The sequence below is a fragment of the Dermacentor variabilis genome, chromosome 2, assembly GCF_050947875.1.
Source record: "Dermacentor variabilis isolate Ectoservices chromosome 2, ASM5094787v1, whole genome shotgun sequence".
Classification (NCBI taxonomy): Eukaryota; Metazoa; Arthropoda; class Arachnida; order Ixodida; family Ixodidae; genus Dermacentor; species Dermacentor variabilis.
The window spans coordinates 140,164,022-140,278,968 of record NC_134569.1 but is presented as its reverse complement, the minus strand read 5'-3'; the positions used below and the strand labels follow the sequence as shown (position 1 = coordinate 140,278,968).

The 114,947-nt window shown below is 48.9% G+C and overlaps 1 protein-coding gene across 2 annotated transcripts; it reads right to left on the bottom strand.

Moving 5' to 3' along the window:
* Positions 1–22,593: 22,593 nt before the first annotated feature.
* LOC142571001 (arylsulfatase B-like) lies at positions 22,594–104,602 on the bottom strand. Of its 2 annotated transcripts, none has more exons than XM_075679297.1 (9): positions 104,242–104,602; positions 103,622–103,781; positions 53,776–53,888; positions 52,408–52,518; positions 50,339–50,479; positions 48,400–48,526; positions 47,227–47,526; positions 35,031–35,512; positions 22,594–23,059 (listed from the first exon to the last, which is right to left on the bottom strand). In XM_075679297.1, exons 1-9 carry the CDS (start codon positions 104,572–104,574, stop codon positions 22,928–22,930), a joined length of 1,899 nt encoding a protein of 632 aa, XP_075535412.1. In that variant the 5' UTR covers positions 104,575–104,602; the 3' UTR covers positions 22,594–22,927. The 2 variants fall into 2 exon arrangements, with proteins under 2 accessions (XP_075535412.1, XP_075535413.1); XM_075679298.1 differs by having other exon boundaries at positions 50,339–50,467.
* Between the last annotated feature and the right edge of the window lie 10,345 nt (positions 104,603–114,947).

Genomic DNA, 114,947 nt, shown 5'->3' with positions numbered 1-114,947 from the left:
GCTGTAAGGCGGGAAATAGTCTCGCCGTTGCCACGTCCCTTGTCTATGATCATGCCGAGCACCCGGATTTTGTCGACCTCCGGGATCACGTGGCCGTTCCTCGTCACGATCTTGATGGCCTCGTAATCCCTCGCTTCGCTCTTCTTACGTCTGACGCATTTCGGTGGTAACACCAGCAGTTCTAACTTGCTCGGTGAGCAGATCAAACCAGAACCGTTCAGCTGGCCTTCAATCGCGTCGACGGCTTCTTGCAGCGTGCTCTCAATGTGACCATCGCTGCCTCCCGGAACCCACGGCGTGATGTCATCGGCGTAGATGGTATGCCGGACGCCCTCGACGCGAGAGAGTCGCTTGGCCACCCCGATCATGACGAGGTTGAATAACAACGGCGAGATGACCGAGCCTTGGGGGGTCCCGACACTGCCGAGCCTCTTCTATTGGAGCCGTAGATCGCCGGCGCAGAGCTCAGTAGTCCGTCCCGTTAGAAAGTCCTTGATAAAATTGTATGTTCTTGCGCCCATGTTGAGTCTGGACACCTGGGCTAGGATTGCAGAGTGCTTCACCTTGTCGAAGGCGCTCTGCAGGTCCAGCCCCAGAATGGCCTTGTCTTTCGTTAGGGTATATTCGTCAATTATATCTTTCTTCAACAGAACCATCGCGTCTTGGGTGCCGAGGGAACGCCGAAACCCGATGATCGTGGTGGGGTATAGTCCCGACTCCTCCAGGTAATCCTGACACCTACACATGAGGACGTGCTCCAACACCTTGCCCACGCAGGACGTGAGCGAGATGGGCCGGAGGTTGTCCGTGTTCGGCGGCTTGCCTGGGTTGGGGATGAGTATGGTCTTGGCAGTCTTCCACTGCTGGGGCAGTGACCCCGCACTCCAGCACTTGATGCAGAAACCGGTGAGGTTTTCGATGGCCACATCGCTGAGGTTCTTGAGCGCTCTGTTCGAGATGTGATCCGGGCCGGCCGCCGACTTGCTGTTTAGTTCGTGCAGGGCCGCTCGCACCTCCTCGACGCTGATGTCGCGGTCAAGCTTCTCGTTGGCTTGACCGCCGTACTTAGGATGCCTTTCCGTGGGTGTAACCGGAAGATACTTGCTGTTTATGCGTCTGATTGCTTCAGTTTCCCCGTTTTCCTTGACTGCTCTGTGAATGATCTTTGCGAGGCGGTCGCGTTGGTGGGACTTTGTTTTAGTCTCGTCGAGCAGATGCCGCATCATGTTCCAGGTTTTGCCGCTATGCATCTGCCCGTCCGCAGAATTACAGATTTCGTTCTATTGTTGCGTGCAGAGCAGCCGACAATGAACTTCGATGGCGCGATTCAGCTCCGCCACCTTCTTCCTTAGGCGCCGATTTAGTCGTTGCTTCTTCCACCTGTTTAGGATAGATTGCTTTGCTTCGAATAAGTGCGCGAGGCGGCTGTCAACCTTGTCGACCTGCTCATCCGTTTCTATGATTTTGGTCGCCTCCTTGACCTTCCCCGCGATGTGAGCTGGCCATTCTTCTATGTTATTGATTTCCTCCATCTCCGTTGGTAACAGGCTACGGAAGGCATCCCAATCCGTAAAATAATGTTTTCTGGTGTCCTCCGAGGCCTTGACCTGTTCCGGTATGATGACCTCTACGATGTAGTGGTCGCTGCCGAGCTCTGACCCCGTGTTGCGCCAGGAGATATTGCCCTTCTCGTCGTTCTTCACGAACGTGAGGTCCGGCGTCGTATCCCTGGACACAGAGTTCCCAATCCTTGTAGGATCAGTCGGGTCTGTGATGAGGGTGAAGCCCAGGTCTAATGTGTCTTGGAACAGGTCTCGCCCCTTGGCCAATTGCTTGTTATATCCCCATGCCGGGTGTGCCGCGTTGAAGTCCCCGCAGGCGACGAGCCTGTGAGTCCCCGCCACGGTGCTGGCTCTGTGAAGGAGCGTCTTGAATTTTTGCTTCCAGTGTGAAGGGCTACTGTAGACGTTAAGCAGAAAGGTGCTGTTCTTTTGTTTCTTGCCCGTAACGACCTCGATGAGAGTGTATTCAATTTTACTATTGTGCAACTCGTGCTCAATGAAAGTGAGTCCCTTGCGAACCAATGTGCATATCCCTCTGCCGCCGCTGACCTTTGGAGACTTGGCGTATACGCGATAACCGGGTAGCGACACTGTATCAGTGCGAGTCTCTCGTATCATAATTATATCAGGCTTGTTTGCTACTTGTGTTATGTGTTGCTGCAAGACTGCCTTCTTGCTAGCGAAACCGTTACAGTTCCAGTACCAGGTCACGAGACCCTTCACTGCTGTAGTTGTTGTTGTTGCTGGAGAGGCCATGATTGTTGCTGATTGTACTGCCGCGTTATTTGCTGTATTGCGTTCGTTAACTGCTGACACGTCCGCTCGATGGCGGCGAACCTGTCGTTAATCATCGTGGTGAACGTTGTCTTAATATAATCTTCGAGCCCATCGAGGTGCTCCTCGATTTGGTCGACCTTGTCTTTCAGGTTGTCCACCCGGTCGTTGAGCTTGCGCTCCTTCAGGTTCTCGATCGCTCGTCTCTTGGGTGCCGGCTCCTTCTCAGCGGATGTTGATGGTAAAGCGCTGCTGATGCTGGGTGTTGGTTCACATGATACCGCTTGGGGCGTTTCGTTATTGGTGGAACGGGTCGTGAGAAGCTTCTTGATTTCCATGATCTCGTTTGTCATCTTGCTAATAGTGGCCTCTTGCCTACTGACTTTCGTCTCGAGCTCGTTGTTTTTGCGCCTGAGTGCCTCGTTGTCTTCCTGCAACATCCTCATCGCCTCGTCTTCCCTCGTCTTCCTCTTGTTGTTGCCATCGACGGTCTTGCTGGTGCTAATGGGCGTTGCGGTGGTCGTTGCGGTATTGGAGGTGGTGGTGGTGGCACCCCCCTGTGCTTTCTTGGCACCGTGCCTTGCTGCATCGGCCCAGCTCACGCGGTCACGTGACTGCGATCGCTTGCGGCTAAGGCTACGCTGTTTACTCTCGCTGGCCCTGCGCTTCGAGACGGAACGTGACGCTCGGCGACCAGCTGGGCCGGCAGGTGTTGCAGTTGCTGACATCAGCGATGGAAATTCCTCAGCTCTGAGAGATGTTCGCTGTTGCTGCTGCGCTTGTTGTTCGGCCATCTTGCGCTCCCATTGTCTCCTTGTAACTACATATGGGACCTTGAACCTATTCTTGCAAACCTTGTCACCGGTCAGATGTGGCCCTCCGCACAATCGGCAAGTGGGGGTACAACTATGGTCTTCCTTGGGGTCAACGGCCCCGCAAGCAAAGCAAGCCCTCACGTGAGGGTTTGGACAAACGTCGCGGCGGTGGCCCACCTTTCCGAACTGCTTACATACATCGAATTGTTTTCGATATAGGCTGCACTTGGTGAGAACGGGACCATAGCACACGTAATTCGGGACCTTCAGGCCCTTGAAAGCCACGATGAGTGTGGTCGAGCTACCAATCCTCTTCGCGCCAAGTGCCAAGGGATTTCTCGAGTTTACAATGTTCCGGTCGATTACGGCCGTGGAGTCCTCTATTGGGATACCTCTAATAATGCCTTTAACGGTGCCATATGGCGCGGTTTGATATGCGCCAACCACGTGGTCCTTGCCACCAATGCAGATCGATTTTATTTCGGCGTAACGTGAAGCACGTATATCGTCGGAGGTACTCACCACCATGATGTTTCGTTGCAAGTTGGGGCAGAAGGTGTCCGCTGCTCCATCCTCCCTTGATACGTTCGCCGCCGTCATGATGGCTGATGCCACGGTGGCGGTCTGGGTCCTCGCGATGTTAAGGCCTCCCCGAGGCCGCACTATCACCTTGGTCTCCTCGTAAAGAGCTGTTCGCAGCTGTGGTTCTGCGCTGTGTGCTGTCTCATCTTCCTTCTATGACTGTTTGGTTCTACCTGCGCTACAACCATCAACAAGATGACCTATCGACAAGTTCATATAGCAGCCCTCTCGGCAAATACAGTATTTGAAATTCGGCTCCCATGAAGTCGTTGTGTCAGCCCTACAAGATGCTCGCGCTACCCGTGCTCTCTGCCAGCTTCTGGAGAAATGATGTTTGCATATTGCTCATGATTGCGCATGTGCGGTGCCTGCTCCTAGCCATATCCTTGAACGAAACGCAACAACAAGTACCAACCAGAAAGCCCGCATCTTCCCCTGAACAAAGCCGCAATTTATCTGTGCGATTACTAAACGTGGAATGGAAAATGTGCTGTGAAATTTAACCCTAGCGCTAGCCTGGTTCATCCATCGCGGTGCGGGTGCTGTGAATATACATATAATGGGAGTCCTCTCAATATTTCTAAAGGCGCAAAAGTCGACGCATAAAGTTTGTTGAGCAGTTACTATCACTTTTGTAGAAACCTGTACGTGGTATCACAGCCTTCTAAAAAACAGGCTTCTCGTCCACTTTGTTGTCCTGTGTCTCTTGCCTAACCGCTCTCAGCAGGCTAACTGCTCACGGTTAGCCTGTGGAACTAGGTCACAACCTCAATGTCACGCAATGTTTCTGCAGTGCACTGTTCACAAACTATACCAAAATGCAAACGGCAGTTAATGTAAATGAACACTGCGAGACATCAACACAGTGTCGTTTGTTGAGGAAAGGATGGTGCGAGGTTTATGTAGATGAATGAATGACATGTGCTTATGTACTTATTTATATATCTCGCAGGGTGCAAGGTTGGAGTATTAGGTGAGGGGGAATAAAAAAGTAGTTACAAAAGGACGAAGGGCCAAACATTGAGAAAAAACCAACAACAAAAAAGCAGCTCCAATACAATGCACCAACTAGCGCAACAACATGCCTTACTGACACAACATTACAATACTTAAAACAATAACAGAAAAAATTACCGCCAATGCACCCTGTACAGATGGTAAACCAGTGAAGCTGAAATATTCGGCCCCGGTTTTTATGGCTGCGTTCATTCCGACGGCTTATTAATGTCTTTCTGAATTATTGGTTATGTCTGTGTTTCTTTATGAGGTTATGCAGACGTTTGGCTTGGGTTTATCACATTGTTTATTTGAAATGCCGCACATTGCGCTTCACACACTCACCCTCATGGAGAGTGCAATGAGTCGTTCATTGTGTGAATCCAACGGGTTCATCAACGTCTTTCTGAATTGTGTTACACATTTGTGTTTTGTAATGCTTTAGGCATAGTATTTCTGACTCGGTTACACACTGTAGTTACATAGTGACACACCGGGGCTGCACATTTCATTTAATGCAATACATGGACACATTTTTGAATCTATTGTAAAGCCTGAAAGAGACTGCTGCACTTGCGCTCTGCTGCGAGAGAGAAACGACCTCACTCTCGGTGTAGCCAGTGGCTCGTCGCACCTTTGCTGCGAGATAACTATGTCATCATGATGTTGTCTTAAACCCGTCCCCCTCTGTGTCCCTTCCCAGCAATAATACGTAGATAAACGTATATGTTTTAAATGCATGAGCATTTCTACGCCTACCCAACGAGAACTTTGTCTGTCACGTAAGACGAATGCAACGGCTCATAACTCCCTAAACAATGGCTCATGCACCTGCAGTAGGGTTTCTGTGGTCGGACTACGAGTGTTTCGCCTAGGCACATACAGCTTTGCTGTAAAAAGAATGAACACCTCTCTGCTAGAGACCAAGACGATCATAAGCCGCACTAACAAATGAAAGTTTATTAAAGATGCCGTGTAAATGATGGTTGACAAGCAATAAATCAAAGTGACACAAAAAGGAGAAGCAAAAACAGGTATGTGTCCATACAGGTCCCAACAGGAAACGCATTCATCTCTGAAAGTGTAACACACGCCATGCTGACACAAGATTCTCCGAGTGTCCTTGCATCTACAGATTCCATAAATTATCTGGGCAGCCGATGTCCACAGAATGCTCTACTCTTCCTCTACGATGCACTCTCAACATCTGAGCATGCATTGTAGAGGAATAAGCTAGCATTCTGTGCCGATATGCTGCCTAGAGAAATTATGGAAGCTGTAGATCTAAAAACGCTGGAAGAATCTTGTAAGCATGGCATCCGTTAGAAATGGATGCGTTCACTGTCAGGAAACAAACAATTAATTTTTGCTTCTCCTTTTTGTGCATGCTAGGTTTATTGCTTGTCAGCCAGCATTTACTCGGCGTGTACATTAAACTTTCGGTTGTTAGATCATCGCGGTTTTATTGTGTGTTATGTGTTCTCTCGTGCCGTTTGCAGCCAGGCAATTCTTTATTTTTTTATACTGCAACAAGTCACTTTAATGGCCCTTATAATGCTTCTGTGTACCTTATATAATTTTTTTTATTTTTGCAATGTTGCAAGAGCGTGCAGTGTGAAGCAGTAAAACACGGTACGCCAAGTTGTAAATAAAAGGCTTATTGCGAAAATGCAGTGACTTATAAAGGTTACCCGAAAGTAGTACATCAAGAAACCATGATTAAAACTAGTGCTTGATGAAACCATACATAATCAAAAACAGGAAGGAGAGAAAATACAGATAAACATACAAGTCTAAGAAACTACATACCTTCTAAGAAACTAATTTTTTTCCGATGGCATGAAACTGGAAGAGGGTGTTTGCATGAGCAAGCTGTCAGTCTGTCTATTGGAATAAGAACGGTGTTTCTGTCTATTGGAATAAGAACAGTGCATCCACAATTGCCGATTGTAATGATTTTTTTTCCTGCACTTGGATTTTTTTGTAGTTTCTTTCCGTGTGTGTGTGCGTGCGTGCGTGCGTGCGTGTGTGTGTGTGTGTGTGTGTGTGTGTGTGCGTGTGTGTGTGTGTGTGTTTGTGTGTGTGCGTGTGTGTGCGTGCGTGTGTGTGCGTGCGTGCGTGCGTGCGCGCGCGTAACTTTGGATGTAAAATCGGGGCCTTGGGCGGGTGTATCGTTTGTCTCCTATGCAGCCTCATGAATTTATTAACTATAGTGCAACAGAAATACAATGAACAAGAACGAAGTGAACACACAGAGCGTTTCGTCCTTGTGCGTTGTCTATCTGTTGCGCTTTAGTTAATATTGAATACATACTAATTCGTCCAGGGTCAGTTCTTATGTCGGAATCGTAAGCCTGCTTGTGTCCTGGAATATGTGCTGGCTCTGTACCCTGTAATTTAATTTTTGGCCATGTGCTTGCAAGTCGCGTGTCAATTTCTTGTGTGACAATCTTGTGTGATGACAATCTTGTGTGACAATCGCGTGACAATCTTGTGTGATGTGCAGGCCCAGGCAGGTTCTGGTGAATCCATGCAGGTTTGAACGGTGTTCTAGTCTGGAAACTTGCACAGCAGGTGCTACTTTCATGGCTTTCAGTTCAGCTTTTCTAGGTGTAGGATGACCTCACTTGTGTTGGGTTAAATTTTATGCAGTGTCGCGCTGCTGTTACGCTGCTATTGCCACATCAGTGTACTACATGTACCTGATGTTTGCTTGCATCTTCATGATTAGCAGCATCCTCTGTGTGTTTGGCAGTTGCATATAGTCTCCTGGCCTAATTGTTTAGCCCCATATGGCACGATATGGGCCTGTTGTGTTTCAAGTTCAGGTGCTCCTGAGGTTGTGTTTCTGACGGGAGGGGTAGTCATCTTTGCATTTCATATGCTAGCTGTCATAATATCTTGGGGCTAGGTTTGGAGCTCTTAAGGCAAAGAATTTGTGCTGAAGGCTGCAACTCTACTCTGTCTAGGTGCTTGTTCGTTTGCTATTTCTCATGGAGGTCTTCAAGCATGGTAAAGTTGGAAAGACCTGTTGTTACCCGATACGTGCATTCAATTTGTATTCAATTAGTTGTCTTTTTCGTGCGCTGCAGGTAATTCGTACCGTACAATACCTTCGACACAAGCACAGCATCTGCGATTTTCCGTAGTATAAGCTCATCCACCCCCCATGATTTGGAGATTATTCTTTTCACCAGGTGTAGAATTTGCGTCCAGCTAAGTCATAACTGTTTCGCCTACGTGTTGACTCTGCTGTCATGCTCTTGCACTAGCTGAGGATTTGTGGATGTTGACCTGCGGACTTATTTGTCCAGCTATGTGGAGTGCAATGTGCAATCTGGGGTAGTTCCTGACTGTAGTTTTTTTTCCGGCTTCGGTGTCAGCTGACTTATCAGAAAGCGAGAGGCCAGACAGGCCAAGAAAGTTTGCAGTGTCGTCGACAGCTTGTTGCATCATTCTTGATTTCTGTATAATATAAATTTCCGATAGACTAGTACACCATTGACTGTAGTACTTCCAGTAGTATGCCTGTGTTGTTGGTCTGGCTGGGCCAAATATACATTCAACTCTCACCTGGAATTTTTTATCTTTCAAAATGTTACTGTTGAACTTAAGTGCTCTACCAGAAATTTTCTTTCTCACCGTTCCTCTTATTAGAGTAGCATGAGGTACTGCTGTTAAAAGCTCTTCACTCTCTTCATTCTATCATAAGCGGTATCGCACAATGCCCTCTAATAAAATTTCTGCGGCTTATGACCCACTCATTTCTGCCAGAAGGGACAACGTTTGAAAAAGCTCTTCTTTGTGCTGTGTGCGTGGTGTAGTACGAGCATTCATCTTTTTTGACATTTATACATCTGTAGGACCAGCTACCTTATAGATTACTGAGATATTGATCTGCTTATTTGTGCAGTGCTGTTGAACAATACATATTCATGCATTGAATGTCAGAAAGAAATGCTTGTTTTACAATTGTGCTCTTTGCTTTCGGTTAGTGTTAGTATTGCTTGTTAGATTTTGCATATGCATGCCCTACTTATGCAATGGCCTTTGGGTTCAATAAAACATGAACAAAATAGCAGTGCACGAGCTTTTTTTACTTTTGACTCCCATCGAAAGGCGACTGCCACGGCTGGAAACTCAACCTCTCACCTTGTGTTAGCAGCAGAATGCCACAGCCACCGTGGCAGGCGAATAAATTTAAGAACAAGACAGATTTGTGTGTTTTCTGTATATAGGTGAAAAGTGCAATAAATTAGTGTGTCAGAGCGAAAAAGCTGTTTGTGGCCCCTTATTGCATAAACTGCATATTGCGTTTAGTAAAAACGCAGAAATTTCCTTTCTAATTCCAGTTTTTGCAAGTAGCATGGTAGTTATAAAGCTTATAAAGCTTTAACTTACAAAGCTCTAAAGCTAAAACTTATAAAGCTAGTAATCACAGTGGATATCATTGTATGGGTTTACACATTAATATATGTGATTACAAACTTATTAGAAACTGTTCTTAGAAACATGTAAAGTATGCTTGTTTCTGCACACTTGATCAGCTGTGAACGTACAAGAAACGTTTGTACTTAAAAAATTCAAAGATTAACCGGAAAGGATGCAACTTGCTGACTTCACTGTACACTTTTGATTTACTTTTCTTTAACGTGTCTTCTTCTGTTTCGTCTCCAGAAGAACAGGCTCTTTGCCTGCTTTTCGCATTGTTGCACGAGTTTTACACGACGGTGCAGAACGGTATGTTGTCACTGGGCCACTATAGCGAGCAAATAATTCACTTAATTTACTAACTGTACAGTTAATTACCGTTCAAAGCAAATGTCAATACAGGTGCAGTTAGGATACAAAGTCCGCAACGCATTCAATGTTTATTGGTTTTTGTGCAAGGAAAAATATTTTCCAGAGAAGAGATGTAACTTAACGTGCATGAAATATTCGATAACAAATTAACGACGCTGTTTGTTCAAGCCGCCGGCTCAATGCTATCGTTTAAAACTCATCACGATAGCCTACACGTTTGCTCTTTCAAATTTAATAAGTGAGGTAAGATAACCATCCAAGATGCATCGAAATATTCACGCTTGAAAATCGACAATAATATGCAACTGAACGGTACCGCGTTCAGCACAACGTTGAAACTTCGGGTATTTTGCTGTCTAGTCATTTGCCCTTGCTGAGGTTGAAATTATTTAAGCCGTTCTGCACACGCGCTATTTGTATGCTATTCAACAAAAGAAAATTGTGAAGACTCCAAAAGGCCATGTCGTCCCGCGGCAACTCGCAAAGGTTTACGAAGCAAACCTGAAAATGCACTTAATTTGCTGCGTAGCGCGTTAACGAACGCTTAGAAATGGGATAATGAAATCTGCGGTACAAGTTTTTTTATTCTCCCTTCGCATAAGTACCGAATTCGGCAACCCACGTCTACGCGCATTGCACTTGTTGAGCCAGACGCCATTTTCCAAAACAAACCGGCGAAATAGCTCAGCGCAGAATTTCGACGGAAAATCGCAGCGATCGCAGCGATTGTGTGACCAACCGGTTGGTGGCAGCCGAAGATCAGGGGATCGGCACTTCGAGTGCAATTTTCGCCGCAAAGGACGGAAATCGTTTGTGACGCATGTGAATCGTATGTGAAAGCTGGCAACGAAAATCGCTCAGCGACGTCCGCGGCAGCAACGAATTTTTTCGCTAGATCGCTGCATGTGGAACAGCCTAATGGCGTTGCGGGTGTCGTGCATTTACGGCGCCCGAGGTTTGACCGCTGGAAAATAGTCGGCGTTTCTAGCTGAACATTGCTATTGGTTCCGCTCCGGCCTCACAGCGTGCGCACAGAGCTGAATAGCCTAAGCGCTATTTCGTTTCCGCGCAATGGCTTGACGGTGGGCAAACTTGGCTTCGTTATTTTTGAAACGAAATCCACTGCGGGTCTGTTGTGCGTCTCTCAAGTGCGAACGAAAATCTAGTGTTTGCATAAATGATATTGCAATTATAGTAATGTGAGGACCATAGGCGGAAAATTTTCATTGGTCCGGGGTGGGCTGGGTGGGGCCATCTTTTCGGACCCCAACTTTAATAATACTTGCACTCGAACAAAGTTAGTGTGATCTCGAAAAATTGTTCACTTGCAAAAATTTTCATATACTACGTTATTACTAATATTGCTTCGGCTTTTGATCAAAACTGCAGCCTCCTCTTTTCTTCCTTTCTTTTACCGTAAGTTCGATTGTAAGCGCTGCGGCGCTTAAGTGCTGTTGACTCTGATTTCGAGTGAATCCGGCTCGGTCTCATTTTGGTTAGTGAGTGAATTACATATATTTATGGCCTCTGCATGCAAGTGGCGATATTTCCATCTGTAATTAATGCTGTAAATTATTAGCAGACTTTTATTCTGAGTCGCTACACGTGGCTACTGATAAGATAATCAATACTGAGAATGAATCAATCAATCAATCGATGAAGAGAGAGAAAGAAAAGTCATAAGGGAAAGTCAGGGAGGTTAACCATGCTGAGTCAGCTAGGCTATCCTGCACTGGGCAAGGGGGAAATGGGCTTAAAAGAGGAGAAGGAAGAAAGAAGTTCACAGCTTGCACTATTACACGCACAAGCGTTCATTGTTGAGTCAGACATAGGTGGTTACACAGGCTGGTGCATTTAAAAAATGCACCAGCGCCTTTGTGGTCTTGCGCATAGCAGGCGCAAGAGGCTATGGGCCCAAGATCTGCTCTTCTTCGAAAGGCCTGACGTCTAAGTACGCCAAAACTGTCCGAAGGGCACTCCTCTCATCTTCGTGCGTGGAGCAGTCACACAGGAGACGTTTGGTTGTTTCTTCGACGCCACATGTGCTGCAATTGGCACTGTCCGCCATTCCAATTACGAATGAGTAGGCATTTGTGAAATACACTTCTACTCGAAAGCTGCACTGTAGCGTTTCTTCCCATGGGTTATAACCAGGTAAAAGTTGTAATATCATATGCGGGCCCATGGTATATAAGAGCCCGTTGGTGAACTCCGGTGCGTTCTATTTCCTTAAAGTAATAAATAATATGGGCAAGACCGCTGAAATGCACCGCTGAGTCCGTTCTTGACAAAAGTATCGAGGCGATTGCACATTGTCGATGTGCATCACGGGGAGCTTTGTTGGCACTTTCATCGCCAGTAATATTGCATTGCCCAGGTCCATTATTAGAGAATGGGAAGGCGCCGGTCCTTTGTACAGACGTAAGGGGCATTGATTGATTACAAAGTCGTTCCCATGGTCAGGGTTTCCCATCGTTTGAGTGATGTTCACTTGTGCTGAGGTTGTGTGCGGTAAGGACAGTCGTTTATCAGTCCCTCTAAACAACCTTGATCAGACCGCTGTGACTACCATATCTGGCAAATAATAGCTGCGTGTTAGGATCAGTGAACAGCGCATCACGATAGTAGGTGTATTGTAAGCCTCCATGGCTATTCTCCCCGTATCGAACGCAGAGCATTGCCATATTAAACGATTAAGATCTGCGCTGCAGCGCAGCCCCCAGTGGGGGCACGTCACTGTCGTAATGTCAGGTTGTCACCATTTCACTGTATAGAGTACGGCGAGTAGGCTGAATATGCGAAAACCAATTGACAAAGGCCTCTTGAGAAAGTGAAACGGGAGACATGCTCTAAAAGAGGACATGCGGGGTAGCGTGCTGAAGACGTTGTTTACTTGAAATACGCAGGGACGTACGCACATAGTGCATGGTGACTACCGAAGGAGCCTTTTGGCTTAGGAGCTTATAAGGGTTCAGTCTGAGGGGTGGGCGCTGAGCAAGATTGGTCGACCCACCTGCGGAAGCAGCAGCGGCATGTGCCACCGTATTTCCCCCGGGTGCACCCATATATTCCGGAATTCTAGATAGTTTCTATTGAACTGCTGATTTTTCATGCCTATCAAGGATGAGTTGAATAGCGGAAACTGCAGCATACTCCGAGGCTGTGCGAAGTGTTTCAGAGCAGGCTGTGTGTGAGTTAGTGAAGAGACAGGCCGGTTTTTGTATGGTGTATGCGAGACCCGTAGTCGCTTCCCTGATAGTAAGAAGTTCAGCATGCACTAGGGCACCAGAAGGTAGGCGGAAGCTGTAGGTCCCTGTGTCGGCGGTGGTCTGCGTGCAAACCAATTCCCTATAGGCCTGTTCATCAGGGAGAGCTGCGTCAGCGCAGATGTCAATTGTTTCTAAGCTCGTGGTGTTGAGTTGTCGCGTGGCAACATGTTGGCGGACATGAGCGTTATTACGAGGTATGGGACGATGGAATCGTCGAGAAGCAATCCCGGTTTCCCTGGAGGTAAAGTCAGATTGACACGGGCCACATCGTCATGTCGCTGATAATCCCAGGGCAGATGGCGACGGCCTTGCGGCATCTTTTTCATGCGGATATGATGTCGAGTGTGGGCTTCACGGGTGACGTTCTGCAGTGGAGGCAAACCCACAGCACGTTCAAGTCCATGTATCTTGGTGTGTTTAGGCAGTCCCGTGATAGTGTAGAGGGCGGCCCTATGAAGGCGTTTCAAAGTTCGAGTATCCGTAGGAGAAAAAGTATACATTGGCGCGTCGTACAAAATCTTGCCAACAGCCACAGCTCTCGCAAGAGTTCGACAGGCGTGTTGTAGCGCTTCCCCGTATTTGTTGGAAAGTCGGCGTATCATATGAAACGTGGCCGGAGATGCCTGCCGCAGTAAGCGTATCCACTTTTGCGAGCTGTTGCAACTGGATAAAGGTAGGCTTAGTACTTTGGACTGTCCATCTTATTTCGATAGCAATTATATGGACACTCCAGGCGAAGTTCTGCCGTCGGCGTAGCCGTGAGGTTCCGTATGTGTGAAAGCGTGTGAGGGTGAGCAGGCGAACGCGGTTCAATCTGGCGTGCGCGTGCGAGAAACGCGGCCTGGATTCGTGCCCTCCCCTGTCGCGTGCGAGGCAGGGGGGTCAGGCGAGGGAGGACGGGCGTGGTTCTCCACCGGCTGCTATACCTGGCGACAACTTTCTTTGGCACTGTAGCCAAGGCTAGGGATCTGAATTGCACCTGTTTTTATTACGCCTCAGCATGTAGTTCCCTAACGAAATAATATTTACGCTATGCAGGTTAAATAAAGAATGTTCCAGTAACTTCCACTTTTTAATACAAGATAATAATTTAATGATCAAGAAAAACGTTGCCGTGTCGAAGGAATTTCGTTTCACGCTATTTGATGCTTTGCAGTTTTCTGGCGTCTGCATCCCTTTTTCATCACCTTTAAACGAATATGGCGTCCCCGGGTTGCAGCACGTCAACACCACCTGCTGGTGCACGTCTATAGCGTTCAGTGACCCTAGCCGCCGTGCATCTGTGGCAAGATTTGTCGAAGAAAAAGCTGTCCACGCAGGCCAAGAAAGTCGTGTAGAAACGTTTACGCACAATTATGCAAAAGCGACCTGAAGCAGCCTATCACAGACGCATGTCGAAAGGGGAGCGAGCTGACTAGGGATAGCGAACGCAGTGTGTACCGGATTAAGCGCAACGTACAGTGTGGCAGCTTGAAGTCACCGAAGCGCAAACCGCCGCGTCTCCCAGCCGCACACAGCAGTGCCAGAACCGGAAGAACGAGACTGCAACTTTACGACAGTTTCTCCCTATACGCTCCACGAAGAAAAGTGCACCAGTATTTCCTGCGATATGAAATTCTGGCACCCGCAAAACTTGCTCGAAATGTGACCAGTGATAGCGACATGGATATGCCCAAAATGTGTCTACGTACAATGCAAGAGCTGCTCAACGACATTGGGTATTCTTTTCGCATATGGAAGAAAAACTCTGCTCCCCTCGAGAGAAACGACATCATATTGTGGCGATGGCAGTACGTGCGCACCATCCGGGAACTTCGCACCCAAAAGCGGTATGTATGATAACCAACCCCTTTTTCAAGTTTCATAGTGTATATGGGGGAATAAGTGTTTTTTTAACACCCCGAAAACCTGAACCTTTCATTGTGCCATAAAAAGATTTCTTCCCGAGATGCAAGAGATGCCAACTGCGTTTTACTTTATTGTTAGCCTAAAAAGTGGCAGTGCCCAAGGTTTCGCTTATCACAGAAGTTCTGTGTGCACAAACGCAAGCGTTGTTGCTTGACACTTCGATGCGTTGTTTATCCTCTTGGAAGAGACATTGAGGTTAGCGTTGCAAGTGGCAGCGTTTTCTGTGGCCGCGTGTCGTGCATCGCCACATTTTGATGCCCGATGTGCAGCTCTCGCCAATCACTTGGCCAGCGTTTGTACCCAGCGCCAAATAATAGGCTTCGCTTATTGCCTCTCACTAACATGTGGTGCTTGGATATCGCTGAGCAGTACAAGTTCACTCAGTCCTTCAACCGTCTTGAGAAATTGCGAGGTGCGTATGCCTGGCGACATGCTTCAATTCTTTTCGTTGTTTGTTTGTTTTTTGTAGGCACATATACTGCTTTGGATAAACGCTGTACATACCAAGGAAAAGCTCTGGGAGGACGTGAACGGCGTTACGCTTGAGGATGCTTCTCGGGAAGGTTTGACAACAGGCCTTCGCGCACCCTGCCGCAAAGGTGGTAGGCTGATCCCATTGCACGATGGTAGCCAGGATGGCTTCGTAAATGGTGTTTTCCTCGTTTTTTGGGCAGCGAAAAGAGCTGGTGACTACCTCAAATAAATGGATGGGCCATGGTTCGAGAAGTGGCTCTCTGAGCAGCTTCGATCAAACATCGAACAACACAGCGTTATAGTAATGGACAATGCACCTTACCACAGTGTTCACTTCGGAAAAAGTAGTGACAGCATCAACACGAAAGGTCGACATTGTCTTGGCTAACAGAGAAAGGCATCGCGTGTTCTCGGGGTCAATTAAAGCCAGAGTCGCTGGAGCTCGTTAACCAGCACAAGATGATGTTTTCGGCCTATCGCGTGGATGTATTGCTAAGGCTGCTGGTCATGTCGTCGGGAGGCTTCCTCCATATCACTGCGAGTTGAATTCGATCGAACTAATTTGGAGCCAGGTGAAAGGTTATGTAGCGGTTCACAATACCGCATTCACCCTTGCAACTGTCACAAAGTTGCTGCAGGTAAGCGTCAATTTCGTAACCCCAGCTAAGTGGCTTAGGCCGTGTTCTCATATTCAGAGGGTCGAAGAGGAATTCTGGCAGCGTGACGGCGTCATTGATGCAAGCCTCGACAGGCTTAAAATTTCACTCATATCAGATACAAGCAGCGAGAGTGATGCGAGTGATAGTGAGGTAAGCTGAATGAACGAGCCGGTGTGAATGCAGGCACGGTCGCAGAAGCCTCCTGTCTTGTGTCTTGTGCTTGGATTTCTGTCTCAAGCTTGTACTAAGCACGCGGTAAATGAAATAGTTGACTGGCAGGTTTTACGTGCTAAAACCTGAGTATGATCCCAAGAAACAGCGTAGAGTTCCGCTCTGGAACTATTCGTGCCACTTTATATTTTTTTCTTACAATTTTGAAAGTTTCCCCTTAGGCTTAACCAAGCTGGCGTGAAAAATAGGTGAACAAATGCGTTCTTTGACGTACAGCAAAATGTAATGTACGGGCGCTTTTACATTTTGCCCACATGGAAATTTCGCCGCAGCGATCGAACCCCGGAAGCTTGCACTTCGCAACACATAGCTGCGAAGCAGTCGTGGTGGCTGCAGGATTTGTGTATTTAGATGGCGGACAGAACAGTTGTGCAAGTCTTTATGAATAGTTTTGGAATGCCGCACACACCTGGAAAGAAAGTTTGTATAAATAAAGACGTTAGCATTGCTCCTTGCAATGAAACACATCGTATGGCGGTCTCAGCGCGGCATGTCGCGCATTGCATGTGTAGAATGCGCGGCAAAGTGCACAGTCCGATTAATTTTCAAAAGTTGGAAAAATGTGTTTTTGCACAAGAGTTCAACTGAAATTGAGTTCGTATGTAGCTACAACGGCAATTTCTCAAAGGTTACGGTTGCTCGCGAAAGAAACAATTTTTAAATATTCATATATAAAATATAGATATGGAGCTTCAGATAAATATGATGCGATATGCGTATGATTAATATTTACAGTGCGTTAACACAGCTAGTATATATCTACCACATGCATGCACGAAATCAGTCATCAAAAACGCCCGTTTGCGGAAACCGCTGGCGCAACCCAGAACCGAAACCGAATCCTTGAGCGAAAGGTTCGGACTACTTGCACGGTAATACATTTGCATAGGCTTCGCCCATGTAGCCTTCGCTGCGCTGCCACAGAAAGTTGTCGCCAAGCGTAGGGTGCCTCGATGTCCTCGCCCGCCGCTCCGTACAGACTGGAGACAACCACGGCTTCTTCTACTGAGTTGGCCACGCGGATCGCGAACGCCGTTGTAGAAGCTTTTGGAGAACGCCGTAGGGCGCGTTGCTGGCGCTTATGTTTCTTGAAAGCAATCTGCGACGTGGTCAAAGTGCGCGCTCACGCGGGCCTCGTCTTCAAAGCGACCTGGAATGCTTGCAGGGGGTGCGTAGTGCCTGTAGACTGGTATGCGCTTTCCTTTCAACCATTCGTTCGCGTTCAAGCAAGAGATGCATGAAGGTAAATTCGCTTGCTGCTGGCGCGATCCCTCACTTCAGCATTTTGACAGCGACTTTCCGCGCTCATCGAGCAAGATGCGTTGATCTTTTCCTGTGCGCGCGTGACCGTGCTGGTTAATTTAGCTAAACACGTTGGCGGGCTAGTTGGTTAAAATTCATGATAGAATGTGTAAGCGCGATGGAACAAGGACGAACCAAGAAGCAGACACACAAAGACAGCACTGTCTATGTGGGTTTGTTTTTTTCTTCGTTCTCGTTGAGTCACACTTACATATTCTATCATTGTCAATATCGTTAGTAAGCGAATGTTTACTATTTTATACGGCCGATAAAACTACTATCCTTACTTCGTACAGCTATCTACTAATTCACTATCGCAATCGGTGCTACGCCTTTTAGGCGGAACGGCGAATTCCTTTGATTGCATGTTGTGCGGTCGAGTGTGCAGCGAGATGCGCATGTTGATGTTGGTGGGATGCTTGCTGTCTATGCTGATAAGTTCCGTTTTATGCGAAGCGAGCTGCCGACCTATATTATTAAGAGCGGCCTCTAAACCAAGTACGGCTGCCTGCACCTAGGTATGCATCATTTCTTTGTCAGTATAGTCTGCTACTTCTGTCCATATAGTAATGTCACAGGCGTAGACGACAAATCTAGCAGTTGGTTCCCGTTCAAGGTTTTCGGCTACCCTTCACATGACCAGATTAAAAAGCGTCGGTCCAAAGATGGATCCCTGTAGAACACCTTTATCCAGGTAAAATCACAGTTTCGCACGAAAGGCGAAGCACCGATCGCGATAGCAAATTAGTAGATAGCTATACGAATTAAGGATAGCCGTTTTATTGGCCGTACAAAGTTGTAAGCATTCGCTTACTAACAAAATTCACAATTATATAATGTGTAAGCACGACTGAACGAGGACGTAGAACGAAATAGACATATCGAGACAGCACTGTTTCTGGGTGCCGGTTTCTTTCTAAGTGCTCGCTCAGTCGCGCTTACACATTCTATAGCATAGATTAAAACCAACTAGCCCGTCAGCATGTTTGAACTGAATTAACAAGCACAGGTTTTACTAAATTAACAAGCACGGTGTCATGCGCACGCGGGTAAAGATGAACACATCTCGCTCGATGAGCGCGGAAACTCGCTGTAGAAAGGCTGGAATGAGGAATCGCCGCAGCAGCAGCACTCCAGTTGACCTTCGTGCATCTCTCGCTTCAACGCGAACGAAACATGGGAAGCACAGAGCATACAGAGCTACCGGCACTACGCGCACTCTGCAAACATGGCAGATTGCTTTGAACGCCCGTGCGGGCGCGCACTTAGATCACGTCGCTGGTGGCTTGCAAGATACGGCGATCGCACGGCCGCGCCGTCAGCAGCAGCCGCCGGGGAAGAACTCCCCCTCCCTCGCCTCAACTCAGTGCTTTGCGCGCGCGTGACAGGAAAGGGCGCGCTTCCGGCTCGCCTTCCTCACTGGCACGTGCGAGAATGAGCAGCGTTCACAGGCTCACCTACGCATGCTTTCGCGCGCACATACAACATACGACGCGCGACGACGATTTTATCGCCCTTGGAATTTACATGGAAACTCACGGCGACGGCGACGCCGACGGAAGAAATGCCTTTGAAATGATCAAATAAATTCTAACGCAATAATAAGTCCTTGGAATCCGTCCAGGTGACGCAGCACTTAACCGAATGGGTCGGGCTGTAACAAAATTTCTTATCCATGTCTGGGCACGTTGGCTTGGGTAGCAGAGCTAGCTTTTCAAAAATGACGTCATGACGAACATTATCAAACGCTTTGAGCTTGTCAGAGGCCAGCAAGTAATCAGGCAGTGCTTTCCTTGATGTGCGAATACTGCGCTGTAGCCGCGAAAGGCAATCATGGGTGCCAGGTTAGGGCGAAAACCCACCTGTGCTGGGTGGTAGCCTGGCCAAAATATCTCAAGGTAACGGTACATGCGCGTGTGAATCATTTGTTCAATGAGTTTACAGAGAGTCGCGGTCCGAGAGATTGGTCGGAGGTTCTTATAGAGGATTGGTTCCATTCCGTGTTTTCGAATGGGATAAATGAAAGAGAGCTACAGTCAGTCCGGTACGCTTCCTGAAGCCCAGAGGTCGTTAATTACCGCTAGGAGGGTGCCGTGAGTTTCTTCACCAAGCTTGCGGAGTCCATGCCTCGGCGATCAAGATCTGGATCAGAGAGTAAACGTTTATTGTAGTATAGGTTGTTTCGTTATGGTGGGTGGAGCCCCTCCTCGAGGGTCCCACTGGTTACAGCGGCTCGCCGAGCGTGCTCAAGGGTCGCCAGTTGGCTTCCTAATTCCACTTCCGCGAGTCCCGCCTCCCACGACCAGTTATGTAGAGTGTTGTCTAGCAGCGGCGAGGTGGCAGCCGCCGGACGTAACGCGCACTGGAATGTTATGTGTTCCAATGTCGGTGTTCCTTCGCACCACGGGCATTTGTTGCTGTATTTGTCTGGGTACATTTTGTGTAGCCTGTATAAATGCGGAAAAATGTTTGTTTGCAGGCGGCGCCAGTCCCGTCCTTGCCTCCTGTATAGGTCTGGGTGAAGAAGGGCTTGGTTCGCCTTCTTAGCGGTTGTAATTCGAGGATTTCTCTCGGCGCACCGGGTGTCCAAGTGTTGTCTCGGGCGGTGTGGCCCGCGGCTCGGCCTGTGATGCCTCGAGCCAAGCGGTCCACCTGGTCGTTCACCGCTATCCCTGTGTGCGCCGGGCATCAGGTCACGCAGTGCTCCACGGTGAATTACGTTCCTAGGATGCGGAAGACGCAGCCCGATAAAGCCTCCGCCCCCCCCCCCCCCCAAGGAAGGCGCGGCAAGCATCCTGCGAGTCTGTCAGCACGTAGGCCGATTGGCCCTTAGCTTCCGCGGCCCGTATGGCCAGGGATGGCCACAGCTTCGGCCGTCGCAACCGATTTCGTGTGTATGGATGCTTCTGCGGTTGTTCGTCCTTGGCTAGTCACGACTTCTGCAAATGTATTGAGGGTGCCCGTGCTCCTGTGATACGAACTCGTGTCTGAAGATCTCGATCAGGTTCCGGTATGGCGTAGGCGTTCGGAAATCTGAGCGGAGTGCGCGAAGGAGTGAGGAAAGAAGCTCGTAATAACTTCCTTTTCTACAGTTGCGGGATCTGTTTTTATGAAGAGCTCGGTCAGAGCAGAGTTACCTTTTGCTTTCCCGGTGAGGCTGCGAAAAATGTGCCAAAGACTCTGGAGTCCCGAGACGCGGCCAAGGCGCTCTCAGGTGGGGATCGCTTCGTAGACGGAGCTGATATTCGCCGATAAGCTTATACTGGCGCTTCATTTTCATAAGGTCAGTATGCCACTTGCCGCGCAACTGAGACACACACAATTCACGTGCATCTTCACCTGCATAATTCGCGAGCCGTTGATAAAGGACTCTAACGACGAAGTCGTTGCAGTCTGCAGGCTTTCTTTTTTTCAGGATAAAGAAAACCAGTGCTATGGGCAACCTCTTACGTAGATGGGCCGGTGCTGGGAGGTTGATCGCAACGTTTACGGGGCGCACAACTACAATGCCGTGTGTTGTGGTCAGTAAAGCATAAAGGTATCTGCAGGCTGGAGCTGGAGCGAATATCACGTACTGCTCAAGGTTTGAAGGTGTTTGCTTGGCACCCAGTTGCATATCGAGTGCTTTATGACTGGCATCAGGAATGTTTCCTAAGGGTTCGCACTCTACTAAGTACTTATTCTTAGCCCTTATTAGGAACTGACTATTATTATTGTCCCCACTAAAGCATTGAAGGGCACAAGCTCTAAGATCGTCTGTGCACAACGAGTGGCGCCACACTTGGCCATTTATCTTGAAATGCCATAACATTGAACTGACACTTTAGGGAGGCTCATTTGGGAAACATTTGTAGAGGCATTCCTATTGGTAATAAAATAGGTTTGCTTTTAAATGCGGTGGTGAAACTTTGCCTCTTCGACAGTATATTGTTACGTAGGAAGACGCAGACGAAAAGCTATATACAAGTATATTCACAAGGGAATACGCCGCACTTGGACAAAACGCAACAGCCCGCGCTAGCCTCTAATTGTAGTCGTCGTCTTCTCAATACTCGCCTCTTCGTCATTGTAAACACTGTTCCGTAGCACTACCCCCGGCGGCAAAAGCGCCGTCCTGGAGCGACTAAAGGCCGGACTCGGAAGCAGTGTAGTAGGCCTTGAGCCTACTGACGTGCACGACATCCCTAGATGCCAGAGCAGAGAATGAGGTTGAGCACACAGGAGCAATTTCGTACGTCACGGGCATCACCTGGCGCAGCACGCGGTAGGGCCCTGTGTATCGCGAAAGGAGCTTTTCTGAATGTCCGACGTGACGAGAGGGCCACCACAGGAGCACGAGCGCACCAGGCGAAAACTGTACGTCATGGTGGCGGGAGTAGTACTGACGCTGATGAGTGGTTTGCGAGGCCGTCAGTCGAGCACGGGCAAGCTGGCGTGCATGGTCGGTGAAGGCGATGACGTCGCGCGCATACTCGCTTGTTGAGATCGCAGCAGGAGGAAGTGCCGTGTCAAGGGGCAAGGTCAGTTCGCGACCGTGCAGTCGATAAAATGTAGAAAATCCGGCGGTGTTGCGCCGGGAAGAATTGTACGCAAATGTTATGTAAGGAAGGATAAAAAAGCGCGCAGTGTAAGTTGAAGCGAGGTGAATATACAGGAACATATTCATTCTCGAGAGATAGGCTATCCATACGATTAGAAATAATTGTTAGATGACCACCCCCTTCTCTTTCAAAAATATAACAAACTTTGTCCTGTGTGTATATTTAAACATACTATATCTCTGCGAGGTGCTCACAGGGTAAACTTTTAAAAAAATGTTGAAGTGGGAAAATTCGGATGAGGTAGCCACCACGGCAGCTTTTAATGCAATTTCTTACTATTAGAGGATTTTAGAAATAAAACCAAAGTATGGATTAAAAGCCGCGCATTTCTGCGCCAACCCTGATGCAGTAAGATTTTAGCAACAACAAAATTTTAAATGGAAAGGTAGAGGTAGCTAAAAATGAACCTCAAATGATGATGGTAAGCGAATTCGGGTAACGACACTTTAGGGGGCGTTGAGGCTTTGACATCGATGGGAGGAGGGGAAGGCTTCGCCCCCTCCCCCACGGAAAGCTTCGGAAGGAGCTCGGGCCCAGGAGACCACTCCGTTTCCTCTCCCCGTAGTCAGTACCTACGGCGAGGAAAGTGAAATGACCACGCAGTAAAGTTGGTAAAATGTTCAGATACGACACTTTGTTGTTTTTCTTTCTTTAGTTTTTGACCTTCCTATTCTCTACATAGCGACAAAATTCGTTATAAGTTATCGTGCACAATTATTTCAATTTTCTTTCCACCGTTCTAGCTAATGTCCATATGGACACTTAAGTTAAACATTAAAAAATAACGAAAACAAACAAACAAACAACAAATTCGCATTTAAAGGAAGAAGGACACCGGTGCTAACGCGCGAACATAACTTGCTCTGCATAGGTTGCGGCTCGTTGAGCGAAGCTGCCGCACATAGTTCAGTTATGTGAGACCGGAGCATCGGAGCAGCGTCACAGTCTTGGCTACTGGTCTTGCCACGAAACCCAAACATTGCTATGAAGGGCAGGATTCGCGAGCTCGTCCGGTTCTTGATTTCCAGGTGGCACGGCAGTCTCCTCGTAGTGGTCCAATCGTGACAGGAGCCTTTGAACGACCTGGACGTAAAACATATGGCGCAATTTTCTTTGTCAGACTTTGCGGATTGCGTAAAAATATCAGCATTATCCAGTTTGCTTCAGAGGAAGACAGAGACAAAAGTAATTTGAGAATTTCTTGCAAGTTACCCGTCTGCAATAAAAAAAAGGGGCACTGAGAGGCTGAAGAGGCAGAAAACACACACGAAGGAATGTGTGCTAGCGAAGCCAGCTAACTTGATCTTCGCACAGCAGTTCCCCGTGACGTCGCCGATTTCGATGACGTCTGTTCACGCATAGGCAATTGTTTATTGGTATAGTGGGTCTATATCGTATCCCAAGAGAGCCGAGTAATGAACTTAGCAATGCGGTGAAAACATTTGCTCGGCCACGACCGTGAAAAGCAAAAGGATGTCTTCAAATTCGTGACCTCTCACTGACGTAACGCTGCTACAATTTTTGGCGCGAAGTTGAAAGAAGTGGTACTTTGACATTAATTTTGCCTTTTTAGTTATCGACATATTAGCGCAAAAATGAGAAACAACAAAAATTTAAAGAATATAATTTGATCTATAGTAATGTAATATTTAAGTTTATAATTACATTAGACACAATTATTCCTGGAATTCTTGATACAAGAATCGCTAGAACCCTTAGACATAAAAATCTATTAGAATAAATTAGTACGCAATTTTTTTTCTTTTTTTTTCTGATTAGCCACTTGCGCCGCATGTGTTACCAAAGTTATACACGTCGTTCATTGGACTCAGAAGTTTTACACATTTCGCCCTTACTCCAATTGCGTTACTGAGTTGATTTGCTTGACCGTTCAGTTATTTATTGCACCCTAAAAGCGAGGGATATTGAGCACACATGTGAAACTGACATTACATTTCATGTGGTCTGTTTTCAACACTCACTTGCCGTTGCATCTAAACCTTTTCCCGTAGTCAAACACATATTCGCGAGCTTTTAATGTGCACGTGCGTTCTTACTAACACACAAACTGTGTATCGCTCGGGTGATGTTATTGTCAGCAAATTCACAGTTTTATATTCGTCAGTGAGGAGCACGGATGACCCACCCTGTACTACTGTTACATCTGCATCTCTTGAGCATCGGCAATCTTCAGGACTTCGAGGGTACGCTGTAGACGAACAAATATGTCAGCAAGATCCATAATTTCGTTGATGTTCAGCTTAGTCTCTGTCACGTTTTTTTCTTAAACGACATTAAATGATGAGGTTGAGTTAAAGGCGAACATCTTGCGTTGGTCAAGGATATTTGTCGTTGTTGGCGTAAAGGAAAGAAAAAGACGTGATGGAAGCCGTCGTCCCTTGCCGGTCGCCGCGTACCGTCTTGGTGTGCTTCTGCGACATTTTCACTGTAGTCGGCGTCAGTGACGCTGAATGTTAACGGACCGCGGGAATATTGGAAAAAGAGCAAGCACGTTTCTGGTACGTTTACATACTGCTGCATGTAGGAAATGCTTCTATTTGCCGTGTTTGGGTTGTACAGTAGGCAGTCAGATTAAAAGACGGAACCCGGTGACTCGCTTTCTCTTCAGTGCAGAAGCATAAACATTCGACACACTTGCAATTTAGCCAAAGCGGGTGCTTCTAAATAATTTTTTTTGATATCTTGTTACGAAATGCAGGTGTATTTGCGCGCTGCAGCTAAAACGCTGAACAGCCATTTGCTAGCACGCGTGCGCCATTTTTATGGAAAGCTGCCGCTCCGTGCACTGTTTGTGATCATTTACTTCACAGGCCCTGAGTGCCGAGCTAACGAGTATGTCTGTTGCTTAATGGTCACCTAAATTTCGTGTAAGGCATGAATTTTATAGTTTCGCGTGGCTGACGCTCGGACGCATGCAAGTTTATTTCATACTACTAGTAAACATACCGTATCAATATCTTGGCATTCGATATATTGATACAGTGAGAGTTTCAGCGTTTAATAATTTAGCCTCCGCATCATTTCAGCTCATAGTCTATTTTATTAGGAACGGTCTTGCTGAGCTACCTTACTTGAGCTGTATCATCATAAAAAGCACCTGGATGCCTAAAGAGAAGTGGCTGTAAGAGACGTACTCAGCACTGGAACTGGCAGAGCTGTGCCGTGTTACCAAAGCATTCTCCACCCGTTATACACTGATCGCGTGGAATAAGGATCTATCTGGGTTAAATAAATATCCACTGTTCAGGTGCCCTGTTTTGGGCACTGCTTGTCCACTTTTTCTCGGTGTCAAAAAAGCATGCGACAACGACACTCATCAGGCCATGCTAAACTGACTTGAGGCCTTTGTTAGTTGGTGGCCAGATGCATAATTGGATTCGCGAATATTTGCCTCAGAGGTGCTTTTTCTTACAGACTGAAGACAGACCAGCTTAGGACATTACATCCGCCGTGGTGTTCCACAGGGTGGGGCGTTGAGCCCCATATTGTTCAACCTTGTCCTGGTAGGACTTGCTGTGTACCTAGCGCGGACAGTTCATGTCTCAATATTGCCGCCTGCTGTTGTGGGCACATTACAAGAGAAGAGGCAGGCGAGCTCAAGAAAAAGTGCGCACTTTAAATTATCGAATACCCGTTTTGTGGAATACGCTGAAAACAAAAAATTGCTTAGACCATGCCAAATTGGATTCAGACCAAAGCGGAACTAAAATTTAGTCGATTCCTTTCTTTTTCTCTTTTTTTTCGCGGGGGCGATTGAGATGAGGACATCGAATTTGCCATAGCCATGTGGATTTAGAAAGACGAACAAAATTTGCGCGATTCCAAATGCACGTTGCTGCTCTTGCTACTCTAGATATTCCAAAGTTTGCGTTGTAAAAGATTGCGTTGATTGTAAAAGATTGCGTTGTTGCGTTGTAAGACTGCGTTGTAAAATAAAATTTTACAACGCAATCTAAGCAACCTGCAATTCCGAAATTATTTTGTATCATAAATCTGTAAGTTATTAAATGGGAGGGAATTTTATTGTTCTTTAGGAGGCTCCTCGTCAAGTACTTAGAAGAACTCGCGGTGTTCCTGAAGGAGCTGTTGAGTCACCTATATTATTGAATATTTTACTCAGTTTCATTCCGTGCCGATATAATGTGTACCGGGTGTCGCAGTTACCTTGGACGAAGATTTTATGAAAACCCAAGAGCTCTAGAGAAATCGTACCGGCTGCATAGTAGCCTTACTCGTGTGTACTTACAGCTAGTAGCTTTTCATGACGAAGTATTAATAAATAATTACTTTTATTAAGTGAACCATTTAATTATTGCTTGAATCACCAACGTATCAATTACGAAGTTGTAGGGCACCTCCAATAACCTCCGAATGAAGCCTTTATTTCTCACTCAGCTTTTCCTCGTTGGTTTTTCTGAGAAAAAAAACCGAAAGCGCGAAACATCTAAAATGCGAGATAGATAAGCGCTCGCGTGACGCTATTCAAGCGCTCCCAAGCGAATAGCCACAGATACACTGCTTTACTAGCGGCGGCAGCTCAACACAGGGCTTCACGTTGTGTGATGTTCGCGGCATCTTGAGAACATACCGCTGACTCACTGCTACGCGTTGCGGAGCCACACGGGAGGGGGGAGGCTAGTGGGATTTAGAAGCTGGGAAAGCGTAACGGCGCATTTGGGACTGTAATCTTCCGCACTCGTTGTTCTGTAGATAGGCGACCCCGAAACGTATGTTCCTTTTGTTTCCTTGAGTAATAGAAACAAACCTTGCGCAGGCTACACCCATCTAATGCGTTTTGGTGGATCTGTACGGCCAGCATATACTGTTGTCGATTACGTAAATAATTTTCGCTTCACGTGTTAGTTCGTAGATAATAACGGGAGAACTCAACGGTACCACGCCGGTGACCTGCACTTCAAGAAGACAGTCATGCCTTCACGAATGATCAGACGGATAAAATGATCCTAGATTTTGGGGTGGCGCACGGCGACAAGAGGTAGGCAGCCAAGCTATGTCGGATGTGGCATTGTGGAGGACGCCCTAGTCTGTCAGCAATACTTAGAACGTATGAAGTCCTTTGCAAGACAGGTAGCTTCACGAGAAAGCAACACAGGACTGCGACGGTAGTTCAAGAAGCAGAAACGGATGTTGGGGCGTTCTTTGCTGCTAACCTTCACGGCAGTGTGCGCGACGCCAGTGCAGAGGCTGGAACCTCAAGGTGATCAGTGTGGAGGATATTTTTTTAAAGAAACTCATATGCGCTTGTACCATCTACATCTTCATCAAAAACTTGCAGACTGAGATTTTGAAAACAGACTTGACTTTACCAATTGAATTTTCACGAAACGCGAAGAAGAACCGGACTTTCTCACTCGCATGCTTTGGACGGATGAGGCTAATTTCTCCAGAAATGGACAAGTTAATCTTCACAACGCGGGATACTGGAATGATTGGAATCCCCACTGGCTGGCCCTAGCAGGGCACCAATACCAGTGGTCGTGTAATGTGTGGTGCAGTATTTTTGGTGGCAACATCATCGGACCCACCTCTTTTGGAAACACACTAACGACGCAAAGCTACGTCAACGACATCCTCGAGGGCCCCGGGAACGACGTCCGTTGCAACGTTCCGCTTGCGCACCTTCCGCTTGATGCAACTGTTTCGACACGATGCGGTATAGTATAGTATAGTATAGTATAGTATAGTATAGTATAGTATGGTACGCATACTAGTAGTTAGCCTCGAGCCTGACTCTACGAGCTTTTACCTGTGCCCTGGCAAGCGAGGTAGCCGGACATGACACCGCTGGAGTTCTTGTGGTACTATGTGAAAGATCGGGTGTACAGCAGCGAAACTACCACACCGGACGTCCTAAAAGCGAAAATAAGCAGAGTCTCTCCCGAAATTCCAACGTAGTTGGTCAAAGCTGCAACAGTACAAGTGTAGGAAAGAAGCAAGTACTGTATTAATTGAGATGGTGGCCTGTTTCAGCACGTGCTATAAGTGGCAGTGGAAAATAACCACTCAAAATTGGTGCAGGACGTCACTGTTAGCACACCTTCATGATGTCTCCCTATCCTTAAACAGAAAAAGATGCGAGAAAGACAGAAATAGGTAAAAAAATCTGCTTTTTTGCCTCTTTTCCGGAGTTCAAGAGACAGAACAAGTAAATGGCTAAAGCAGTGGCACCTTTAGATGTTTCTTTGTGCACGGCTGATATGTCTTATGTCCTTTCGGGTTTTCTCTAGAGATTTTCAGCTTCATTTTTAAATCTTGGTCCATGTTAACTGGGACACCCGGTATAAGTATGTCTAGGTAGGCGACCTAGCGTCTTCTTATCAGGTATAGACATTTAGGCACTATATAACCGCTTTCAGACATACTTGTGCGTTATTGTAATATGGTCAGAAAATATTACGCTCATCATAAATGTTAGGACGTGTTCAATTTTAATTTTTAATTCAAGTGATTCGGTGAACGTATCACTACGCTATGGCTTCCAAGATATAGAAATATACCACAAGTAGACTCAGTCAAGTATCTGGCTGTAATTTACATCTCCCTTAGCTTCAGGTCATGGGAACGTTAATTAAAGAAGTGAGAGCATTTGGAGTGTGACGAAAACTATGTAACGGTCAATAAGGGTGCAGAGAGATCTGCCTTTGAGGATTTAGGAAATGTATATACGCCATATCTTACAATTGAGTTGCGTGCTATATTCTAGTGCCGCAGCTTTTTAATTTCAGTCTCTGGTCCTATTAGAAAGGGGGGCTTTTCAGTTCCGCTGTGGATTATTAAAATTTTTTGTTAATACACTCCCTGAATCAGGAAGTACGGTAACGATCTCTGTTGCGCAGATTTCGCTTGCTAACTGTACAGATATGCTAAAAAAACGTACGAAGCATCATTCAGACGATTCGAAACCATTTGTATTTCCCAGGCGGCATTACTTTTGGAGCTAGTTGCAAAATTTCATACACATTAGCTGGTCTTCGTACGGAACCTGGTCGATCCTGTGAATGTACGTACACAACAGTCAGATAACAATTGGTAGAGGTGCGCGAGAATCGGTAAAGATAATTTTTGATAACTCCCGTAACAATATCTATAAAAGTAATGATACAAATGTTTCCTGAAGCATATTAAATGCGTTTAATAAGTTCACTCGTGGGTCCAGGAATAGACTCTCTCGTTGCTACCAATGCATCAAAATGGAAAGAAAAGTCAGGTAGTGCCATTTCTCCCATGCTCTTGATTGGTCTTTCTCTCTCGAAATTGCCGATTTCCTGCCAGTATTATTGCTGAATTTCTGGCATTAATATTAGCCCCGAAAAAAAAACTAATTCCACCACTTTCATCAGTAGTCGTAATACAGGTTTGTTGGCTCATCTTCATCGCTCACTGCGAATAGCGAATCTCGCATCTTGAATACGTTCCATCCTCTTGTGCCTGCTGAATGCAAATTAATAAGGCTAGTTTGGGTACAAAGGCATAAGTTATTGATTATGAATAAAATGGCAAATTGTCTGGTACTTCCAGGTCAAGTTACTTCACCAAAGCTAGATTCACCTCATATGCTATCATGCTTGATTTTTTTTAAACCCAGGTATAACTAAGTTTGAAGAGTATCGACACCTGCTATTCTGTTGGTAAAGAAATGTATTTCAAAATTGGAAGAACTGAAGCAACTTTCACTCAATTACCGTGTCGAACGCATTCCTTAATGTTACATCAAAACAGGGCTGATGTGGCTCCCTCGCCGCTGTGCCAGTTCTGTGGTAAATCTGAAACAAATGACCTTTTTTTTCGTATTTTGTGAACGATTTAGACAACAACATTCAGAAAAATTTGAGTAAATTTCGCAATTCCTAAAATTATTTTTCTCGGAGCCTCTTGGGCAACCGCACATGGATAGTGGCTCAAACGTTGAAGAATATATAGTTATTTAAAGAAACATTTTATTGCGGCAGAAATTATATTCACACTCCAGGTGCATTTCTGCCATTGGTATGGAAGTGAAGTTCACTATAAAGTCTAAGGGCGATAAAATCAACGCCGGGCGCCGTATGCTGTATGTGCGATTGAAAGCGTGCGATGGGGAACCGGCCATCACGGCTCCGTCAGGCGCACGCAAGGGACGGAAGCGGGGAGAAAGCGCGACGTGTTCGGTCGCGCGCGGGGCTCCGCGGAGAGGGCAGAAAAGGGGGAGGGTTGGGCGTTCTTCTCCGGCCGGCCCGGGCGGCCGTGCCCGCCTGCCCGGGTCGCTGTAACTTGAAAACCATTTGCGACGGGGACACACTCCGCCGTGCACTGTTTTTTTTTTCGTGGCGTAGTTCGCGTTTATGCGAGATGCGGCACGAAGACCAATTCGCTCGCTGCTGCAATCGCGATTCCTCCCTTTAGCGTTTTGACAGCGAGTTTCCGTGGTCATCGAGTTAGATGTGTTCATGCTTGGTAATTTAGTTAGTATGCCTATGTTTACAGGTTGATATGGCCGATAAAAGACTACCCTTACATCGTATAGCTGTCCACTAATTTGCTATCGCAATCCATGCTTCCCCTTTCAGCCAAAACTGCTAGTCTTTAATTGAGTTTATATTTACTTGCCATTTTTTGTTGTTTGGATTTTTTTCCCACTCTCGGAATACTTCATCGTCTTCTAATTCTACCCGCATCTTCCCCAATCTCCCATAGAGAGTATGAGCCAGTGACAGTGGGCAAACAAACCTACTCCACTCGATGGCCTGGCCCTACCGACGTGTTTCTTCAGGAGCCAGCTGCTCTCAATAAACAACACCGGTTGCTTTTCAAGATACAAGACAATATATGCCGACGACATTTCCATCTGGACTTACTCAGTGACTCACCCTGAGGTGCGGGCCAGGCTTCCGCGGGCAGCAACAATGACGGTTTCTGATCTCTGAGCACAAGACCTCAGTGTGTCTATCGGAGAGCGTGCATTGGTTGGTTTTACGTGATAATAAATGCCATCGCATCCCACTTCAACAAATGGCCAACCTGTATCCTATGCTAAGATGCATTGTTTTCTGGCGGTCATTATTGTCCATTACCTCTCGTGGAGCCCCCGCTGCGCCTATATATATCTGCGTCTATATATCTGAAGAAGTTATCCGCCTGCTACGGTTGTTAAATTTCTCTGCAGGAAAACTCTGGTTATACCAATTCATTTTCTCCTTCAGCTGTGCAGGGTGCTTACAGAGCGCTTACATTACAGACTACCAGTGCAGTCAAATACATGCAAGACGAACATTCGCGCCCTAAGTACGTGTCTAGAGCTGCCTAAGTGCATTTCAACACCAGCAGTAATTGCCATGGCGAGAGACTATACGAACCAGACACACTTAGTTGACTCTCTCAAAGCGTGCATTTGCCACCTGTCAAGAATCTGCGACCACTACTAAGCTTCCCTACCAGCCGAGAGACCTTAAGCGATCTATTAAAAAGTGGTTGGCACTAATCAAGAGTTCATAGCATCATCTTATACACCTGCTGCGAAGACTTCACGTCCCCTGAGGTGTCTCCGAATGCCTCAAGTGGCCCTTGCTATTCCCGGAATTACAAAAAAAAACAATCATCCAGCTCCCGCTCAGAAGTAGCTGACGCTGCTACTACTTAACTAGGCACATTAGGACCACACACACACACACACACACACACACAGATATATATATATATATATATATATATATATATATATATATATATATATATATATATATATATATATATATATATATATATATATATATATATATATATATATATATATACATACCCACGGTTTCGCTTCGCCTACCAGCACAGCTGCTGCTTTCGTCATTCCAGTGAAGCATACTACTGTTAAATTAAATGTCACAGATGCCTACATCTACGGCGACAGACTAGCAGCCCTACGTGCTGCTATGAACTAGGTCACCGATGAGCTGGCACAGAAATGGGTCATATATTGTTTCCATGTGGCTGCTCCTCACAGTATCCAGTCTGTCTTACTTTACAGAATATACGAGCAGACGATATCGGACATTAGGGAAACGCACCACCAATGCACTGTAAATAGGGCACAACATGAATACTTTGTTAAGCGCAAAAAGACAGACACGAGAAAGACGACAGGACAAGGCGCTTCCTGTCCGCCTTGTCCTGTCGTCTTTCTTGTGTCTGTCTTTTTGCGCTTAACAAAGTATTCATGGATTCGCACCAACTAGCCCGCCAACGCATTGTGCAGGGCACAACATAATCGTTCAGTAAATTCCTGCTTACTCTGGTATTGCCGCAACTACTTTGCTGTCAGGGCTGCCCGGTCTGCCCACGAATGAATGAATGAATCAATGAATGCATGGGGTTTATTGGTGCAAGGGCCAGGTATGGCCAACGAGCGTCAGGTCCGTGGTGATGAGTTGCAGTGTAGGTGTGAGTTCTATGAAGTTGATGTGACATGGCTGTAAAGAGGCCTTAAAAGTGGTCTCTAGAGTGCGTAAAATCTATGTGTAATAGGATTATGTCGATGAGAAATGACATGTTCTATGAGCTTTAAAATACATCGTGAAAGAATGATGCCCACGAAGACGTCCAGACGCGTCCAATACATTTCGCGAGGACGGACAGTACCTGGACACTTCGTCTGCTTGCACTCAGAAAGACACACGCTTTATGAAGTTCCAGTACCTTGCACTGCCGACTGCATAAGCTGGACCTCTTGCTACGGCTACAACGGTAGTTTAGTCTTTCCCGCGGCAGAGCAGCCTCGCTGTGCCCCTTGTGGCTGGGAGTGGTGTTTACGAACGCATACTTTTACCGTATGGAAATGATCAACAGCCCGAAATGCGACTCCTATGTGTGCGAGGAAACCGTCAAGCATCTATTGTGTATCTGCCCTCGCTACGACGTCCAATGCATCCTTCTCCAAATAAGTTTAAACCGACTAGACTCGAGACTGTTCCTTGAGTCAAAGATACTCGTAACGTGGCCACATTCGCCAATGGTACAAAAAGTTATTTGTGCACTAGTACAGTTCTTGAAGAGCATTGGTTCCAGAGACAGCTTTTAGTGCTCGTGTGCATCTTCCCACGCGCACTCCAGTGCTCAGTCTCGTCATCTTCTCCCTGTTTCTATTTCTGCTTTCCCCTACGCCTCGTGTAGTACAGCAAACCTGGCACTCGTACGGTTGCCATCCCTGCCTTTCCTCTTGCTTTCTGTTTCTTTGTCCACAAATGAACATACTTAGTTCAACCTAAAGAGCCAAATTAACGCAGAAATTTTTGAACCAAAGTGATTGCTCAACGTTTTCCTGTTCCCTGCCAGAACCAGCCGTGCAAATAGGGAGGTTAAACGAGCCACCGTCACCTTAGGCACGCTTAACATGCCACTCCGCATACGCGCACGCCTGGAGGATACATGCATTTAGCGAGGTTTACCTACAGTCTGACCAAGATTTTGAAAAAACAAACGTACTGACAACGAGAAACAGTCTAATGAATTCATTTTGCGTAATAGAAATTTATAATCGTCGAAACTTGTTCTGATCCTCACAATAATCACGGTAAGACATAAATGTTGAATACCGCGGTTGGTTTTATGAAAAGTCGCCAATCGGCTTAGGGTGAAAGCATGCCATGATATTGAGAATTGTACCTGCTCTTGACTCACGTTCAAAGCGAACATAATCATATATTTATAACCAAAGTGATGTCGACTAATGTGAGAAGAAAAGAAATTGAGAGCCTTCAATGGGGGAGGGGGGGAGGTACAAGAATTTAGTTAAAAAGCTTTGCCCTGAAGAAAAAGAAAGACAAAAATTATGGGAGTTTTCTTACATCGCGAAATTTCTTACTTCGGTGAAAATGCCGTCAGCATACAATGACTTCCGCAGGTATGAGTTTGACTCTCCTTAGGTTTTGGGCTCAGAGCTGCCTCCTCCTTGCCTCGTTAGCATCCAGGCAACTATGTGATCACACCTCACACCTCTTCTACCGTGTGTACCTGCAGAGCGGCTCGCAACAATGCTCTTTAGATGTCATTTTGCAGCGTTGTTTGCACGACATCAGAAGGGGGCCTGAGAAGTGAGCGATCTTCTCTGGTTACGAAATTTTCTCACATGGATCGCGAATACAGTGCCTCACGGTTAGGCTGTGGTGCAGCCTGCGTTTTGGGAAAATCGCGAATGCTCTTACAGCCTCTGAAAATCAGTCATAACGTCAATCCTTTACATATCATCATCATCATCAGCAGCAGCAGCAGCATCATCATCACCAGCAGCGGGAGAAGCAGCAGCAGCAGCAGCCGCCGCTGCCTGTTTATATGTCCACAACAGGAGGAGGAATCCCTGTTGCTGGGATCTCCAATTACGCCTATCTTGCGCTAGCTGATTCTAACTTGCGCCTGCAAGTTGCCTAATTTAATCACCCCGTCTCTTTTTCTGCCTTCCTCGACTGCGATTCCCTTCCTTTCACAGCCATTCTGTAACTTCAATGGGCCATCTGTTATCAACCCTATGAATTACATAGCCTGCCCAGCTCTCCCCCCCCCCCCATTTTCTTCTCTTATTCTCAACTGGAATATAGGCTATCCCCGTTTGCTATCTGATCTGCACCGCTTTCTTCCTGTCTCTTTTCCATAACTCTTTGCGCCGTCCTTCACTTGTTCTCGAGCTTCTTTGTCAACCTCCAAGTTTCTGCCCCAAATTTTGGTGCCATTTGAATGCAAGGATGGTGCAATTTTTTTTTTGACAACAGTAGTAAGCTCCCAGTCAAGATTTGGTAAGGCCTGCCACATGCACTTCAAGACATTTTTAATCTTCCGTATATTTCCTTCTCATGGTCAGAATCCTCTCTGGGTTGTGGGTAATCATAGATATGATAAGCGTATCCCTGTACAGATTTTAGAGGTTCACTAGCGATCCTCAATTCTCATTCCCTTGCCAGGTCATAGAACATTATCTTTGGCTTCTGCATATTTATCTTATTAATATTATTCTGGATATCGCTTTACAAATATCTTATTTCCAAACTCGTACCTCAGGCATTTCGTCGGCGACATTGTTGTACTCGCATGGATCTTCGACCAAGTCGAAAAGACACGGTGCCGCCTCAGAGTCGCAGTGTGTGTGAACTTCCACGTTCCTGCTGCCACAATCCAGAGGCGCCGAATAATGAGCCCCCTCCGGCATAGGTTTCGTCGGTTCTCCACAGATGGGGCTCCAGTCACCACGGCTGCGAAGTACTCGTACGACGACAGAAGCTCTGCATGCGTCCATGGCCTTATCGGCTGAGTTTCCGTCGGGATCCTGGCAACCAGCTGGATGAATCCAGCGGTCACTCTGTCCATTGAGGCTGGTGCCAATGACCAGCTTGTATCGGCCATGTATAATGGCCGAGTTGTTCGAGATCGGGTCTATGTTGATTAACAGCTCGTTTCTTGGCACCTGACTTTCAGGGTAGCGAAATGAGTGCAGGTGGCTGACGCCGTCCACGTCTCCCAACTCTCCCACAGATCCTCCTGCATAAGAGGCACTGGCATAAGTAACGTTCATTCAAGTTTGTATCTCAATCCGCATAGGCTGTAGAGTGAAAGCACAAGCGTCAGCAGGACAGATATATTAAGCAAACAGTCGTTCGTGTAATAGGTATATTTGTGCGCTCGACAATTATTATTATTATTATTTGTATTCGTACTGACATGATCGTCGTTCGCTTTCTTCCCGTCCTTCTAGGGTTATCGTGCTGTGAAAGTGTCCAATAGCTTACCTTCTAGCTTCATCACATACTTTGCTACTCAACGGTACCAGAGGCAACTGAAACGAAATTACGCGAATCCATCAGGCATGTTCTTATTTATGTGAAGCGACGTTTTGTTTAAGTGGTTAATTACGTTTTATAATAGAAACGCCACGCATATAGTTGTGAGTATTGTCGTGATATGCAATATGATACGCCATGAAATCTATATTTTTGTTCACTGCAAAGTCCTCAACCTTAATCTCATGTTGTGTTTGTATGTACATGGTCCCAAATGTAAAAAAAGAAACTGAAGAAAACCAAAGAAGCGGAATACATAATTCGCTAATCAGAGAAGGTTTTGCATGTACCTGCATAAGCTATGTAGAGGTGTTATCTCGAGATTTATTGTTTTATTACGAAGAACGCAGTCGCGCTCACTCCCACTGCTTGCCGCTCAACATTTTGTGCCATATATAACCTGATTAGCAAGAATGTGCTAGGCGAAAGTTTAGAAAAATATATAACAAATGGCTACTTACTATAAGCTCTTCCATTAATGGAGCGCGACACTTGGAGATTATTAAGAGGCGACATAATCTGCTAATGTCTTATGCCGTGGTTTAATGTTTTATTACGTAAAACTCATTTGAGATCACTGGCACTAATTTATTTGTCCCTAGAATTTCTGCTGCAAAAGTCGGTTTGCTGTATAACTAGCGATGAAGTTAGAATGACTTTACAAGACATATCCTGCGGGAAAACGGAAGGAGAAGATGTAATACCAGTGAATTTTTTTTCAAAGTTGGAGCGCATATTACACGTAATAGTTCTGCGGAAACCCGCAAGGTGAAGACAAATAATAAAGAAAAAAGGAGACATCCACCCAGTCGTAGCACTTGCTACAAACAAAACCCATAGGGGTTCCTCGAAAGGAGAGCCTCGTACTTGAAGAAATATTTGTCCTATTTCGGTACTCGAAGAAGAGACCGCCGGCCTTCTGGTTCAGCCGCTCTACAACCTGAGCTAACAAGGCGGCTAGCAGATGCCAGGAAAAGGTCGAACTTATCATAAACTCAAAGCAAAGGCAAGAGTTTAACATAATAATTTTGGCGGAAACCTGCAAGGGGAGTTAAGTAATAAATAAAGCGAAAATGAGACATCCACGCAACCGTAGCAATTTCTACAAAGGAAACTCATACCACAAAGGTGGTGGTCCCGGGTTCGAGTCCCGGACTAAGACTAATTTTTCTTCAACTGCCATGCTTTTCTTTCCAGGGACCCGCATGGGTATCGTTTGTAGCAATTGCCACGATTGGGTGGGTGGCTCATTTTTCCTCTATTAATTACTTTTCTCGACCTTGCAAGTTTCTGCAGAACTATTGCGTAAAACACTTCCCTTTGCTTTGATTTGGTGATAAGTTCGACTTCGCCCTTACATCTGCTAGCCTTCTGTTTCACTCACATGGTAGAGCGGCTGTCCCGGAAAGGCGGGGGTCCTGGGTTCGAGTCCCGAACCAGGACGAATTTTCCTTGAAGTGCGGGCTTTGTATTTCGAGGGACCCGTATGCGTTTCCTTTATAGCCACTGCGACGATTGAGTGGATGTCACATTTTTTCTTTATTGTATATATTGCACTTTAAAAACCTACGACCCTTAATATGTAATGCCTCATTGGCTCAAGTGTACCTCTGAGGAAGAATATCAACGTTACAGTAATCCATATGGAGGGAAGAATAAAAAAATTGAGAGTGACAAGCTCATGTGCTTGCTTTCAGAGATGTATATAACATATTCACGAAGGTAATTTTTCTATAGGACCAGGGCGACACTTGATTTCCATCAATCGAGAGAACAAGCTGGCTTCAGAAAGGGGTATCCTACAATGGATCACATGGATGTCTTCCGTGAGGGAATTGGAAAATTTGCGGAGTACAACCACCCTTTCTATATAGCTTTCATAGATCGTGAAAATGCATTTGATTCAATAGAGATACTAGCACTCATGGAAGCATTGCTTAATCAAGGAGTACAGAAAGTACAAGCGAACAACTTGGCAAATACATGGAAAGATTTTACAGCTACCTTGCTTGTCCACAACATAAAGTGAAAGTCACCTATCAATAAAGGGGTCTGGCAAGAAGACACAATCTCTCCACTGCTGTTGTACAATGCATTCTCAGAAGTATTGAAGCTGTTATACTGGGAACGCTCAGGCACCGTAGATTTGGATATGGCATTGTCCTGCTCAGAAACCCTGGGGACGAATTGCAACAAATGTATAACGACGTTAAACGAGAAAATGCAAGGTTCAAACTGAAGATTGATATCCAGAAGACAAAAGTGATGTTCTATAGCCTATTAAGGGAACAATTTTTCGTGATCTCCAATCAGTCTCTGGATTCTGTCCATGAGTACGCTCACATAAGTCCATTGCACACAGGAGACCCTGATCCCATGAGAAGAAAACTTTCAGAAGAACAAAAAGGGGCCGGAGTGCATACGGCAGGCATTACCAAATCATGACCGGGAGTTTACGGCTGTCATGAAAAGAAAATGCATAATTTTTGCATTCTACCGGCACTAAGCAAAGAAATTTGAAATCAACTTAAGGACCACAGAAAAGCGATGAAATGATAAAGTCGCAGTTTTGCCCGAAAGGCGAAACATGCGAAACACAACGTGTTTTTAGTGTTTTATTGTAAATGACATGTCTAATGATGTATTTGATCTGTAGATGTTCTTTATAATACGCTAATTTCCTGACTACTGATATCACCATCAATGTTGTTATTATTAACCGGGGGTCCCACTGCAGTTCCTTTACTTTGGGACCCTCGTCTGTATATTTGTCATGTAATTACTTCTTGTTTTAGAACCAATAAATCTGAATCTGAATCTGAATCGATTGCTATAGCAAATTAGTGGACAGCTATGCGATGTAAAGATAGTAATTTTATCGGCCGTAGCAACTTGTAAAGATAGGCACACTAACTAAATTACCTAACATGGTATCAGGCGCAAACAAGCAAGCATGAACACATCTGACTCGATGACCGCGGAAACTCGCTGTCAAAACGCTGGCCCTTAGGAATTGTGGCAGCAGCAGCGAGCGAAAGTGACATTTGTGCTAGCCGTCGCTTCAACGAAAAGTGAACGGCGGGAACACACAACAGCAACAAAGCAATACGCTGACGAAGCACCTACACTCTGCCATTGGCGCGGGCGAGATTGAGCCGCGATCGTCGGCTCCCCTCGCACGCTTTCACTCGCACATACAGCGTATGGCGCGCGGCGACGGTATTATCGTCTTTGCACTTCATACAAATCCTCACTTCGATGTCGACGCCCACGCTCATGCCGACGGAAGAATTGCGCTTGGAGTGTCAGTATAATTGCTACCGCAATAAAAAGTGATTTGCAATGTTAAGATACCGAAATACACCGGTGAAAATCAGAGAGCAAATGCAGATAGCCAATGTTCTAGCTGACCTTAAGCGAAAAAAAAATTAACCGATTACCATTACAATCATTTATCTTTTAAAAGAACTCGCAGTTTCTCCCTGAAGCTGAAGCGTCAACTGCGATAGAAAATTACGAGGCTGCCATACGCATTATGGATAGTACTTTTACCGATCGTAACAGCTGTTAAACATTCGCTTGCTAATAAATTAGCAAGCACAGTTTCAGAAGACACAGCAAACATGAGCACATCACACTCGATGATCCCGGACACTCGCTGTCTAAACGGTAGCGTGAGGAAGCGCTTCAGCAGCAGCGAACAACGTGACTTTCGTGATATCTATAATAATAATAATAATAATAATAATAATAATAATAATAATAATAATAATAATAATAATAATAATAATAATAATAATAATAATAATAATAATAATCAGTCTCAGTACGCCCACTGCAGGGCAAAGGTGTCTCCCATACTTCAACTACCCCGGTCATGTACTAATTGTAGCCATGTTGTCCCTGCAAACTTCTTAATCTCATCCGCCCACCTAACTTCCTGTCGTCCCCTGCTACGCTTCCCTTCCCTTGGAATCCAGTCCTTAACCCTTAATGACCATCGGTTATCTTCCCTCCTCATTAGATGTCCTGTCCATGCCCCCCCCATTTCCTTTTCTTGATTTCAACTAAGATGTCATTAAGTTGCGTTTGCTCCCTCATCCAGTCTGCTCTTTCTTTATCCCTTAACGTCGCACCTATCATCCTTCTTTCCATAGCTCGTTGCGTTGTCCTCAATTTAAGTAGAACTCTTTTCGTAAGCCTCCAGGTTTCTGCCCCGTAGGTGAATACTGTATTTTTCAGCGTCTTGCCGTCTAACAGGACGGTAGCTAATTGCTATGGTACAAAACACTGTGAATTATTGAATTATTTACACGGCATTTCTTTACCAGATTTACAAAAGCTTCGCTTATCATATGCCAATGTATGGCTTTGATGTGATGTAATTTTTTAAAGCGTCAACTGCGATATTTTTCTACTCGGGAGGCCAGATTATGTATTGGCAGAAAGTTCTGTAGCAGCGCAATAGCAACAGTCGGAGTTCTCTAATTGGTGGTGGTGTTTTTTCAGACTGCTAGTTCGCGCTAATTCTTAACAGCTCGTTGTAAAAGACTATGCTCTTATAATACTGTTGGAATATCTCAAGTTAAGAAAAAGAAAGCTAAATTAAGAATGATTCGTCACTCCAGACCGGCCATCAAAGCGTTCGAGAGATGGGTCGCGTCCGACCAGGCTTTACGCGTCCTCCACGGCGCCGATCCGAGCACTCTTTAGCACCACACCGTCATCTGGCTTCCCGCCCACTTGGGAAACCTCAACAAGACAGCCCACGACGCTACGTGCGCGTTTACCCACCGCGCCGTCACCCCCGCGCAACCGTGTCTCGACGAGTCGGAGACGAACAAGGACGCCGCAGTAACGTACAACGAAATCACTCAAAAACGTTTACCTGGGACTACGTCTCTTTCCGCACCCCAAACGAAACTGGCCGCCGGCTCTAACGCTAGGCTTGTTACAGACACATACATATCCTAATGCCGCCACGTTACACATTCTACTTGGACATCTGTCCCGACGACGCGTGGCCCTCGTGCCGCGTAACGGTGACACTCGCACACGTGCTCAGGGAGTGTAGAAAGGCTCCGCCCGAGTCTACCTCGGACCACTGGGAGAAGACCCTACGAAGCCCGCTACGCCAAGACCAGCGATGAGCCGCCCAACCGGCCCGCGAATAGGCCGCCAGGTACTCCCTGACGGTTCCCTGCGTGGAAGACGCCCACCTGGCGTTGACGCGCGTCTTGCACGACGTTTAATAAAGGTTATCCAATTCAATCATCGCTCGAAGTAAGACCTTGTGATCGAATTAGTTCAGGCCTCAAAGTGAACAAAATAAAACTTGAACAATTAGTACTCATGATAGTAGGCCGTTCACACCGTCAGCTGTACTTACACGGAACCGCAAAATATTCGGAACTCTCTAAAAACAAGTAGGACTATGCTCTATCCGATTTGGTCGTCTTATCGAATGGTCACCATAAGTAAATGCGAACATTTTTAAATTTTGCGTGTTTCAGAATAGTAAATATGATTGTTCATATATCAAATTAGAGAGGAATTTGCGAAAAATTTTGTCCCCGCAGCCGAAATAGGCATAAAACATGAGGATTTGCATAATTCAGCAGGCAATGGCACTCAGGCACCCGAACATCGCCGTCTAAACCAGAATTATTCGCACTCTGAAGAGTTAGGAAAATACACGCAAACTACAGATTAGTTCTTAATGCCTCATTCGTGCTTTTCGTAAGCAAGGCTTCATAACGTGCAATATAAGGACGGAAACTTGGGAGCAGTATTGATGAGAAGATTGGTGAACATTATTTGTGAGAACAGCTGTTTGGTGCTAGAAAGCTATTCGAAAAGTATTCTATATTCGATTCCTTTCTTGCACTTCAAATCGTATTTGATTCTGTTTCCAAAAATTGCGCAGAATACATCAACAATGGTTACAAACATAGGCGAGGAGCAGAATACTTCAAGAACGCTATTGGATTTTATAAAGGAATGATTTAGTTCATGGTGTGCATATGTTACTCTTCGGATATTTAGGCAGCTCTTCTTATTCATTGCATAATTGCGTAAAGAATACCGCCGTTATTTTAGCGCATGTGTGTCAGTAGAACATAGCATATAAGCCGATTTGTCATTTGTTTGTTGTGTCCAGCTGCGCGAGCACCGGCGTTTAAGGCGGCTGCCGTCCTCCTCTCCCGTTAGAGCCCTCTTCCGCCGAAATGGCAACGCACAGCACTTACCTTAACGCTTCTGAATCACCTGTTTTTCTCTTTTCTACCATAATTTTCCCAAACGCAGCCATTGAGGACTCCACCTGTGTGTGAAACAATTACTGTGGTTTTCCTCTTTTTGAAGAGAATTGGTTCTTGAAGGGAAAAGAAAGGGTTGACACTAGTTCCTGCAGCCCTTGCGGGAGCATAGCTCGGCGCCAACAAGGGTAGGGAGAGATAGTGGGAGCAAAGGAGATAGCAGGGTAGGGGGTTAAAGTGCCGCCATGGCAGCGGCTGAGCAGACCGGCAGGAAGGGCTAAGTGGGTTCGGCAGGAATGGTAATCGGGTGAAAGGTGAGGGGGCGGTGATTCTGCAGGAGCCAGATGGCCGGGGTAGGTCGAGTAGCCTAGAGCGGTTTAGATAGCCGTGAGGCTATCCCTCTGCAGAAAATCCTAGTGTCTCGCCGAGAGCCCCGACGGGCAAGGTACTCGACGACACTTAGTAGGGCTGGAAGCTCATTGTGACCAGGGAAGAGGATGTCTTCCTGCCGTGCAGAAGGAAGCCCCAGGTGCCGGATCTCCTGCAGAAGGCTGCCACGCTGCTGCAGGTAAGCAGGGCAGGCCAGCAGGGGGTGCTCCAGGGTCTCGGCCTCCCCACAGGAGGCGCAGGCTGGAGAGGCGATGAGGCCGTGCTGATGGCGGGGAGCACCCGACCAACAGCAGCCAATCCTCAGTCGCAGCAGGAGGGAGGTTTCCCTGCGTGCAAGGCTGCGCTGCCGAAGTGGTCGTGGAGGGCAGCCCAAGGACATCCGCTTGTACGGATGGCAGGCGAGCTGATGACGTCGCAGGCTGTGACTTGTGAAGTCCCTGGCTGCAACTGCCAGGCTGGGCGAGACCACCCAGTGGCGAGCACGTTTTGCCGGTGCATCAGCGTCCTCGTTGGCCGGTATCCCTACGTGGGCTGGAAGCCAGTGCAGGGACACCGAGCAGCCCGCCTGCCGGAGCGCCGTCAGCCTAGTCGAGAGCACGGCGACCCTGAGGCTGGCCATTTCGGGCCTCTGCAGGCTCAGAAGTGCCACCTCGGAGTCGCAGTAGATGGTAACTGGGGTCGCGAGCAGCTCTTTCGGGAGTAAATCCACAGACAGGTGGAGGCCTACTACCTCTGCCGCTGTTGAGGTCGCATAGGCGGTGAGGCGACAATGCCTGGTCTTCCGCAAGGCGTGCACCAGGCAGGCCGCAGTCTACGAGCCCGCGTCCGGCATCACCAAGCCGTCAACGTAGATGTGCAGGTGTCCTCCATGGTCCTCATGTCGGAGGGAGGCAGCCGTCTGCTGAAGGGCACAAGCCGGGGAGCGCCGTTAGCAAACGCCGGGCAGCTCTGTGATGATGGGTATGAGTGGTCTCTTGGGAGGAGGCAGCTGTGCGTTGTTCGCTGGAGGCCTCCCAATCACCTCCTCGTGCAGCTGAGTGTCTCTCCGTCTGTGAATGCGGCCGCGAGTGCAGTCGGCACAGCAGGGCACTGCTGTCTCGGCCATGGTGGAGGCGGTCAACATGGCGTAGCCCCTGTTGCAGTAAGCGGAGTGGCAGGGGCCATGCTCGCGCCTCACCCAAGGTTGGCAGCGACTTGAGAGCTGCGGGTAGTGCCCAGGCCGAGCCTAATCGCCGCCTCATTCTGCAGCTCCAGCTTATTGAGACGGGCACGTGGTAGTGCCAACAGTGGAAGGGCCTGGCTGCTGCATCGTACAGCCGCCGAGCCCACCTAGTGGCAAAACCTTGTCTTCGGGCAAGAAGCTGGGAGGCTGCCTTATAGACGCGGATGACCTGGACATGCAAGGTCTTGACAGCAGGCAGTCAGGACAGCCGGTGATCAATGCGCAGCCCCAGGTACGCCACTGCCGTGCTCCAGGGTGCATCTGTGTGTCTGGGGACCGCTATTGGGTGGACCAGCATGACCTCCGTCTTCGTTGCCGATATGACAAGGCCAATGCTGCTCAGGTAAGCATTGGCGGTGTCGACGGCTCTTTCTGGGGCCGAGCTTGCGCTGCAGTGGCTGTGTGGAGGACTTCGCCCCACAGGGAGATGTCGTCCGCATAGATGGAGGCATTCCGGGGTAGTGGGGTTCGATCTGCAGGGACGCAGGTAGCCGGGCCAGGGCCAGGTTGAACAGGAAAGGCCTCATCACTGACCCTTGTGGGACGCCCGCTGCCACCGGCTGAGGGGAGCTCCTCGATCGGCCCACTCGTACCCTGAGGGTGCGTTCCTCCAGGAACGACGAGATGAACCGCCGCAGGTTCCCATTGATGCCAAATACGTCCAGGGCGTGATGAACGACTGGATGGGGCAGGCTGTCGAAGGCCCCATTGATGTCCATAAGCACCAGGAGCACGGCGTCACCCCAGGCCTTAGCATTTCTCAGCGTGGACACCCCATCAACGATGGAGTCTGCGGTGCATCGGCGCCGCCAGAACCCCGTCTGCTCTTCGGCAAGGAAGCCACGGGCATGGGCCATCCAGTCCAGTCGGACCGGAGCAATGACCTCCATCACCTTGCAAGCGGCGGAGGTGAGGGAGACCGGCCGATAGGAGCTCACGTTTCCAGCCGGCTTTCTGGCCTCCAGGATGGGGGCCACGATGGCTGTGCGCCATGACTCCGGCACCTACCCTGACCGCCAAATGTCGTTGTAGCAGTGAAGCAGGCACTGCTGCTCACTAGCGGCCAAGTTGCGGAGCACTTGGGTCCTCACTCCATCGGCTCCTGGTGCGCTGCGACGCTTCCCCCTCTTCGGGGCAACTTGGAGCTCGTGCAGCGTCAGCGGGTCCTGGCAGATAGCCATAACCTGGCTGGATGTCCACCCCGGGTGGTGTTTGTGCAGGCAGCTAGGCAGGCTGACGGACGCCTGTCCTACCGGCAGGATGGCTGCAGTGCATAGTACAGCCGGCGCGAACTGGTCGGCAAGGAGTTCCGCAAGGTCCTCTTCGCTGATGCCCAGTGATGGCTATGGCGAGGAGCGCTTATAGGCTTGCTCTCCTGCCGGTGAGGGATTTGAGCAGTTTCCAAGCCAGGGGCCGTTGGACCTGTCTTCGATGGCCGAGAAGAGGCTACTACAGCTCTGGCTCCTCCTGCGACGGGCCTAGCTTCTGCAGCGGGCATCCACGAGTCTGTACTTGGTCCAATGCTCTGCCTTGCCCGTCCGGATTGCTCCGTGCTCCATACGGCGCCTGGAGGCGCGGTGGTTGAGTAGGTACTCCCACTCCGGGTGGAGAGTATCTGGTTGGGCAGAACACTGAACGGTGACAGCCTCAGCACAATCTGCGATGGCGCTCAGGAAGTCACGACCATCGTCCAACTTGCTGCAGTGCTTTCTGAACAGGGACCAGTCTGTGACGTGGTTAGTTCTAGACCTAGGCCTTCTCCCAGACCTGGGGCTGATCACGATAGGGAAGTGGCCAGACCCCCATGTGTCCGGAGCTGTGGCCAAGGAGTAGGATAAATGGTTGGTAGTGAGGGAGAAGTTGATGGCTGTGCGAGCTCCACTGCAGACATATGTTGGCGCGGTGTTCAAGATCAGCAGGCCAGCTCGGCTGATGGCCTCAGTGAGGCCCTTGCCTTGGCGGGTGCAGCTGCGGCTTCCCCAGTCCACGTGGTGTGCGTTGAAGTCACCGCACAGGACTGCATGCCCACCGAGGCGAAAAGCCAGCTGGACGAGGCTGGATGGATCCGACGGCTTTCCTGGAAGGATGCAGATGCTCGCCACAACCCTGTCCTGGCTGCCAAGGCGTACCGGGACGGCACATGACTCCAAGGGGCCACCCGCGATGTCAGCAACAGGTAGAACGGCATGCGCCAGGGTGCGGCGGGCGTAGATTGCCGAGCGTGGTTTCCCTGGCTTGTGGGCTCCATCTGGGCTGGGTGCGGCAGTGCAGCTGTGTGTGGCACAGGTAGTGGCGCCCGAGTTGCTCGTGTAGCCGGGGAGCCGTAGGTTCTCAGGCACGGCGTATACCTCCTGCAGTGCGAGTACGTCGAAGTCGCATTGTAGGAGATAGTCACACAGCTCGTTGTGCCGTCGGCGCCGCGAGTTCACATTCCACTGGAGTACCAGTGGGCGGCAGCAGTGGGACCTCGATGGGTTGCTAGCCATGCAAGTGTTGGGCTGATGGCACCCCTCCCCCCTGGGGGCAGAGAGCTCGGAGTGGGCTCTCAGCAGGCAGCATCTCTCCGATGGCCTTCCGTGTCAGCTGCAGGCTCCCGATAAGCTGGTCGCGGGGGTCTGGACAGGCCTGAGGTGGTGGTGTGGCTGGTGCCTCCGTGGGTGTGGTGGCGGCTTCAGATGATCCGGCTCGGAGGGTCAGTGGGGCTGCTTCGGGTGTCTGGCCAGGAAGGAGCATCGCCGACTGGTACATTCGTGAGCTGCCGGTTAGGGCCTGTGCATACGAGACCTGTGTAGAGATCTTCGCCTGCTGTGTCTCTTCCTGCACTGAGATCTGGACGGCACGACGAGAGAGGGTAGTAGGGACGGCCGCCATGATAGTTGCCACCCTGCGTTCTTCCTGCCACCTGAAGCCACATCTGTCTCTCTCTTTCTTTTACAGCTGACAAGAGGAAATGGCAATGGGAGAAGAGTATGGTGGCCCTTGCTGAGCGCTTAAGAAAATCGCCTAAGCCTGCAGACACCAGAAAGATCGCTCGTGACAGCACATCCACCTCAATAGCTCAATAGTCATGTTCGGCTGAAAGAGCTCGTCGGCGTTCGGCGACGAGCGCGACCTGCAACTTGTTTAAGCGAGACGCGCGCCTTTTCTATTGGCGCCTTTGTTTCGAACGTCCACCCGCCAACTGCCAGCGGTCAACCAAAAAAAGCGGAAAAGAGGCAAGCAAAGATACTCGCTTTAGAATTTATATTCGCACGCTCCCATACGCTAGTTTAGCGATGCCACTGGTGATGAGAGGCTCTGTTTGTCGTTGTCACTTATGATCGTCTAAGCTTTTTACACATTCAGTGTTAATGTTGCTGAACGGCAGGCATGCAAACACGGACACTAGAAGCAGCGAAAACATCAACACAAAGCGCTTCATTTCCTTATAGCACCCGTATTTGCACGCCGGCCCTTCACTAACACTAAGTCATATAAATCTTGTGTACATTTCAGTGGTTCCATTACTCAGTGTTGTTGGGGCAGCGCTTTGTTCAAACAGCTCACCTGCCATCTCATATAACGTGGGCAGCCAGTCGGTAACGTGGAAGAAACGTTCATAGACGGACCCAGGCCCGCGCCAAAGAGGCTGGGATGTCCATATCAGCCCGGGCACGCGAATACCTCCTTCCCAGAGGGTCTCCTTCTCTCCCTTCAGTGGCCAAGCAGAAGCTGCGTCCAGTCCAAAGGACGTCGAGCAGGCGCCGTTGTCCGAGGAGAACACGAGAACGCTATCTTCCAGCATGCCTTCCTCGTGGAGAGCCTTGAACACATCGCCAACGGAATCGTCCAAGGCAGAAACCATGCCTGCACGTGTAGTCAGTCGGTTGTACCGCCAACAATGCGGCGAGCGAAATTGCTTAAACTCATCCGTGCAGACAACACGTCCATCGTTATCATCGGGGAAAGCATCGACACCCCACTGCGGCTGCCCAACGCGCCCAAGGCGCACTGATACCGAACATCACATTGCTGCTCTCTTCCCCGCCCACAGCAGATCAAAGGAGGACATAGATACCTATAGTGACACCACCGGAAAATAATGCAGCCGCATATATTGAGCACGGAGACCTAGAATCGGTGGCAGTTTAGCTGTTAAACGCCAAAGCCCATTCATTAACCGGAGTAGCCTCAGAACCTTAGCGTAGGAGAGATATCATCCTTTTGTGTACTAGAGAACTGTGTTCGGAACTTGTAGAGGTCTACAAACACGCGTAGGTAATCGTGGCGTTCACCTATGGACGTAGAGATTTACTTCTGCACAACAATACGCTGTTCACAAATACACTAGGGCAAGCTGGATGTATTATTACCGCTGTGCGTGTCCCAGCTGCGGAAATAATCAGTTTCTTGTCGAATGCCACGATCTGTAAAATTTGACGTCCTCTATTCCAAGCTTGACTAGACCCATCCCAACTCACCTATTACGAGCCATCTACTTGCAATGCTACGAAAATTGGCAAAAGAATGGGTTCTCGTTGTGTTGCCGATACTAGAATAAATGACATGCGTATCAAAATTTCCCGGATGACTTGCAATGGTATTGCTAGTTTCATATAGGCGTGCAATGGATCGCATACAATGTATTCGATCGAGAAATGGAGCTGGGAATTGCGCCCATGGGGAGCTTCCTAAAGCCCAGCATTAAGGTGTGTCTATGGTAGACTGGTCATGCCTCACCGGCGTACAGAGTCCTGTTGACGTGTCCAATGGCGTCGTAGCCACGCAGGTATATTTCGGGAACTTGCAGCCGTTCCCTCTCGGTGGCAAAGTGTGGCGCCAAGTGTGCCACATAGAGAAACATCGGCTGTAGGCAAGCGAAAATTGGAATATTGTAATAAAAAAAATCTTCAGAAAAAGGTTGCGCAATCACTGTTGCTTTCGCCACTTTTCAAATATCCCGCCTGCTTGTGCATGCTTTAACGAAGCAGTGCTACTCTTCGGAAAGCTTCAATGCAAAACGTAATTGGCGTAAAAATTACTGCGTTGTAAAATGCAAGCCTAATAAATGTGGCACTTATTTACCCATTGTTGCCAAAGCGCCGCGTTGGCGTTATTCTTCGGAAGCAGTTAATCTTTGCTGATAAATAATGCTTCGACATCAACTTCTGAAAAATTCACTTTCTGAGCTTTCATAAACACAACGAACTCTTCGGACACAAGCATGGAACTTAAAATTCGGCGGCAGCCTTCGAATGAAGGAGGGAAACAATAAAGGGCACTGTTTTTCTTTTTTCCGGATTTATCGGGGGTAACTTAAACTGCAGCACTTTTTAAGGAGCCGATATGTGCCATGGTGCAAAAGTTTCCTTGCAAGACGGAGGTTCACAGCAAGGCGGATATCTTAAAACTGCCTTACAAGTGGTCGAAGAAAGAGGCATCGGTTGGGAGGAAACATCAGTCGTTTATGGAACAGTTTCATGCGCCACCTAAGTTCGACATATGCAGATTCCTAAAATAAGTAAAAATCTATGCAGTCGCAGATGCATAAATCTTAGGGAGAAACCGGTCTGGCACTCTTCCGTGGGAGAAAGTAGCACAACGGACACGCAGCTATACATGTCTGGCAATTAAGCTATCGGTTGCATATTTGGTGCAGGGCCGAAACTCATATATATATATTAGCATTACATCTTGCAGGTTTGCACTGCATTAGTTAAAACAGTCGGCACACACAGTGTGTGTGTGCGTGTGTGTGTGGTTTTGTGTGCCGCTTCTTCTCAATCATGCAGTGTCATATCAAAAGAATAGTCATATAAGAATAGACATATCACAAGAAGCCAACAAACAAAGACACCAAGGACAACAAAGGGCCTTATTAAATATGCTGCCACATATTTCGATCTATGAAACATAATTGCTGAGTTCGTAATGCGTACGCACACAAAATAAATTCTCTGGACAGTACGAGTTCCGAGATATTAATTCTTGTTCAACGAAATGCATTGATTTTCCAGTTTATTTTTTAAGGAAGCATTGTTTTTTGGATTGAAGCATAAAAGCAGCTGGAACACAAGAGCATTTCGCCGGACGCTCTGAAAATTATTATCTCGGAATCGGTACTGTCCACAGAATTAGCGCCATGCGAACTCGGCGCGTGTAATTCCTAGATTGAAACGTATGGCGTAAAGTAATTAATTAAATATATTAGCGCTATAAGGTTACTTATTCAGTTGACTGTTCTAATTTCTTATAGAAGTAATGGCCGCTTCATCGAGTAGTTTAGCTGAGGGGTTAGATTTGTGCTACCTGTCTTAGGAAACTTTACAAACTTCGTGCAGCTAAAAAAACTATATATATAGACATATATTGGAGTATATATGTGAAGCGAAGCTTGAAGGAGGCTGTGCATAACTACTATGCAACGGAATCGGATACATACCAAAAAAACTTCGCTTTAAAGAAAGAAAGAAACACATTGTTTTCTATCGTAACAGGGGTAGCCATGGACGAAACGCTTGTGACGCTGCTCGGGTCTACAGAAATAGCAGTGCCGGAGGTCTCAGCATGCTCACAAAACTCTATATTTAAGACGACCATGCTTTTTGGTGGACTACACTTGTTTTTGTTTTTTAAAGAAAGATTAAACGTGGACGAAGCTCACCCAAATCCGACATACCTTTTCCTTCGGGTGGCTCCTGATAATCGACATGGCCTCCTCATTGACGATGTGCGTATAATATGCTCCGTCATCACTCCTGGACGGCCTAAGGTCACGATAAAAATCTAAGCCGTATGGCGTGTCAGGCTGCAAAAGGTCCTAATAATATTTACACAAGAAAATGATTTATCACGAGTAATGGAAGATTAGGTGAATTCAGCGTTCGCTCAGCATAAGCAGCTCATGTAATTGACGGTTACTTGGTGAAACACTTTGCAAAGATATGTGATGTTTACTGAAGCAACATCGCAAATATTTTTGGTCTAAGAATGAACGCGGGAATAAAGTGCTCAAGCCAAGCTGCCAGAGCTAACGACCTCATTTTTCATAAGTAAAGAAAAAGCTTAGAATACATAAATTTCCGTGTTCAGTGCCTAGTCGCTTTCATGCGGAATAACCTTTGATTAACAAGAACAAGTTGCAGTCTCATGAAGCCTAAGTCTTGAAAGCCAGAGAGCAGTTTTATCACTTAAATTTTCATGGTATAATTTACACATTTGTTTAAACGCATTTTATACGCGTAATGAGAATGAAAATTTTACTTGAATTGTTCAAGGCAGTTGGCCATCATGAAAATTTCAAGCGTCACAAGTTCAGAATTATACATATCTCTGTACGCGGCATGGCTTAGCCATCACTTACGTACTGCCAGACGTATGTGATGGAACAACTGGTTAAGGAAAAACACGGGGAAGTTGGGAGATGGAAATTCAAGACGGTGAGCAAAACGAAAACCTAAAAACGGAAACCAACATTTCGACAAGTAGACTTGTTTTTTTCAAGGCGACATATGCTCTCCTCGGCACGGTATTTATCGGTAGGTTTCTTCTACAGGGTAGAGGGGGTAAGGTACGTGGGTGCGGCAACGACGGAAAGTGTGTTAGGGGCGAGGGTGTCGAATTGAGAATAAAGGGGTGCTGTGCACAAAGCCGGTGACACGGCCGTGTGTCAGTCTCAGTCGGCGTGTCAACGGCTGTGTGCACAGCACCCCTTCATTATCTGCTTCGGTGGAGGTCAATGGGCTATCGTCTCTCTGAAAGAGATAATAAAAGGTACGGCAGAAAACGTTGCTCGCGAAAAAAGCAATTACTGAAATGGAATAAATGTATAAATAAAAGCATAAAGAAACGGGGAGGTTTCAATGTTCCCTCAGTACAACACAATGCATAGGGGAAACGGCACAATCAATGAACTTCAGATTAAACGGAAATCGCGCGCACACAGTTAGAAAGCTTCTCAAAGCCGTCGCCGAGGATTTCAACCAACCAGGTCACATCTTTCACGACCTTAAACTCTACATCTTACAGTCAAATTTCCGTTCTGAACGAGACAGAAAATACAGAGAATCATAGCTTAACCATAAGTTCAAGACATTGCAACCAATAGACATAAACGTTTCAAAGGGAGCTTTAGAATCTATTCGTTATGCTAAACTTGAAGCTATGGACAACAACACCTATTTCGGTTGCTTAGTGTTTTTCCCTCTCCATTATTTCGCTTTCATTTATATATTAATTTCGTTTCAGTAACCTTTTTTTTCACGAGCGTCGTTTCCTGCCACTCGTTTCGTTATCTCTTTCAGATAGACAATAGCCCACGACCAGTTGCTGTGTACATGGTCATTGACACGTCGGCTGATACACGGCCGTGTCACCGGCCTTGTGCACAGCACCCCTTTATTTTAAATTCTACGCGCTCGGCCGCTATCGCACCTTCGGTCGTTGCCGCAACCACGCGCCTTACCCCTTCTCTTCTTTAATGCCTTCGCCTCTGTGACAACGTGAACATGACTTGGACTCAACAGTTGTCACACATCACTTGACTTGAGCAAATTTAGTATTGTATTCATAAAGTTCCTTTCAGCCCTAATAAATATTACCAAACGCGTGCTTGTCCTCAAGGGTTACAAAGAAGCAGGTTTCTTTAGTATTGCTGCCAGTCTTAGGCCGAAAACACATGCATGCGTGCCATAAGTAATCGTCAGATCGCATTACAGCTTGCGATGTATAACTTCAAAGCGAGCTTACCGTTTGTCGATCGTGAGTGTAGTAGTCGACGAAGCCTCCCCAGGATCCCACGTGGCTAGAAAAGCCCCTTCTCGTGGGTGTGTACTCAGTTTTGTGAAAGCCGAGATGCCACTAAAAGAAATACATTCAATGAGTACGGCACGTGTAGAAATAACTGATTTTACGTAAGCCACAAAATATTTTTACCTATAGCAAACATTAGAAGCAGGGAGACAAAACATTGTGTGCGTGGCTTGAAGTTGACTGCTTTCTTATTGAATCATGTCTGCATATGTCATGAAAGATTTATCTTCAGCGTCTTTCGGCACTGTTTCCTTGAGTTAATAAAGGGAAAATCAGACATCCACCTGTTCGTATAAGTTGCTACAAAGGAAACCCACACGACTTCCTTGAAAGAAAAGCCTCGCAGTTGAAGGAAAATCCGTCGTAGTCGGGACTCGAGCCCAGGACCACCGCATTACCGGGACAGCCACTCTACCATAGGAGCTAACCAGTCGGCTAGCGGATGGCAGGGCGAAGTCGAATTTGTCGACAGCTCGAAGCAAAGCCAGGAGTTTGACGTGATAGTTCTACGGAAACCAGCAAGGTGGAGAGAAATAATTAATAAAGGGAAAATTGGACATCCACCGTTCGTAGCAATTGCTACAAAGAAAACCCATACGGGTTCCTCGAAAGAAAAGCCTCGCAGTTGAAGAAAAATTCGCCCTTGTCCGGGACTCGAACCCGGGACCGCCGCCTTTCTGCGCCAGCCGCCCTACCATCGGAGATAACGAGGCGGCTAGCAGATGGCCGGGCGCAGTCGAATTTGCCGACTTATTTGCCGACTTATTTGTCGACTTATTTGCTTTAATTTGCCAAATTCAAGGAAAGGCACGAGTTTGACGTGATATTTCTGCGGAAACTCGCAAGGTGGAGTGAAGCTCCGGTTAGCTTGCATTTGCTTCGAGCTGTCGGCAAATTCAACTTTGCCCTGCCATCCGCTAGCCGCCTGGTTAGCTCCGATGGTAGGGCGGCTGCCCCGGAAAGGCGGTGGTCCCGGGTTCGAGCCCCGGACCAGGACGAATTTTTCTTCTACTGCGAGGCTTTTCTTTCGAGGAACCCGAACGGGTCTCCTTTGCAGAAATTGCTCCGAACGAGTGGATGTCTTATTTTCTCTTGATTAATTCTCTCCACCTTGCGGGTTTTCGCAGAACTATCATGTCAAACGTTTGCTTCCTCGTGTTTACGCAATAAGTATGAGAAGCTGAAAAAGAATGAAAATTCCTGGTTATTGAAATGTCGATAAAACTACACAAGGTGAAATGTATCACCTGGCACGCCAGATGAAAGAACTGCTTGAAATGCAGAAGACGAGAAAGGAACACTCACCTTTCCAACCATGTAAGACGAGTACCCTAGTCCATTGAGCCATTCTGGAAGCAGTTTCAAGTGCAGAGGCAATCCTCGAGGTTCATGCTGCCTTATTACGTGATGCTGCATTCCTGACCACGAAAATTATAAATAATAAATATTTTTACGAGGATACCTCCACATTACATGATGAAAGAGCACCAAAGACCAAGACAAAAATAATAAATAACAAATGAACGTTGGGAATTTCAACTAAAGTTTATTGGAGCGAAAAGTCGTACAAATCCTTTGAATATTAGAAACATGGCAGAAATATCTAAATAAACAACAACAGCAGCAACGAAAGAGAAAATTTAATGCAAAAGTCGCATTCACACAGTCCTATGCCATTAAAATTGTGCACAGCATGAATACTAAAGCTATACTATTTTTCCGTTTCTAAGTGCACTAGACTGTCGGCTTACACAGTTGCCTTGAAGGCGGTAAATGGGAAACGCTTCCATAATCCCCCAGTTAGGTTAATTATGATTGCCTACAACGCCTTTTTCTACTCTTAGCTTTAACAAGATTTCCTAATCCGGGCAACCAAACTGGCAACGAAAACAGCACTTTTACTTTAGGTTCTGGGGTTTTACATGCCAAAACCCCGGTTTGATCATGAAGCACGCCATAGGAGAGAACTCGGGATCGATTTTGACCACCTAGGGTATCTTAGCGTTCACGCTATGCTCGGTACGCCGGCTTTATTGCATTTCGCGTCCATCGAAGTGCACCCGCCTCGCACGGGTTTTGACCCGCGAAATCGTGCTTAGCACCGCAACGCCAAGTCCATTAAACAACCACGGTGGTTAAAAAATGCTTCCACACACTGCACCTGTTTGCAATAGTTGTTAAGTTATGCGACGCCTTTTTGAGTGCCTCGGAGGTAGGTTGTGTACGTTTGACGCATTTATGGACAGTCAATCATAATTCGCACCTGAGGGACTATAGTCTCTTAGTCGTGACGTGCGCTGCGAAAGTAAGTTGAGACACTCTAACATAATGTGCTCAGGTGTCTCGCAGGAACCGCTAGCCACACATGATTGAATGTGGACAAGTCCCTGGGTAATCGTTACAAAAGGGACTATTCACTTAAATAATAGTGTTCTAAGATTACGAGGCAAGTCTCGGCGAGCAACTTGACGAGGAAACGATTAGTTTGCAACACACTGATCTAGGTGCTGCGCGAGAGGTGTCAGTGACTCAACAGACGAGCGCCGCATGGAGCGTTCGCCAGATTTAGCCTGTACCGGTGTGCCGTGGATTTCGAAGGAGACGCGTAGACTTCGCGACGACGGCACTCGGTGGATATTAGTGTTTTATAGAAGCGCGCAAGGGGAGTCCCAGCGCGTCTCCCTCACACCACCATCATTCAAACCCTTCGTGGACTACGTGTCCCTGGCCGCCTCTTTGACTATGTCCCGTCCTTCCTCAGCGACCGCACGCTCACAGTAAGAGTTGGCGATGCGCTCAGTGCCCCTCGCTGCGTGACCTACGGCATTCCTCAAGCCAGCGTGATCAGCCCATTTCTTTTTAACTTGGCTCTGGCAAGACTGCCTGGCTACATCCCGAAGATGACAGCCCACGAAGTCTGCGTGGCGATCTACGCCGATTATATTGCACAGTTTGCGTGCGGGCCCACGGACCTTGGCTTTCAAATGCGAAAATCCCTGCAGTCGGCGATCAGCGCCGTCAATGAATACCTCGCCAGCATAGGGCTCCAGCTCCCGGCGTCAAAAACTGAGGCGTTGTGAGTACACCCCCGTGCTCGTCCACGCTTCGAATTGCCTTGTCTCACGCTGCGCGGAAGCCCCGTCCTGTGGTCGATAAAAGTGCGCTATCTCGGCTTCGGCATCGACTGCCGGGTCAACTTTAACGCCACCGTCTCCCACCTCTGCAAAAATTCTAAGAAGGTGGCTGGCGCCACACGCTTCCTGCTCGCCCGTGGTCGTGGCTGTGCACCGCAACTTGCGCTTCGAGTTCACAACTCGGTCGCAACATCGCGAGCGCTATATGCGCTTCCCCTCACCAGCGCCAGAGCCATCAACTAGAAAGCCATCGATATGGAGCACCGCGCCGTAATGCGCCAACTCTACGGGCTTCCTCGCAGTTCCCTAGTGGGAGCAACTCTCGCAGAAGCAGGAAACTGGCCGCTGTAAGAGTTGGGGTCGGGTATAGAACAGGTGGAAGCTGGCCCATGCCGTCGTCCAACTCATCCACGCTGAGGACGTTGTTGAAGGCAAGGACTTGTTCTCATCGATAAAGAGAAATATGGGACGTATTTACAGTATCTACATGAAAACGTCACAGTTCATCAGTCTAGCATGACTGAAAGAGAATGCACACAGAAGAGCCGACAACGACTGCTTATAAACACCCTGTCTTCCCTAGATCCCTAGGTGAGGGAAAACGACCATTCAACCTTCGACACATGGGAGCATCCAAAGTCATTGTCGCCGACCCGCCTTTGAGGGGGAGGGTTTACACAGTCACTTCCGCACAGGTTTCACTGACTACACCGATGTGAGAGGGTTTTCGCAGACACGGGTATCTTGACGCCCTTCTTGATCCCAGAGATGACCCCGCAGACAGCGGCCGCCGCGTCTGTCCATTGACTGACGACTCCTAAGGCCCGTGAGACGGCGCCGCAAAATATCTTATTCCAGGCGTTCGCCGCTTTAAAGAAACCGTGAGGGTCACGGCGAATCCACTAACAATAATTGGTCCGCCGACCGCGTCTACACATACCGGCGCCAACGGGTTGGGGAAGCGGCGCACTCTCGTCCTTACAAAGTGAGTCGCCGCAGCGGGCCGGGCTGGTTCCGGCGTTCGCTTCCCCGAAGATCGCCAGCTCCCGCCGGTCGACCGTAACAGCTCCCCCATGACCCGGAAAATCTCGACTGGTCAGTGCTGATAACCGCTGGGCAGGAAGGGAATGGCTGGTGGCAAGGGGGGGATGCCTTGGCTTGCAGCGACCAGCTGTGAAATGATGACATCGCCCCAAAACATCCCAACAAGGGCAGCCAACTGCAAAGTGAACACTGCCACACGGCTCTGCTCCGAGATGACGTATCTTGGATCTCACTTTAGACCCGCTAGGCTTCAAAGAAAACATAAGTGCAGAAACAAAAAATGCTGTATTTCCCTACGCCAATTTGGAAGTAATTTCGTGCTGACAAATTGGCCAATCATGGAGGGAGTCCTCCTAAGTGGCAGGGACTCTTCTTGGCTTAACAAAATTAACGATAACAACCCCTAAACTTTATGCGGGGTCCCTGCACTCAGAATTAAAATTAGCCTGTTCGAACCATCCGCATCGCTATACAACTTTCGTTTCTTATACCTAACGGAGAAGTTGTAGTCTTGGAGAGAGAGACTCCATCGGAGCAAGCGGCCATTTTTGTGTGACATTTGATTGAGCCACGCCAGAGGACAGTGGTCGGTCTCGAAGGTGAACCTCGCTCCATACAAGTAAAACGACAACTTCTTGGCTGCCCAAACTAAACAAGCACATTCTGTCTCTAAAGCGCTGTAGGCTTCCTCTTTTACAGTTAGATTACGGCTGGCATAGAGGATAGGATGTTCCACCTTATCGTCGCCGACCTGACTAAATACCACGCCCATACCCCTGTCGCTTGTGTCACACTGAACTATGAATTTCTTTGTGTAGTCTGGCGTGCAAAGCATAGGACGAGAAATCAATAGTGCTTTGAAACTTTCGAAAGCGTTTTCTTTCTCCTTATCCAAGTGCACGCTATACGATACCCCCTTTCGGAGGGCGTCCGTTAAAGAACTTGCCATTTGCGAGTAATTGGGAATGTTCCGTTGATAGTAACCCACAAGTCTCAAAAATGAACTAATGTCTGTTTTCGTGCCCGGCATATCTCCAATCGTAGCTATTCCCAGCTCGGCCGGCCGTTTCGTGCCCTGACCGACAACATGGCCCAGATAAGTAACCTGCGAGCCGCCAAACCTACACTTTTCCGCCTTCATCCTTAAGCCTGCTTCCCTCAACCGCGAGAACAGCTGTTTTAGCTGTCCTAAAAATTGCTACATCATCAACATATGGCAAGGCGAACTCCTTAAACACTTTTAGGACAATATCCAAAAACTTAGAGAAGCTAAACGGTGCGTTCTTCAGCCCGAAGCTGACAACGAGAGGGCGAGAAGTGCCAACAGGTGAGATAAATGCGGCATAGCGGCTGGTACTTTCTGAAAGGGGAACTTGCCAGTATCCCCGCACGAGATGTATAAGTGAAATGTATTTAGCAGCACTCTTTCGATTCGTTCCTCAATGATGGGTATCGGGTACAGCTGATCCCTAGTGATGGCCTTTAACTTCCTGCAGTCAACACACGGACGTGGGAGGAGTTTCTACAAGTATTAGCGGTGAAGTGTAGTAACTCTCAGCGGGTTCATTAACTCCCAACTGTATCATGCACTGTATCTCTGCCTCCATATTTTTTCTCTGTCATAGAGACACCCTGTAAGGCTTTGATCTTGCGGGTTCGGTTCACGTCAGCTCTATTTCATGCGTTATTAGTTCGGTTCTACCTGGCCGATCGCTGACTCTGTCGGGATATTCCCCTAACGTCCTCTTTAGCTCATCTAGCTACTCGGGTTTCAGAGCGTGCGAGTTTACCGAATGTTTTACCACTTCTTCCAGGCTGATTTCAGAGTTGAAGGTCGCCTTATCCTCATTAAACATGGTACTAGTGTCGTCCTGCTCCTTGATGGCACAGTTAACGACTCCGCTCTGCTCTACGTACGGCTTCATCAAATTGCAGTGGTATATTGTCACCTCCTTCCTGCGACCGGGCATTTTCAGAGCATAGTGAGTATCTCAAAGTTTGTGCAGCACTTTAAGGGGTCCGTCCCAGTGAACTTCAAGCTTGTTCTTTCTTGAAGGTTTCAGGATCATTACCTGGTCTCCGGCGTTAAACGTACGAAGCCTCGTATTCTTGCCGTAATAGAATTTGGCATTCTATTGAGCTACTCCAATGTTCTTTCCGACTAGTTCTTGGGTTGTGCTTAGCCGTTACAGCGGATTTAGCACGTATTCAACCACTGTTGGACTCTCCCCTTTTTCCTCCCACATCTCTCTTAACAACCTCAGTGGAGAACGGAGTGTCCTCCCATACACTAATTCTGCTGGCGAGAATCCTGTAGCCTCAGAGGAACCGTTCGCAAAGCAAACAACGTGGCCGGAAGGCAATTCTCCCAGTCCTCCTTGTGCTCGAAACAGAGTGCCGGCAAAACTCGCTTAAGCTCTGAATGCGAGCTCTCTACACTATTTGACTGAGTGTGAAAGACGGAACTGTGTAATAACTTTACCCCGCCTTTTGTAAGAATGTGGAAGTCAGAGAGCTGGTGAATACTGACCCATGATCCGCTTGAATTTCGGCTGGAAACCGATCTCGTGCGAATACTGATAAAAGTGCGTCTACTAATTCCGGTGTTAAGAACGGCCAGCTGCAGTGCCAGTTATGCCTCCCAGTTGCGACTATGGCGGCAACATTCCGGGAGCGTCGCCGCACACCTCTAGCCACGGCGTGACTAAGTCGACTGTGTGTGAACAATACGTGCGTCCTCGACTCTCCGCCATTGGAGCCGAGTTTGACGAAGTCGCCATTGTAACTAAACGGGCTCGGCAGACCAACTATTGTTATTGAGCCGCCGGAACTTCTACTGACAGCTCTTCACACGTGCCGACCAAGACGCCAGACAGTGGGCGTTTATTCCCCGAACTGTGTTTATTCCCCGCCAGACAGTGGGCATTTATTCCCCGAACTGCAGCGCGGCCGCCGGCCGCGCTGCAGTTCGGGGAATAAATGCCCCTACGGTGCCTCGTTCTCCCCTACGGTGCCTCGTTCTCCCCTACGGTGCCTCGTTCTCCCCTACGGTGCCTGGTCAACTCGCCTACGGTGCTTAGACGGCCGTTTCCGTCGCCTGGGTATCGGGAGAGGACCGAGTGTTTAAAAACCGCTGTTGTGCGGCTGCTCAAGAGACTCTCTCTCAAGCAGTCATGTTAGACTGATGTACTTTTTTAAACAGTCATGTTAGACTGATATAAGTACTGTAAATAAACCCATATTTCTCGTTCTCGATGAGAAGCAGTCCTTCCCTTCATCAACGTCCTCAGCGTGGATAAGTTGGACGACGGCATGGGCCAGCTACCTGCTAATTCATGCCCGACTCCAATCTTGACAACGGATCACGAGCGATCGGATTGAACCCCCAATCATAACACCGGGGAGCTGAGCTCTTTCAGAGGGATTGCTTCCGGCAACTTTGTAGCTGGACACAGCATGGTAAACAAGTACCTGTAACCCAACTTTGTCTTTGGTAGAGGCCCTACCGTGTCTCTCACAAGTCGTCTAAAAGGTTCTATTATCAAGGGCACTAACTTTAGGGGAGATTTCCATGTTTCTCCTGGTTTACCCGAGCGCTGGCAGGCGTCGCATGATCTTACAAAGTTTTCTACGTCTTTGAAACAGCCAGGCCAGTGGTATTTCATAAACAATCTTTCCTTTGATTTGTTTATGCCTAGGTGGCCAAACCACCCATTTTCATGACAGAGACTGAAAAGGTCCTCTATGTGCTTAGTGGGTACAACTACCTGATCATGAATCCTGCCCTTTCGGTCTCTGTAGTGCCAAAACGACAATCCTGCTCTCTCTAGTATGGTAACGTTGCGCCTAGCAATGCCTTCTTTAGTTGCGTGATGCAATTTAGCTAAGCTGTCATCATTCCTTCGCTCGGCTGCCAGTGACTCTATGTCCACAGGTACGAGCTGATCAAAATTCTTTGAGGCCGGTGATAGTAACGGCCCTGTCTCGCTTGTGAGTGCGTCAGCTGGCTCTTCCTGCAGGTGTCAACTTTGACACCCTAGTGATACGCTCTCATTGAGCTGCTCAGCTCGCAGGGTTTACTCAACCGTTTTCTCGTCCCTCGAGCCTAGCTCGGAATCGGTTACTGAAGTTACCTTTTTTGCTACTTCCGCTGTTGCAGCTTTTGCATTTTTAGCCGAAAGCGACGCAATTTTACGAGCTTGGCCTCGCGTCAACGCCTGTACTACGCCCTCTGCCAGTTTAAGTCCTTTGTCCCGCAGTAACTGATCCGACCGATTAGAAAAAATTTAAGGGTACTGCAGCGACAAGAATTTGGAAACTGCAGCCACGGTTACGAGCTCCCCGAACAGTCCACCGATTTTGACTTTGGCCATGGGCTTACACACGCTGTGTTATTCTACAACCTGTTTGATCCATGCCACTTCTCCAGTGAAGTCATCTACCGTCACGTAAGGCGGATGGACAATGTACATAGTGGCGGCACTGTCTCGCAGCACCCGGCATGGTTTCCCAGAAACTTGCAGGTCATGAAGATATGGGCTTAAAAGTTCCATATTCTTGTCTTTTTCATTCACGTAAGGAGAAAACTACGCTAGGCTTCCCGCAGTTAACAGCGATATGTGCTTGGTGGTGGCACTTCTAGCAGCGGTTCGTTCTAAAACATGCAAATTTTATTTTCTGCTCTTTTTGTACGGTTTTCGCGTTTGACTTCTCCTCGGTCTTTTCTTAGGGCTTTTCCTCTACGTCTACAGGCTCCGGTCGTCTAGTCTGCGAACCCTATTTGAACGGAAATGGTTTCTGCGGTCCATTTCGACCATCCCAATTACCGCCCTCGGTGTTCTGCTTTCTATGCATTGCGCACTCTCTGGCTAATTCAGCCACCCTTTCCAAAGTGTTTACGTTTCCTCTGTCTTGCACCCACCGCTTCACATATTGTCGCATGCTTCTGTAAAACTTTTCTAGACACATCTATTCAATGCATGTGTCTAGAATAATTCAATGCATGTGTCGTGCATTCAAATCTAATGCACGTCGGCTCGTGCAGTGCACTGACGATGCGCGCCTGAACTGCCCTATCACCCTGTGTGATAGCCCTGGCCTATTCATCGGCGTATCTGGCGACGCCCTGCACACCTTTGCATACGCCTCGCTGGATCAGCCGGCCATCAGCAGTCTGCGCGCCGCTATAACGTCACATACCGAGGACATAAAAGCGTTGCCCCCAGCGCCCTTCTTCAGTGGGCTAGGAGACGGCAGTACCGGCTAGATGCTCACCAGAATATTTTTCTTCGTGCAGGTATGTTACCGCAAAGACGCCCATTGTATTACATCCTATGATAGGTTTGTACAGCTGTTCCCATGCCCACATGATGTTGTTTCCTGTTCTTCACATGCTTGAGTCGCCTTCTCTTCAGCGTTGACGTGGATGTTAACCGCGGCCCTCCAAAGAAAAATCCTGGTCTTCACCCTTCCCCCAAAATTCAGATGGCTTCGAGTAGCCTTACGAGATCTGCAGCAGCCGCTGCTTACGCGTCACACGCCGATGCTACGGCCGTTGATGCTAATGACACTATGATTGCCAAAATGCAATCTGAACTGTTAGATGGGCAGAAGCGATTAGCTCGTGACATAGACGACATAAATTCGAGAAAACTGTCGACAAGCGTTTCGAACATCTCGATTCTCATGTGACTGCGCTTGAGTCTTCACCACCGGAAAAGTACGACATCTTACGTGCTCAGCTTGATTCCTTGACTGTTGCTGTGGTGCAGCTGAATAAGAAAAATGATGACCTGGAAAATTGATCTCGTCGCAATAACTTAATCTTAGATGGCATCACAGAAGACCGAAATGAGGATGAGGAGGACTTATTAAACAAGGTGTCAAATGTCATTTCAGAGCAATTGTCGATCCAATATCCAAGAATCGAACGCTGTCATAGGCTTGGAGGGTACCCGAGGACCGTCCGCGTCCTGTTATTCTGAGAATTTGGGCTACTCCGAGAAAATAACCATATGAAACAACGTACACAAATATAAAGACACTGACTACCATGCAACCGAAGACATCTCCTTTAAAACCCGTGCACTCCAAAAAAACATTTGGGAACCGTCCCAGGTACATCGCGACAATGAGGTGAAGCTCTAAGGTGAAGCTCTGAGGCTCTGAGGTGAAGCTCAGCTTCAATTTCATCCTCATCAATAATTCTCAGTACGTTTGGAACGCTGATAAGTATGCCCTTGAGAAGGACCACAGGCAGTCCCCCAAACGCACAGCCCGACATTCTACTACGTCTTCAGTTTGACTTCGTAAGCACAGGCATGAAAACCTCTCGATTATGAATATTAACACTAGAAATATTATAAATAAATTTCCTGACTTCTTGTCTCTTGTGTGTTCGCACTCCCCACATATTGTGGCCTTACGGAAACGTGGCTTCACAATGGCGTCCATGATTCAGAATTCACTCCCCGAGGCTACGTGGCGATACGAGTAGATCGACAGGATTGCAAAGGCCGCTCTCATCGTTCGCTCTGAAATTAAGTTCTCCATTTTGAAGGCGCCAGCAGAAACTGAATCTGTCTGGTCCAAAATTTTTCTTAATGAACAGTCCATTGTTATCTGCATTTGTTATCGACCGCCACCTTCACCTGTCGACGTATTGCACATCCTTAATGATTATTTGAACATACAAACATTCAAAATGTCTAATCTTATTTTGATGGACGATTTCAACGCTCCAGCTATCCATTGGCCATCATTTACGTTTCCTGGTCGGGATACATCCATCTGTCAAGAATCATTGTACATTTCCTTGTTCTTCGATCTAAAGCAAATTGTTAACGACGCAACAAGAGGTGACTCGCTGCTTGACTTGGTCTTTCTCGGTTCAAATATTTATCAGCGTGGTTTTGAATGTGATATTGTTGATGGAATTTCCGACCCCAAGGCTGTGGCAATTACCATTAACTGTCCTGTTTTCGCGCCGCTGTCGACTTTCACCACGTGTCCTGGGTTTGCTCGCGATAACGATGTTGTCACGTTGAGTGACGTATGAAGAACACAGTAGCAATACTGTGAAGGACGAAACTAACATTTATTGGGTGAACCTATGCCCACAAAAACAGGCTAGACTTAAAGAACCGCGACAACGGCAAACACAGTCGGCGATCGTGAACATCTGCTCAGCGGGTCAAGCGCGTGGGCTTTTATAGATCAGTCGTCGAATGATCCAGAGTAACCGCTGGGACCCGCGTGCCTTCCACCAAGTACTACATTATTAGCGTCGCGCACACATGCAATCAGGTTACATAAGGTTCGGTCACAGACAGCGGATGGAAGCATCGATAACATTCCAGAAACTTGCGATACATACAGGCCGTCCTGTGCTGTGCGATAACATCTGTTAGGCGGTGAAACATGTCGCCCGATAGACAATCAAGTACACGTGTCAATATTACAATCACCGATTTTCTTGCTTCTTCTTTCGGTGCATTTCACACGATTAGTTACATGGGTGAAATCAACGAACTAGTCAGCAACTTTGAAACTTTTGTCAGTGACTTCATGGAACATTTTGTTCCGCCAAAAACAAAGAAAAAGAACCTCAAAGGGCCCTGGATGACACGTGATATACTTCACGTATCACGCCACGTTGGACGCCTCAGACGCATGAAGCGTTTATCAGACCCTGATAGTGCTACCAAGTTTCGTAGGACAAAGGAAGAACTGCGAGTAATTACAAAATCGGAAAAAGATCATTGTTTCAATGTCCAGTTATGAAATCTTTAAAAACTAATCCTCGCAAATTTTGGCGCTCTGTCTTGCCAACAGAGTCTGCATCGGCGTCTATAATCGTCAATGATGAAACAACTAATGATTCGTTAATAATAGCTGATGCTTATTGTGCCTACTTTAAAGCTGTGTTTTAATCAGACATCAGCAAAGTTCTAGCCTTTGACCCTCCTAATGTGGCAACCCCGATTACTGATAACATGATTAATGAGCATGGTGCACTGAACCTAATACTACAGTTAGACACAAAAAATTGACAGGTCCTAATGGTATACCCAATTCGTTTCTGGTTCGTTATTAATTGTGATCTGCTCGATATGTAACCATCATCTTTCAAAAGTCCCTCAATGCTGGCATTGTTCCATCCTCATGGAAGCTGGCCAAAGTACATCCATTATTTAAATCTGGCAATAAACAGCTGTTATCTAATTAGAGACCTATTTCCTTAACAGCATATTCGTGTAAGATGCTGGAGCACATCATTCACAAACATATAATAGAATTTCTGAAATCTAAGAAGATGCTTTCTAAATTTCAGCACGGTTTTAGGAAAGATTTCAGCACCTTAGCACAACTAGCTGAATTCTCGCACGACATTCCCTGCGCCCTTGATATTGGCGCCCAGATCGACACCATATATATATATATATATTTTTCAAGGCTTTTGATACTGTACTGCATTCTAATATCCTAATAAAGCTCAACATGAACTTGAAAATTTCTCACTTGTTTAATTGGATTGCGAGTTTCCTTTCTCATCGGTCACAATTCGTATGTTATAATTCAACTAATTGTTGTTCTAGCTGACGTGTCATCTGGTGTACCCCAAGGGTCGGTTCTTAATCCTTTACTATTTCTACTAAAAATTTCTGACGAACCTCAAACGTCACTTCAGACATACGCCTTTATGCAGACGACTGTGTTTTGTATCACGTGATTAACACGCCAGAAGACCATCTTGAACTAAATTCCTCATTTGTCAGCTTCTATACCTGGTGCAACACTTGGCAAATGAAAATAAATTTTACTAAAACTGTGTTAATGTCATCTTCTAATAGTGCCTCTATTTCATTAATCAATTACACTTTCAACGACTTATCCTTGCGCATGGTCTCGGAACGCAAGTATCTTGGCGTCATATTACCACTAACATGTCCTCGTGAAAACGCATTAATTTCATTCGCACTAAAGCAATCAGTAACCTCGAGTATTTGAGGCGCAATTTCAACAATTTTCCAAAGGAAACTTAGTTACTAATGTAAAACACTTTAATTAGCCCAATCCTGGATTATGCTTCTCGTGTCTGGAACCCTCATAATCAGTGCGACATTAACTCCATTGGGAGCATACAACGAAAATCTATTAGTTCATATATCGTCTCTGTGATAACCATTTTTCGCCCTCTCGTGCCTTTACTTCTCTGAACTTAACCCCTTTACCCATACGCTGTCACAATGAGTCAATGAAGTTTCTGCATTGCATCGTCAATTTTTCTTATCGTGTCTCACATCCCCATATATATTCCTTCAGATATTTCTCGGTCAAGTAGGAGTCCCCATAGCCCTAATATTAAGCCTTACTTTGTTCGAACCCGCCGTGGTTGCTCAGTGGCTATGGTGTTGGGCTGCTGAGCACGAGGTCGCGGGATCGAATCCCGGCCACGGCGGCCGCATTTCGATGGGGGCGAAATGCGAAAACACTCGTGTGCTTAGATTTAGGTGCACGTTAAAGAACCCCAGGTGGTCAAAATTTCCGGAGTCCTCCACTACGGCGTGCCTCATAATCAGAAAGTGGTTTTGGCACGTAAAACCCCAAATATTATTATTACTTTGTTCGACGCAATAAATATTAATACAGCTTTTTCCCATGTACTATTGAATTTTGGAACTTAATCCTGGTACAATTGAGTCAGTACCATTTAACGATTTCCTCTTCAAAGTTAACTACACCTGATTTAATGCATTTTCTTGTTGTTACAGTGTATTGACTCATTCTCGTCTTTGTACTGACTCTCAGTGTTTCTGTTATTTTGAGTTTGATTTCTGTCATCTGCCTTTTTTCTCACGAATTTCTAAATTTTATTGTTTACTTGTTTTTGTATGAGTTCTTTTTGTCTAGCCCACTCTTGCAATAGGCCCATAAATTGGCTGCAATAGGTCTAAATAAAAATAAATTAATTAATCAGGTCTCTGCTCTCGTACGTTTCCGCGCTTTTCAACCACTCGACTAGGTTGGCCTTTAAGCTATGTGCAAAATCCGGCTACCCCTCGCTATCCTTGTTGCCCGTGCTTCTAAACGTTTGCAGAAAAGCTTCGGCTTAAAGGCGGTATTTCATCAAAAGACTAGCCTTAACGTTCGCGTAATCATATGTATCCTGCGCACTTAGTCTGGCTATTACTTCCGCAGCCTCACACGGCAACATAGACAGCAACCGCTGTGGCCATGTAGTCGGGCCAAAGTTCATCTTCTCGCAAGTCGTTTCAAAATTTCCTAGGAACAAGCCTATGTCATTCCCGACCTCATATGGTTTTAACTGACTGTCCATATGGTATGATTCTGCCTCACTTGATCGTCTCAGAGCCCATTCACTTCCTTGAGACAACTCCAAACGTTTGCTTTCAAGTTCAAGTTGCATTTTTTTAACTCGCTATATTTCTCGCGTTCCTCGCTCTCTCTGTCGCGTTCTTCTCTGTTCCGTTCTTCTCTCTGTCTGTCCCGTTTCCCTCTTTTGCTAAAAAATCCAACCCAATTTCAATGTCCTCCTCACTGGTCTGTTCGGAAATCAGCTGTAATAATTCTGATTTTAGCATTTCGTTGCGTACCTCTAGGCCCAGTTCTTCACCAAGAATCAACAATTCGTCTCTCAGCACTGTCCTTAACTCCATGATTGCTACTTTACTCCCTTGGTCCTGCTCGCTAAACATACCTAGGTAGACACAACCTAGCAAACACTCAACAATCCAGCTTTCCTACTGTTCTAAACAAAACAACCACAAGATGAAGATTAGAGAGTCAAAGCAAGAACCAAGCACTCACTGCAGACACAGCACAATGTCGCCTAGTCCGCCTCAACGGTGTCAGCCAGTTGTAAGGATTGTAGTCGGGCATGAAATAGAAGGTAGCTGGCCCATGCCGTCGTACAACTCAACCACTCTGAGGACTTTGTTGAAGGGAAGGACTTGATCTCATCGAGAACGAGGAATATGGTTTTTATTTACAGTATCTACATGAAAACGTTACAGTTATTCAGCCTAGCATGACTGAAAGAGAATGCACACTGAAGAGGCGACAACGGCTGCTAATAAACACTCTGTCCTCCCTTGATCCCTAGGTGAGGGAAAACGCCCGTTGAAACTTTGACAGATGGGAGCGTCCAAGGTCATCGTCGCCTACCCGCCTTTGTTGGGGAGGGTTTACACACTCACTTCCGCTCAGGTTTCGCTGACTACACCAAGGTGAAAGGGTTTTCGTAGACAAGTGTTTTGCCTGAGCAGGCGCTTCTTGATTCCAGAGTTGACCCCGCAGACAGTGGCCGCCGCCTCTGTACACTGACTGATCGCGCGCCTGCAATGTTTGCCACAGGGCCAGTGCCTCGTGTGCCGCCTCCACACCCTCGAGGGCTCGGGCATGCGCCAGCGTGCCACCGAGTTCAGCGTACTCATCACGTCGCTGCCGTAACTTCTGCCTCTGCCGCTCTCGCCGCACGAATCCGCGATGCTCGACGTCACCACCAGTGTGCCAGGTGTCAAGTCAAAGTGCCGAAATGGTGTATTTGCCATGCAGCAGGAGACGGCTGCACTTCTCTACGAGCGCCTAGGGGACCCGCTCCTGTTATACACCGACTGCACTGTGTCGAGTGATGGCTCCGGTGCAGCTGCGTGCGCGGTGCCGGACATTTCCGCTACGCGACAGTGCCGCCTGCGGTTTGCTTCGTCGTCGACGGTGGCCGAGCTCGCTGCGATTGACCTTGCGGCTGACCTACTTCTACAGCAGAGCGGTGTCGTTTCCTCTGCCATCTTATCTGACTCGCGCGCGGCACTGTGCATGCTTGCGAAGGATTATGCCAGTCTTCCACTTGTGCAGCGCGTCGGTTCAAAACTCCGCCATCTCGTCGGGCGAGGCTGCGATTTGGCCTTGCAGTGGGTCCCGGCGCACATCGGCTTGCCGGGCAACGAGGCGGCCGACGCCCTCGCTAAGTAGGCTCACTCCGATCGCTTCCCCATCGCCACTTTGGTCACCCCTTTAGACGAGGCGAAGAAGACGATTCTGCACACCCTCCGCGCGCAGCACACGCACCCGCGCGTTGCGGCAGGTACGCCCGCTAGCCTCCTCCCCCGCTCCGGACTCTCGCGCAAGGACCGCTCGTTCCTTCTTCGCCTGCATATCGGATGCTACATGAGGGCCGCCAGACTACACAGGCTGCAGGGAAAAGGCAGCCCTGTGTGCAGCAACTGCGCCGATGTGGAGACGTTCGGGCACCTCCTACTTCACTGTCCTGCTTTCAGTGTGGAGCGCACGGACTTGTGTTCATCGTATCGGCGTTTGGGACTGCTTGGCGACACGACCAATGCGCTGCTTTTTCATGTAGCCCACTCGTCTATCGTGAAGAGTGTGCTAGGGGCACTACTTAACTGTTGCAGTGCGACGCAACTAAGAGCGCGGCAAGAGTGATGGCTCTGGTACTGCCACGTGCACGGTGCCGGACATTTCCGCTAAGCGACAGTGCCGCCTCGTTCAGGCTCGCGCTTGCTGGCTCAGGCAACACTTATAGTTATGGAGTCTAAAGCATCTACCTCATGGGCGGCGACAACCTCGGCAGTAGCTATACCTCGGTGGTACGGGGCAATGACACCGCAGGCTGCTGCTACTACTGCTGCTTGCTGGCTCGGGCAACACGCACCGCTATGGAGGGTGAAGAATGGAGTTAATAATATCTTCTCTTTGACGCCGTAATGGCGCTGTAAGCGCAAGACGCTATCCGCAAAGGCCAAAGCCCTATTCTAAATCTCTTCACTTCTTTGTACGCCAACGATAACACCCACAAAGCTCTTTGGGGCGGGGCCCCTATTCTAAAGCTCTCTATTAACGCATACATTACTCGCAGTAATGTTTGCGAAAAACCGTTCAGCGGCGTTCTGTTGGAGACGCTGCTAGCGCGCGATGGCGTAAGACGTGTGGAGTATCGGCTCCGTCGGTTATCGGCTGTAGTCACGGCTCAGTCCTCTGCACCCCAGGAGTCCACTCGGAGCTACCATCGTGTGAGGACGTGAGGTTTGAAGCTCCTGCGTCAGCAGCAGATGCTACAGCGTCTCACGTGCTCTTCCTCGCCCTATTCCGAGCACGACAACGGACGCTTCCTGCGACCTTCCACGGCGACGTCAAGATCACCACCGATGCAGCAGGGACGCTCGAGGCGTCTCTGAGCCGTAGTGCTCGAGCTAAGCCTCAGCGTGGTCTGGATCGGCGTCCAGAGACAGCCGACCTTGTCCAACACCGCGAAAACCCGTTGACCACGATCATGGATGTGGAAGCTACCAACAGCGACGATCCAGCAACAGAAGGATATCCAGAAGACCCGGTGGATGGATCATGGCTCACTACTCGCGGCCGGCGGAGACGCAAGCGGGGCGGTCTGCGGGGCAGGGACGCGCTTCGGCTCGTCTATGCCTTCGTGACTAGCCGGATCCTCTACGCCGTGCCATATCTCCGCACTACTAAGCAAGACGAGGCGCGAATAGACGCCATCATCCGCAAGGCAACTAAGCGAGCCCTGGATCTCCCGGTGGCTACCTCTAATGCCAAACTGAAGGCATTGGGGGTGCTAAACTCCTACCACGAGCTGCGGGAGGCCCACCTCGTGAACCAATACACGCGGCTCATGCAGACGGCCCCTGGGCGCCGCCTGCTAAACCGCTTACACATCCAACACGACTGCACTCCAGAGGAGACGGAGCGTATCCCAGTACTGTGGCGCCATATGCTCTGTGTCTCCCCACTCCCCCGTAACATGGACACCGACATGCACGAAAACAGACGACAAGCGCGGGCTCGGGCTCTTGAGAGACAACACGGCTCCCGACCCGGTGTATATTATGTAGACGTAGCAGGGCCGTCGCCCACGGGATTTTACACGGCCGCTGTTGTTCACCAGGAAATGCACGTCGATGGACTCTCTTTTCGAGCCCCGAATTCAATGCGAGCCGAGGAAGTAGCGATAGCGCTTGCTGCCACCCACGCCAATTCGAGAATCATCATTACGGACTCCCGAAAAGCATGTGGTCATTACTTGGCTGGGGAGATCTCCCCCTTAGCTGCTTGCATTCTAAGACGGACTGCCACTGATCCAACACCGAAAAGAATCATTTGGGCTCATGGCCATCAGGGCGTACGAGGTAATGAGGCCGCTGACGCGGCTGCCCGAGCGCTTATTTACCGAGCTCCTCATCCCAGCTCTTCTGGCTCGGAGACTAACCAGCCGCTGCTGCGATTCAGGGAAATAATAACGCATTATAGCGACAACCACCGCCTTTTCCCAGCCCCTGCCAAGGGGCTGAGTAAGACGGAGGAGCGAACTTTAAGGCGCCTGCAGACAGGTACTCTGCTCTGTCCTGCAATCTTAAAGCATTACGATCCTAACACGGATGGGCGATGCCCGCACTGTGGGGAGACCTGTGATATCTTCCACATGGTGTGGGCATGTACTCAAAATCCCCACCTCCCCCCTTCTCCTACCCCTTCCAGAGAGGCATGGGAGACTGCCCTCCTCAACTGCTCCTCGCTTGAGTCCCAAAGGGCTCTGGTGAAACGGGCGAGAGACGGGGCATTGTCATGCGATGTCCCGGACTAGGGACGCCGACCATGTAGTGGGGCCGCTCTGTGGCTCCCAAACTCTCTTGCCGCAATTAAAAGTTTTCACCACCACCACCACCACCCTCGCCGACGCTAAGTCTGACCGAGCAGCCCGACGCCAAGAGACGCTGCATTCGAATCAAACTGTACCACGACGACCCCAGAGGCCGCCACCTCTGCCCATTGACGATTTTAAAGTCATCCTGCGCCCGAGAAACGGTCTCACATTCGGTGAGTGGCCTCGCCACACTCTGACTCGCACCGTCGGCATCGAGGCGCGCCTCAAGGAACAAGAGGTCGACGAACTTCATCTACGTGTTCAACGTGCCCAAAACATCGCCCTCATCAGCACGCCAAGTGAACGAATAGCGACCAGCCTTAACAAGATGACATCGCTTGCACTTGGCCCGCATCGCTACCCCATCTCGACATACATCGCCTCCCCCGATAATTCCTGCAAAGGAGTCATCACTGGTCCCGACACAGGGACTACATCAACCGAACTTTTAGACCACCTGTTGGCACCTGGGGCGGAAATCCTCCATGCTCGCATGATGGGGCGAACAACCACGGCGATCATAACATTTGCTGGCCTCAAGGTACCGCGCTACGTTAGGTATTATGGGGCCGAGTACCGATGCTGCATACACACCCCGAGGGCCCTGGTGTGCAGCGTATGCCTCACAGTGGGCCACCGTGCGGACGTCTGCCCCACGCCAAGCATCAAGCGCTGCATCACAAGTGGGACTGAAAACCCATCCACCACCGAACCTCACCAGTGCCAGCCCCGGTGCCTGACGTGCAAAGGGGATCATCCGACAACCGATCCCAGCTGTGCGTGCCGGGCACGAAAGCCACCCAACAAGCAACGAGTGCGCCAGGAACTCGAGAAACAAAAGCGGCAACAGCATCGTCCTCTGGCCCAATCTAGAGAGCGACGAAGTCGATCGCGGTCCCGTTCCCGGTCTCGGTCCCGATCCCGGTCACGATCTCGGAGCCGAGGCCCCTGCGAGTGTTCTAAGAACCGCGAGTGGGTACCGCCATCATCTTCATCATCATGATCATCACCACCGTCGTCACCACCACCAGTGGCACCACCACCGGCCAAGAAGAAGCCGCCACCACTACCGCAACAGCTACCATTAGCAGCGCCCGAAGGGCCAGCCGGATCTAAAGGGGTAAGTTGGGCGGAGGGCCCGCCACCTTCACTGCGCAAATCTCCCTCACACTCATCCGAACCTCAGTCCCTACCACAAACCCAATCCCAATCCCAGGCGCCTCGCGCGAAGATCCCTCCCCAGTCTACAACTGCATTGTGCTGCGACCTCCAGCAGGAGCTTCGACGAGAATTGCACCGAGCTATACAAGAGATGCGAGAAAGCATTCTCACGGAGGTTAAGGAAATGATCCGAGCCGCCTTTGTAGACTTCCAAACCACCGTGCTGAAACCAATGCTACATGAAATTACTAACGAACTCAAGCAGAGCGTGAGAGAGCTCACGGCACAACCCCTTCCCCCTAAATCATCATCCTCCTCATCCTCACTAGTCGCACGCGCTACACCAACCTCAGCGCCGTCACTAACGACAAGCGAGCGCGCTCACCCGTACGTTCGCCCAGCCCAGCTACAGAATGATGGCTCCTGCAATGCAAATGCAAAATAGAACGGCGGGACTGACGATGTCGCAATGGAATTGCAGGGGGTACCGATCTAAACGGGGCTCACTGCAACAGTACGTTGCCGCATCGTCAGAACCGCCGGACATCATACTTCTCCAAGAGCCGGGCGCCACCCTTGTAACTATCAGTGGCTACGAGGCCATTAGGGGCTCGGACGAGGCGAAAGTGTGCGCGCTTGTGTCCAAGAAACTCACCTATACCCATGCTACTCTCACGTCAGATATCCCTCATCAAATCATTGAGGTTGTCCCCGCGGACACGAGACAAAATAGCCTGTACATCTTAAATGTATACAGTGCACCTAGGGCTCGGTGGAACAATTTCCAGTATCTACTCTTGGAACTCATCAAGTTGGGCCCGGTGTCCGTAGTGTGCGGTGACTTCAATGCCGCACACGTGGCCTGGGGCTATCGCAGTAACACACCAAAGGGCACCCGGCTTTGGGACCTCACACATAATCACCGATTCACCCTCATAACAGATCATACCCAGCCTAGTCGCCAGGGAAATAGCGTCGAGAGAGACACTTGCCCGGATCTCACTTTCACGAGGGGGGTCCAGGGCGAGTGGCTGAACACTGGCGAGACGCTGGGTAGCGATCACCACATTCTCATCATCCGCATCAATCACACAAGTTACAAACGCCCTGAAAAGAAAATTTGCATTACGAATTGGACCAAACTTCGCGAAATCCGTAAGGATCGAGCCACAGGAGATGAAAGCCCCAAAAATTATGCCAGTTGGCTCAGTGATCTACGCAGTGATCTAAACAAAACGACTAGCTGCATAACCACGACGACAGAGACCCCCGAGGTTGACCCGCATCTTCTACATTTGTGGGACGCGCGCCGAGGTCTCACGAAGCGATGGAAGCGCCAAAAGTTCAATCGAAAATTGCGCTACACAATATCCCAAATTACGAGAGCAGCCCAGGAATACGCAGACCACCTAACTAGTGCTAACTGGCAAACGTTTTGTGATAAGCTAAGTGGTACGCTGGGCACCGCGAGAACGTGGGCAATCCTTCGGTCGCTAATAAATCCGAGAAACACGAAATCCCATAAAAACCGGCAGCTTGAAATTTTCCTCCACCAGTACGGAGGAGACGGAGACCAGCTCCTGAAGGACCTTGAACAAAGGTATCTCTCCCATAACTCTAAGCCAAGCAATCCGGACTATCCGTATAGAGAAGAAAGTGACCCGCTAGGCACTGACATAACTGTCCAAGAAATCAAAGCCGCACTCGCAGACATTCATAGGAACACCGCACCCGGAGAGGACGGCATACGTTACACTCTACTGCGAAATCTCCCGGACGAGGACCTGGAAACGCTCTGTGCTATGTACAATCAGCACTGGCACGCCGGAACTCTTCCTCTAGAATGGCGACGTGCCGAGATCACTTTCATGCTCAAGCCCGGAAAACCCCTGTCGATCCAAAATTTGCGGCCGATTTCCCTCACATCGTGCATCGGAAAGCTGCTCGAGTATGTAATCCTAAAACGGCTTCAACCTTTCTTGGAGATGCAAAATTTCTTCTCCCACACACAGTTTGGATTTCGCCCCCATTTGTCCGCTCACGATGTTCTTCTTCAGATAAAAGAGGATCTCGTTGACCCCCCCATCAGGGCCCAGACGAGAGCTCTTTTGGCGCTTGATGTCAAAGGAGCTTTCGATAACGTTTCCCATGGTCTCATCCTTGAGAACCTGGCCCACTCCCACTGTGGCTCCCGTATGTACAATTACGTGCGAGCCTTTCTCAAGGACCGTGTAGCCACAGTGGGAATGGGCCCATATCGGTCAACAGACATTAAAGTTACCGGAGCGGGGACACCTCAGGGGTCGGTGCTCTCGCCGACGCTATTCAACATAGCTATGGCGAGACTACCCCAGTTACTGGAGAAGGTTGAGGGGCTATGCCACGCGATATATGCTGACGATTTGACTCTCTGGACGTGCACCGGCTCGGACGGAGACATTCAGGACCGCCTACAGACGGCGGTGGATATAGTGCAGGCGTACCTCGCGACTGGAGACCTCGAATGTGCGCCAAATAAATCAGAACTATTACTAATCCGACCCCGAAGCACCTATGAAGCGCCAATTCCAGTGATTGAAGTGAAAATACAAGGCATACCAATTCCCACTGCACAAAGGGTCCGAATCCTTGGTTATCACCTACAATCCAATGCCAAAGCTCACTTCATGGTAGATCTCCTTGGTAGACAGTGCGAGCAAATCATCGGTATGATGAGACGTGTTAGTAACCGCCGCTCAGGACTCAAGGAAGCCGATATGCTGCGGTTGGTCAAGGCATGCATTATCAGCCGGTTAACCTATCACCTCCCATACCACAACCTGACGCTCTCCCAGACCAACCGTATAAACACAATTATTAGAAGAGCCGTTAAACAAGCACTCGGAATTCCTGTATATGCTTCCACGGAACGACTACTTGTTCTCGGGGTACACAATACCATCGAGGAACACATCGAAGCACACAGAATGGCACAACTCGAGCGATTTAGACTGACCCCTACAGGCAGGCATTTGCTCTCACGGCTGGGCTACCCACAGCATTCACCCTCTACGCGAGAGCATGTCCCAGTCCCATCAAACATCCGAACCTTACTCACCATAGCGCCCATACCGCGCAATATGCATCCAGAGCATCATAATGGTCGCCGGGACGCACGTGTTAAATACCTTCGGAAACTGCTCAACGCCCAGCCGGAGGGCACCGTCTATTATACCGACGCTGCCCACTATGCTCTTGCGACCAGAAACAAAGAAAGACAAGTGTCGGTGGTGGCGGACGATCAGGGGAATATCGTCACCTCGTGTAGCGTCCAAACCGAGGCTACGCTCACAGGGGAGACGTTGGCCATAGCACTCGCCTTCAACCACATCGTCGGTCACATGAAAAGATCACCAAAACACGACCACATCATCATTACAGACTCACAAGACGCATGTCGAGCCTACCTCAGGGGTCATATACCCCAGGAAGCCAATCGCGCTCTCACCAGCACACGTATGCTCCCCGCCATTCCAGATCCCTCAATACCGCGCATCAGGCTGATTTGGACACCTGCTCATGCCTCACTGTCGGGCAATGACCGCGCTCATGCGGCTGCCCGAGAGCTGACCTGCCGGGCACCTGGCAGTGAGGCGAGCAACCCATATCAAGCCTCCCAGAATTTGCCCAACACATACCGGGACACTCTAGACTTTTACAGACTAGGGCGCTTGCAATATCACCCTCCTCTCAAATCCTTCTCCCGGAATGAAGCCGTATCCCTGAGACGGCTTCAAACCAACTCATATCCGAACCTCCTCCTTCTCAACAAGCTCTCCCCAACCTTATATCCCACCACCTGCCCAGGGTGCCGTGCACCACCGACGACGTTCCACGTCACGGTAGAGTGCCAGAAACCACCTAAGGATATCCCTCTTCTACAATCCCCCCAACCAACATATGCGCAGTGGGAGGCGATCCTACGTCGCTCCGAGCCTCAGGTCTGGCTGGCCCTGATACGACGAGCACGAGCGGTAGCGACAGCCATTGGGGCCCTGGACTGAGGGCCCCAACCACATAAATCATTCCACTTTATAATAAAGTTTCTTCTCTCTCTCTCTTTGCACCCCAGCAAGACTGACGTCAATCGACGCAGCAAAGCGTCTGGACCACGTGGATACTAATGTTCACCAGGTGGGACCACTTTTGAAGATTTTACGACCAAATTGCACCCGCCTACGTGGGTGACGCCGTTAGGCCACACGGCGACGCCGACGCCTGGCGGCGTGGAACCGGCCTCCCGAGGTAAAATGGCGGTTCCCGCGTAATTCCTGAGGGGTTACGATCTCGACGCCAAGGCCTGGACGACGGTTCCAACATCAGAAGACCAAAACTCCGCTCCTATTCCGACATTTCGGCACCAATCTCTCGATGAAGCGGTCGCGCGTCGCTCGCTCGTGCAAGCCAAGACGGCGGCGTCCATCGCCGCTCCGGCCTCCGGCACGCCGGCCAGCAAGACGCAGCCTCCCGCCTCGCGCGCTTCGGGAAGCAAACGCAAGGCCCTTACCAACTGGAAGCCTCGGCCATTTCCAAAACCGGGCCCTGGTGACTTCGTGGTCGTACTCAAGCCACGCGAACATATGTCGCTGCACCAAGCCTTTTCGGAGAACCGCTATGGTGCCGTCATTACGGCCTACCTCGGGCCTGAGGTGGCAAGGTTGGTTATAGTTCTGCTAATTGTGAACAAAACCTGATATTGATCCACACCCCGAACCCGGCGGCGCCAGATCGGCTCCTCGGGGACATTTAATAATAATATTTAGGGTTTTACGTGCCAAAACCACTTTCTGATTATGAGGCACGCCGTAGTGGAGGACTCCGGAAATTTTGACTACCTGGGGTTCTTTAACGTGCACCTAAATTTAAGCACACGGGTGTTTTCGCATTTCGCCCCCATCGAAATGCGGCCGCCGTGGCCGGGATTCGATCCCGCGACCTCGTGCTCAGCAGCCCAACACCATAGCCACTGAGCAACCGCGGCGGGTATCGGGGACTTTTCAATCAACACCGAGCGTGGGGCGATTCTGCTCCACGGATACCTTTGGCAAGAATGAGGCGATATCTGCCACGGCGTCATCGTCGTCAGCAACTCTGACACCACTGAATCGCTTCGAGAGCAGATGCAATGGAAAGAAGGCACCATTGTCGAGGTGAGGAAATTCAGCTTGTCTAACAAAGCTTGGGCAACCTTCGCCGGGAGGGAGAAACCACGTTTTCTGCACTATGAGAACATGCTCATCCCAGTGCAAACCTACTACCGGACCATCCCGGCCTGCGGCCTGTGTGGGGCTGTCGGCCACTGAGCGAATGCTTGTCCCAACACGCAGCAAAACACGTGCGGACATTGCGGGCGACAAGCCCCGCTTGTGGAGGAGGTGCGGGCCCCTCACGAGTGTGTTTCACGGTGCACTGTTTGTGGCAGTGGACATGCCACAAACTCACGGGAGCGTGCGACAAAATTCCGCACACGCAAGATGGCCGCCTCGAAGGGCGGGACAAAAAGGAAGATGGCGGCCAAGCAGAAGAGAGACCGTCTTGGCCTCCCCGTTGAGTCATCGAGCCGGGACGACAGCATGGTGGATGGATGGATGGATATTATGAGCGTCCCCTTTGGAACGGGGCGGTGGGTTGCGCCACCAAGCTCTTGCTACTATACTGCCTAATATCCTACCTAGGTTAAACAATGAAAACAGAAAAAAAACACTATGAACTACCATGCCCAAATTTTCTGATCCCCAACTGCGAACTGTGCTTTTGTACGTCTCCGTCTTTTGTCGTTTCCCTACTTTTCTTCCGCCAATTCTCCAGTTGCCTCTTACTAGTATCTATTGCGGACATGTTTGCTTTACCACTGCTCCCTCTGAACCCAAGGGCTTCAAGGAGGCCAGTGGTGCCTAAATCGACCGCTGGGTAGACGTCTTCACATTCGAATAAAACATGCTCCATAGTTTCCCTAGCTTTACCACAGCAAGCACGTGCTTTTTGTTCCTTCTGGTATCTCGCTTTATAGGTGCGTGTTCTAAGGCATCCCGATCTCGCTTCAAAAAGTAATGAGCTTCCCTTTGAGCTATCATGAATGGTTCCTTTCCTGATTTCGTTTTTTTCTCTTAAGTAGTTACTCATGGCAGGTTTCTTTTGCATTGCCGCCACCCATGAGATTAATTCAGCCTCTCTGACTTCCCGCTTGATCTTCTTTGTTGCTGTGTTGTCCACCCTACAGGCCGCATACTTGCTGGTAAGCTTCCTAGTTCTTTTCCTCCACTGTGAATCAATGTTTTTCCTGTACAGATACCTGAACACTCTCCCAGACCATTTACTTTCTTCCATATTCCTCAGCCGTTCTTCATACTCAATTTTACTGCGCGCTTCCCTCACTTCGAAACTAGTCCAGCCCATATCACCCTGCACAGCTTCATCTGTAGTCTTCCCGTGAGCGCCCAACGCAAGGCGACCCACTGACCTTTGGTTCCCGCCGAGTCCTGATTGTACCCCTGATTTATTGCAAACAACCGCATTTCCAAAAGTAAGTCCTGGAACCATTACAGCTTTCCACATACCTCGGAGGACCTCGTAGCTATTGTATCCCCATAGTGCTCTGTGCTTCATTATGGCGGCATTTCTCTTCCCCTTTACTGTTATGGTTTTTTCCTGTGTTTCCATATATTCATTGCCGTCGTTTATTCTTATACCAAGGTATTTATATTCTGTTACAGCAGGTTGCCACTATCCCTCAAAAGGAAAGCGTATAACAGCTCTGTGTTACCAGTACTCACATATGGGGCAGAAACCTGGAGGCTTACGAAAAGGGTTCTGCTGAAATTGAGGACGACGCAACGAGCTATGGAAAGAAGAATGATGGGTGTAACGTTAAGGGATAAGAAAAGAGCAGATTGGGTGAGACAACAAACGCGGGTAAATGACATCTTAGTTGAAATCAAGAAAAAGAAATGGGCATGGGCCGGATATGTAATGAGGAGGGAAGAAAACCGATGATCATTAAGGGTTACGGACTGGATTCCAAGGGAAGGGAAGCGTAGCAGGGGGCGGCAGAAAGTTAGGTGGGCGGATGACATTAAGACGTTTGCAGGGACAACATGGCCACAATTAGTACAAGACCGGGGTAGTTGGAGAAGTATGGGAGAGGCCTTTGCCCTGCAGTGGGCGTAACTAGGCTGATGATGATGACCCGAGGCATTTGTTGGCCCTGTATCTCCACTGTCTGTTCACTGTTTTTATTGAATACCATAACACATGATTTTCTAACACTAAATTTCAAACCTAAATTGTTGGATTTCCGTCCAGAGATATTAGCCAGACGTTGCAAATCACTTTGGTTGTTAGCTAGCAACACAATGTCGTTCGCATAAAATAAACCTGGGAGTTGCTGCTCTATTACTGTACCCGCCTGTTTGTATGAGAGATTAAACCCGATATTACTTCCTTCTAGCGCCCACTCCATCTTCACCATGTACATCATAAACAGCAGCGGGGATAAAGGGCGCCCCTGCCTCAGTCCCTTGTTGATATGAACTTTCTCCTCGCTCCTCATCCCTTCCCATTCAACGCAAACGGTATTTTGTAGGTAAATCTCTCTCAAAAGCTGTATACAATCGTTACCTAAGGCTTCCCCTTCCAGAATATCCCACAAGATGTTGCGGTCTACGTTGTCGTAGGCTCCTGTGATTTATAAAAACACCGAGAAGGCGGCGCCACCTACCGGAGGAGCCAGCAAGCAACCGCCGATGCAGCTGCCACCACACAGCGGCGCTGGAAAGCTGTCGACGTGGCTACCACAAGGGGAGGCCAGGGCCTGGGACAACGCCGGGAAACGCGGAAAGCAGGTGAGCGGTACGGGCAGGGCTGCCTACTCTTCCCCTACCTCCTCCCACCCCCTGCGGCATGCAGTACCGAGCAAGCCAAGATAGCAGCTCTCGAGGGACAAATTGAGATGTTGCTAAAAAAACTGCTCTCCTGGAATCGCAGTCAAAACAGCCTACCACTCACCCCTCTACCCCCGCAACCGAGGCTATGGAGAGTGAGCCCGCGGCACCGAATGCAGCACTGTGCGCGGAAGCTGCACTTGAGGTCCGTCTAGAGGCCCGCATAGACGCCCGTTTCAACACCCTATAAAATCAAATTTCCACGGCAATCACCTCCACCATCGCCAAAATAACTGAAAACATACCGACAATCGTCGCACAGCACATCGCGCTATCCTCACGTGGCGTCCGAAGAACCGGCGGTCTTATCAAAGACGTGTCTGGCCGCTGTCCGAAAACATCGCGCCGCACCATTGAAACTGAAGCAGAAGGGAATGACAGCTGCTTGCTCTCCGGAATGAAGGATCCTCCTCTCCCCGCGAGTGCTGGCTCCGGAGCAGCCTCCCTGCAATCGGTCTTTCCCTTCAATGACCATGGCGGACAGCGCTCCAATTAGGCGCGCTCCCCGTACCAATTCGGGCACCCCCATCCAAATTACCCAATAGAACTGCCGGGGATTCCGCTCCCGCGCCAAGCGGGTCGACCTCCGGCTTTTCCTGACAAAATTCGCTTCACTCCCCGCGGTGGTTGCCCTCCTGGAGCCAGGGAGTGGTGCCGCCCTTACAAATTATACCACGTTCAAGCAGGACCCCTCTTCGTGTATCTGCGTGCACAAAAATTATGCAGCCAACCAGATTGATTTGGAACTCAGTACTGATTATTCCTATGTGATGGTCACCCTTCTTCCGCTTAAGAAACAAAACGCACCATTACATATACTCAACATCTATTGTTCTTCCAAGTTCAAAAATGTTACTTTCGCAGCCCTCTTCAGTCGCGCCCGGAAGGCTGCGGGCAGGGACCGTGGGCGATTTCAATGCTCGCAGCCCACTCTGGGGGTACGTGCGTGAAGAAAAGCGCGGGCGCAAGCTAGCGGAACTTGCGTCCACGCTGGGCCTGACTCTTCACACCGATCCTACACATCCAACGCGGGTAGGTAACTCCGTCACTCGGGACACGTGTCCGGACCTTACCTTCACCAAAAACATTAGACACGCAGAATGGGCCAACACCGAGGAAACCCTCGGCAGTGGCCACTGCATACTCAACACAACCGTCAGAAGCAAACCATTGGCAAGATCCTACGCCCAAGCCCGCCTACCCGACTGGACCAAGTTCCGGCAAAACTACACTAATTCGGCTCCTATCCACGAAGAAGATTACTGCGCGTGGTCACAAGAATTGGGCGCACACCTTCGTTCGACGGAAACTTAAGTTCAACTATCGGAGGCCACGCCGGAGTTTGACAACCACCTCCTGTACCTATGGGAGGCACGGCACAGCCTCGTCCTTAGGTGGCGCCCCCGAAAACAACACCGGAGGCGCAAAATTCGCATCGCCGAGCTCACCCAACAAGCAGCAGAGTACGCGGCCCAGCTCGCCGAGTCGAATTGGGTGGACTGATGCAACACGGCCGCTGGACAAATGTCTAGCCGGAGCACCTGGCGTCGATCAGACTCAAACCATAGCCGAGACACAACAACATCTCCGACGGCCTATCCATAGCTTCGACGGAGTCTCAAAATTAGCATGCAAACTACGCGATAAATACCTTTGTATACAACAGGACCCCTGAGGGCCAGCGTACTCGTATGCAGGTTCCGAGAACGCTGAGCTGGACCAACCGTTTCCGCTCCTGAAGGCGGCCCTCACTGAAATGAAGCGAGGAATGGCGCCGGGAAGAGACAAAATAACAGTGAAATTACTTGCCAACCTTCCCGACTCGGCCTACGAGGCGCTCCTTGCATACATAAACTCAATCTGGCTCGGTGAGGCACCCCTACCAATCGAATGGAAGACCGCCTTGGTCACTTTCATTCCGAAAGACGGCAAAGCCATAACCACGGACAACCTCCGCCACATCTCCCTCACGTCTTGTGCGGAAAAGCTGATGGAGTCTATGGTGCGAGATAGGCTGTCCGAGTGTCTGGGAAAGGAAAACGTTTTCGCAGACACCATGTTTGGGTTCCGCCCACACCGGTCCGCGCAAGATGTTCTGCTTCAACTAGACCGCGAAATTCTACATCCCCTCGAATATCGCCTCAATGACAAGGCAGTACTCGCCCTCGATTTGAAGGGGGCTTTCGACAATGTCACACATGACATAATTGTGACACACCTCTCCCTAACTGTGGATACAACATGTTTAAATACGTTAAGCAATTTCTCTCCTACCAGCAATCGTACATCCGGATACAAGATGAGGAACGCGGCCACTACCAATTAGGCACCAGAGGTACCCCGCATGGCGCGGTCCTCTCACCCCTACTATTCAATTTGGCAATGCTGAAACTCCCGGCTCAGCTGGAGAATGTAGAAGACATACAGTACACGCTGTATGCCGACGACATCATCATCTGGGTTAAACAGGATCGGTAGGGGACACTGAAGGCAACCTGCACCAAGTGGTGAAGATCGTCGATGCCTACGCCCGCCGCTGCGGCCTTCAATGCTCCCCGGCCAAATCGCAATTTGTGCAAATTCGCCCCTCGCCGAAGTGCACTACCAAAATCGAACTGTCCCTACCAAATGGACCCATCACAGAACACAATCAGATCAGAGTACTGGGTCTCTTTATTAATAAACACCGCCGAGTCGACAGAACACTGGCCAAACTGCACCAGGTGGGCCACCCCCCCCCCATGGTTCGCCGGGTTCCCAATAAACGCGGGGGGTTACGGTGCAAAGACACTAGGCAGCATGCGCACGTATTCGTAACCAGTCGAGCATTGTACTTGACTCCTTGACTCCACCTTCGCAGGCTTGACGAGAACGCCCTCCAGGTGATCTCTGTAAAACTTACAAGCCTGCTCTCGACATCTCGATCAACACATCCAACCACTGCCTCCTCAGCCTGCGAATGGTCAACACCTTCGCAGAACTCCGAGAAGCACACTTGACGAACCACTACACAAGATTCTCAAAGACGCCGTCTGGTCGCCGCCTTCTTGCCCGACTAAACATCCACCATCCAACACTGACGGAAGAGCGCGTGCGCATCCCGGAAATCTGCAGATACGCCCTGCACGTGCGCCCTCTTCCGGCCAACACGACACGAGACGACCATAGTGGCCGGCGCCTCGCGCGGGCGGAAGCATTGTGTTGGAACCTCAGCGCTGACGCCCGTTGTTGCACCTGGGTCGCAAGCCCCAAGGGTAGCGTTGACCTGGCGGCCTGAGGCACAACGGGAAGCATCCGAAGGTCCCGGCAAAGCATGAGTCGACTGGTAACAGAACAACTTGTTTATTCAAGCATAGCATAAGAGCGGGCGGTCAGGTCGACCCAAGTAGAGAGACGGGAGTGCACGTTACTCAACAGAAGAAATCGGAGCCTCCCCCTTGGCGTCCAGGGGCAGCTGCTTTTATACTCTCGCAGTTGAGGGCAAGAAGGAACGCCTCTATAGACGCGCACGTGACTTCGCCGCTCGGGCACGTTGGGATGAGTAGGTGGCGCATCCGCCGGGCCGGCGCCGCTCGGGGACGCTGGGATGAGTAGGTGGCGCATCCGCCGGGCCGGCGCCGCTCAGACCTCCTCGCTTCACAGTTGGGGGAGCTCCTCTCCCCGGCTGCCGCGCTTCGACAAGCGTGGGCACCAACATGCACACACACACACACACGCACACGAAGACACGTGGCATTGGAAGATGCCTGGACGCGCTTCGCGGGGACGCGTAGCGGCGGCGCCGAACGGGCCAAAATGTCTGCCGCTTTGAACGAAGCCCCGGCGTCCGTTGCATCCGCGCCGGCTATACCGCGCGTCGTAGGCGAAACGTAACAGACCGCCCCGCCGGGGGAAGGAGATCCCGATGGTCAGGGGACTGCATCCGCTGTCCGGAGGGATGTCGCTCGATGATGCTCATAACCGAAGTCGGGCGTCCCTCGACGTTTCTTGAGCGCAGCGCACAGAGAAGGCCTCGTTCTCTCGTTCAGGTTCACACAGGACACTGCAAATTGACTTCGGGAGAGTTCACATTTTTGTTCTCGTTCCCGGCAAGCGTTAGAACTACGCTGAAACTCAACCGCTCAGTCAGCAAGCACGGCACAGCCCTCACTAAGCCCTGCCAGGCTCTTTCCCCTTTTATACCACTGCCTAGTTCCTTACAGTAGTCTAGCAGCACTCAGAACGCGTCCACAAATTGGAAAATTGCACTAGAAAGCATGTCATCACTTTGGAACACTAAAGAAAAGCAATATGTTATAAAATCCTGCCTCAGGAAGAAAAACATCAGTAACAAACAATTTTGAGGCTGATTCCTACGTTAGGGGCTTCGACTTAAGCCATCTGCGTTACCGTTGAGACTCCCCTTTTTGTAACGCACCTCAAAGGAATATTGTTGCAAAGCGAGGCTCCAGCGCAGGAGGCGGCCATTTTTGGGAGAGATGGTCTGCAGCCATTGGAGAGGGCAGTGATCCGTCTCAATGATAAACCTCGAGCCGGCTAGATAGCATGACAATTTCTGAACGGCCCACACGAGACACGCACACTCTTTCTCGGTGGCGCTATACGCTGTTTGGATCCGACTGCTGGTACGATCTGTTGGGAACTCGGCGCTGACGCCCGTGGTTGTACCTGGGTCGCAAGCCCCAAGGGTAGCGTTGGCCTGGCGGCCTGGGGTACAACTCGAAGCATCCGAAGGTCCCGGCAAAGCATGAGTCGACTGGTAACAACGAAACAACTTGTTTATTTTAACATTGCAAAGAGTTGGCGGTCAGGTTTGACCGAAGTAGAGAGACGGGAGAGCACTTTACTCAACAGAAGAAATCGGAGCCCTCCTTTTGGCGTCCGGGGGCAGCTGTTTTTATACTCTCGCAGTTGAGGGCAAGAAGGAACCCCTCAAAAGACGAGCACGTGAATGTACAATGGGCTAATGGTGACGCACACTGTCGTAGCGATGCCGTAGCACCATGTCGAGCACGATCTCGTAGCACCCTGTCGTGGCGCTGCCGGTCGGACACAATGACTGTAATGAGAGGATGGTCCCTGCTTTGGCATCGCCTGTTTCGGGCACAATGACTGGAATGAGATCCCTGCTTTGGCATCGCCTGTTTCGGGCACAATGACTGGAATGCGAGGATGATCCCTAGGCGGTCGCATCGCCGCAGTCGCGCCTGGAAACACCTGGCGATGAGTGTTGCGGCGACGACGATCGGGCCAAAATGTCTGCCGCCCCGCCGCAGTCGCGCCGGCAAAACCACGTGTCGCAGGCGAAACGCAACAGACCGCCCCGCCGGGGGAAGGAGATCCCGATGGACAGGGGACTGCATCCGCTGTCCGGAGGGATGTCGCTCGATGATGCTCATAACCGAAGTCGGGCGTCCCTCGACGTTTCTTGAGCGCAGCGCACAGAGAAGGCCTCGTTCTCTCGTTCAGGTTCGCACGGGACACTGCAAAGTGACTTCGGGAGAGTTCACATTTTTGTTCTCGTTCCCGGCAAGCGTTAGAACTACGCTGAAACTCAACCGCTCAGTCAGCAAGCACGGCACAACCCTCACTAAGCCCTGCCAGGCTCTTTCCCCTTTTTATACCACTGCCTAGTTCCTTACAGTAGTCTAGCATCACTCAGAACGCGTCCACAAATTGAAAAATTGCACTAGAAAGCATATCATCACTTTGAAACACTAAACAAAAGCAATATGTTAAAAAAAAATCCTGCCTCAGGAAGAAAAACATCAGTAACAAACAATTTTGAGGCTGATTCCTACGTTAGGGGCTTCGACTTAAGCCATCGGCGTTACCGTTGAGACTCCCCTTTTTGTAACGCACCTCAAAGGAATATTGTTGTAAAGCGAGGCTCCAGCGCAGGAGGCGGCCATTTTTGGGAGAGATGGTCTGCAGCCATTGGAGAGGGCAGTGATCCGTCTCAATGATAAACCTCGAGCCGGCTAGATAGCATGACAATTTCTGAACGGCCCACACGAGACACGCACACTCTTTCTCGGTGGCGCTATACGCCTGCTCACGACTGGTCAGCTTACGACTAGCATACAGGACGGGGTGTTCTACTTCTCCATTTTCCCGTTGGCACAGTACAACGCCCATGCCTCGCTCACTAGCATCGCACTGAACAATGAACCCTTTTGTATAGTCTGGCGATCGTAGCACAGGCTGGCTTGTTAGGGCACTCTTTAGGGCGCTAAAAGCTCTTTCCTTTGTCTCGTCCCAGACGACTGTTTGAGGCTCTGTCTTTCTTAGAGCATCCGTCAGGGGAGCCGCGATATCAGAGTACCTAGGGATGTACCTCTGATAGTAGCCGGCGACACCTAAGAACGACCGAATATCGGTCTTTGTGCGCGGTTGCGGAAAGTCTCGCACAGCGGCCACTTTTATTTCAGAGGGGCGGCGACGACCCTGACCAATTACGTGACCGAGGTAGACAACCTCGGCCTGTGCTAACTGGCACTTAGGAGCCTTTACTGTCAAGCCTGCTTCGCGCAGGCGGGTTAGCACTGCCCGCAAGTGTGTCATATGCTCAGACCAGGATGCGGAGAATATCGCTACGTCGTCTAGATACGGTAAAGCGAATTCTTGCTGTCCCCGCAACACTTTATCCATGAGGCTTGAAAAACAGTATGGCGCGTTCTTCAAACCAAAACTCAACACTTTAGGACGGAATGTTCCCATTGGTGAAATGAACGCCGCATACCTACTAGCCTCTTGTGTAAGTGGAACCTGCCAATAACCCCTGACAAGATCTAGGGTGGAAATAAACTGAGCGCTACTAACTTTCTCAAGGCGCTCCTCGATGTTAGGGATCGGATAAATTTGATCCTTAGTGATGGAATTAAGCCTGCGGTAGTCGACGCAAGGACGAGGTTCCTTGCCCGGTACCTCAACTAAAATCAAAGGGGAGGTATAATCACTCTCACCTGCCTCAATAACACCGAGCTGTAGCATTTTCTTTACCTCAGCCTCCATAATATCGCTCTGGCGGGGTGACACCCGATACGCCTTGGATCGTACTGGCTCTGGGGAGGTAAGTTCTATATCATGAGTAAGTACCGAAGTCCTACCAGGCCTCTCAGAGAACAGACCTTGAAACTCTTGTAATAGCTGGTGTAGTTCGGTTTTCTGCTCGGGCGACAGCGGTGCTTTACTGATAAGGTCACTAATGACTTGACCGGTGTCTTCCCTGTTCGTCACTGAGCCTAGTCCCGGAAGCTCGACCGGAAGCTCTTCAGGAACGTTTACCATCATGCACACCACTGCTTCCCTTTGTCTATAAGGTTTGAGCAGATTACAGTGGTAAACTTGCTGTGCTTTCCGCTTTCCTGGCAGACTTACCACGTAGTTAACATCCGACAGTTTCTGAACAATTCGTGCTGGGCCCTCCCACTGCACGTCTAGTTTGTTGTTTAGCGATGTGCGCAATATCATGACCTCATCGCCCACCTCAAAACGACGGGCCCTGGCTGTCCGATCATAATAAACCTTGGCCCTCTGCTGGGCCTTTGTCATTGCTTCACCTGACAACTCCTGTGCCCTTCTTAAGCGTTCGAGGAGCTTAAGCACGTACTCCACCACGACTGGGTCGTCGCCCCTACCTTCCCACGATTCTCGAAGCATGCGAAGCGGAGATCGAAGCGAGCGACCGTACACCAGTTCAGCTGGCGAAAACCCCGTAGCCGCATGCGGCGCGGTCCTTAAAGCAAACATCACCCCAGGCAGACACAGCTCCCAGTCAGTTCGATGTTCAAAACACAACGCTCTCAACACGCGCTTCATGACGGAGTGGAGCTTCTCAACGGAATTCGACTGTGGGTGGTACACTGAGCTGTGTAACAGCTTTACCCCACACCTTTCGAGAAAAGTTGTCGTCAAAGCGCTAGTAAACACTGTGCCTGATCTGATTGGATTTCCGCAGGAAAACCAACTCGCGCAAATATGGACAGTAGTGCATTAACTATCTCAACTGAGCTGAGTTCTTTAAGCGGCACTGCTTCAGGGAACTTTGTCGCTGGGCAGATCACAGTCAAAATGTGTCTGTACCCCGTGGCTGTTACCGGCAGAGGTCCCACAGTATCAATAACGAGCCGTCTAAAAGGCTCCGTAATGATAGGTACCAATTTCAACGGCGCCCTCGATTTGTCCCCTGGTTTGCCCACCCGCTGACAAGTGTCACATGTCCTCACGAAATGGTCTGCGTCCCGAAAACACCCTGGCCAATAGTACTCTTGCAAGAGACGGTCCTTAGTTTTCTTAACTCCTAGGTGTCCGGACCACGAACCCCCATGCGACAAGCGCAACAGATCCTGACGATAGCATTGAGGCACGATCAGCTGATCGAACTCCACTCCTCTTCGGTCTAGATACTTCCGGTACAGGACTCCACCTCTTTCCACAAAACGCGCAGTTTTCGTGGCGATACCTTCTTTGACATTGCAGCGCACGTTTTCCAGGCTGCCATCCTTTTTTTGCTCGGCTATCAAAGCCGACCGGCTGACTTTTAGCAACCTATCAAGTCCGTCTGACGTAGGCGCGATGAGCAAATCAGTAGATAGCTCTTCTAACTTTCCCGAATCGGGATTTTCCTCTCCAGTATCTGGCGCCTTTAACGTTACAGACTCAAGTTTATTCAGTTCGGGCGTGCTCTGAATATCAGCTTGCTGCGCCTCTGACCCTTTTTCGTTGTTTGATAACGTCGGCCCCGCAACTACCGCCTTTGCAGCGAGCTCCCGAACCTTCGATCTGGTTAAGGCCTGAACACTAGCTTCACCAAACAAAAGCCCCTTCTCGCGCAGGAGGTGATCGGACCTGTTTGAAAATAGGTACGGGTACTGGGGGGGCAGCATAGATGACACTGCCGCCTCCGTCTCAAGCTCTCCGAAAGGTCCTTCAATAAGCACTTTTGCTACCGGCAGACACACGCTATGAGCTTCCACGGCTTGCTTGATCCATGCGCACTCGCCCGTGAACATATGGGGTTCTACGTAAGACGGGTGAACTACATCCATCGTAGCTGCGGAATCGCGAAGCACTCGGCACTCTTTCCCGTTCACGAGGAGGTCTTGCATGTAAGGCTCGAGAAGCTTCATGTTCTCGTCCGTGCTGCCTATTGAAAAAAACACAACTTTTGGTGTTGTTTCCGGACACTGCGCCGAAAAGTGACCCGGCTTCTGGCACGTATAACAAACGCCCGCTCGCCTCATCTCGAACCGCTTTCTGCGTTCGGCTTCGGCTGCCGTCTCTTTACGTTTGGTCGGATTGCTTTCACTCGCATCCTCACTACGCGTGTCCCCCTTAAATCTCATGGGCGTGAACCTTGGCCTCTCAGACTTGGAGCCAAATTCACCCTTTTGACCGTCCTTAGCTCCGCGAGCTCGACGCGTCACAAACTCCTCGGCTAGCTCAGCGGCTCTAGCCACCGTACTCACGTCTGGCCTATCCAAGACCCAGTATCTCACGTTCTCAGGTAACCGACTAAAAAACTGTTCTAGCCCGAAACACTGCAGAACTTTATCGCGGTCACCAAACGCTTTCTCTTCTTTGAGCCACTCCTGCATGTTCGACATAAGCCTATACGCAAACTCTGTATATGACTCACTTCTGCCTTTCTCATTTTCCCGAAACTTCCGACGGAACGCCTCCGCAGACAGCCGGTACTTTTTTAGCAGACTCGATTTTACTTTGTCGAAATCCTCTGCTTCCTCTCTATCCAAGCGAGCGACTACGTCGGCCGCCTCGCCGGGTAACAAAGTGAGCAAGCGCTGTGGCCACGTTTCCCGAGAGAACCCCTGCTTCTCGCACGTTCGCTCAAAGTTAACCAGGAACAAACCAATGTCCTCTCCAAGCTTAAACGGCCGCATCAGGTCAGTCATTTTGAACAATACGCGTTCTCCTGCACCGTGTGCCTGACTTCCATTACGAGCGCGTTCCATCTCTACCTCGAGACGCTTCATTTCCAAAGCGTGTTGACGCTCTTCTTTCTCTTTCTGTTCTTTAAGTTCGCGCTCCTGTTTCTCTTTTTGCTCTTTAAGTTCGCGCTCATATTTCTCTTTTTGCTCTTTAAGTTCGCGCTCCTGTCTTTTTGACCTCTCCTCAATAGTCTCAAGGCATTCCGACAGCTCGTCATCCTCAGCCTCTAACTCAAGAATAGCCTTTAGCAGTTCAGGTTTTCTTAGTTTGTCTGAGACATCCAGACCCAACTCTCTTGCAAGCTCCAACAATTTCGGTTTGCGCAACGACTTCAAATCCATGGCTGCTCTGAATGCTGCTTTCTCTACTGCTTACTATTGTCTTGCCGCAAACTAACCCGGCAGCAACGACAACCACAATTACCAGCTCTGTTTCTAACACTAACAAAAGCCTGGCAAAGCTCAGAAGAAGAAAGTCCCGCACTCACCAAACCTCGCAGCCAAGAGTTCCGCGCAGTCGTTCCGCTGCAGGCAACCAGTCATCACACAGGGCTCGTTGCACTGCTCCCGGATCGTCGTTGAGCTGTTCAGCATACAGTCAACTGCATCTCTTTGCTGCTGGCCTCCGTTGTCGCGATCTCACCGCTGGCAGACAGTTGTTTGAAGTCGTAGGCGATCTCACCGCTGCCAACCAGATGTTTGGATCCGACTGCTGGTACGATCTGTTGGGAACTCGGCGCTGACGCCCGTGGTTGTACCTGGGTCGCAAGCCCCAAGGGTAGCGTTGGCCTGGCGGCCTGGGGTACAACTCGAAGCATCCGAAGGTCCCGGCAAAGCATGAGTCGACTGGTAACAACGAAACAACTTGTTTATTTTAACATTGCAAAGAGTTGGCGGTCAGGTTTGACCGAAGTAGAGAGACGGGAGAGCACTTTACTCAACAGAAGAAATCGGAGCCCTCCTTTTGGCGTCCGGGGGCAGCTGTTTTTATACTCTCGCAGTTGAGGGCAAGAAGGAACCCCTCAAAAGACGAGCACGTGAATGTACAATGGGCTAATGGTGACGCACACTGTCGTAGCGATGCCGTAGCACCATGTCGAGCACGATCTCGTAGCACCCTGTCGTGGCGCTGCCGGTCGGACACAATGACTGTAATGAGAGGATGGTCCCTGCTTTGGCATCGCCTGTTTCGGGCACAATGACTGGAATGAGATCCCTGCTTTGGCATCGCCTGTTTCGGGCACAATGACTGGAATGCGAGGATGATCCCTAGGCGGTCGCATCGCCGCAGTCGCGCCTGGAAACACCTGGCGATGAGTGTTGCGGCGACGACGATCGGGCCAAAATGTCTGCCGCCCCGCCGCAGTCGCGCCGGCAAAACCACGTGTCGCAGGCGAAACGCAACAACGCCTGCTCACGACTGGTCAGCTTACGACTAGCATACAGGACGGGGTGTTCTACTTCTCCATTTTCCCGTTGGCACAGTACAACGCCCATGCCTCGCTCACTAGCATCGCACTGAACAACGAACCCTTTTGTATAGTCTGGCGATCGTAGCACAGGCTGGCTTGTTAGGGCACTCTTTAGGGCGCTAAAAGCTCTTTCCTTTGTCTCGTCCCAGACGACTGTTTGAGGCTCTGTTTTTCTTAGAGCATCCGTCAGGGGAGCCGCGATATCAGAGTACCTGGGGATGTACCTCTGATAGTAGCCGGCGACACCTAAGAACGACCGAATATCGGTCTTCGTGCGCGGTTGCGGGAAGTCTCGCACAGCGGCCACCTTTATTTCAGAGGGGCGGCGACGACCCCGTCCAATCACGTGACCGAGGTAGACAACCTCGGCCTATGCTAACTGGCACTTGGGAGCCTTGACTGTCAAGCCCGCATCGCGCAGGCGGGTTAGCACTGCCCGCAAGTGGGCCATATGCTCAGACCAGGATGCGGAGAATATCGCTACGTCGTCTAAATACGGTAAAGCGAATTCTTGCTGTCCCCGCAACACTTTATCCATGAGGCTTGAAAAGCAGTATGGCGCGTTCTTCAAACCAAAACTCAAAACTTTAGGACGGAACGTTCCCATTGGTGAAATGAACGCCGCATATCTACTAGCCTCTTCTGTAAGTGGAACCTGCCAATAACCCCTGACAAATCTAGGGTGGAAATAAACTGAGCGCTACTAACTTTCTCAAGGCGCTCCTCGATGTTAGGGATCGGATAAATTTGATCCTTAGTGATGGAATTAAGCCTGCGGTAGTCGACGCAAGGACGAGGTTCCTTGCCCGGTACCTCAACTAAAATCAAAGGGGAGGTATAATCACTCTCACCCGCCTCAATAACACCGAGCTGTAGCATTTTCTTTACCTCAGCCTCCATAATATCGCTCTGGCGGGGTGACACCCGATACGCCTTGGATCGTACTGGCTCTGGGGAGGTAAGTTCTATGTCATGAGTAAGGACAGAAGTCCTACCAGGCCTCTCAGAGAACAGACCTTGAAACTCTTGTAAGAGCTGGTGTAGTTCGGTTTTCTGCTCAGGCGACAGCGGTGCTCTACTGATTAAGTCACTAATGACTTGATCGGTGTCTTTCCTGTTCGTCACTGAGCCTAGTCCCGGAAGCTCGACCGGAAGCTCTTCAGGAACGTTTACCATCATGCACACCACTGCTTCCCTTTGTCTATAAGGTTTGAGTAGATTACAGTGGTAAACTTGCTGTGCTTTCCGCTTTCCTGGCAGACTCACCACGTAGTTGACGTCCGACAGTTTTTGAACAATTCGTGCTGGGCCCTCCCACTGCACGTCTAGTTTGTTTTTTAGCGAGGTGCGCAATATCATGACCTCATCGCCCACCTCAAAACGACGGGCCCTGGCTGTCTGATCATAATAAACCTTGGCCCTCTGCTGGGCATTTGCCATTGCTTCACCTGACAACTCCTGTGCCCTTCTTAAGCGTTCGAGGAGCTTAAGCACGTACTCCACCACGACTGGGTCGTCGCCCCTGCCTTCCCACGATTCTCGAAGCATGCGAAGCGGAGATCGCAGCGAGCGACCGTACACCAGCTCAGCTGGCGAAAACCCCGTAGCCGCATGCGGCGCGGTCCGTAATGCAAACATCACCCCAGGCAGACACAGCTCCCAGTCAGTTTGATGTTCAAAACACAATGCTCTCAACACGCGCTTCATGACGGAGTGAAGCTTCTGAACGGAATTCGATTGTGGGTGGTACACTGAGCTGTGTAACAGCTTTACCCCACACCTTTCGAGAAAAGTTGTCGTCAAAGCGCTAGTAAACACTGTGCCCTGATCTGATTGGATTTCCGCAGGAAAACCAACTCGCGCAAATATGGACAGTAGTGCATTGACTATCTCAACTGAGCTGAGTTCTTTAAGCGGCACTGCTTCAGGGAACTTTGTCGCTGGGCAGATCACAGTCAAAATGTGTCTGTACCCCGTGGCTGTTACCGGCAGAGGTCCCACTGTATCAATAACGAGCCGTCTAAAAGGCTCCGTAATGATAGGTACCAACTTCAACGGCGCCCTCGATTTGTCCCCTGGTTTGCCCACCCGCTGACAGGTGTCACATGTCTTCACAAAGTGGTCTGCGTCCCGAAAACACCCTGGCCAATAGTACTCTTGCAAGAGACGGTCCTTAGTTTTCTTAATTCCTAGGTGTCCGGACCACGAACCCCCATGCGACAAGCGCAACAGATCCTGACGATAGCATTGAGGCACGATCAGCTGATCGAACTCCACTCCCCTGCGGTCTAGATACTTCCGGTACAGGACCCCACCTCTTTCCACAAAGCGAGCATTTTTCTTGGCGATACCTTCCTTGACAATGCAGCGTATGGTTTCTAGGCTGCCATCCTTCTTTTGCTCGGCTACTAAAGCCGACCGGCTGACTTTTAGCAACCTATTAAGTCCGTCTGACGTAGGCGCGATGAGCAAATCTGCAGATAGCTCTTCTAACTTTCCCGCATCGGGAATTTCCTCTCCAGTATCTGGTGCCTTTAACTCTACAGGCTCAATTTTATTCAGTTCGGGCGTGCTCTGAATATCAGCTTGCTGCGCCTCTGACCCTTTCTCATTGTTCGACAACGTCGGCCCCGCAACTACCGCCTTTGCAGCGAGCTCCCGAACCTTCGATCTGGTTAAGGCCTGAACGCTAGCCTCACCAAACAAAAGCCCCTTCTCGCGCAGGAGGTGATCGGACCTGTTCGAAAATAGGTACGGGTACTGGGGGGGCAGCATAGATGACACTGCGGCCTCCGTCTCAAGCGCTCCGAAAGGTCCTTCAATAAGCACTTTTGCTACGGGCAGACACACGCTATGAGCTTCCACGGCTTGCTTGATCCATGCGCACTCGCCCGTGAACATATCGGGTTCTACGTAGGAGGGGTGAACTACATCCATCGTAGCTGCGGAATCGCGAAGCACTCGGCACTCTTTCCCGTTCACGAGGAGGTCTCGCATGTAAGGCTCGAGAAGCTTCATGTTCTCGTCAGTGCTGCATAATGACAAAAACACAACTTTTGTTTTTGTTTCCGGACACTGCGCCGAAAAGTGACCCGGCTTCTGGCGCGTATAACAAACGCGCGCTTGCCTCGTCTCGAACCGCTTTCTGCGTTCGGCTTCGGCTGCCGCCGTCTCCTTACGTTCGGTCGGACTTTCACTCGCATCCGCACTACGTGTGTCCCCCTTTAATCTCATGGGCGTCAACTTCGGCCTCTCAAACTTCGAGCCAAATTCACCCTTTTGACCGTCCTTAGCTCCGCGAGCCCGACGCGTCACAAACTCCTCGGCTAGCTCAGCGGCTTTAGCCACTGTACTAACGTCTGGCCTATCCAAGACCCAGTACCGCACGTTCTCAGGTAACCGACTATAAAACTGTTCTAGCCTGAAACACTGCAGAACTTCTCGTGGTCACCAAACGCTTTCTCTTCTTTGAGCCACTCCTGCATGTTTGACATAAGCCTGTAGGCAAACTCTGTATATGACTCACTTTTGCCTTTCTCATTTTCCCGAAACTTCCGACGGAACGCCTCCGCTGACAGCCTGTACTTTTTTAGCAGACTCGATTTCACTTTGTCGAAATCCTCTGCCTCCTCTCTATTCAAGCGAGCGACTACGTCGGCCGCCTCGCCGGGTAACAAAGTGAGCAAGCGCTGTGGCCACGTTTCCCGAGAGAACCCCTGCTTCTCGCACGTTCGCTCAAAGTTAACCAGGAACAAACCAATGTCCTCTCCAAGCTTAAACGGCCGCATCAGGTCAGTCATTTTGAACAATACTCGTTCTCCTGCACCGTGTGCCTGACTTCCATTACGAGCGCGTTCCATCTCTACCTCGAGACGCTGCATTTCCAAAGCGTGGTCGCGCTCTTGTTGCTCTCGCTCTTTCTGTTCTTTACGTTCACGCTCTTCTTTTTCTTTCTGTTCTTTAATTTCGCGCTCCTGTCTTTTTGCAGTCTCCCTCTCCTCAATGGTCTCAAGGCATTCCGACAGCTCGTCATCCTCAGCTTCTAACTCAAGAATAGCCCTTAGCAGTTCTGGTTTTCTGAGTTTGTCTGAGACATCCAGACCCAACTCTCTTGCAAGCTCCAGCAATTTCGGTTTGCGCAACGACTTCAAATCCATGGCTGCTCTGAATGCTGCTTGCTCTACTGCCTACTATTGTCTTGCCGCAAACTAACCCGGCAGCAACGACAACCACAATTACCAGCTCTGTTTCTGACACTAACAAAAGCCTGGCAAAACTCAGAAGAAGAAAGTCCCGCACTCACCAAACCTCGCAAGAATTCAGCGCAGTCGTTCCGCTGCAGGCAACCAGTCATCACACAGGGCTCGTTGCACTGCTCCCGGATGGTCGTTGTGCTGCTCAGCATACAGTCAACCGCATATCTTCGCTGCTGGCCTCCGTTGTCGCGATCTCACCGCTGGCAGACAGTTGTTGGAACCTCAGCGCTGACGCCCGTTGTTGCACCTGGGTCGCAAGCCCCAAGGGTAGCGTTGGCCTGGCGGCCTGGGGCACAACTGGAAGCATCCGAAGGTCCCGGCAAAGCATGAGTCGACTGGTAACAGAACAACTTGTTTATTCAAGCATAGCATAAGAGCGGGCGGTCAGGTCGACCCAAGTAGAGAGACGGGAGTGCACGTTACTCAACAGAAGAAATCGGAGCCTCCCCCTTGGCGTCCAGGGGCAGCTGCTTTTATACTCTCGCAGTTGAGGGCAAGAAGGAACGCCTCTATAGACGCGCACGTGACTTCGCCGCTCGGGCACGTTGGGATGAGTAGGTGGCGCATCCGCCGGGCCGGCGCCGCTCGGGAACGTTGGGATGAGTAGGTGGCGCATCCGCCGGGCCGGCGCCGCTCAGACCTCCTCGCTTCACAGTTGGGGGAGCTCCTCTCCCCGGCTGCCGCGCTTCGACAAGCGTGGGCACCAACATGCACACACACACACACACGCACACGAAGACACGTGGCATTGGAACATGCCTGGACGCGCTTGGCGGGGAGGCGTAGCGGCGGCGCCGAACGGGCCAAAATGTCTGCCGCTTTGAACGAAGCCCCGGCGTCCGTTGCATCCGCGCCGGCTATACCGCGCGTCGTAGGCGAAACGTAACAATTGGCACGTCACTATGGGAACAAGCACGGAGTATTCTACGTGGACGCCTCCGACCCACACCACGGGGGTTGGTATACGGCCGCAGTCGTCCACCAAACACCGCGGTGAACGGCCTTACGTTTAAAGCACAAGACATAACACATGCGGAAGAGGTGGCCATCGCGCTCGCCGCCGCAGATCAGGACTCGCGGGTCATTATTAACGACTCGCGAGGGGCCTGCAGAAACATCGAAAGGGGCTTTATTGCCTATTTTGCGTACCGCTTACTTCAAGGCAGCAATTATTTCGGGGTTCACGCGCCTCGCACAATAGTATGGACTCCCGCGCACGAGGGTCTCGAGGGCAGCGAGCGGCTGACGCCGCTGCCCGCGCGCTCACTCTCCGGGCATCGCCCTCACCTCTCGTCGCTGCGGACTCCGACCCCAATCCGGCATTTGCTTTCAAGGAAATCACCCAACACTACCAATACGGCCATGCAATCTTTCCTAAGCCGTGTAAGCGCCTCACGAAGGCGGAGGAGCGTTTACTCTTTCGCCTCTATACTAAAACACTGTTGTGCCCGGCAGTCCAAAAACATTTCGACCCTGCGTGCACAGGGAAGTGCCCGCACTGTGAGGAAAAATCTTCGGAAATTTTCCACATGGTGTGGGCATGCATATCAGCCCCTCACCTTCCCCCTATACCCAATCCTACCCGGGAGGACTGCGAGGCGGCCCTACTCGGCGGCTCCGACCTGGCAAGCCAGAAGGGCCTGGATTGGCCGTACCCGAGCCGTGGCGACAGCCAATGGGCTTCTGAATGAAGTGCGCACCTAGTCTTTATAAGGAACGGCCCCTTAAGGACTGCTCCACATGGTCCCAGTAAATACTTCGAACAATTAAGTTTTTCAGTCCGTCAGTCGTTCAGGTGGACAAGGCCGCCCAACATTCAGCTTTTTCCCGGCGTATTCTAGCGTTTCGCCACCCAGCATCGCTCGGCGTCGACGCTGAGGGTGGCGCGCTCAAGAGACAGATCTCGCCGCCGCTGCCGGAAGCGGCTCGATGAGCGCAGACGAACCAGCGCTGGTCCACGTGCCCCTCGTGTGGCTGCACGCTCTCTCTGGCCGCGTCCATGCGATAACGCCCGCCGGGAGAAGCGACGCCAGAAAAATCTCTTAAGAAAGCTGAATGCGGGGCGCCTTAATGTCCTTTTGAACGCCGCTAAGTCATTCCTTGACTCCCGCGGGCAAGCGAGCGCGCTGAGATGCTTGCCGCTTTTTTCATTTGGCTGTACCGAGACACAGTTAAGACACAGGCGAGGGCTTGCACAGACAAAGAACACATAGAAAAAAATTGGCAGTGGCTTAGCTCGGCTATGCCAGGATATGCGTAGCGAAAGCTAAAGCATAGCATGGTTAGCCTTGGTTAATCTTGATTGCAAGTACAGGTTAGTCTGGTTGCCTAGCTATGCTGCAGCGTTTAGCCAGTCGTTTCGGCGCGCTGTTCGTCTGTTTCCTGGGCGATTATTTTCTTCTTCATGTTGTTCCGATGTCGATTCCAGGCCTCCTCCTGCTTATCAGAATTGTCGCCGTCCATACCGCCGTCTTAATTGTGGTTGCAGCGCACGCGAGCTCTCCTTTTCAATTCTCCGACATGTTATCAGGCATGCGACGCAGCTGGCAAAGCAAGCGGAGGCGAACGCAGCGACGAGGAACTCGGTGTGACGAGGAACACGGTGTGACGTCATGTGACTCGTCGGAGCAGGGCCACGACGAAATCGCTAGTTCGCGGCCAGTAAAGCTTTGAGCTTAAAAATCTTTCCCCCAAAAGGACTAAGAAGCTTCCGCATTTCCACATGTAGGCAGTCTCTGCCGAATTATTTTTTGTAACTCAAATTTGTATTGTGTGTTAAGAGGAAGCTTTAGCTCGGATGCTCCTACCTAAATACATGTAAAAGGAGAATTCGTTTTTCTCAGCAACCACTGTACCAAATTTGACGGGGTTCGTTGCATTTAAAAGAAAAAAAACTAAAAATTTAGTGACTTTTTGTTTTGAATTTTCGATTTAGGTTGTCAATCTTTTACTAAAAATTGGCAAAAATCGCAAATTTTCAGAAACCGGAACTATCAAATTTACAACTCCGTAACGGAGCATGAAAAAATTATATCGCAATTCTGTGAATTTATCTGATAGCACATCTAAAGCAGAGAAATTTGACATCTAGACATGAATCTCAAAAAATTTCTTAATATGTAATTACAACTTTTGCATAACCCTCGTAAACAACGCAACAAATTCACGTAAGATGCTAAATGACATATCAAATTTGTCCGCTTTGAATGATCTAATGTATGCAGTGACAGAACCACGATATCTGTTCTTTATTCAGAGCTATGAATTTGTAAACTTCGTGCTTCTATTTTCTTTCAAACTTCTGAATTTTTGAAAATATTTCGAACGAAATTCACGCCCTAAATCAAAATTCCGCTACAAACAGTCACTAGAATTTAACTTTCTCTCTCAAATGCAACAAATTTCATTGAAATCGATCCAGGGGTTATCTCAGAAAAACGTTTTTGCGTTTTTACATGTATTTGAATAGGCCGCGTCGCAGTTGGGCCCGAGCTGAAGCTTCTTCTTAAGCACATAAAATAGAGCTTATATCTGTACCCCATAAACCTTAATCCACACAAGTTCCAATTAGAGGTTACGTTTACAATAATATTATTCTGATAAGTAGAATTATTATTATTATTTAAACAATGCACAGCCCAATTTATGCCAGATACCCTAGAGAGCGTTGCGCCACGTCATTAAGGAACAGCAACAAGCAATAAGGCAGACTGTCTTTTATTCTGGCAAGTGTTTTTGTTCTAGAAGCATCCACTCTGCAGTGGTAATCTGGGATGGCCGAACACAACGCTCCAAGCGAAGAAACGGCGTCCATCGCATTGTTTCCATCGGCTCTTCAAGCGGCCTTTGCCCGTCTTTCTCCTTTCTGGGCACAACATCCCGAAGTCAAGTTCGCTCAAGCTGAAGAACTGTACCGCCTACACCGTGCCACCTCAACATGCTCGCCTTGCCTACGTTCACTTTTCGCTCCCCAGCGACGTCGCGCTGGAAGTGTACGACGTTCTCAACAATTCATCTGCGACAAACGAGTACGACACTCTCAAGGCAGTTGTCCTCAAGCGTACCAAACTGTAAGAACATAGGCGCCTGAAACAGCGAATTGCCGAGGGGAAACTCGGTGGCCGCCGACATACACAACTTCTCCATCATCTGCAAGAAGCGTCCATAAATCAATATCTCTCCAATTTGGATCATTCAGTAAGTGGCACTAAGTATGCGACAAGCGAGTGGCCAATTCTAAGCGTTCGCAAGCACCGGAGCGCCACGCCTCTTGTATCCTGCTTTTCTTCAATGCACTTTGAGAGGGAACATGAGGTAAACAGTCGGCATCTACGGGGCACCGGCCGCTGTCGTAAGCAACGAAGTATTATTGAAGTCGCAAGTCCTACCAAGACAACGGGCCAGAGGCATTTCGCTGTTCAAAAAGCCACCAGAGAGAATAATGGTTGGCAATAATGTTCAAATGGCAGCCGTATAAAAGTGATATCTATGTGTTGACTGCGAAAACAATAGCGAGACATGCAAGTTCAGTGACTATGCTGTCTGCCTTCATCAGGCATTCGCAGCGTGTTGGTGTCCGTCGTGAATTGGACCAACAATTGCACCAACGCTCAGAACACTTGAATCAGTATGCCATTTCGTGAAAGACTTCGGATTAAACTGGCGCATAAGTGACCCAAAGAAGATAAGAAACATCAGCTCCTCGAAAGGAGACTCCAACTGAGCGGTCCACACGTAGGTAGTGTCCATGCGAAGCAGCTATATCATTAGACAAACAAGTTACCGGAAGACGCTCGAACCGTTGTTACATCAGTTTTGTCTTGGTCCTTAAATGTTTTTAGTTTAGGTCCCGCTAACACAGCTGCCGAGTGCATAAGAGCGTTGACTGCCCACAAGAAAGCACGTTCATCGACCGCTTCACCAACGGAACGAGAGACTACCCTATTGTGTTTAGTTGTATTGTTATAGCCTGGCTCGACAAAGCCTCTGCAGGATTCTGTCCGGACGTGTGAAGAACCCACGGGAAGAAACTTTGCTGTCAGGCCAGGAAGAAACATATCTTGAGTCAAAGAAATGACGAAGGTTTGATGCGCCTGAAAATCATCGAGTATGGCGGCTGGCAACATGCTTCGTAGTAGAATATCTCTAGTCCCGCAGACAAGCGTTGCTCCGCATTCATAGAGGAGGTCTGTACCTCAAATAACCCGATGAGTTGCGCGAGCTAATAAAGTGAACTCGATTCTGAAGCTCTTTCCTCCAATCTTAACCAAAACCGAACAAACCCAATGAGATACATTCAGGCTCACGTGGTTAGGTATGCCAAACCACGCCAGTGAGGTGTAAACGGCTGGCCACGTTCATAACGCGGTGCTCCTCCCAGACATTCTCGTGGTGATGACGGTAAGGCAAACGTCCGTGCATATATGCCATCCAAGTGGGAAGTTATGAGAACTTCTGCATACAATGAAGGCTGCTATTCTTCCTTTGCATTACCATGTGCAATTTTCGTACACCCCTCGCGAAGCGCCATTGCCCAGCGTCTATGAAATGAAAGGAGGTCTATACCTGAAATAAGATGATGAGTTTCGCGGACTAATACATTGAACTCGCCTCTGAAGCTCTGTCCTCCAATCGTAACCAAAACCTAACAAACACAAAGAGCAACATTCACGTTCCCAACATTTTTATGCAACACACATTCAGTAAACGGCAGCTGTATCGAGAGTTTTTCATGTTGGTCTACAATTTTCTTATTGACACTTTTCCTTTTATTGTAATACTTGAGAAGTTGATCAAATAGTTAGGACTAATTATATTTTACGCTGAATTCAAAACATAATCTGAGTGACAAAACATCAAGTTTTACTCCACGCACTAAATATGCAAAACAACGTGCACTTCGTATTGTTTCTCATATATCCAGTGACTCCCACTGACCGGTTGCCTTTCTGAAATTGTATTCTGATGTGAGTCTTGCGCAACTAGAGTGCGCCTCAGTAGTTTGGGGCCGAACGTAGAAATCTAATTCTGAGCACACTGAACACGTCCAATATAGATTGATATCTATTTTCAAGCACCACTTTTTTCGTTCTGGGGACCCCTAGTTAAGCTCTCTCAATTATACTTCCACTCATAGCACTAAAATCAAGACGTAATGAATCCGACCTTGTGGTTCCTATACCGGGTTTCAGCAAAATTTGCACGTAGTTTGAGCAAAATTTAAACTTATCCAGATGCCAAGAAGCCGGAATATTTGTTTGCCGTCGCCTGGAGACAGTCACATTATTGTTTGAAATTCAGCGTAATTACGAAATCAGTCGTACGTATTTAATCAACTTAAGCAAGTGTCAATGACAAAATTGTAGAGCAACATCAAAAGCTCTCGATACAGCTTTCTGTTGCTTAATACGTGTTGCGTAAAAATGTTTTTCCAAGCAGGAGATAAGCCCGCGAATACACGCAAAATTGGCGCGCGACTGGCCGCTCGATGCACTTTGCATGTATTCGTAGGCATCCTTCATGCTTGGAAAAACACTCTTATGTAGCTCGTATTGAGCGACAAAAAGCTGCATCGGCAGTTGTTCGAGCTTTAGTACAATATTCTCATTGAGACTTTTAATCTAATTACAATATTTAGGAAGTTGATTAATTCATTATAGCTCACTGTGTGATTAGCCAGTATGCGAAAATCACTCGAGTATCTTCAAACGACGGCAAACACCATTGTCTTTGGTCTGCCCACTTACGGTGCATTTGCATGTTTTAAGGCTCGCCACAAGTTACGTGGGACACCCCATATAAGGTGGTCAATGGCGTTATACAGTGTCCAACGCTTCTTGATCGTGTGTGCATAGTGACAAAGTACACCACGCAGCGATCAGTGTTTCCTGCGCGGCCTTGTTCCACTACACACTGTTTTATGACTTTACCCCAAACACATGTAGTGATTGTTATACCTGTATTGGCGTATTTCAGCGTTAATTTACTGTGTTTTGTATATATGTAGATAATCATGTTTTATGGTTAACTCCCTTTTACGCCCGCTTCCTCGTTTTCTCTTTCCAGATTTGCTTTACTATCTCAAATTGTTTTGTCGACCACATTCGTCTTCACTGCACATTTTGCCTTGCGCATTGCTTTTAAGTGCACCAATACGAAGGCTTAGCTGTTCCTGGAGACTATAATAAATATTTCATTGATTGTGTTATTATTATTATTATTATTATTATTATTATTATTATTATTATTATTATTATTATTATTATTATTATTCACACTGTCTCAGTTCCGTTAAGCAACTGGCTACAGATGGTGCTCTATATATCGCTGCTTGTGTCATCGCTGAATTTCCATATGTGGAGGGAAAAATATACAATAAATTTAATGTGGTAGTTGCATTGTTTTTCCGCCATCTATGTAATGCTCATTTGAATTTTATGTTGATATTTATTTACCTGTGTGTATCGGGTAGCGCCCGGTCATGAGAGCCGCACGAGAAGGCGAACAAAGAGGCTGGTAGTAGAGGCGGTCAAAACGAACGCCGTTCCAGGCAAGAGCGTCGATGTTGGGAGTTCGAATCTGGTGGCTTCCGTGGTAACTGACATCGTTCCAGCCCTGGCAAGTGTCAACGGCAATAACAACAAAACTTGGAAATTACTCGGAATTGTAATACCTGAGTGCAAACATAAATGATGAAAGTATACGCAATAAGGCAGGTACTGCCTGGTACACATACGTGTATGCCTGACGCCCACTACTCATTTGTGCATAATCATCGGATTGTCTACACGATTCCACACCTGCTGATGCATACGTTATAATATTTGCTACGGCACACTTACAGTTGTATAGTTGTACAGTTGTACATACTTATTTGTATAGCATACTTGCAGTTGTCATTAAAGGTACAAGTATTTTATGCCCACCCTACTCAGCCATTGTTGATATCCTGTAAGGGGCTTCGTGAAACTACATTTTTTAAAGCACTATATAGATAAATTCATCGCCTAAGTGTCGTCCTACCGTACAGAACAGAGCCATACGACATTTCACAGCCACGGAAGATAAACCTCACCAGGTCATCGGCGAGTATGAAAATGATGTGCGGCTGCTTGCGCCTTGAAGGCCACATGACGCCCAACGCTACGAGCACAATCACAATAGCCAGCGCCGACGTAGACCGGAGCCAGCAACGCTGATCAGCCACATGCGATCGCGTGCGCACTGTCTGCTGAGATGTACCACTCCCCACCACAGTTTGCTTGAGCCCGCATTGAAGCCCGAGCTCGCGTGGACATTTCCAGTTACGCTTTTTCCATTGGTGAATGACTTTCACAGTCTGCGCTACGAAGGAACCATAGTAATCCGTAGCGGGCTGGCTGTTTATATCGAAACGTTTCGGCGCCATTCTACATCGACTAGACCATGTCGCACAACGCAAAGTGCCTGCAAGCTGCGCGGAATCGCTCTTCTGGAATGAATGGCACATTTCATACGCACAGCTACTCGGCGCCAGGCAGGAAACAGCTGTGCATTGAGCTAGGAGAACAGTGTAGTGGAACGAGAAAAGGAGAGAGTGGAATTTTGTCTGCTTTTATCATGAACGATATACATGACACACAGCTGGATCTTGCCAGTGCTATACAAAAACGGCGTAAAGTGGGATTCGAAACAGCTGAGGAACTCTGGCGGCGTCGACAGAAGCTTAAAAATGCCACTAAATGGGCTACTCACTGAGAATAACTTCGCAGAGCGATATTAGCAAACTTATAATACTACTCAAAAAAATTTATTGGGATAGCAACTATACCGAGACTCCAGGCGTAATTCTGTCGACGCCGTCGCCGTGACATTCCTTAGTGAGTACAAGGGCGATAGCACGTCGCCGCGCACACTACGCTGTATGTGCGAGTGAAATAGTGTGAGAGGAGCCTACGATCGCGGCTCCATCTCGTCCGCGCGAAGCAGAGGAAAGCGACGAGGAAGCGCGCCGACTTCCGTCGCGCGTGGGGTACTAGACTGCGAGTTACCGGGTGAGGGAAGAGAGGGGGTGGCGGCGTTCTACTTCGGTTGGAACTGCGTATGTGGCGGTTGGGCGCGGTCGCTCGGCCGTATCTTGACAGCGATCTGCGTTGGGGGCTCAGTCTAGGTGCGTCGACGGCTCGTAGTTTTGTGCGGGATGTGTGTTCTCGGTGCTCATTTTGCGTAGGAGCGATACACAGCACGAATGTCACTTCTCTCGCTGCTGCCGTCGTGCTTCTTAATTCCAGCGTTTTGACAGCGAGTGTCCTCGATCATCGAGTGTGATGTGTCCGTGTTTGCTATGCGCGCCCACACCATGCTTGTTCATTTCGCTGGCAAGCGAATCTTTACACGTTGATACGGCCAATAAAAGCACAATCCTTACTTCGTATGGCGGTCTGCTAATTTGCTATCGCAATCGATGCATCGCCTTTCAGTCGAAACTGTTACTTTATATTACCAAATAATATTTTTCTCGCCGGCAACTCCAAGTAACTAGTGACAAAGCGATCGGCGGTCAGCCATCTTTTATCTTTTCGAAACTGGGCACTCTCCGCCTATTCCAAAAAAAAATCAGTTTTGATTCGCATATTAATGCATCTTTCACGCATACACATGGTCACATTGACGTGGTGAGTTTTCTAGTTTTCTTTTTTTTTCGATGTCGCGTAACAGAAAGGCGAAGTAAGTTAAGGGCGAGATAATTGTGACCTATATCGCTGGGCTAATAGCGAAAAAAAAACACGTAGAATGACAAATATTTATTTCTTTTTTCTTGGGCAATTATACCTATCCCTTTAAACAGACGTCAAGTTTTGGCGGCTTTTGTGATCTCCTGTGGCAGAGAGGCAAAGTGGCTGAGGTTCAAGTAAAGTATGACCAATCGTGGAGGGCTGATTGCTGAACTAGAAACTGTTTGAAATAGTTTTACCTTATAGCGACCCTGACCGAATTTCACGCTCCGTATTGTACTGAAATCGGGAGCCCGTGGGTGCATTGTAATGGAATACAGATAGGCGCATTCTAGAAGAACATTACTGCCCATGAAGTTTTTTACAGTTTCCACAAGACCGACGAGATTCGTGCAGAAAAAAAAATTATTGCGTACGAAACTCCTGATTATGCATGAAAGCTCTATCAAAAGTAATGCTTTCTATAATGCAGTTGCAGAACTCTTTCATACGGAAGACAATCAAACATTGAAATAAAAAATGCAAACGCCCGCGACGGGAAAGGCAAGACTGCAGCAATGCCCACGCGGCGCATATTTGCGTGCAAGTACTAAGAGGAAGTACACTTCATCGTTCAAAAATTGCGGCAGAACCGATCTGACGATGACTGTCGACAGTAATGCGCTAGCACAATTATTATAATGACACAACGTATTGGCACCATCAAAACGAGTTATGTATGAGGCATGTACTACAGCGGTACTCCTTACTTTTGCTTCCCTAAGCACACTCAGTGTCATCTAGAGCTGCTACCACGAAGCAACGGCAAATGATCTCCGCAATGCATGGCGCGCCGGTGCGTGCGAACGCTGATAAATGCGTCGTACCGCTACACGACTCCTCTCTGACACTTTTTTTATGGACACGCTGTGTCATCTAGTGGTTCTGCTGAGAAGTCCGCGCGTGACCTCCGAGAATTGTTTCCTTCCTTGGCCACACACTCAGTGGCACATACTCAGTGACCCTAAGTTGGTGAGACCTTCACTGAAGAGCGGCAAATACTTGTGGATAAATCGCGCAGCTCGCTAAAGCATTCGCGTGAAAGCTGTTTGTAGGGCCTCGCATGGAGGGGAGCCTGTAGAAGTCAGGCAAAAGTAAAAGTACATTATTTATAACTGTGTCAGCTGGTGCCTGGAGCGCCGCCGAACTAAAGCGCAAGGGTATGCAGCGCGAGTCTGCGCGTCTCTGCTGCTGCGTCGATGGCGCTTCCTTGCCTGAGGTGCAGTCACTACTGTGACTTCCGTACCCAGAGAGGAGGCAGTATCGACAGCCGAGGGAGCCCACGAGAAGCGTCGTGTGCAACAATTGGTCGTGCTGGGGCGTGCGCCCCTTGTACAAGGTAGTAGGTCGAGTGGACGGGGTTGTAGTTAGGGCAAGGATCGCTTGCTTGTACTGACGGGTCGTTCAAGCGAAATGGCGTCTGGTTGTCCATCAATGGAAATTACAAACGTGTTGCTGGGGTGTTCTAGCACTCGGTAAGGAATCAGGTAATGGAGTAGAAGGTGCTTACGATGGGCAGACTGTCGCTCAAAGACGTGTTGCCGCCCGAAGGTTCCAAGGAACGTAGGGCACTCGAGGTACAGGTACTCAAATTGGAATTGGATGGACGGATTGGAGCATGGTACACAAACACGCAACGCAATCTGTAATGGAGGGCAGCGCAGCTGTAACTTCCAAGTCGCAGGAATACCGTGTCCAAAACAAGCACGGCATTTTAGTAGCTTAAGACAGCTTTCAACGCCTTGCGCAAGCCAAGGAGGCCAGGGTAATGTTCTGAACCCATTCTGAAGTGGGCTGTTCACCCGTGAGCGTAATTTTCAGGTGATGGTAAAACGATGAGCGAGTTTAATAGATTGTGGATGAGAGGCTATCGTACGTAGTCTCGTAGCACCATTAAGACGAAGAGGCTGGCGGTAGGTTCGAGAGTTCGCTGAATGCAGGCGTTCCACCCGGCTGTTGTGGTTGTGGACAAGGTTTGAGTAGTTGCTGACTCATTTTTGATTGTTTACTATTTTGCTAGTATTAGTGTTGCTTAGCAAGTATATTTTGTGCCAATCATGCAGATTCGAGAGATGCCGTTTTATTTACTCTCCATATAAAAAATTGCAAAGATACATGATTATGCTTGAGGTATAAATTCATAAAATTTACAAGTAATTAAATGTTCGCAAAAGCGGAATCCTTGGCCTTTTCACTACGGATCCGATTGCAATCTGAATATGTCATAAAGAAGAACCCATACGCCAGCTTTAGTCTCTTAAATATTTGGGAATAATTTATGATGGAAAACTTAGCTGGAGCCCACACATAGAAAATTTATCATCTATGGCACAATCTGCTTAAGGTTTACTGCACAAATTTAGCAACCGAAAATATGGTTGCTCAATACCGAAAATACAGTGGTGGATACTATGGTAATTGAGCATATCACAGTGGATGAAATTATAGCAGTTGTTAAAGGACTAAGAACTAAGGCAGCTGGGCTTGACCAAATACCTGTTAAGCTAATTAAGGACAACATTCACATATTAGCGGGTCCCCTCCTTCACCTATTTAATCAGTCCCTTGATTTCGAAATATGCCCTTCAGAATTACAAATAGCAAAAGTAATTCCGAATTATAAGGACGGAGATCTCTCTAATTCATAAAGTTATCGGCCGATTTCAATTAATAGCGTTATCAACACAGTGTTTGAAAAGATACTCTCTTTGCACACAAACAAATTCATATCTAAATACAATATACTGAGCCCCCACCAACACTGCTTCAGGCCTCAGAAATCCACTTCTTCCGCTGTTTTCACCCTGACGCACCCACTTATTACGGCTCTCCAGCATAATAAAATTGCAGTCGTTGTCTATCTCGACATAAAGAAGGCCTTCGATACAGTTGACCATCAGGAATTACTGAACGACATTAACAATCTAGGGTTTAGGTGCAAAATCCTGAATCTGCTTCGACGCTACCTCAGTAACCGCAAGCAGCAAGTAACACTTAAAAATTATACGTCTACCTTACAAACTGTACTAACTGGTGTGCCACAGGGTTCCGTTTTTCGGCCCATGCTTTTCTCACTTTACATAAATGATTTCCCAGTAACGCTTAGGCATTCACAGGCTTTCATGTATGCTGACGACGCCGCTCTTCTATTCACAGGAGACAGTCTGCTCGATATATTCAGGATAAAATAAATGCAGAGTTAGATAATGTTTTTAAGTGGTTTACGTCCAATGAACTGACCCTTAATCTTAGTAAGACTAAGTATACAGTTTTTCATTCCAGGAAGAAAAAGTTCAATACTGAAATACTGGACATATCATTATGAGGCACAAAACTACAACAAGTTGTCTCCTACAAATATTTAGGCACTCTCTTTGATTCAGACATGCACTGGAAAACTAACATTAAACACCTTTGTTCCAAACTTGCTTACGGATGTTATATTCTTCTTAAGGGTCGTGAATGTTTCGGATATCCTGTCCTACGTATTCTGTACTTCTCCTTCATTCAGAGTCACTTATCATATTGTATTGACTAATGGGTAAACACTTTTATAACTTACTATGAACCTGTATTCCGCCTGCAAAAACGCGCATTAAGAATTATCACCTCTTCTAGGTGTACACAATCCAGTACGTACTTGTACGGCTCATTGCATGTGTTGCCTGTCCATGCATTGTATGAATTGAAAATTGCTGAGGTAATTCATAGCATTACCGAAAACAATAATCCACTTCCAATTACCTTGTTTAAAATCCCGTTACGAAATACAAGAGCTGCAAGTAATCGGTGTTTTAATTTGCCCCCATGTCATAATCTGTACGGGAAAAGGCTCGTGGAATTTAACGGCTTACTTATTTGGAATTCTCTGCCAATACATATAAAAGAAGCCCGTAACTTTAGGTCTACTGTGAGAAAACACTTTTTTGAAAAATACTGTCGATAAAAGGACACTTCTTTATATTTACATTCCTGTCTAAGTTGTACATGTCAATTGCTCAAGTTGTGCATGTCAATGTCATTGTTAAGTATTATGTCTCTTCTGTTGCTCGCGCGCGTTAAGGATAAAAGAACACTGAGTTATATTTACCTTCGTGTCTGAGTTATCTATGTTAATATTACTATTATGTTTTATGTCTGCTGCTTTTGTGTGCTCGCGTGCTGCGTTTTATATCCTAAGTTCACTATGGACCCGGGACTAGCCAATGGCTATAGGTCCAGTAATGCTTTCGTATTTTGTAAAATATGTTGTAAATAAAGAATGAATGAATGAATTAATGAATGAATGAATGAACAACGTAAGGACTAGCTAGCTCCGATAATGATATACAAAATGTACATGCGCCCAGCTAGAATTCGGGTGTGCATTGTTCTCAAGCAGCCTTGCTTTTAAAACAAAGCCTCTGGTTCTTTTGGAACGTGAAGGCCTGCGCCGGTGTCTGGGACTCCCTAGGTACGTGACAAATAATGTTCTTTATCAGGATTGTGCCTGCCAATATGGCCCTGTGCATACCGCACCTTAACGATACAACCATTTCTAAGATTTCACAACTTCTCACTTAGATGATCTGAATATGCCTTCATCAATGATCCAAACTCCTGATTGCTCATTGGACACGTTTTCCCACTCCACAGATTGTTCTTGCACAAAAGCAATTAAATAGCCTAAATGTGAACATTCGAGACGTAATTCTACATATGACTCAAATCAGAATATTGCTACAGGATAGTATTTCCAATGACGAAGAGCCGAGCAGTAAGAAGACGACGACGACGATTGGAAGCTAGCGCGGGCTGTTGCCTCTTGGCCAACTGCGGCGTATTGCCTTGTAGATATACTCGTAAATAGCTTTTCGTCGGTGTCTTCCTACGTAACATATCTGGTGGAGGTGGCGTTCCCTGTACCTCGTCACGGAGCTTCGCAGTGGACGGTACGTCGAGCGTTCCTTCATGGCTCCCGGCGACGACAACTCGACTCCGCCGGCTCCGACACCTGCGTCCACTTCGACGACCTACATCACTCTTCCCGCTCCCCGTGATCCTGGCGTATTCTCGGGAAAAGATGGGGAAGACGTCGAGGACTGGATCAGCCTGTACGAACGCGTGAGCCGCAATAACCGGTGGGATCCTACTATCACCCTCACCAACGTAGTCTTTTACCTAGGTGGCACACCTCGAGTTTGGTATCGGACGCACGAAGAAGAGCTCACCAGTTGGGATTCGCTTAAGCAAAAGCTCCGAGACTTGTTCGGCAACCCCTACGATCACCAACTTGCCGCGCAGAAGGCGCTTTCCGGTCGTGTGCAGACGTCAACGGAGGCCTGCGTCACGTACATTCAGGACGTCTTGGCTCTAGCTATACCGCAAAGTTGACGCACACATGACTGAGTCCGACAAGGTCTCCCACATCCTCAAAGGCATTGCCGATGACGCCTTCAACTTCCCCGTATTTAACAACGTGGCGACGGTGGATGCAGTCACAAAAGAGTGCCGCGGCCTGGAACTCGCTAAAAGCCGACGTATCGACCAGCAGTTTGCCCGTCTGCCCAACAACCCAGCGACATCTTCCTGTGCCGACACTCCTCATCCCAACAACACTGGCGATGTTACCAGGATTGTTCGGCGTGACATCGAGGCCGCCTATCCGGCTGCCTTCGACTCCAGCCCCTCCAATCCACCTGCAGTCACTGTTTCTCTGATCCAGGCAGTTGTCCGCCAGGAGTTCGCCAACATGGGTATTCACACCATCTGCTCGGCCCATCGCCCTGATACCCACCCGGCTTCTTCGATTCCGCCCCGTCCCGCACCTTCTTACCCACCACGTTTCCGCAACCCCTCTGAATGGCGCACTGCAGACGACAAGCCAATTTGTTTTCGCTGCCATCGAATTGGGCACATTTCTCGGCACTGTCGCAGTCGCTGGAGTTCCCCGAACCAATCTACATATACTGCCTACTCTCGCCCCATAGGTGGCCTTTCTCGTCGCTATGCTGCCCGCTCAAATAATGCCGCCACCGATTCTCCTGCGCAGAACCGCCCCTATTCTCGTCCGCCTTCGCCCCAATGACGACAATCTCGCTCCCCCCAGCCCCCTCGCTCTTATTTTCCGAATCCCTTCGGACGCCGCTCTCAGCCGGAAAACGCTGCATTGCTCCCTACGCTGCCAAATCCTCTCCTGACGTTGCCCACTCATCTGAACCTTCTTGATGTGCAAGTCGACGGTGTTCCTGTATCTGCTCTCATAGACATTGGGGCGAATTGTCGGTAATGAGCGCTGACCTTCGTAACCGGCTGAGGAAAATAATCACGCCTGCCACGACGCCTGTTGTCCGTATCGCCGATGGCGGAACAGCCCCTGTAATTGGTATGTGTGCCGCCCGCTTCTCCTTCGCCGATCGCTCCACTACCGTGCTATTTACAGTCATCGCTCACTGTCACCACGACATCATCCTCGGCTTTGACTTCCTCTCCGCACATTCTGCTCTCATCCATTACTCCGCCAGTACTCACCTGCCAGTTCTGGATCTCGCTGAACAACACCCTACTCGCCTCAGTTCCGTCGACTTCGTTCGCTTTCCACCTTCGGCACTGACTTACGTTGACTTCGTTTCATCCCCACTAGTCCCCGACAGTCACTACATCGCGGCTCCTATGCAAGACGTCCTCCTTACACACGAGATCACAGTACCTCATACAGTTTTATCTATTACGGCGAATTGCGTCTGCCTGCCAATGGTCAATTTTGGCTTGACGATACAAGTGCTGCCACGCGGGATGTCTCTGGCCCAAATTTGCTCATTTGAGGATCACTCTGTAGCATCGATTTCAGTAGACGACAATTCAGCCGATCCTCCTCTACCATCGCAGTCGGCAACTTCTACCATCGCCAACTTACAGAAAATGATTGCATCCGACATGCGGTCCGAGCACGCTCGTGCGCTCTACCGCGTTCTGATTTCCTACCAAGATATTTTTGACTTTAACGATCGTCCTTTGGCCCAAGCAGCAGCTGTTAAACATCGCATTAATACCGGCGTTGACCCTCCTATTCATCGCCGCCCGTATCGAGTATCACCAGCTGAGCGTCAAGTTATTCACACCGAAGTTCGCAAAATGCTTGCCAAGAACATTATTGAACCGTCATGTAGTCCATGGGCGTCACCTGCTGTGCTGGTAAAAAGAAGGATGGCTCATGGCGCTTTTGCGTGGATTATCGGCACCTTAACAGGGTTACCAAAAAGGACGTGTATCCCCTACCACGGATTGATGACGCCCTTGACTGCGTCCACGGTGCTCGCTATTTCTCCTCTATTGACCTTCGCTCCGGCTATTGGAAGATTGCCGTGGACCATCTCGACCGCGGGAAGACTGCCTTTGTAACACCCGACGGTCTTTATAAATTCAAAGTGATGCCGTTCGGTCTATGTAACGCTCCTGCCACTTTTGAACGCATGATGGACTCCCTTCTTCACGGTTTCAAATGGTCCACGTGCCTGTGCTACTTGGACGACGTTATAGTATTCTCCCCAACATTCGCTACGCACATCGAGCGCCTCTCAGCAGTCCTGGACGTTTTTCGGCGAGCCGGTCTGCAACTCAACGCATCGAAGTGCCAATTCGGCCGTCACCAGATTACCGTTCTTGGACATCTCGTTGACGCGAACGGAGTGCAACCGGACCCAGGCAGGATCCATGCTGTCACGCACTTCCCTGTTCCGAAGTGTGTCGAGGATGTGCGCAGCTTCATCGGCCTTTGCTCGTACTTCCGTCGTTTCGTGAAATATTTCGCCGCCAAAGCACGACCACTACCGAGCTTTTGAAAAAAGACACCCCTTTCCAATGGGGCGATAACGAGGCCTCTGCATTCTCGCTTCTAATCGACCTTCTCACAACGCCTCCCGTTCTGGCCCATTTCGATCCTTCTGCGCCTACCGAAGTCCGCACTGATGCGAGCGGTCACGGAATTGGCGCAATACTGGCACAACGCCAGCGTGGCCACGACCGTGTTATCGCTTACGCCAGCAGGCTCCTCTCGCCCGCGGAGCGCAACTATTCCATCACTGAGCGTGAGTGTCTGGCCCTAGTTTGAGTGGTTGCGAAGTTCCGCCCATACTTATATGGCAGGCCCTTTTCCGTTGTCACAGTCCATCACGCACTTTGCTGGTTATGCTCATTGAAAGACCCTACAGGAAGACTTGGTAGCTGGGCCTTACGCCTCCAAGTATATTCGTTCTCTGTCACCTGCAAATCTGGCCGACTACACAAGGACGCTGACTGCCTGTCTCGCTACCCGGTAGACGAGCCTGACGACGCCGACAGTAGTACCACCGACGGCATTTTCTCTGTGTCTGCTTTCGCTAACATCGCCGATGAGCAGTACCGAGACCTATCGCTGCGAGTACTCATCGAGCGTCTGCGCTCTACACCTACCGACACATCCGTTCGCCGATATGTCCTCCATGGCGGCATTCTGTACCGAAGGATTTCCTCCCTGATGCTGCTGATCTTCTTCTTGTCGTGCCAAAACATCTACAACAGACTGTGCTCTTTGAGATGCATGACGCACCCACTGCAGGACATCTTGGGGTAACCCGCACGTACGACTGCGTCCGCCGCCGCTTCTATTGGCCTGGTCTCGCTCGCTCAGTCCGACGCTATGTTGCTGCCTGTGATCCCTGCCAGCGTCGGAAAACACCTCAGGTGCTACTTTCCGGTCATCTCCAGCCGATCACCGTCCCTGTGGAACCGTTCTTTCGTGTTGGATTAGACCTCCTCGGTCCCTTTCCCACGTCATCCTCTGGGAACAAATGGGTAGCCGTCGCAACTGATTACATCAGCCGATACGCTATCACGCGGGCTCTCCCTACCAGTTGCGCCACTGATGTCGCGGACTTTCTCTTGCGTGACATTATCTTAGTGCATGGCGCCCCGTGAGAGCTGCTTACTGACCGTGGTCGTAACTTCCTCTCGAAAGTTATCGCCGACATTGTGCGTTCCTGCTCTATTCAACACAAGCTGACTACCTCAT

Coding starts and splice junctions, on each gene's coding strand:
- LOC142571001 (XM_075679297.1), bottom strand. CDS start 104,574: ATGGCGCCGAAACGTTTCGATATAAACAGCCAGCCCGCTACGGATTAC. Junction 53,889..103,621: donor GCGCTACCCGATACACACAG/GTAAATAAATAT, acceptor TTTCGTGGTCAG/GAATGCAGCATCACGTAATA. Junction 35,513..47,226: donor CACGTTATATGAGATGGCAG/GTGAGCTGTTTG, acceptor CCTCTTATGCAG/GAGGATCTGTGGGAGAGTTG.